This window comes from Aptenodytes patagonicus, chromosome 8, assembly GCF_965638725.1.
Source record: "Aptenodytes patagonicus chromosome 8, bAptPat1.pri.cur, whole genome shotgun sequence".
NCBI lineage: Eukaryota > Metazoa > Chordata > Aves > Sphenisciformes > Spheniscidae > Aptenodytes > Aptenodytes patagonicus.
Genome location: NC_134956.1, coordinates 12,967,991 through 13,080,445, shown reverse-complemented (window position 1 = coordinate 13,080,445; position 112,455 = coordinate 12,967,991). Strand labels below are relative to the sequence as shown.

The following is a 112,455-nucleotide window of genomic DNA, read 5'->3' as shown; positions in this document are numbered from 1 at the left end:
CGTAAGGACCATGTTGGGCTGCGTGAGGATTTGGCACGAGGATTTGGCAAATGACTCCTTACGTCCTCGCTCCAGGGTGGCTGTCTTGCCTTACCAGGAAGGCATCAGGGAGGCTTGTGAGGCTGAAAGCAGATGATTCTTGCTGAAATCAAAGAAGCGGTAGGGTCCTCCAGATAACAAGATGCCCAAGAGTCAGGAGTTGAGGGCATAGATCAAACCTTTGAAAAATGCCACCGGGCCTCAACTTTAATAATAATTTGCCTTTGTATGTGTTGGAGCAGGGAGAAGGGGAGGTCAAGTCCACCTGCCTGCTGGCAGACAGACACTTTGTTCAAGGACCTGCCACTTACTAAACACTTAAATTTGAGCTGTGTTGGGTGCCTACTGGCCTTGGGTGTTTGTTTGCTCCTGGTGCTGCTCTGATCTCCCCAAGCTGCTGCAGAGCTGAGGCCTCTGCACAGGATCAAGACATGGCTGAAGGTCCCTAATAGCAAAAGCTGTTCAGCTCTGGGATGCCAAGCATGAGGAAAAGCACTCCCTGAAAAAACCTAAGCTGTGCTTCCCCTCTCTCCAAGCTTCCTCTTCCTTTTGTTGTTACAAAGGATAAATTACCCCATGCCGGCTGAGCTGGGGAGCATGCACACACCAGCTTCATGGCGGGGGAGGTTTCAGCATTCGAGGCACACGCTCCCCCCATCTTGGGCCTCACTGCTTTATCTCTCGCTGCAGCCTGTGTGCTGTCAGCTCTGCTTGGCTGCGCCGCCGTTGGCCCCGAGCACCCACGTGTGATAATTGCAGCAGCAGCAGTGGCTGAGGGGGCTTGCGGGGAAAGCAAAGCAAGCATCTGATTGCCAGTCCCAGTTTGAGGGGGCTGCATTAGGAGATACGTACATATATATTTTAATAACTCGAGCTTAGCATTTTATTTTGTAAACCTTTATTAGCTCTGATTTGGCACTGGCTTGAGCAGTCCTGGCAAATAACGCCTCCTGCCTCAACACCATCTTTTCTCTTCCTTGCTGCATGTCTCCACTGCCTTGGAGAGGTCCTCTCTGGACCTTGATGCTTTTGCTGCTGGCATGAATCGGGTAAGGATGGTCCTAAGGCCAGGCTGGTCCTAAGGCCAAGCTGCTGAGGACACCCCAGCCCTCTGCAGGGTCCCAGACATGTGAAACTCTTTCTTTTAATAGCACAGCTTTGCCCCTGCTCCCTCCAATCCCCCAAAAGCCCCAGACTGGAGCCTGTGGCTGGTGCAGACTGCAAGGGACCCCAGTCACTCTCCTCCAGCATCAATTCCCAGTGCCCAACATGTGGCTGCTCCTCTGCCACATGATTGCAACAAAGCCCAGGCACTGGTGCATCATCAGGGGATTTCTAGGCAGAGCTCGGCTTGTTCTGGTTGTCACTGTTGACAGAAGACAGGGATGGGAACACGTAATGGATGCCATCTGTGTCCTACTTGTGGGACCCAGCTGGGCTGGGGTGACCTGTGCTGCACCTTGCCCGTGCTGGGCTTGGGGGTTCCCCCCTTGCAGGAGGTGTTGGGGCTATGAGCCAATGTGGCGAGATTACACAGGGCACAGCGAGACACGCTGTTCTCTGGGGTACCCCTTGGTAGGCAGCCAAGCACCAGCCTCGTGCCCGTGCACTTAGTGCAGGGAACACACTTAAGTCTGAAAATTGCTTTCAGCCTCAAGAGAAATGATATAACCAAAGGAAATGGTTTCAATAAAAGGGGATTTTTTTTTTTCTTTTTTTTTTTAGGGGCAGCGAAAGGCTAGTTATTTGGCTGTTCAGCCTGTTTACTCTTCTTCCTTCCTCTTTTCTTTCTTTCCCTGTGCAAATGAGAAAGGGCCTTTGCTAACAAAGGTTATATGTAACCCTGGAGCACGGCTTGGATCAGCATTCCTGTAACTCCATCTGAACCTGCTCCTCCAAGAAAGCACCCCCAGCCCTTCAGTGAGGGGGCAGCACTGCACGGGCAGCACTGCTCCCTCCCCCTGGCACCGGCTGCCTCGGTGGCACTGAGTGCAGCCCCTGTCCCAGCAGGGCGAGAAGCCACCGAGTTGTCCAGGCATCATCCCCCTTCCCTCCCCTTAAAAGCAGAGATTTGGTGTTTAAATGCCTGCAGGATCCTCAGCTTTTAAGAGCTTTCAGTACATCACAGCAGGCCCTACCTGGTTTTAGGCTCCCTGTGGTGTTGTATTGGAGTTACTTTGTTGGGAGGAGATTTGGGAGTGTGTTGCTTTCCTCCCTTTTCCTTCACAAAATTCACATGGTTTCAGAGCAAACCTGTGTGGATAGCAGAGCCCAGACAGGGTGTGGACATTTCATAGTGATTTCTGTCTTTAATCTAACCCAGCAGGAAAGTCACTGCCAGCGGTGGGCCTGGCTTCTCTGCTGCTATGTCTGTATCGTTACTGTGCCCAGCTTTTCACCGGGTTGTAGCCACCCCGCCACAGTCACCAGCACCTCCGTTTGAGCTGACAGTGACTTTTATTTGTATTTAGTCCTCACAGCTCCCAAATAAGCAACGTCCTTAAAAAGAAAGGGGTGGGAGAAGAGAGCTCCATTCTTGCTGCTCTTTAGTCCTTGGCTGCTGACTTGTCCATTTGGACTCAGTGCTTGCCCTGGACTGAGAAACCCATCACATGCTACGAGATCCCAGTCGAAGGCTTACCTTGTTTTAATCTCTAGTGGGAGGGGGAATAAAGGCAAATGTGGAGTGTCGGCAGAAGAATGAGACTGGCTGTTTTTGAATAAAGCAGAAATTTAAAAAAAAAGTGCTTTGTTCTGGATCCTCCAAGCCCTGTGCAGCCATCAGCCAGCTGATCCAGGCTGTAGTAGGAGGCAGTGAGAAAACGTGAAGTTTATTTTTTTTAATATCTCCCTTGTTTTTGCTTCACACTGTATTAACAGTGCAGTTTAGGCTTACTGCTGAGATCAGCCACTAGTTGTCCCCCAATAAACTAAATCTCGGGTTCATGTCAGTGTTGTGGGATGGGGGCTGAGGAAGGGCATTGGAGTTTGGGAGGGGGTGGGTGCCTGCCCTGCACCACCACAAGGCTGGTGTGTTGGGTTGCTGGGTGCTGGGGTCACTGCTGGGACCTAAGGGACATCCCAGCCGCACTGGGGACGAAGGTCAGTCAGGGGCTCCCTCATTCCTGGGTGCAGAAGGGTTTCTCTTTGCAAGCAAAGAAGGGGCTGTCACGAGCCATAGAGAGAGATGGGAGCAGGGGTTTGTTTTTAGGGATAGTCAAAGCTTTTATTTTTCTCCCCCCCAGCTTCCACTCACTGCCTCCATCCTAATACAGTATTTTTCCAGAAACTCTACTTTGTGTGAGATGCAGCATCCTTACCAGGGACAAGTGAAGTGCCAGCCAGCAAACACAAGCAAGTCTGAAAAGCCTCCTTCAAGCGAGACACCGCTTCCAAGACATACTTGAAAACACTTACATATTTTTTTCCCCTTCAATGGAAGTCTATTTAATCCTCCAGCTGGTAAACAACCCAATCTGTGGTGCACAGCGAGCTCTGGAAGGAAACCTCCCCATCACTGAAACTCAGTTTTGTTCCACTGGAAGGAGAAACTCAACAGCTTCACATGAGCCACCAGGGATGGGGACAGCGGCTCCATAGCATGAAATACCCACAGCACAGGCAAAGTGCCCGCCACGCTCTGAAGGCTGGAGCAAGCAGAGCTGTTAGCGGCACTCGGAGGAAGAGGCCGGCTCGCCGGTAGCTGCTAAGCCGCGTTGGACTGTGGCAAAGCTCAACATTGCGGGAAGGGAAGGTGCTCCCTCTTTTATGTTGGGGGGTATGTGTGTGTCTATATAATAAATATGATGTTGTACACACACGCATATGTAGACATACATAAACCAAATGGCTATTAAGTATTACAATCATATACAAATATAATCACTCAACATATAATATGTAAGTATAATCATAAATGCTTAATGTTTAATTATTCTTGTAATACATACTTTATACACATATACATATTACATATAATGCATGTATTTTCACCTATAAATATTTCAATTATTTGCAATAATTCTATTTTACATTATAATAATTATTTACATTGTATATGTGTGCACACATGGACATATCAAAGTGAGGCTGTTCTTGTTTTTTGCAGCCCTGGCGCTCTGACAGCTCCCCAGCCTCCCACCGAGCCCCAGGGCCAACCTGGCAGGGTGGGTGCTTGCCCCCCGAGCCCCTTGCTGAGCGTGCCCATGGTGGACTCGCCCCATGTCGGCTGCGTGACACAGACACTCTGCGACTCAGAAGTCTGAAAGCTACTTCATATGGCAACAGCCATGTTTTGTTTCTTTAATTATTTATTTTTAATAGGCGCTTGATGGGGGGGATGAGGAAGGGAGAGTTTAAACAGAGTTTGCAAGGTTATTCCTTGCCTGAGGCTGAGCCATGTGCAATCGTCACGTCTAACTTGGATTTTTCCGTTTGTCTTTGGGCTCCCGTTGCCAAGCCGGGGTGACCTTGGCAGCGCTGGCTGCGGCGGCTCTCCGTAGGCCACCCTGGTCCTCCGGCCCCAACCCATTGCTGCCAAAGTGGCACTGAGGACTCCAGCCTGGGCAGAAAATGGCGCTGCCTGGCCAGCAAGGCACAGTGCCCAGCCCCACGCACCCCAGCGGATGAGCTGCTTGGTTATGGGGTAGGCATCTAATCGCAGCCACAATTGCTTGGGTGCCTCTGCTCCTTTTGGCAGGGTTGGTGCACTTATTGCAGCGGGGACACCCCAGTGCTGTCACCCGGCTGCCTTGGCAGCCACCATCACCTCCAGCTTTGCCATGGGATGTCCCCTCCTTGTCCACCAGCCCAGCTGCAACCAGCACTCCCTGGGTGTGGGAGTTCAGTGTGGGGCCGTGGCGGGTAATGGCCACGCTTATCTCTGGGCACCAGCCCTGCAGGGAAGGTTTGTTTCCCTGCAGAAATACCAAGTTGGGGTTTTTTTTGGCAGTGTAAGGTTTGTATTTAAGGACACCAAAAGAAATCCATGCGCAGGTAGAAATGCCCCTGCTGCCCTTGGGGTTATCCCTTTGCTCTTTCTCCAGGTGACAGCAGCTGTGCTCATTCCTGGTGGGATGGTTGGTCCTGTCTTCACCTTGTTGGTCACAGGACTGCTCGAGAAGAGTCTTCACCTCTGCTCGTCATCAAACGTTGGCCAAAACTCAGCGCAGTACACGGTATGTGGCCCCGCAGGGCAGCTGCACCAAAGCCCCATTGCTGCTGAGGAGCTGTGTTTTCGTCCCGTTCAGGATCCCAGCGGTGCATTCATGCCCTTCATCACCGGACCACCATCTTCCTCCTGGAAACACTCCCCACTCACAGCGGGGTGCTGGGGCAGGGCCGAGGGGATGACACCCTGCTCCATCCTCCTGGGGGGCAGTCCCCAGGTATCTCCTTGCTTTTCAAGCCTTTGTTGCACATCAGACACTACCACATTCCCAGTCCGAAGTAGAGGAGAAAACTAAATCCAATTACACTTTAGAGGTGGCCTAGATTACCTTGATATTTTCTCCTCTGAAAAGAAAAAGGGATGCAGTGAGACAGCTAAAAATATAACCGAACCCCAACTAGGAGCCCTTCAGAGAAATGGTTCCCAGCACCCGAATTCTTACAGGAAATTAAAATGCTTGTAGTTGGGATCACCCGTCACACGGTGTCCTCGTAACTCCGTTTTGCTCCAGTCCTGCAGCGTTTTTCGGTGCGAGCGGGGAGGGGTCGGGCCGTGCCTGCCGGGAGGGCCGGGGCTGCCCAGCGCCGGGGGCGGCCCCGCGGCCCCGCAGCCTCCCGCACCGGCCGCGGCCCCGGCGGCGGCGGCTGCTGCTGCTGCAGCTGCGGCTGGTGCTGCTGGGCTTTGGCACGGGCAAAGCGTCGCCAGGCCCGGAAGGCTCCAGCCCGGGCTGAAGGCGGTCGCTTCAGAAATACAAAGTGGCCATTTGCTGTTTGCATGGGCAGGTTTTGCTTCGGAAAGCGGTATTTAGGCAGGGGGAAAGCCAAGGATATGACCTAAATGGGTTGGATTGTGGCTGTTGGTTGTTTTTTTTAGAAAAAGCCCAAAGGTGGGTATTTCCAAAGGTCCTACAGGACCCAAAAGACGCCCTGTTACAGACCAAATCTCAGTGGAGTATTGCCCTTAGCAGACCATAGCTGAGGCTGGAGGGCTGCATGCGCTCCATACTCGTGTGGCTTTGCTGTTGTTTTGGGCAATGGGTCAGGTCTGATGGGGATGCCAGGGGACAGGCTCCCGATCAAATAGCCATCACAACTGGGACCATCTCCAAATAGCCACCATTGCAGGAAAGGTTAGAAACCAGCTGGCTAAAAGACAAAGTCCAGAGCATGCTGTGCCCTCGCTTTCACACCAAAGAGAGCCCAAAGGGGCTCCCGACCAGCCAGATATTGCCTAAGCACCCCAAGACAGCACAACGGGGAGAGAGTCTGTGTATCTGTCCTTGCCACTCACTGTGCCATCAGCTTTTAAGAGCTACCTGCAGGGAACAGTATTTAGGAAAAGAAATCCATCCAAAAATCCATCCCTTTGTGACTTGGAATCTGACCCCAAATTATGATTCATGACCAAAAGCGATGAAAAGAGCTTGTGGTGACTTGAACAATGACTTTTCCAAGCAGAGGCAGTGCTAAGCGGGGAATGCAAGACTCCTGAGAAAGCAGGAGGAATGCACTCCAAGCCTGAAAGCTGCAGATGAAATTTGTTGCATCATATAATCTGTTTTTGTGCTTTGAGTTTCAGCTAGATGGGGAGATACTAAGATAGCAGGAGAAAGGCCATTTCTGCGAGATCTCCAGTCCAGATTGGGAGAATCAGTCAGACTGCCAGGATCACCAGCGATTTTATTTACTTGTCTTTTTCATTGCCTTGCTAAACCCCATCTCCAAATGGAGCCACCAAGGAGGGAGTGTCAGCATATAGGTGCTGATCAGAGGCAGAGAGGAAAAAGGTTAAGATATAACAGCTGAAAGTTGTTAGATGAAAACATTATTTTTTGAAAGAGCCTGAGAGCACTGCAGTTTTATAAAACCTCCCATTGTATTGCACTAATAAGTCAAGTGTTCGCAGCCGAGCCAGCAGACAGACTCTACAGCATCTATTACCGGAGTGTTTATTTACGAAGGCAGCTACCGAGCCAAAGCTGATCAGAAAAGAGGAAAGACTGAAATACGGTTTTAAAGAAATACAGCTCCTTGGACTGGTTTTAATTTAAAATCCTAGAACTGGGTTCGTTGTTTTCTTTTGTGTTTCGCCCCCTCCTCCCCATTTCTTCAAGGAATGAATTGTCCAAAGCCAGCCAGCCAGAGGGGAATTTTCCTCTAGGTGTCTCTGTCCCCATTTTTATTCTCCATTTTCTCTCATACACACGCGCATACACACACCCACCCCACGCGCACACACACACACACACTCTTCTTTTGTAGCCTTCCCAGTCCAGCATCACCTTTTCATTACCATAGTGATCTCCCACATCCCAGCACAGTGCTCCCTGAAGCACTTTATAACTCAAACGTGCCCCAGCACCTTTCTCTGTCCCCTGGTGCAATGTGGCCATCCCATGCAGGAGGCACCAGCTGCGCACAGGAGCAGCACATGGTGGCAGGGGACAAGAAGCCGGCGCTGCCAGATGGGTCCTGCCATCCCAGTGGGGCCATGGGCAGGACGCTGTGGATGATATGATTTCATCTGAGCAGACACCTGCACCCGTGCTGGACATAGGGCTTTGCAAAACAGTTATCACCTGCTCTTAAAAAAACAGGAGGGATGGGGCCTGGATTTATTGGATTTGACCAGCAATCCAAAGGTATGCGCACACAGAGGCACCAAGTGCTCTGCTATTGTAGTTCAGGAGAAAGCCCATACCTGCGGCAAACATGCTCCTCTCTCTCCTTTTGGAGTATTTTGCATCCCAACCAAGGGCACGTGGAAGGAGAGGAACAAAAAATCCCTCCAGGCTTTGTCAGGGAGAAATGCGTGGTCACAGTAACACACCACTGCCTTCCCTAGCAATGGGGGATGGTGCGGGAAGCTGGGGGAGGATGGAGGAGAACAAGGCGAAAAGAAAAGGTGGGAGCAATTTTAAATGAAAGGAAAAACTTACATTAAATTATTGCTTTATTTCTGGTTCTATGCAAGTCTCTGACACATTCCACCCTGCCGCCCGAGACATCATGTCTGCCCCCAAACAGCCCAGTAAGGAGGAGAAAGACCTGAAGGGATCCTGCCCAAAAAAGGAGCCTTCCCAAGACTTGGATCTACAGAGGAGTCTCTTAGTTAAAATAAAGTCCCCAGCCAAGGCAAGCCCTCCTACCCAGCAGTGTCTGGTCCCACCAGCATCCCCTGTAGATGGTGAAGGGTGGGAGGGAAAGGGAAGGAAAAGCTCCAGCCCCAGTGTTTTGAGAGGTGTCTTCCCTCCAGACCATGCATGAACGAGGCATCAGGATGTGGAGCAGACCATAACGGAGAGGGCACGGGGGAGAAGTCAACCAAAAGATGAGCACAGGGTGGGAGGAGAGGAATTGTGGCGAGAGTTACCCAGCTCTCCCGCACCTCTCCCTCACCTCTCCCCCCAGCCCCTGCCTCATCGGATGCGGAGGTATGAGGGGATGGAGTAATTGAAGAGCAAGTAGTCCATTTTGTATAAATTAAAGAGTCTCCTTTGGTAGAAAGGGCTAATGTCCTGGAAGAACTGGGCTGTCATGTCGTCCGTTGTCCTGGTGGTCTTGGATGAAGATGGGAACTTGACACTTGTGTCAGCCCCAACCAGCTGAAGGATGTAGTTGGCATCTTCCACCAAGGTTTCGTACTTGCCCACCACGTCGTAGTGGATGATGCAGGGGTGGCAGAGCGAGTGCACCCTCTCCCAGTGCTCGTTGAAGGGCTCCTCCCGCTGCGTCCGTGGATCCAGCAGGTAGTAGACGAACTCCTCAAAGCGCACATCATCCCCGCGCTCCAGGGCCTTGTCACTGGGTTCCTGCCGGTGCCGACGGATGATCTTGGTCCCATAGCGCTTGTGGAAGGCCGTGTTGTAGCTGCGGGTGAACTTGTTGCGGTACGCCGAGACCAGGCGCTCAAAGGGCTCCCGCACGAAGATGAACTTGAGGTAGCTGCGCAGGCGGTGGTTGATCTCGGGGATGCTGTACTCAGAGAGGGTGCGCAGGTTGGATGAGACGTGGGCCTCATTGGCGGGGATTTCCAGTGGGTCCTGGTACTTGCCTTGCCCCGTCAGGACCATCATCACCCGCTTCCAGTTAGTGCAGGCCACTTTGGGCACGTAGCAGTAGAGCAGCCCATGCGTGTCATCCACCACCAAGTGCCGCAAGTCATCCGGCCGCAGGAGACGCCGCTTGCGGGTGTAACGGTTGCAAATGTTGCTCAACAGCTCCCGTCTCTGCTGGTGAATGACCTGCAGTGACGATTGCTCAAACTGAGGAGAAAAAAAAAAGTGATGGTCACCAGCATGCCCAAGCTGATCATGGCCTACACACAACACTTGGCCCACAACTGTCCCCATTCCCTCCCCTTTCCTGGGTCCCATGCGGGATTTTTGGGGGCAGCATTTGCTCTGAACACAAGTTGATTTGGTGCATTTAATCCTTGGACCTGCTGGGGCCAAAACACAGAACAAAATGTGGTGAGGAGCCAGATGGGAAGTCAAGTCAAAGGGGGTGAGGGAAGAACAAGTGGTGCAGAGAGGGTCAACAACCGAACATTTGTTACAGCACCCACACACTGGGCTAAAGCTCACTCTTACACCAGTCCATGGGGGGATACATGGCCTGACACACACACACACACACCCCCCACACACACAGCCCCCCAGGGGCAAAGAGCACAGCCCCTTTGCTGGCACAGGGCCCCGCACACCTCCCGGCTGTGATGGGGCATCACCATGTTGTGCTGATGCCCACACCCACAGCTTGCTGCGAACACCACAGCCAAGAGGCAGAAACGTGGCACGCGAGTGTGGGCATGTACTATGAAAATGGCGTGGGTGTGCTGCCAAGGAAGGGCAAAGGGAGACGGGTGGAGGAAAATGGTCTTTAACGCTGACGGTCGAACCCTGGGGAGCAGACGGGGAGCTGGAGGAGAGGTGGGGTGGCAGGGCATGATGGAGAGGAGTGAGGCGCCGCTGGAGGTGTTGGGGTGGCCCTTCCCAAGGGCTTTGGGTTTCTTCTCCTGAGGGACTTTTTCCACACAGGCCAGTCCAATGCCTCAGCTCTGGTCACAGTCTTCTTTGTCCACAGGGAGGTCCTTTTTCTTTATCCCTTTTGATCCTTGTGTCAAGGCCTGGCAGCCGCTGCACTGGCTTCCCAGGAGTCCAGAGCCCCCCGACCCCTGCCCCAGCTGAGCCACCCCTCCAGATTTGCGGATGTGACCTTTCCTGTCATGGTTTTTCATCAGAAGTCCCAAAATGTCATTAAAACCTGGGGAAGGAAACCATTTCCAGGAACTCAGAAGGGGAAGGTCCCTTCCTCCAACTGCCCACTCCTTCTTCATTTTGCTCACAAGGGTTGGAAGGTTTCGCGTTCAACCCCGAGGCCATTGCTGGGAACCTCCAACAGTCTTGTCCAGGCCACGACCGCTAACGGCTTCACCGCCCGTTTGCTAACCTGAGGCAGCTCTGACCCCACAGAGCTGTTGCTATAATGCAATGCAATGACCCCCATGCCGCAAGGCGACCGTGGCTTCCACTTTGGGGTTGTGAAGACAGTCCCGTCGGCGTCACAGGGTGCCATGGCAAATATCTCTGCAGCCTGCAGAGACGTGACAACCTCAAGGTGAAGGGCAAGGGCAAGCCACCTCGTGGGTCCCTTCATCCTTGCTGCTGACAGCTGTCATCACTTATGCTTGCCAAAGGACACCCTTTGCCAAGCTTCAGGTGCACCCTTACCTCTCCCTGGGGGCCCATAAGGGTTTTTGGGAGGCATCAGAGCCTGGGAGAGGCAGCATTGTGGAGATGGGGCTTTGTAAAGCTCCTGCCAGGAGTTAGGATCCTGAGACAAACTGCCCCTCCTGTGGATGATCCAGCAGACCCGTCACCTTCAGAGGGGCACTAACAGCTGGGCAAAAAGCTCCTCCTGCAAGGGATGAACCACACTCATACCCTTTTGGATCTCATTTCCACAAAAGAAATAACCTTGTCCAGGTCACCTTAGTGACCACTTTCTCCAGGAACCTGCATGGACAGTAACCTGAGACAGGGGCAGGAGAAAGCCTCCCCTCCCTGCTCCTTCCAAGAGGGAGATGATAAGGGAAAATACTCAGATGGAGGAAATGCAGGTCAATAGTCTCTAACTGCCACCAAGAGATGACTTTGACATTGTTGGCTACTTGGATGTGAAGAAGATACAGCACCTAGGGAAGTGATAATCATAGCTGAAGAGGCATTCTCATGGTACACCTCCTTGCGACAGTCAAACATTTCAGCAGAAATTTCTTTTGTTTGGAGGCTCCCCATCACCTTTTAAAATTGGAAACCCTTTTTGCAACTGCTCCAAAAAGAAGAGGCATTTTAATAATGTGATTTTTTTTTCAGGTGTTTTTCCCTGCACTTGCATAATTCAAAACTATTGGACCAGGGAGACAGACAGACAGACACTGTCTGCAGGCATGGCAACAAATAAATGTGACTACTTTTCAACAGCTGTCCACTGGAATAAGTGCATGTCTTGCAGTTATTTCAGAGCAAAATTGCTCCCTTCATTTCCTTTTCTTTAAAAGCCAGAGAAATTAAGTATCACTTCTAAGGAAATAACACCACGACATTCCAGCAGCATTAGGGTTTGCCGGCATCGTGGCCAAGGAAGTTCACATCTGCCATTTTTCCCCGAGCAAACGTAATTCATCTGCTTATAGACATAAAAGCATCAACGTAGACAGTGACACAAAGTGTTGCATATGGAAAGGAGATCTGGCTCTGGCTGCAGCGGGCACTGCCGATGGGCAGTGGGGAGGCAGCGGGGATGGCAGCCAGCTGCAGGGACCACCAGCGTTGCCCTCTGCTTCTTGGGGGCTGCAGAAGATGACTGCCCTGTGGATGTGCAGAGATGCAGGGCACACTTGGTGGCTGGGGCACGTGGCCATGGCCCAGTCCGTCGCACCGGTTGGAGGGTGGTTTCCTGCAGGGAAGTTGTGGACGAGGATCCCTCTGCAAAGACAAGTCTGGCCGCATGGGGGGAAAACTGCCCGCCCAGGGGGGAAATGCAGTAGAAGGAAACAAACACACCCTTTGCAGCTTCAACCACAAACCCTCCCATTGAGCTGCTAAAGGGCAAGTGGGACACCTTCCCTGATGCTGGGTCACCAATGCTGGCTGGGCTGCACGCACCGGGGGCCGGCGAGAGTGAGTGCCCCCTGCCTCAAGCAGTGACCATGGCTTGTCCTGCAGCAGACCCTTGCACGGACGGGGACCCACTAAGCCCACCTGGAGGGGAGCGTTTCCCTGCCCAGACTGTGCCTGGCTGCCCCTGTCTCAGCAGGTGTAGCTGGCACAGCTCAGGGTGATGGAGAAGACTGAGATGTCCCAGGATTATAAACCCCTCGTGGCTGGGTCCAGCTTTATATATGTATATAAATGTATATACATTATACATACATATATGCATGTACATATGTGTGTGTGTGTATATATAGCACCCAACACAGAAGCATCTACCAATTATTAGCTCAGAAAGTGCAGCAATGATGCTCTTGCCCTGCTATGATGGCCCAGAGTTGGCTCTGAAGTCCTCAGATAGTGAAATCTCCTGGGTTTGCCCAGCTATGGCTCAGCCCACCACTAATGAAACCATTTGCCCAAGTACCAGCAAGGGCCATAAGCAGTTTTTTTATCAACAATTACTCCCCAAAGTGGTGTGGTCTTTGCTTTTGGACACGGCCAGAGGTTCAGGCGCGGGGACCTTGGGGGTGGTTGGAGACAGCGCAGTGGCCCGCACACCAGAGGCGTGGAAGAAGGGGTCAACCCCCAGCGCCCCACTCCCTCTTCACCCTATCTCCCTCTCCCTGTGCCCTTACCTGGTCACTCTCATATAGGGCCTGGAGTGGGCTGCGACCGGACTTCCCCTGCCAGGTGGATCTCATAACCCCATCTTCTGCAACTGGAAAAGGAGCGAGAAAAATCAGAGAGGTTGGGAGGGGCTGCTTCCCTCCCCCTCTCTGGAGATGCCCAGTCTCCATGATGATGGGATGAGGCAATGTCCCCCGAGAAGAGACAAATCTGTTTGGCTCTGAGAGAAGATGCTCAAGCAATGCTTGTCCCTCCCTCTTATTTTTTAACAAAACCTGCAGTTTGGGTTCAAAAGGTCCAGACCTAACCTTTAAACAAATAAAAGACCATAAATAAAGATAATGGCTTGTTACAATTTCAAGAGCAACTGGGAACAGTTTGATCCATGTGCATTTGGGAAATGCCACTGTGTGCAGGCTGCATTGGCGAGGGAATGACCCAGGAGGTGACAGGACGCCGACCAGCATCGCCGGCCCCTTGAGGGGCGAGATAGCATTTGTGCTTGGCAGTGATAAGGGGCAGATCCAACACCGGCAGCTCAATGCTGAGCCCCCACAGGCTTGGAGTTTGCATTTCCAGGCTCAGAGACACAGTCATTAATAGACAAATTGGTCAGATACTTTGTCTGACTGAGAAGTTGTTTCAAGTTCTTATTTGCTATTTATTTTTCTTCTTCCCTTCTAAACCAGCAACATCTCCTTGAGTGTTTGAAGCTGAAGGCAGCCACCCAAGCAGTCCTCGCCCCTCTCCTGCCATGCAGATCGGCTGGTTTCATTTTGGAGGTCTATTTGCAGCAGCACCAAACCTGAGGCTGGATCTGGCCAGCCACGAATGCAGCGCCAGACACTCAGTCGGTGACAGATGCTCAAGTTCTCATGCTCATAAATCATGTAGGGATGCAACCACGTTCCAGGCTATGAAGCGTCCGCTTCAGCTGCCATCCCTCAGCCCCAGGGACCTGTTTCCAGCACAGCGTGGGCAGAACCACTTGGCCTGGATATCCCAAACCTAATGCATGGAGCCAGCCGTGACAGGGGTGCAGGCTCTTGCTTGCAGTGACACCTCCAAGCAGCTGTCCCACCTCTCACCCACCCTCTGCTTCTTCTATCTGACCCTCTCTGTTGGCAGAGGATGCCACAACAGTTTTCATATGAGAAGGTTTCTAACCATGGGGGTTGTGCAGCCCTGGAGCTGGCTTCCACGGAGGAAATCACACTGTGAGTTTTAAAATGCAAGATGATGTTTTTTCTGAAGGGGATGACAGGACACGTTGTTCGGGAGATTGTGGCCTGGGAGGTTCTTCCAGTCCTCCAAGTTCCTGCTCCTACAGGGACCTTCTAAAATCTCAGAGGGACGTATGTGATGGAGGGAAAAGCATCTCTCTCAAACCATTTCTGGCAACATGAAGGTTTCTAACACAGAGGCTTTTTGCACGACAATTTGGGGCTCTGGATCTTTTCGTTCACTGACCATCACCAAACAAAAACAAATTTGTTATACAAGCCCCAGATGGCATCTTTTTAACCAAAACAACCAGAAGGAAAAATCCAAATCCCATCTTCATTTTCATGTGCTTGTATTTTGCTTAAATGAAAACTGGTCCAAAGCACAAAGTCACCAGGGTCTAAGCTAAACATTATTCATTCCGGGAGCTGTAATTAGGGGGAAATGACTGCCTGACCTCACAAGATTTCATCAGCAGTGCATGTACACTTGTGCGTTTGTGGGAAATGACACTTCCTGCAGCACTGGATTGATTGAGATGTGACTCAACGAGAAGGTACGGTTTCTTCCTCCATCCCCTGTATCAGTTACTCCACAGGAGGGTGAAACGGCATCTGTGCTAACGAGAGATAAGCGGAAGATCCAACGTACACAGCGCTGAGCTGAGATGCTTGTCCCAGAGGAGCCCCATTTCACATTTCCAGGCTCAGCCCTCTGCAAATGACAGGGAATGAAATCGACCTTGAAAGCTCGACTCACTGCAGCTCGAATCTGCAAGCAGAGAGCATTAAACTCCAGTCCTTTCCTGGACGGGGCTGATAAACTCCTGTTTGATTTAAGAGCGTGACCCTGCTGTGGGCTGTCTGCAAGTGTCCTGCACCACAGCAGACACTTGTCCTATATTTAGTAAAAGCAATGCGGAGGCGTTTGTTTTCGAGATTAACACGTGTAGCCACCAGAACCTTTCTTATGAGGGACATAAGCAAACCCCGGGTGGTTCAGGCTGACCTGAAGCTGCTAGAAATGCAAATTGCTTGTGCTGGCACTGCACAGGGGAGCGTGGAAAAGCCGTCCCAGGGAAAGGCTTCAGCGCCCGGTGCAGGGTCAGGTCATGGCCCGGGCTGGCTCGGCAGGAGGCTCTTTAGGGTGAACAAAAAGCGAATCTGCAGTAAAGCGGGGAGCGAGCAGAGGTCGGGCAGGTCAGATCTGTGCTCTGACTGCTCTGGGCTGCGCCTTTCAGTGCTGCTGAGGCAGGGGAACAAGCCTGGCCAGGGACTGCTGCACCTCGCATGAATCTTGCCAACAGCCCCAGCAGAAACGTTGCAAAATGGATTTCCTCCAGCCTTTCCCCAGCGCAAGATCTGGCAGAGAAGAAGGCGTCTTCTCCGGCTAGCAGCAAACCCCCTGGGATCTCCACTATGCTCATGCTGTACAGGGTTCCAGAAAAACAGGGGAAGAGAAAAAAAAAAGGAAAAAAAGCTGCCAGGCTGCTCCCGTGCGGCTGGAGGAGCCCGGGAGCACTGCGCTGGCAGGGGGAAGACGCCAGCGCTCCACGCTCACTGCATCTTGCCAGCTTTTGCTCTCCAAAGTGATGACACCATCTCCTGCCCAGGGCGCTCGCCAAACCCTTCAGAGCAAATGTCTGGCCCAATGGCAGGTTTTTACAAGGCTCCAACTGCAGGAAGTCTCCCCCCTCAGAAACCGTCTGCTCGTGCTACACGCGGCGTCCCAAGGAGAAAAGCAAACGGGCTCCTGGCTGGGCCATGAGGATGACTTTTGAAGACAGTGTTAAACCCTGCGGCAGAGGGGGAGATGCAGCAGCTGCAACCGCGTGCGGCTCCACACAGCACCATGCCGGCACCGGTGCATGCGGAGGGCAGCAGCCGATCTGTGTGCCCCATGGGACCAAAGCATCCATCCTCTTCAGGGCTGGGGTCAGAGCGGCTGCAAATGCCTGCGGCCGGCAGTGTGCGCTCGAACGGAGACAAGTCCGGGCCACCTGTGCCCAAAGCATCCCCAAAACACCTGGGATCGCCCAGTAAAGCAACATTGGCCGTCACAGCGGTAGGCATGCCAGGGCTGCAGCGTCCTGCCTGAGCCAGCGGGAAGCTGTAGACAGTGATTTAACAGAGTCCAGCCCCCCTAAGACCAGGCTTTGCCACCTAACACAGCTCTGCCCCATGACCCCAAGCTGTGGCCATCCCCTGTTCACCATGCCTCAGCCCCAGCACCTGCAATGTCTCTGCTGATGCACTCCTCTCCCAGTCCTCCCCCGTCGCCAGACCCTGGGTCCTCATCATGCAGCTCTAGGAACACAGCTCATCCCTAATTTGAACACAAAACCCCACCTCCCCAGCTGCTCCATCCCAACCACCTCATCATGCAATTCCACAGCGTGCTCCCATCCTGGGGTCTCTCCCCACCCTGTCCCCTAATTGCTGTCCCCATCCTCTCCTTGCCTTCACCACCTACCCCAAGCAGGCAATGGCCCACCTTAGGAAGGCTGAGCTCAAGGGGCTCCACAGCTGGCTGAACTGCACAGCTGGAGAGGAAACCAAACATGGAGGGGGAGCCGGAAAAAGGCTAGATTCTTGATCTGTGCCTGTTTCTTCCATCAATCTGGGATACAGCCTGGACTGTGAGGAGGTGGAGGGAAGAAGAGGGCAGATGGGCAATGGCATTTACACATCCCTCTTCTTCCACTCGTTCATGCTGAGAGCAAATCAATCACCCCATCCCCTGTATGTTGGCTTACCCATCCCTGGGATGCTCCTGGGACTCCAAGAAGTTTGAGAAGGCCAGGGAATACTGAAATATATGACAGTGTTGAGGAGGGAGTATCATCAGAATAAATTAATGGTTCGTGCTGTGTTTTGGCACCATGGCCCTGAGTACAGCAGGATCTTCCATCATGGGGGAGCTGCCAAGATCTTTTCATCCTGGCTTTCCTCCTGACTTTATAGCTCGTTACTGAGGTTCCCAGATTCCACCACATGCAGTGGTAATCCTCGGAAATTTAGCATTGCCACAATTGCATCCGAAAGCAGGGACGTCACTTAGCCAAGGTATATCAAGTTTCTAAAGGGGAGAAAACATCAACCCTTGGCAACTGCTGGATCACCATTTGGATAACAAGTATCAAGGACAGTGTACGTCCATGATCCACGGACAAAATGTTTGTCATTGAGACGGGCAGAAGGAAATACCACATTTGTCCTTTGCATCTTCAAAGGATGAGGCAAGAGAATAGGAGTGATGCAGAGCAAGAGACCGAAAACCCCATGCTAAGGCAGTAACATTGACCAGAAATCACTGAATGAGATGAGCCTGAAAGGGAGCTCAGGCATGTTTTGGAGTCTCCTGTGCTACAAGTGCTTCCAGCCTTTCCTTCAGAGCTTAAAAAGGCAACGCGCTCCCTCCCTCCTTTCCCCCTACAGCCCAGATTTTAGTGCTGTCCCATCAAAACCAAAGCTATTCTCTTGCAGCGGTGTGACATCAATACCACAGCAGGATCTGGGGTTTCAATGACTTGCCAGCTCTCTTTGGAAAAGGGAATAGATTTTAAAGCTGTGAATATTTAGGTGTACTAGCTGATTGCGAAGACAGCCAGACATGTGAGGTGAGGGAAAGACTGGATCATGCCCATCCCAGACTTCTGGAAGCACCAGTGAAAGAATTTGCTGTTTTGGCTGCAGAGACTCTTAATTATGGAGGGAGGTTCTCTGCAACCACAACAGCAAATCCAGTGCCTGAATTGAAGAGTTTGGCTAGAAGACAGGATTCAGGCAGCGACAAGCCTGCTAGGCTGACATCAGCATTTCCAAGGCTTTAGAAAACAGTCTGAAGGAAAGAAAACAATTAAAAGATGTGGGTGCGACTGAATAGGGGAATAAAATCAACATGGCATTTACTAAGCGCAGCTTATATCCGTGCAACCTGATCTGTCAATAAAATAAGCCTTTTCTGTAGATCAATTCTATGTGGTAGATCTTTACCCAGATATATGTAATGCATGAGATATGACATACCACAGGAAATAAGTACTTCAAACAGAGAAGATAAAGTTTAAAAGGTGAACTGTAAGGTACACAAGCAACTGGAAAGCAGGCGGCATTTAAATGGGAAATAATGGGCAGAGGCAGATTTCTAGTAAAATACCTCTAAGATTGGCTTCAGGAATGAATTGACATAAAAATAGAAAGATACTGATGATGGACAAAGCATTGAGAAAGGCTGCCATGGCAGGGAGAGACTGAAACACCAAACAGGGAAACTAAAGCTTTGTCCTGGACCAGGGGAATGGAAATGCAACAGAATTTAATTTCACAATGTTGGAATTCAGCAGTTTCTGCTACTTCGCTGCTGGAAGTGGCAGGAGGTCCCAGGTGCATTAGTTCTGGGCTATCAGCTGCCAGTGTGACAGTCATAAAAAAGGCAAATGAAGTCCTGAAACGTATCAGGTGAGGTATTAGCCATAGCAGCAAAAAAAAAAATACTATTATTCATAGCATTGGCGACCCTCACCTGCAGCACTGACAGCTCTGCTCTCCTGGCACCAAGGCAGATCCAGAGCTGCTGAGAAGGGCTGCGAAGCAACCGGGCGATCCCAGGACTTGCTGCCGCATGGGAGGCTGCAAGGGATGAGCTGAGCCGGGATGTAATTGTCCCCTGGGAACGGGCCAGCAGAGGGGGACTGGGGGTGTTTCACATGCAGGACATCTTCATGCCAACTTGCTCAGGTGCCAAATAGGAAGAGGTTTGGAAACCCCAAATCAGTGGGAGTCTGGTGAAGATGCAGCAGGAGGAATCTCAACTCCTTTTGGGCTGGAGGATGGAGCTTTCAGGCATTTTCCAGGCTGGACTCTGGGGCCACAAAGAGCCAAAAGCTCCACTCATGGTCTCCAATAAGAAACACCGGAGAGGGTTAAAACCTGGAGATTCAGTGGTCTCCAGCCAAGGGAAGTGAAGAGAGAGCACGTGTGCTTGCACGTGAGTGTGCACCCCAGAGGCCCCAAGGAGCTAATCCCGACCCCACCACTGCCTCCCCGCTGCTGTCTCACAGCCCCAGATTCGCTTCCTGTTGTGTCTGCGCAAAGCCTAAAAAAAGAGAAAAAATAATTGTGGTGCCTGGCCACCTGAAATGATCAGTCTGAGTGTTAATTACAGCCTGCGACTCCCAGCGGGTGAGTGGGATAGGTGCTTGTGTGTACTGTAGGAAGACCCAGCTCTCAGGGCAGCTCCTCTTGGGGGCATCTGAGATATGCTCTGTCTCAGGCCAAAAAAAAAGCTCTGAACTTGAGGGAGGGGGGGTGTGAATCCATCACATTTGTGATGGATTTGTGATGGATTCTGGATTTGAACATAGGAAATGGTATTGGTGACACGAATTAACTGCCTGGCATACATGGCACATGCATAGCTGCGCAGCTGAACTGTATTTATAGGATAAAGGTTTTATGGTGGGAAACAAATAAGAACAATATTACCACTTTATATCGAAAGGGGAAACAACACCCGGAGCTCTCTAGTGTAAAGGGATCAGCACTTGTCTAACGTCAGTCACTGGAAGACCCAGAAATTGGGACCTGGATCTCTTTGTGGGCACAGCAATGAGCTTTTCCAGACTTTGCTGGTTTTGACTCTTCTCTGGCACCTGTCATGGGTGATGAATGAGTGCTTCGGTCCTACCAGGGATGGCTCACTCGTCCCTGACTGTAGAAACGCAGCCCCGCTTTGTGAAGACAGGCTCCTCGCTATTAAAATAACTGCACCCAAGAGACACAGAGAAGGATCCTGCCATCTAATTTAAGAAATGATATTGAGACTGCCTTATTCAAAGCCAAATCCTAGCTGCAGCCACTGGCTGCTGAATCTATCCCATTTTCGATTTTAACATCCAAGAGGAAAAAAAAAGAGAGAGGAAAAAAAAAAAAGGAAATAGAGCTTGACAGCAGCAGTGATAGATCCAGACAGTTCCTGCAGTCTGAGCTCAGTTTTCCCTCCCGGTTTGATAGCAAAGCCTGGGACCCACTGCCCAGTTGGCGGCTGGACACTTCAACTGTGTGAGGATGGTCCAGGGCACAGAGGCCAAGAAATCACACGTGGAAGCAGCAGTTGAACCCCTGGGCAGTGGCCTGTGCTCTGTGTGAAGAGCTGCCCTGCCTGGAAGGATCAGAGCTATTGGGTCGAACAGTGCTGGTCTCAAGGAAGCAAAGTTTAAGTCTAGGAAGTTCTGGCTTTTATGCTTGGGCTTGTACTGGTAGAGAACACATTTGCTGTATTTCCACCTAAGCACAAGGGTTGATTGATTGTTGTTTTGTTGTTTGGTTTTTTTTAAAGATACTTTTCAAAACGAGGGTGATAGGGGATCCCAAACACCAAAATCCCCCACCAAACTCCAGACCCAACAACTTAACACTGCTGAAGGTAGTGACCTCCATTTGACAGAGAAGAGGACCAAATTAGCGACCATTTGCTTTCTTTGCATGCTGCATTCAGCTGTGAAAAAGTGTGGCAATTCTGGCATTCACATCCTTACATATCTTCAGAGCTAAGGGAGCACCTCTGGGAACTAAAACCAACACCCATTCCTATTTTTATTCTTACAGGAAGGTTCTGATTTGGGAATGCGAATTTTCGGCTTCAGCAAAGAGGCAAATCCAATCTACTTAGATTCCTGCAACTGCTCATTTCTACTGCATCTAAAAAGCTGGGGATATAGACAAGAGAGGCTGAATTAAAATGCTAGAGAAGAAAGGAAAAGAAGTCTAACAGAGCCACATGCTTGATTTGCTTAAATGCATCCTTCAGCTTTGTGAATTCAGACACAACCACCGCTGGGGAGCTGCAAGTAAAATGAGGAGCAGGAGATGTAACTTCATCCAGGTGTTTGCTCCCAGAACCACCTCAGTGGCTTGATGAATTGTCCTGAAAAACTCAGGTCTGCTCAAGCATCTTCTCTGCCAAGGCCAAAGATCCCCCACATGCAATGGTGATGTGGGGAGGCGAGGGGGGGGGGACACGGCTGCTGTGTGAGGCCACATGATGAGGGGGTGACCACAACACAAGAGTGCAGCAAGACGTGTCCTCTAGCACGGCCCCGCAGCACCTCGCTGTCCGCTCAGCCGGCAGCGCCTGCTTGATTTGCTGTTCTTAAAGACGGTAAACAGACAGCAGCCCTTGTCCCCTGTCACACTGCTGTGTCACACTGGCAGCTACCTCCAACGGGTTAGGTGGGACCCTGCCTCTCACCGTCTTGCAGCACCACTGGGAAAATGTGTATTCCCACGGCTCACAAGGGAAAAGGGAACATCCTAAGTACTTTGGATGCGGGCCACAGGACTTGAGGCCATAGTGTGGGAAATCTGGGGTGGACGGCAAACGCCGGAGACCTGGCTGAGGCTGCACAGGAGAGTGGCAGTGGAAACACGGGAGCAGTACCTCCCGCTGGGGGAGAGCCAAGAGCGTCAGTCACAGCTAAGAACATTGATCCCTGAATCTGCAAGACATGACAGGCGCCGTTCTGCCCCCAAAAGTGAAACAATGACACAACAACCGCGTACAAAGATCGCAAGCAAGTGCTTGTTCTGCAGTGCAGCCCCAACCACTGCCTTTCTGGGCATGCAGGGGGTCGGCGAGAGAACCAGGGTATGCCCGAGGCATTTCAGACTTGCATGGCAGCCTCCGGACCTCTGCCAAGGGCCTGCGGGAGCCACCAGGGATGAGCAGATTTGGAAGGAGCTCTCTTACCAGGTAGCAGGCCAAGTTTTTTCCTACATCTCCAGAGCTGAGGTTTGTCTGCTAGACAGCTGATGGGTATCTCTGCACTTTGTTTACACTCCGGTGGTAGGAGATTGTGCCCCTTGGGCACGCTCAGAGGTAGTGGGCAGCATCCATGCCCCATTCTGGCAGGTACACTTGGCAGCAGAGCACATACAGGACTAAGCATTTTGGGGAGATGGAGCATTTCAAGGTGAACAGCAATGTTCAGACGGGCACAAGCAATAGAAAAAAGTAACCAGCCCTATGGAGAACAACCAGAAGAGATGTTTTCTGATCTTTCCGCAGGCCTCTCCCATGCACAGCACTGCTCCCCAAGCAGTCGCATTACAGAAAAGGGGAGAGCTCAGATATTGACCTGCGACAGCCCCAGCTAAGCCCACCTGACACAGCTTCCACATGGTGGACAACAGATCCCCTTGGAGAAAACGCTGTATTTCACCTCTTTTGTTTATCCTGGGGCTGTGCCAGCAAGTGGTGAGCAGGAGGAGTGATGGAGGGGAGCTGGCATCAACTTGCAAAACTCTGTAGCTCTAATATTTACAATACAAACGTACGTTTCTTGTTCCAGACCCACATCCTCCATAGCTCGGGAAATGCCCCTGTGGCCCCTCCCATCTTTGCCTCTCTTTGCATGGTGTTTTCCTCCCCAGTTATGGCTTGTTCCATCTGTTCTGCCTTGTGACAACGTCCTCTTGCAGAGGCTCAGAACAGACACAGGTGACCATTCGTTCCCATCAGCAGGTGAGCAGTGAGTGACTCCTGTGCAGGAGGTTATGTGGACATGGGCAACAGGTTGCCACCTAACGCAGCCCTGTGCAGTGTGGTCACAGGCAGACCCACCGCCGTCCGCCTCTGATATTACTCCTGCTGACGAACAAGCCAGTAATATATAACCCAACCTATTCCTGACAGCCTGCCCTCTGCTCTGCGGGCCAAGCCTTGCTAAAGGCTGGCTGGCTCTGCATTTCTCTCTGCTGAGGTAGAGGCGGCATAGAGTCTGTCGGAGATGTCTGTCACAGCTCACTTGTTAGGGAAAGGGAATAATCCTCCGTTCTCCATCAGACCTGCCCCTGCCAGCTCCTCTCCCATTGCCTGCAGCAGAGCGACAACCTGGAGCATCCTGGGGAGCAGGAGGACCTGCCCCTCGCTTGCTCCAGAGCATTTTCAGACATTATAGCAAACCAAGGGGCAGGATACCGCTGAGCTGACTAGCTCGGGACGGCTGAAAGAACTGCACAGGGTGCCATGCATCTGCACCAGGACCCAACTAAACGCCTTGATCCTGTACACTTCTCCCTGGAGGGACGGGCAATGGGAGCATTATGAACAGGACCTCCAAGGGGAGCCCAAGGTCTGTAGCTGGTTGTACCCCTGCAAGGGTCCTGGAGCAAGTCTTTCCCAGATAACCCAGCCAGGCTAATGTAGCGTATCAGAAGGGCAGGATTAGAGTCACCGTTGTGCTCCTGCTTCCTTGCGCAGGTCAGCAGGCAGGCTGAAACCAGGACAACATCCCTGTCCCCTGCAAAACCACCACATGATTTAATGGCATCCCTCCACGTCACCAGCTGAGCCACAACTCTCAGGCATTGGCATGGGACCTGGAAGCTCAACTGTCCCTCTGAAACCACTGGATAGTGTCTTCTCTCACCAGCACTGCATCCTAACTCTCAGGCTCAGAAACTGCCTCCAGATAGCTTGGGTTTGGGCCATACAACTCTATTTTCAAGCACAGCCACCACCTGGATGTTGTCAGCCCGGTTATCCCCCACAGCAAAGGTCCATCTCCAGCCAGGCGCCATCTCTCACAAGGAGCAACACAGCAGCTTGGCAGCTGTCACTGGTGTCAGACCCCCCAGGAGCACGGACAACCAAAATATGTCTGTTCTCGCAGGGATGGGAAGTAAAACACACACATGAGTCTGAAGCTCATCTGCTTGTCCATCAGAGGGATTAACGAAGAGTATTTAATTTCTCTCACCATTACAAGACTGCTGCTATGAGTTTGTATAAGGTTCAACAGTACCCACACGACATGGTGGGCTGGAAAACACCTACCTGCTCACTTAGGGGCTGAGCAACAGATCATTGGAAGTTCTGGCTCAGGTGGTGCAACACACCCTTGTTTAGAGGTCCTGCTGAATCAGCCAAGTACAGGATTGTGCCCAGAGACACTGCGGTACCAGCAGCCCAGCCTGCTGGGACTGCTCCCCATGGGAAGGGAGAATGCTCCAGTCGGCGGTTCATGTGGTCCTGACTTAAAGCTGTTTCATTCAGCAGAAATTAAACCAACCGAGTGACTTGAACTTGGCCGGATCAGACAGAACTGAGTCCCAGCAGCACAGGGATGCTTGAAAGCTTAGCTCAGGCTTTTTTTCCACCGCTACACATTTTCTACCATCCCCCCTAGCCCTTTTGAAACAGCCAACCCCCCCCCCTTGCTCCCCTCACCTCCCAGCACTTAGAAACTGCAGAGGGCTAAACAGAGATGCGTTGTGAGGAGGTCACCCACAAAGCTAAGGGAAAAAAACACAAATAAAAGCAGCTCAGAGGCAAACCTGAGTGGGGCAAGACAGGACGTGCACATGAGGAGGTTTACACAGAGAACAGCCCACATACAACAGGCACCACAACCTGCAGCAGTGAAAGACAAATCTCTTCTCCCATCAGCTTGGACAGATGAACCTGCACACATTTGCATATGGGAGAAAGTGGTTTTGCAGCACCACAGGCACCAGGGTCACCTAGAATTGATGTTATAGCTGCCATGGTAAAGCACCATTTCAGGGCAAGATGAGGGAGGGGTGCAGAGCAAGGATGAAGACTGCACAGTGGTCCACCCTCTTCCTCTTCTCCAGTACCTAGCTAAAACATGTCCCATCCCCACGGAGCCAATGGAGGGGTCCTACCAGCCCCTATCACACAGACTCTCCTCCCCTGGAAATCTCCCCCTTTTCCCCAAATGACTCTTTTGGCTTTCTGGGAAGCTACTTAAGGCCGACTCCAAGCAGCCACAGATGGCTCTTGAAGGGTGATGGGGCACCCCATCCCCAGCACCCATTTTCAGCCCACATCTCTGCTGATGAGGCACCCCCAGTACCTCCTTCCCAGCCATGTTCCTCAAAAGAGGTACCACAGGTGGTGACCTCTGAGGTGACACTTCCCGTTCTGAGGAGGTACAAACCTCCTAGACAAGAGGGAAAGGAGCATTTTCCAACCTTCTTCCACCAAATGCACATGCTCCACAGCTAGTATTCCCTGGGACAAACCCTTCTGCAGCATTTCCATCCTCAAACCACGTGGTTCCTACACACACACAGTTCTGAAGGTATTGGGGATCCCCTGACCGCACTGTTACAAGGTGTGCATGGGCTCTCCCCAATGCCCAAGATTACTTCCTCTGGGAAGGAGATGAAAGGAGGTGTCACCTCCTAACAATAATACCCTTGTTTGCAGCAGAACCTTGCAGCTTCTCCAGAGTCCCAGGGCTGTGTGGCACAACTGGATGGTAATGGCAGCCAGGCTCCCTGGCACTAATGACACTCTCCCTCCAGCCAAGAAACACACTCTAAGAGGGGACAATGAGTCATTATTTTACATGGGATAATTTGATGGACCGCACCGCCCTTAACAGGAAAAATCATTCATTCTTCTCGGCATGTGCCCTTTTGGCTGGAAGGCAGCTGTCCATGGGCAAGAGAGGGACAAAGGGGTATGATGCCTCCAGGAAATGTTAGTTCAGGGTGTGGACAAAGGTCCTAAGCTATTCTCTATGGAAAGTGATGAATGAAGAGCCACGCAGAGGGGTGAGTACACATCCTGCTCTCGTTCCAGCCAGACAGGGAATGGACGAGCCTGCCAGAACCAGCAGTGGTTGTGGTGAACGTCTGGGGGTGGAAACGCACGGTCTCAGGGAATTGAAGCGGGACCAAAAATCCAAGCACACCTGCCTCCACCTGTGCGTGAGATCCTTGATGTCTGTACGCAGTTGTCTGCTGTCTGGGACCCTGTGCCTGGGGCTCACGGGACAGGAGTGCCTCTGGCATGTGGCACTGGGGGATGGAGCAGCAGCAGAGCTGCATCACCCATCTGTCTGACATTGGGGCACTCACACCATCCACAAAGTGCAAATTACTCCCAGCATGGGGCCCTCACGCACAGAAATATGAGGGCAGACAGGCATAAGGACAACCCAGGAGCCCTAAGTGTATTAAATGCACTCACGTGGTTTCCAGCCTGCTGGCAAAAGGCAGATGGATGCTCCCTGCTTCCTCTGTGCGGGGTTGCAATGCCCCTTGTTCATGGCTGTCACCTCTCCATAAACAATTCCATGCTTGATGACTTATGCTGGATACAAGAAAACTGCAGACAGAAGATACGGGGCATTCATTCGGCCTCCAGCGCAAAGTGCCTCCAGCACTAAGCGCCACCAGACTTCAGGTTTCTCTGTTTGGATCCAGCTCAACACAGACACGTTGACTTTCATAGGAAAATGCCTCAGCCCAGCCACTCAAATGCTGTGGCAACCTTTGTAGGACAGGCAATGCCACTGTGCCAAGAACAACAGCAGACGCCTCTTGAAGGGCTGGCGAGACAGAGGCAGCAGCCTTGCAGCTGACCTGACCCCCTTCCCAACCGCAGTCTCCTGCTGACTGTCCCCCTTCTCACTGACTTTTCAGTATCTTCTCTTCTAGCTCAAACATGTCCCGACCAAGATCCTAACCAAGAATCACACCTGAACAGGGCTTTCTGACAGGTAACACACAGGGCTGGCACAGAAATGTGACAGTAAGACCTATTTCACATCACCACCCCTGTCCTCCACTGAAAGGATCCAGAAAATACCTCTCCAACGGGCACCTTCTTCATTCTCACTCCTCAGGGTCTGCTGTCCCTTTGGCACAGACCATGGCTGGAGCCAGGATGCTGGGCGAGATCAACCACTGCTGCAACATAGCCTGCATGCCTCATTCAATGCCACATGGGGCGTGGGATGGGAGGGGGGCAGTGGTCCAATATTCAGAGCTATTTGTTTTTTTCTCTAAACCACTATAAAAGAGGGGTGTCTGCTGAAAGTGCTCCAAAGAAACATGGCAAGCACTTCTGACAATGTAATCTCTGCTGTCCATTTCTATTAAACCTCCTACAGATTTAACAGGAACGGGTGCCGACTTTTCACCATCAGAGGCATGCAAGCACTCCCAGCTGCTGCAAAGCTAGCGCAACCCTGCGTGCAGCCCCCCCCGCCAGCGCCCTTTGGAGGGGCACTTCCCAGCAAGCTGCTGGAGCACTTGCGTGTCAAAAGAGACAATGGACTCGTGTGTGCGTTTTGCTTCTCGTGCCTAGACGACAAACCCAGCCCACAGAGCTTCGTATTTGCAGTGCAAACTCAGCACTCCGCAGTTAACACTGGAGCTGAGAGACGATTTAGCATTAATGGGTTTGCAGCCAACTCCGTCTTCCATCTGCTGTACACAACTGCTCAGACAGCAGCCACAAAGGCGGCTGGGAGATTTGAGGGGGTGTCGTCAGATGCATGTATTTTTTTAAGCTGCTACAAAAAGAACATTAAACTCCTGACGTGAGATTGGGTCTGAACATCCAGCACTACTGCAGATTTCTACTGCATGTCACACACACTGGGCAGGAGAACAATTATCTTTCTAACTTTATTTTTTCCCCCTCCTCCCCCCCATAACAGGAGACTGCTCAGCCTTTAACAACTGCCTGGCAGAGACTCCTGAAACCTGAAATCCCTGGTCTGTCCAGGCTTCAGCCAGATAACTCCTGTTTAGGGGAGTGCTGGCCGTACCCAAGCCAGAGCAGGGACTGGCAGTCGGTGGTTCCAGAAGCGACTGTGATTCAGAGATCTGGCTGCTGGGGATGCTTTAAAACCACTGGAGCATTATGTGTGATGCTCAAGATCCTGGGAGGTTTACTTAGGAAGAAGTTATAGCCATTGCCACTAGGAAGATATTAAAATTACATACAGAAGCTCCTTGTTTTTGATAAAGCCTCATGAAAGCTCTTTCCTCTCTTGACTCCTGCTTTCTCACAGAGCTTACTTTGCCTTTATGTTTCGGAAGGTAATTTTTCTTCATTTCTCACCAGTGGCACCTCTTGGACCATCACAGTGTCACCAGCCATACCCAGGCACAGGGGTGGGCACAGCTGGCCCTTGGCTGTGTGGCTCCCTTCTCCCCAGAGACAAGGATGGCTCAGGCTCTGTTTTTCAATGAAGGCTTTCTTATTCCGTTTTAGTCAACTTGAGTCAAGGATCAGCCAGGGAAACTCTAATCAAGTGATGGAAAAGGGTGGCAGCTATAGGATTAGCTCACAATAAATCATGCAGAGAGGGAAAGAAAGAATCCAGCTGCTTCAAGCAACTTGCCAAATGCCACAGCATCGTCGCTGGGGATCAGAGCAGGACCAGAGCCAATGGCAGCTGGTCTGGACACTCTGTCCCGTTCTGCGGTTTCACCTAAACTCACATGCCCCCTCAGTGGCAGGAGGCTCTGGTCACCTGGTACCAGCCTGAGGCAGATGTCAGGAAGGTTTAATAGAATGATCACAGGCTTTTGAGGTGGGGGGGATGTATTTCACGGAGGCAACGTGCCTAGCTCTCTGCTGCCACAAGGATTGCGATTGAGATCTTTATAGGAAACAGAAAATTAACAGTATCCAGCAGGAATATGGCCTATGTGAACAAATAAAATACCTGTGCATAAGTACCATGCAACCTTCTGTTTTCAAATGGTTAATTCCTCCTATAAGCCAAGCTAAAAGCTTTCCAAGAGCAATTTCTCTTCCCCATTATGCCTGTCGCCCTCCTGGCCCTGGCTGGCTGCTTGCATATATAATGCAAGCCTGAACTGCCAGCATTTCCATTCCTTGTCAATAAACCCCTCCTTTCCAGTCTGCTGCTCGACAGGAATTGCAGCAGAAGGGCTTGCGCTGGCATTGCCAAGGCAGAGATCCCTGCCGGGATGCACGGGGGCTGATTTTCAACTCGCAAGGCTGCACCAGAGACCCACCTCTCCCCTGCACATCCACACACTGCGGTGGTGTCCGTACCCCTGCAGGCTCCCATCGCCAGGGCAGGCTCGGGCAAGCCACAGCTGCAGAAAGCTCTTGGGTGCAGACAGCCACGTGGATCTAGCAAGCCAAGAGCCCATCTGCACCAGCCTGCTGCCTTCTGCTCAGCTGCTGAGGCCACGGCAGGCCAGGGTGCCTGGGGACCAGACTGGATTTGCTCAAAACCTGCCTGCAGTGAGGTCTGGTTCAGGCAGATGCTGTTTGTGCCCTCTGCACATAGGTTACCTACACACATACAAGAAAAAAACAAAGTCTCTCTAACGTTGTATGGCTCAACGACTTGTCTGCTGAATATGTTTCAAGTCATCTTGTCATCTCTGTGCATCTGCAACTGATGAAAGCCTTAACAAGCAGATCTTGGAAAAAATGCACACTCAGCAAACCCTTCCCAACACACCACCTTGCACACAGCCACTCCCTCCCCAGCTTTGTTTCACAGCTCTTGCCCCTCTGCTCTTGGCAGAGGCAGCTGAGGGTCTGTGTCCTGCCTGCCTACATGACTTGTGAGACTCACTGCCACAAGATACAGAGCAAGAGGCTTTACAATGTGTTGAAGAGATGCATGAGCTTGCAGAGGAGGACAGGAGCTAATTACAGCCTGCTGGGGGCTAGGGAGAACCATCTCCAGCATGTAACTTCTCATCACATAGCTCCTTGTGTGTATTTCTGCTGCATTTAGTAGTGAGCATTACCTGAGACCACCAAAGAGCCCTGTCTCCCCAGCCAGCATGTTTAACAGAGGATACATACATCTCCAGTGTCATTGCAGCACTAAGACGCAACAGATCCAGCATCACTGGTAGCAACTTGTCTGAGTGGTTGTTGGATTTATCTCCCTGTTGCTGGTCAAGCCCTGAGAATGGCTGTTAGCAGCAGGTGCTCTGAAGACACCTCTTTCCTTTTTACAGGGCATGAGCAAGGTCTAATGGAGACCTCAGGAAGAAGGGAACCAGGAGTCTTGCACCTACACCCACCCAGCAGTGGACGTTCATGGGCAAATGAAGCAAAACTCCACCAGCATCAAGTCAGCCTTGTTTCAGTCTCAGAGTGCCTGTGTCTGCTGATCCTATTAAGTTGAAGGGAAATCAATCTCTCCGATACTGCCAGGAGTAAACTTGGAAAAGACTCAGCTGTGAATATGCTACCCCCGCACCCTTGCCAAAAGGAACGGCCCGGCTCTGCAGATGTGTGCAGGACTGAGCTTGCTGCCTTCTCATGCCATGAAGAAACATGACTCTGCAAAGATGCTCCCCGTGGCCAGGGGAGGGGTGCAGAGCCACACGCTTGCAGGGCATCACAGTAAGAATGGGGATGGGGAATTGCTGAGGAGCTTCTGACCTCCAATTAGTTTGTGCTAATTTTCCAGGTCCCTGCCTTGAAGAAAGACCTCTGGAACAGGGGAGCCAGTCCCAGAGACACCCACACCCAGCGGCTCCAAACAAACATCACCTTTGAACCTCATGTCAACATTACCCATCTTCCTGCAAGGTCAGTGAAGCAACATCTGGCCAGAGAGCAGGCTTGATCAGGTTTCACGTTAGCAGTGAGGCTGCAAATCCACAGGGAGAGCAGCACTCCTGGGGAGACCACTCCGAGGGACGGCTCAAACCTGCTGCTGCTGCTCCCTCCCTGGAAGGGCTGGGAGAGCAGCCAGGAGATGGAGGGCTATTAATCAAGTGGCATTTACAAAGAAAAGAATAAGCTGTGAGCACTGTTGTGACAAGAGGCCAGGACTCATGGCCTCAGCATCCCTCCATACCACAGGTGACAAGGTGACAGGAAGGGACCCACGGGCCACGACATGCCCTGTGCACTGCCGTGAAGGTCCAAAACGTTCAATGTCACATCTCCATGCACACATACCATGGGTAGTTGCCAGCATCTGCCCATCTGCCATGTCCAGGCTAGAGGCTTGCTGCTCTGCCACTTGAGCCACTGCAGAGACAGTGCCACCTTCAGAAGAGAGTTTTTGGGGAGAAAGCAGCTTCAAGTCCAGCTGGATAATGCTCTGAGGGAGTCTATGAAAATTAAGTCCCATTATGAAAAAGCTGGGTCTCACCAGCATCGGGTGTTTCTTCAGCACAGCACGTCTCATCACCTGTGCTCAGCCACGGTTTGTTTATGTGGCCACGTAACAGACTCATCCAAGCACGACACCAGACTCGGATCCGGGGCAGTGTGGTTTGCAGCATCTCCCAGCTGCGGAAACAGCTTTGCAATGTGACACACCACACGAGGGTTCGGTGACGGCTATCAGGCAGAGCAACAGCGCTGGGAACACTGAATGCCTTTGTCTTTCATCGCTCCAATGCATCAGGGAAGGTCATTGATAAGGCAGAGGGAAAGCAGGACATGCTAACAGAGAGGGAGGCAAACAGGCTTGAAGGAGCCAGGCTGGGCTGTCCACGGGGCTGGGAATGGCTGGTGCTTGGAGAGCCCAGCTGTAGGTGCAGGAAGCTCTTGCCACTGCGCAGGGAAGGACTGGAGACTGCACGGGGCACTGTATGCAACTGGGACAGCAAAAGTAGGCAGACACTGAAATCCACATGCACTTGCACCCTCAAAACCAGGTCCTCGACCATTTTTAATACCCAATGGTGATTTTCATCTCAGCATAGAGCTGCCAAAGGATGTGGGTTATGCAGCCAGGCTTTCCTGCATGAGTAGATGGTGATGAGCCACCTCAGCTGTGGATGTAGCTGCCGAACCCAAGGGTGACAGAGCTGCTGCAGTACTAACCAGCAGGGAAAAAAACCTGCTTTTTTCTCCCAGAAAAGACCAACTCCCAGCCAAATTCCCATCGGTCTGCCTGCCCATAAATTTACAACTGTTTTATCGAATCAAAGCTCATCCAAATATTAAGAGTTCAGGGGCACTATGGGGAAAACAGGAGCAGCCAGGCCAGCCAGCCTGTTCCTCTGCCAGGCTGCAGGAATTCCCCACTGGCTGGCTCAAGGCTGGACACCTCCGTGCCCTAAAGCTAAACCTGCTCAGTGCCATTCCAGCAAGCTAAAGGGAATGGATTTGTGCAAGTTGAACGCATTTTGAATTCCTTCTCCAAGGCAAGGAAGATCTGGTCTATCTAGAAACAAAATTCAGGCTTCTGCAGATCTTTGCCTCTGAACCTTCAAAAGGTGGGAGCTGGAAAGCATTACTAGGCAGGGATCTTCAGAAAGCATATTCACCCCAGCTACCTCAGTAAGGGCTGCTGCAATGGGCCTGGGAAAAATGAAACCTGCTCAGTAACATTCAAAAGAAATGTTGGGGGAGAGCTTAGCTTCCCTCACACTAACCTGTCCACCAGCAAGCCAGCATAAGATGTCCCTGCATCCACAGGTCCTGCCAGGTTGGGTGGGTCAGCAGGACAGCACCAGCTTCAAGACAGATCTCCGATGGCATGGCTGGGGTCCAGATCCCACGCAGTGCTCTTCCATAGCCATTCACAAACTTTTCATACCGACAGGCTATTTTTCAGGCAGCTGCCCAGGGCAAGTCACAGCAATGCCTGGGGCTGACACTGAGATGTATTTGCCAACTGCAGAGGAGACTGTGTGCACGGGGCAGTGTGGTGTGTTTGCTTTTTGCAATCACTGTCCTGTCTGCAGGGCTCAGACTGTAGGTCCAACAACATCCCTTGAAAGCACACTTCAGGGCAATACTGTACTCTCTCAGATTCAGTGCAGCCTCGCTGCAGAGTAACAGAAATATGGGGGCTATTAAATGGTGAGGTGGCAGTCGAGGATATTAGCTGCTGCAGGTTCATCTGGCTACGAGGTCTCCTTGGCTTGCATGGCTCCATGCAGAGGGGAACAAGCACTGGTGGCTACTGAAACCAACTGTGTTGCCTCCTGCAAAGTCTGCAGATGCCCCAGTGTCTGGCTGGTGCCACTGCAGCCCCCGTTTGCTGACCAGCCAGAGCACCGTGCCTCCTGACAGCACGAGGCTTGCAGTGCACTTGGCACTGGGGAACGTTGGGCATCACTTCTGCACAGGACCCAAGTTGCACAGAGCCACTTCTCACACCGTGTCCTTTGGATCCCCTTCCCTTTCCTGTTCTCATGCACGCTGCGTGCTCCCTCAGAGTATCACACTCTCCTTCCAACACAATAAATGAAGCTTCGGCTTTGCTCCCCAGCTCATTAAAACTATAAGAGAAACAAACTCAAACCACATGTCCTGGTGCTACCTCCTATACTGGGTGATCTCCTGTGAAGGACATGCAGAAAGAGGAGTTTAGCTGAGCAGTGGCCACACGGCTCCTGGGGATACAGAGCAACTCTTTCTTCCCACCCTTGCCCATGTAGGGCTTTGACTTGGACTGAGATTTTGGCTTCCCAGTGGAAGCCACAGGCAATTGGGAAATGGAGAACAGAGAGAGTCCAGGCTGCAGAGGAGACATTTGGGGGTTAAGCCCTATTTATCAGAGCTCTACAACTGATTTTCCTGGATAATTTACTGGAATTACATGGGGTGCAAACCTGCAGCAGAGCAAAAACTGGGCTGGTCAGAATAAACCTCGACAGCCAGCAATGAAGCAAGGATCCTGGCATCTGGAGATGAGCATCAGGGAAGGGGGGACATCCGCATAGGGCAGCAGTGTGTGTAGGGTGCATTCAGCAATACCTCCCACCATCCAGCCCTGCTGGAAGGGTTTTACGGCCAAGGAGGCAGTTGCGTTTGAAGAAGGGAAAATTAAAAGCTCCATGTGCAACTGGAGAAATCACAGAGGGCTTGTAGTGAATATAGGCCTGTCCCAAAGCTGCAGATCCAGACAGGAGACAGAGACAGGGTGTCCCGGTTTACAGCAGTGCAAGCTCCGCAGATGCAGGTAAATGTATGGGAGAGAGCAGACTGGTCTGAACTGGACAGCAGAGGCTGGGAGTATGGGGTTCAACTCTCCACTGACAGCAGGCCTTCCCTCCACTCATGGATGATTTTACTGGGGGAAAAATATACCTCCAGCTCTTATGGTAGCTCCATTTGTCTCTGTTCCCAGCATCAGTGCAAGCCACATAGCGAAGGCAGGACGTAGGCATGGCAATGTTCACCCCAGCCCTTCCAGGCCACTGGAGCTACTCGGTGAGATGTTCTCTCCCTCTCAGACCACTAATAGTCCTTAATTGCCTTTTATCAAGGAAAGTTTTGGGCATTTGCCCAGCTGTGTCTCAAAGCCTCAATGTGAAACATCCGCCCCTTGGCCCCACAGTGGTATTGGGGAGTTAAGCTCTTCTTTGGGTACTCAGCTCCGAGGGGGAGTAATGGGAGTTAAGCACCTGATGCCTTTGTAGTTTCTTGGCTTCAGATAGAGAGTCCTGGGAAAGACAGCTGTGTTTGCACTGGGATTAAGATGGAGGGTTTGTCATGCTCTCCATTCAGATGCTTGCAGGAAGCAAGGACCAAAAGCAAATCCAGCATGTAATAAATCCCAGCACCCCCAGGAGTGCCCTGGCCACTGTGTGAGCGCTCGTCTTCCAGCCTCAGACCTGACTGATGATCGCCAGAAAGTCCTTCCTGCACCAACACAAGCAAAGGTCCCACTGCTCCCAGAAGAAGTTTTTGTGGAGTCCTTTTTGCAGGATAAATAGGAGTGTTGGGGTTTTGGGAGTGGGGACAAAGCAGAAAGCGCAGGTGCAACGTTCTGCCAGAGAGAAACAGCCGGGCTGGGATGCCAGAGGGATGCAGGGCCAGCGAAGGCTGGATCCACCTGGCAGAGCCACCGAGACGTGAATCTCTCCTGCAGGCACAGAGTTAACTCCTGGTGTGCTAAGCCCCCTCCTTCCCCCTCCCAAACCTCTTGCAAGTATCAGAGATTCTCAGGAAACCATAGAAAGCCAAGAAGGACTAGAGAAAGCATTCCTCATGAAAAGCCTGGCCCTCGGGAGCAGATGGGCTTCATTACTGCCCTGCTCTCAGCATTGGACTGCGCAGATTTTTCTACCACGGCAGGTCACGGCTACAGCATTTCATGTCTTCTTCAAACATGGCAGATCTGAGGGCTTTCCAGCCTGTGTTGCCCAACGCCTTGGCTGACAAACATCACTGTACTTTGAGCACTAGCTCCCCGAAGGGCAGCGGCTGCATCCTGGGCATCACAGCACCGTGACCAGGAATCTGAGCCAGGCAAAACTGCCCCATGACAAAAGCAAACAAAACAAAACAGAAAAACCAACACCATCTCAGAGGGTGTCTTAGATTTCACATCCCTGTCCACGCTTGCAGCATTAGCCACGGTGAAGGCAGCATTAGCCAGGGTGAAGGCAGCATTGTCCTCGTTATCTGGGAGGCTGAGGACATGTGTCGGCCAGCTGCAAACATGACCCATTCTCAGAAAGCCTTTGCTGGCTGAACCGTACTCATGTCCCAAGGCAGCGCCTGAATTTCAGCCTGAAAATACCTTTAAACAATGGGGAGGAACTGAGGTCTAAAACAGGCCCTTTCCTGTTCTGAAAAAAAAATCCCTGGTTTGTAAAGGTCTGCTAATATCTAAGTGTGTAAGTCGCTCCATTCAGGCAAGGTCTAGGTGCATTTGTAGGTTTAGGGACTAGTGCTCTGTGGGACCTCAGTCAAATCACTTATAATCTCTATAATCTCTATCACTATAATCTCTATAATAATTTGTCCCCCCCCCCGAAGGGACAAATCTTCAGGTGCAAGGTCGGAGCTGACTGACAGTTCACAAGAGCAACCACTGACTTTGGATGCATAGCTCAGAAAACTTGAAAGGCCAGATTTGCAAAGATCAGTAGCAAGAGCTTCTCCAGGACCTGCTGGTGCTGAGAGATGCTGGGCTGGGCAACAGAAACCATCCCAAAGCTGGCAGAGCGTGGTGGCAATGGGTATCTTCCATATCCAGCTTGGCACATCAGAGGACTGCTAACCACGCCAGAATGATGAGGCACAGTTTCCTGCCTGTGATATGTGCTACATGCTGGTGGTGTGGCTTCTGACATGGCTGCTCATCCTCCTGTAACACCCCAGTCCTCCTCTCTTGGGCTGGTGAAGTGGTATCTCCACTCCGGGAGTAGCTGGAGGAGGCTTTGCTCTATCAGTGCCCAGAGGAGATCCAACTGGTTGGTGCAGGAGCAGATAAGGATGGAGCGAGGGACCTTGCTGCTTCCCTGCTCGCAAACCTTTCTGGAGTGGTATCACAACCTGGGCGCTACTACGATCCTGGTTCTGGTATCTCTCATTGTGACAGTCAGATCAAAGGCTGAGTACGTCTAACCCGCAAAGCCCCGTGGAAATCCAACAACCCATGCTGATAGCAGGTCGTGAAAGAACATGGGGAGGGCAGAAGCCAGTATTAAGCAAGTGCTGCTAAAAAGATGTAAGAAGCAACAGCTGGATGCTGCAGTCGGACAGAACCGGAGCAGAAATAAAGCAGCATTTTGAGACTGAATTTTTTTCCTTCTTTCTTATGGGAGAAGGTGATTCAGTGCTGGAACTAACTAGAAACAACAGGAGGTGGCGCAGTCCCCGTCCCACTGGCTGCCTCTGTGCAAGGTCTGCCTTTGTCCCCCCCACTCACCTCCAGCATGCACAAGTCACTGGACTGGACACAGGAAGGATGGGGCAAGACCAGAATAGCCCAGCTCTTACGCAAGGGTCTCTTGGGATCAGATGAATGATCTCACCCTCCCTCCTTGCCTCAGGCTCCCAAAGGTGCCTCTTCCTCCAAACACTCTGAGACTGCAAGGGGATTTGTTCTCAAATAACACTGGTCAGAGATAGAAGCCTCGAGAGGGGGAAGATTATGTAAAATGCTTCATGTAGCACCCAGTCACCTCTCGTTAGGAAATACGTGCTTTTGGGATGGAGGAGCTGCTTATTAACTGCTTAGGAGACTGCAAGTTCATGCACACAACCCTCTGGCCCCTCACTAGCAGCCTGAAAACTGCCCGCTCTCTGGATGTCAGTACGTTTTGCCTACTCACGGTTTCCCCAAAACACCTACCACTGGGGTGGCCCCACAGCACTTTCAATTAAGGTCTGCAGAAACCACAGACGCTGATGAAGACAGGGCCTTACCACCTGCCACTCACCTCCCTCTGCCTCCTTCAGATGTTCTCCCTTCTCTCTGCCCCACATCTGTACTAGCATAGTCATCCCCAGCTCCCCCACTGTTGCTAAAATCAGTGCGGTTCCCCTGAGAACGGCAGTGACCAAAGCTTTGATGTAGACAAGGATCAGCAGCCTCCAGCATTTACTGCTGTGCCAGTCTAGACATGCTACGACTGGAGTTAGATGAAACAACGGTCTTAGAGCCCCACTGCTTATTCCCTCCTTCTCTATGCAGAAAATGTACAGTGTGCAGAAGTCAACATTAGCCACCACTAACAATGCACCATCCCTGGAGGAGACAGCAGAGGAAGATCAACACAGAAGATGGATGACAATCATGCCGAGGCCAGGCGGGATCTCTCCTGGATGGCTGTGGGTTGACACCAGTACAACCAAGTCCCCCTGATGGACCACGTCACACCCGGCACCAAACTGAGATCACGTGAGGTTTGCCCAGGAGCTGAGCATACCTGCCCACATCACCAGTCCAGATGCAGAAGGACTTGGAGATGCTGAAAGATGACTGCTCCAGCCAAACCCCATAACTACCCACTATGGCAGTCTTTGTAAACTTCACCTGACAGTGTGCTCGGCACCACCTTAGTACCTCCCTGCAATGCAGATATTCTGCCCCTGGCCATGTGGCCTGGAGTGAGACAACTGAAGGCCAACAGGACAGACAGGTCATCACTGACTTGAAGTGAGCAGGGGACAGTCCATGGGTGCAGCTGCACCCCACAGCCGGGGAGAACAAGGACTACAGCCCCCCGTGACCGCTCACTGGTACAGCCAGAGGCAAGGAAAGCCAACATAAAACAACGGGGAATATGAAGTCAGCACATGCTGAAGCACACAAACCCACACGCGGATGCTCTCCCAGAGGAGCACTGAGACTTGTCTCACCTCTCCTGAGTGCCAGTGAGATTGGCAAACACACCCAAGCCCCTTTCTGCCTCCAGGAGGTACAACGGGGGATTCTGCCGCTGACTTCAGTACAAACAAATTCAGCCCAGCACCAAAATAACCAACTCAGTGGCATTTAGGAGCAGAGTTATTTCAGCACACGCTGGTGTGTGGGTGTTCCTAGGGCAGAACAAGAAAGCCTTATTTCAGCACAGCCGTGGAGTTCAGTGCAAACCGCTCCAGCGCACAACTGCACGGACGGAGTTAAAAGTGGGAAATGCAAATGGAGGAGTTAATTCCTGCTCTCTGAGATGAGTGAGCCCTTAGCACTCTCAAACTTAAAGGTTTCTGGTTATATCATCGTTCTTCCCATGTTGTATTCCTTGTCCTGCTCACAGGATGGTTCGATCTCTATGTGCTGTTAGCAAGGATTAATTCAGCACGTTACACGTAATGGACTGTGGGTGGCCCAGGAAAGGCGACCTGCCGAATCCTGCTAAAGACAGAGAAAAGGATCTGCCTGCTCCCAGGGGACACTCATAGCACTGCTGCCTTTTCTAGCATTTTTCTTCATTATTATATAGAAACCAAATGACACCAGACAACGAGAACTCCAAATAACCTCAAGGCAACCATCACTTTAAAGATGACATTTTCGTCTGCAAATTGTTTACCTATCATTGTAACTAGTAACTTCTAAAATTCAAGTAATTGGCCTCTGTTTGCTTTCCTTTGGGATAAAAAAAAAAAGAAGCAATTTTTAGCTTGCTTCTTTTCTGTATATGGTAATGACCTTTCCTCTGCTAGTGTGAGTTTTTCACAGAACTGAAGAGGAAACGAAAACCTGTAAACTGAAAAATAATAAGGGAAAGAAATGGCACAAAAATGAAGGCTGGACCCAGGGAGACAACTATGTGGCTAGAAAATAACCAGATTTTAGAGAACATGAATATCACTTTAATTCACCTCTTTTGTGAACCTTAAGGGGCAAACCTGCCAAGGGTGTTCACCATCCTCGCAAACGGGCTTCCTCTGAGTGACAAACACCACTGGTTTGCACCAGGTCAGGATCCCTACCCCAGACCTATCACAGGACCCTTCAAAAATCACACTTGCCCCATATCAAGGCAACAGATCTGCAGCCTATTAGGGGTGTTGCATTTCCCAAAGCCTCAGCTGGCCAGCGTCTCTCAAGGGAGTGTTCCAGATCCTGAAATCCCCCAAACTCTTCATGAGATGCCATCACCATTATCGTCACCTGGTTCGCTCTGACCTGACGGGAACTCTGCGTGGAACTGTGTTGAGATCATGCAAGGGATTAAAGTCAAGTAAGCACAGAAAGTTCTGCTGACTCAGACACGCAGAAGTCTCCTTTTGAAAACCAGAGTCCTGAAAAGAGCCGCATTTTCCAGTCAAATACTAGAAAGCGAATCCAATGTAAAATGCAATCACGTCTCTGTTAGGAGCCCTGGAGATTAGAGCCGATTCAGTGCTGCACTTTTTACTGAACAGTCCCAATACTAAAATAAGATGTATATATCGTTTCTTTAAAAAAAAGTTACTAAGGAATACAATACTGATTGCGGTCTTCTGGGATTACTGAATTCATTTGACAAACTTCACATGCTCTTCTAGAAATAACAAATGCTTGCCGAAACCTAACTCCTCTTCAATCTTATTCATCCAACAAGTTAAGCCTTTTTTTATTTTTAGAAAAAAACACATTAAAGTGATGGAGCAGCCCCTGTAAAAGGAAAATCGCATTTCATTTAGTCCACACTGATAAAATTCCACTAACATTTCAGTCAAATCAGTCTTCGGAATTTTAAGATGTAACTTTAAAGGCCCCATTGATGGATTGCTGCTGTAATCAGAAAACATTAGTACATTGTTAAAACTACAGGAATTACCCAATAACGGCTCTTAGGAAAGAGGAGCTAATTTCCCCAAAAGAGCAGAAAGCAGGCAGGGAAATAAATAACCCCTCCAGTACAAAACTGTTGATATTTTAGTTCTGTTATTACTGAATTGTTTTCCAATGTGGAAGATATTTCTAACAGCACACACTAAAGAGGTCCCTTGAGTAATTCAACCAGATTCCCCAGGACTTTTAGCGACCGTGGGTGTGAAACAGGCACTTGTGGAACAGAGCAGCTCCTCTATCTGTCCGAACCCCAGCACAGCCTCAGAGGGAGCGCACGAAGTCGTACACGATTTCATGCCCCGCTTTCACTGAACGCAGGGACGCTGAACGGGACAGTCACCCAAAAGAAGCCTGCTTTAAAAGTGAAATACGAATTTCATTGCAGAACAGCAGCGCTGTGATGGTAAGTCGGTCGCACGTTGCAAGCAAACACAACAGCGAAGTTCAATGGTCCCAGCCGAGAAATGTGCCATCTCCGGGCGAGTTCACCGGCTGAGCCGAACTTAAACTCCCCCGTGGATCGGCCCCTCTGGACCAGACCGGCTCTCGCCGACGCCGACGTGATTTTAGGAGCCAGCAAGGGGCTGACGGCGGTGCCCGGCACCCCGACCCGCTCCGTGGCGCCGCACGCCCGCGCCCTGCCCCCGCGATCCGTCCCACGGACCGGCCGGGCCCGCCGGCGGTCCCGCCGAGAGCGCGGGCACCCCTCGCCGAGGCGCGGAGCCGGGGCCGCGGCGGACCCACCTGGGTTGAGGCTGCTCTGGAAGTAGAAGACGACCAGCAGGAACGAGCCGAGGCAGGCGGCCAGCGCCAGCCGCGGCGCCCGGCTCCGCCGCATCCTCCGCCGCGGCTCGGCGGCGCAGCGCAGCGCCCCGCGGCCAGGGCCCGCCGAGCGCCCGCCGGCCCCGCACCGCCCCGGGCGCCGCTCCGCGCTCCGCCCCGCTCCGCGGCCGCGGCCGGGGCCGCCTCGCCTCGCCCCGCCGCCGGCAGGAAGTGACACCGGAGCGGCTCAGCCGCGGGAAGGGGAACTTGGCCCCCCGAGTGCCCCGCAGCGCCGGGGCTGGCGCTCGGCGCCCGGCGGCCGCGGCGCGGCTCGCCCCATCCAGCCCCGCCGAGCGGCGGTGGCGGCGGGAGGGGGGGGGGAGCCGCGGCGGGGCCGGGGGGCCGCGGTGCCGGTGGGGGTTTCCTCGCCCGGTGCTGTGTCCGCTCCCTGCCGGCGCTCGGGAGCGCGCACTTCCCTGCCGAACTCCCGTGATGGCTTTAAAACTCCTCGCAGGGGAAGAGAGAGTTACTGATGTGCTGGCAGGGCTCGGGAGTTTCCTGATGACTCTCCTCAGCACGTTCAGCACTTCATAAGCATCACAAAGTTTTGTGGCCTTAAAATATACCTCCTCTTTTTTTTTTTTTTTTTTTTTTTTTGCTGACCCGCTGGCCCCGCAGACTTTAACTGAAAGCAATAATGCTTCTGACTAATTTTAACTCAAGCAATAAAGCTATATAAAAGGAGGACATAATTTTCTACTAATCTCTGCATGTTTTTGGAAAGCAAGAGCGCAAAGCTCTCTTACCATGTCCTCTAACCTCCAGGCTCTGTAATTGCAGGCAAAACAAGCTCTGAGCTTCTGTTGCCCCAGTTTTGAAATTGCAGTAATGCTGTTGACCCACCTCTGTAAAACACTCAAGATCTACTCAAAGGCCACTTGCCAAATTAGAAAGTCAGGCTGAGAGCTGGATTCCCACTGACAACAGTCAATCACTGCTTCTCTCTTCATCCCCAAAATACTTAGCTTTAAGAAAAAGAGGACAGCTCAAGGAGGAGCCACTGAGAATGACAAAGAAGGCCTGTGTGTGTGCACGTTGGGCTTCATTCTGCCCTCATTTAGGGCACAGTAAACCAGGAGAAGGAATTCATTGCAGTGAAGGAAGCTGGAATGAAATAAGCACCTGAGCAGTGCCTTGCAGGCCAAGCTGAGCTATCACCATGGAATTAGACAGCTCTTTAAAGTCCCTGTTGGATGGTCTAGAGAGGGCCAATAGAAATGAGACCACAGCTGAGACCCTAATATACTTACACCTCCTTGCAAGGACACACCAGTATCTGCAGTAACCAGTTGGAAAGATAACCTCAGCTCCTGAGCCCTGTGCCTGTCAGATGTGTGCAGGGAGGGACTGTAAGCCCTGCCACCGGGGAGTGAGACAGACAGTGCTAGGGGAGAGTTGATGGCTGCTGGCTGGGAATGGCTCTGCAGATGCAGGTTGTGCTTCGTTGCAAGTGGTGCAGGAATTTTGCTCCCCTTGGCCAGCGTGCAAAGAGCTGGGATCTGCCTTACATGCAAAGATGGGCTGAGAGACTCCAGGGACAAAGGGACTGCTGAGTCCAGGTGGGGAGGAGGGACTGGTGTCTGTGAATACATTTTGATACCTGCTTACAGGCACTACCCTTGTAATGGGGATGCACTACAAAGTGAGACCTCCCTTTATTTTTGTTTCTGAAGAGGCTTCCAACAACCTCAGAGGGGAATAAAGACATGGGGGTTTTGTCAGCATTAGAGGAGACCAGAGCAGTTCTCTGGGCGTCCACTACAGCAAAAGGGACGTCTGGAGCTGCTGTCCTTCAACCTCTCAAGGGAACAGAGTGAGGTTCAGAGACTGAAGGCATATCCAGCCTGTGCAGTGGGAGCCCCCCTCCAGTAGCTTTTCAGGAGCCGGAGGGTGCACTCACGACAGTAGGTGAGTTTTTCACTATTTGCATCTCCCAGTACTGAAACACCGGAAAACCTGGACCAAGGCTCTCAGAGGAGCTAAGGAAAATAGTAATCCCTTTAACCCAACTTCCCTGGGTTCAGCAGAAGAAATAAAAACAGTGCCAAGTGACCAAACTTCACCCATAGTTGGGCATTCCTTTAAAAGAAAATACAATAAAACATCCCAGTTGAAACTCAGACACTGACCTGTTAAGTCCTGCTGACTGCTGTCTGTATTTCATACCCAGAGGGCAGGGCTGGGGCCATCTGTGATCACATCAGATATGCAAGGCTGGTCTTCCAACAGTCCGAGGTGAACGTGTTGTTCAGATCTGCAGGGCTAGATGAGGTAAGGGGAAGCACGCCATGAAGATTTTATAGGAATCCTACTTGGACTCAGCTGCAAATATGGTCGGCTCCAATGCTAAAACACCCTTTTTAAAAGAACAAACACATTTTCAAGGGGGAAGAGGTACATTGTGGCAAGAGCTGTTGGGTGGCAATGACACTAGCTGCTGGGAGGTCAGGGCTTTGCTGTTGCCTATTTCTGTGTGTCTGAGAAACCTCCCCAGTCCCACATGCTGATGACTCATACCGTCCCGTCCCCCTTCCCCTGCAGCCCCACGATACAGAAAATAAAGAGCAACCCCAGCCCCTAAGGCAGACAATGGTGGCTGGTGCTTACCTGAGAAGAGAGGTCACCACAGAAGCATAGAAGGGCAGAGGATTAAGCTCAAGCTCTCAGACTCCCAAATTATTATCCCAAGCTTATTTCTAAGGGAATCATCAGATTCAGCCTACATGGGAGAAGCCCTCTCTCTCCCTTCCCAAGCCCCACTAGTGATTGGAGAATAACTGAGGCGTGAAGCGCACATGAAAATACAACTACTTAGCAGCACATGTGAAATGAGCGTGGCAGTTTTCTGCGGGTGAGCACTGAGCCTGGCTTTCTTAATCTGCCGCTTTGCCAGGTTAATCTGAAGACTTGAGAAATGAGTATTTGCTAGAGACTGGCAATGGCTCCTTCCCTGCCAGGCTGTGTACTCCCCGTGGAAGGGCCACCCTGCTTCCTGCCTGCATGGTGCCTCCCACCATGGGGTTCAGACCATGGCTGGAGCTATTTATGACTGTAAAGGCAATATTGATCACTGAGAATAATGGTCAAAAGGTACTAATGACACGGCATGGGGGAAAATTATTTGTTATTGCCAAGGCCTGGAACTACATCTGACCTGTAGGTGAAGAGGGAGTGCTTTTTGCCTGCAGGAAGATGCTGTGCCTCTGGTGCAGTGCATGCTTGATTCCCTCCCTGCTCATTAGCAGTGCTCGTTACTGTCTTCTCAGCAGGTTTCTCACAAATGCCTTGCTGTTTCCCAGGACCTTGGTGCCACTGAGTGAGATTAAGCCCAAGCTTTGGTCTGATGACCATGTTGAATAGAAATTAAACATCAGCTGGTTTCAGATGGAAGCTGAGGAATCTGTTGAACTCCTCCCCAAGTCCTGGTTTTCCAGCTACTGTGAAAAGGAGCCTTTCTAGGGGATCTTCTGCTTTTGCACCCAGTCATTTAATTCTGGAGCCTGAATACCACGGGAAGAGTTTACCCTGGCTTCATGCTGGTGAGACCTCCATCTGCTGGTGGCCAGGCACCAGTGCATGCTGTGTTTGCTGCCAGAGCCCCCAGATTTCACCAAGGTAGCAAAGGCTTGGGCAGATATGTAGGGAATTACACTGATGCCGTACAGGCTTTCTTCAGAAACCAACATCTGGGGAGCTACTCACAGAAATGACTGTGGGTAATCTCCTCTCTGTTTTCTAAGCACTGCATTAGACATCACCCTGCCTCCAGGATGCCTACGAGCCCCAATGTGTCCTGATACTCAATGCTTTGTTTTAAATTTTATGGCATCACTGTAATGTGTCAGCTGAGAGGGACCCTGCAAAGCCCCAGCTCATCCCCTACTTGAGCAGATGTAGGTGCAGTTTGTTCTGAAAGTTTCCCAGAGATGGACACCCCGTGATCTTGCCAAGCAATTCCTTCCAGCTCTACAAACCCTCGAAAGGTTTTCCTACCACCTTATCTGAACCGTCCTTGTCATAGCTGGGACCCAATACGTTTTGTCCTGAAAGACAAGCAGGGCACCTGTTTCTGCCACATTTTTGTATTAACCAGGGAAGGTCAATTCTGCTAATATCACCAAGCTGGAATACTTGCTTTCTCCAGTAGTGCATGGATTTTCCACCATCTCCTGTAGTCCTTTTCACCTGCAGAATGTGGATTTTCAAGTATTATTTAATCAAAACACTAGTGTTTATGCCCATTTTGCACAGATTTACAACAGCTGTAGTTCAAAGCAGCAGAGAATCACGCTGGGGTGAACTTTTTACCATTAAGTGCTGGAGTAAATGTTTGCAGGCTCAGTATATAAGAGAAACAGGTTGGATAAAGGGTAGAATTTACATTAAATACCTCTGGAGAGGTAACTGGAGAATTAAAAGTATATCTAATAAAACAAGACGTTTGGTGCATCTTTTAAATCTATGGCCAGATTTTGCCACTTGTTCATACAAGGTAGCACTGATGCCTTGAGAAATCTCCTTGGTCTCAGGGGGACAGGGCAGGGAGTAAGCAGCCAATCCCAAAGACACTCCACACCCTGGGGAATCCCACTGATTTGGTGGGTATGACAGCGTACGTTGCCTAAAATTAAGCAGGTTCATACACCTTGTCAGAAAAAAAGTACTAAGGGTTAGAACAGTGCAAAGAGCATCCGGTCCTGAGTAGTTAATATTGTAACCTGGCTAATTCCATAGCTTGCCGACCTTTCTGTTCCCAAACAAAATGCTAGTCACTTCCCACAGATCCTTTTGCAATTATCTCCTGGGAAATCTCCCTAGAGACCAAGAAACTAAAAACTGCGCTCTCGCTTCTCATCATGAAATGCTAGCCTCTGTCAAAATAGATTTCAAGAAATCATTCATTTAACTTTCTTGCTGCCACAATTAAAAAAGAAAAAGGAAAAAAAAGCAAAAAAAGGAAAAAAAAAGCAGCAGCTGTTTTCTATTAAAAGCACCAGTGGTGATGGGAGCAAACCAAATTACAGGCTCTGAGGACTACTCCCTGCCTGCAACGCTTGCATCTACTGGAAATGCTGTTGGTATGATGGAAACTTCCATCAACCATTTTATTCAGTGGTGGCAACTAGGGACCATGTTTGCCTTTTGTACCAGGCATTTATATTTCATTAGTTTATATACTGTTACCAGCTGGGAGCTTGTTCTCTGCTGATGTCTGATTTAGAGGCTTGCATGAGGAAGAGATGTGATTTACAGACACACACTGGAAAGCCAATTGCCCTTGATCTTACCGCAGCATTGGGAACGCCAGTTACTTCCACCAGCAAGAGCAGCAAACCTGCCAAGCCTCCCACTAGGAGTGCAAGACTCCTGCGGTTGGCGTTTGCTTCATGCTCTGCTGTTTCTTGCACATTCACAGCAGAAAGCCGCAGCCTCTCTCCCTGCTGCCCAAAGCACTGGCCGCAACTGGTCAGCTCTATCTGCCGTCCCTGTAACAGCTACATGCAGGGTTATATAAGAGAAGGGCATGCTGTAATGTTGCTGCACAGCTGAGGCGGGAGCCAGCTAATGACCTTTCTGCTCAAAGGAACCCTGTAAAGCCCCGGACCAAGCTACCGCTACGGTCCTGCCCATCATATGTCAGTGCACAGTGGACGACTCAATACATAGCTTCTCCTGCATCGCAAGGAAACACAATTCAGAGGGAGGAGATGGAGAGAAGTAGTTTTTCTGTTGTGCCACAGAGATCTCCTGCAAGCAAGGCTTTGCACAGAACAGGGCCTCATATAGAATCATAGAATCATTGAGGTTGGAAAAGACCTCTAAGATCATCGAGTCCAACCGTCGACCCAACACCACCATGCCCACTAAACCATGTCCCTAAGTGCCTCATCTACTCGTCTTTTAAATACCTCCAGGGATGGGGACTCAACCACGTCCCTGGGCAGCCTGTTCCAATGTTTCACCACTCTTTCAGTAAAGAAATTTTTCCTTACATCCAATCTAAACCTCCCCTGCCGCAACTTGAGGCCATTTCCTCTTGTCCTATTGCTAGTTACTGGGAGAAGAGACCGACCCCCACCTCGCTACAACCTCCTCTCAGGTAGTTGTAGAGCGCAATAAGGTCTCCCCTCAGCCTCCTTTTCTCCAGGCTAAACAACCCCAGTTCCCTCAGCCGCTCCTCAGAAGACTTGTTCTCCAGACCCCTCACCAGCCTTGTTGCCCTTCTCTGGACTCTATACTCAGTACTCTTTTTTACAGTCTGGTTATGGTGGCTGGGAAAGAGGAGTCTGAGCATTTCAAGGACAAATAGGTCTTGCAAGAAAACCATGTGTTTCAAGTTTCCCTCTGGAGGTGGGAATTTCTCCCTCCCATTCCTTAACGTTGCCTCCTCCAAGGAAGAACTGTATCTGCAACATCATGAGGGCTCTGAAGGGAAGGGTAAAAACTACTGAGGCAGGGCCCACAGGGTTTTACCTGGCTCACAAATACCTAACTCAGAGCAGGTACATTGCCAGACTTCTCGTAGGACCCAAACTACCTTCTCTTGCAGGTTTCTTAGGATTAGTGGCCACTGAATATTCACTATTTAGTAAAAACATGCTGTCTTATTCTTATCTTGTGATGCAAATCCCAACAAATAACACCAAGTGCTGTTGTGGGGAAAAAGAAATACAAATATTCCTGTAGTTATATACCCAAATCCCTCAGGGCAGGATGGGCTCTCAAGGACCCAAGCCTGTAATTTTTTGAACAGACAGAAAAGCCTGACTGCAGCCTGCGCCTTGCTGCATCACCTCACAGTGCGGCACAGCAATATTTAAGTCCCTGGGGGATTACAAGCACTGCCCTACTGCCTGAGTTTGGGATTAAAAACAAGTCATGGCCAGTCTTCCCCAAAGAAAGCAGGCCCTTCTCATGATGGCCAGATCCACACCAGGACCGGGACATCCTCTCTGGGGATGTGGTGCTTCCCCTGGTGGAAATGGCTGGGCTCAGACTGGTGAACAGAAATGCCACATGCATGCCAGCGTGTTTTGACTGGGTAGTCTGGTGGCACTAGTGCCGGAGAGCATCCACATAAACAATAGCCAGGCAGCCTGCCTCTGGGAGCTGCTGTTAGCTTCTAGGAAAGCAGAGCATGCACACAGATCTCTTTGTTTCGAGTATTGTAGCATCGCAAACAAGATACCCACGGTACTGAAGCCAAGTAACAGGCAGTGGAGGGGCTGCCAGCTTTTGTTACACCAATGAATGTCTAAAACCAGTAAAAGCCACATGAGCACACCACCGAGCTCCCTTTCACTGCGCTCAGTGTAACATCGCGATGCCTCCCAGCTGTGCACCAGGAGAAGTGGCTGACATCTGTCCAAAGTTTGTTTCGAAACCCCTTCATGAAATAAACACTCACTGTACACACTCTTTACTCTGTGGGGTGGTGAGAAGAGCTGTTTTCATGCACATGGACACAGAGACACCTATTTTGCAGGCATGCTATCAGGAGCACAGTTTGCATTTGGAGTAGACGATGGGAGAGGCTTGTGACAGCCCTCCTCTCCTGTGGGGGTTCCTGCCTTGGTCCCCAGGAAAGCCTTTTACCATTCAGAAATCCCTTGGGTGAGGCAGGCAAAGGCTAAGGAAGGGAAGACGTTTATTTGGCATAGTGGCTAACTCTCAAATACTTTGCAAAGCATCAAGACCCAATGAGTTGAGTTTTATTACCTCTTCCCCTGAAGCTCTTCTAGAACAGGAGAAACTAGCCTGCGTCTTGGTTTCCTACCATCTACAACTGGGGGGAACACAGTGGGGAGTCTGCATTACCGGGTAACACCAAACCTCACAGTAATTTGTCATGACCTTGCTAGGGTATTTGGGAGGCCAGTGCTTGCAGTCCTTGATCTGTTAAGCCTCTGTCTGCATTCAGGTCCTATTGGATCTCTCCAGCAGTGGCAGGTGAGATGGGCACAAGACCTGCACTGCGTGCTGACCTTGCTACCATGGTTCCAGCATGTCAGAACAAGAAATTCTCTCCTTGGAGCCTGGGCACAGTTTGCATGCAAAAGATTCCCAAAATGGGGAAACAGGGGCTTGGAGGTGCCATCAGGAGATCTCTCCATATTTCAGGGCAATTTGAGCACTGTACTCTTTAAACCATTTGGCTGAAACTGGTGATAACTAAGAGGGAGGGAGGGAGTGTTTGCCCTCACAGGCACAGCGCCTTTGCTGATGCATTTGCAAGCCCAGAATTGTTAGTTTGAAGCCTGTAATGAAAAAGCCAGGTCTTTGGCTGCTGTAAGCATTTGCTCAGAGACTGTATTCATTTTTATCCCAGCTGAGGGACCATGTCCAGGAAGTCTATACATACATTTGATAGAAAGAAATTTGTTAACAGCATGCTTTCATACCTTCACAAAAGGTATAAAACAGATTATTCTAGGCTGGGCTTTATTTGCTTGGAAGCATGTGACTCAATAGCACAGACGAGCCTGGTATCTTAGGAGCAGAGCAGGTAGCAAAGACTGCTCAGAAATTTCTGTGAAAAGTCCTATTTCCTGGACTTCGACCTATTTACATTGGCTTGTTCATGACCAGAACCCCAGGACCAAATGATCTGGTCATGTGATCTTCTATATCCAACCAGCCCACAGCCAAGATATAGCACTAGAGAGAGACCCTAGTTTAAGTATCTCGTCTGGAAAGTCCCCTTTCTTAGCATAGCAGCAACGAGCACAAGATTGTCATCTGGAGTGTTTCATTCTCCAACTCCCTAGGTCTCATCAAAGGCAAATTTATCCCTGAGAGTGGGGTGAGGGGGTGTACCATGGTGAGAAGTGCCCATGGCCAAACGAAGCAGCTCCTCAGCCTGGCGGGGCATTGCGTGCTGGAGAGTGCTCTCTTCCCTGCAGCATTCACTTTGCTGCTATTACACACACATCCATCTGAAGTGGCTCCAAATACAAAGGGAAGGAAAAAACCCCCAGCCTGTAAATAACAACATAAATTGCCATCAGTGGTCAGAGCAGTGCTGTAAAAGTCTCCTCAACCACAGAATGAGCATGCTGAGAAAGTTCCCTTTCTCCTTAAAACCTTCTTATAGGCAGGGACAGAGGTCCCGTATGTTCTTGTCCCTCTTGCATCAGGGAAGCTTGGGCAGGTCTGTCCCTTCTCCCTTCAGCACCCCATATCCTGACAGCATAACCAGACCATCCAGAAATACTGACATTGTTGAGACTCCATACAACGAAGCAGCCTGGCCCTGGAGGAAGAGGAGAATTAAAGAAGACAACGAATGGAGCAGTGTTTTCAAAGAAACCGGCATGACTTAGGTACTGACTTCACTGACGATGTTTAGATGAGTCTTTTGGTTCCTTTAGTGCTGCTGAAACATTCCCTCATAACTAAAACAGAGTTTCTTGTTTACTGAAGGGGTACGCTTAAAATAATCATCATCATCTAAATACCATTTGTGAGGCTGTACCCTGCATGTACTGCCACAAAGTCAAACCCAGGTTTGTTACTGCAATTTTAAGCATAGAGAACTAATTGCATATGCCCAGACATGACAGGGATGGTTAAATCCAATCTAAACAGCTTCTATGTCATGGAAACCCTGGCTGAAAAAGCATATAAATATTCTTTGTCCAGCAATTGTCCATGACTCTCCGTGTTTTCAATATTCTAGGAAGCCTGAGATACTATTTTTATTTAGACTAAAAATAATAAAGGCTTTTCTCCAATCCTCTGGGTGCCCTAATTGAATTATGTCTGCATTAATAAACCCCAGCACTGCTAAAATCAGACAGCCACCTACCCAGGACATCTAGGAGGCATATCTAGGAGGCATGGTGTCTGCCTCCTCCAGAAACTCTATCCAGAGGTGTCTTTTGCAAGAAGTTTAGTCCTGGAAAGTTACCAAATCAGCTTAGTATGGAGTGGAGAAAGACATTCCAAGTCTCTGAGCCACTGCAGAGAAAGCCCAGCCGGCTGGCTCCTCTCTTTTATAAAGAAATCTTTCAAACAAGGACTTTGGTCCAGTGTTTGCACAGTCCATTGTAGACAGAAGGGGACAGGGCATTGGATTTGCAGCTGGAGCTCTTATTATTACCACCATTAATTCAGGAGAAACAGCCCGAGTAGCCCTGCAGAATGCAGCCCAAACAACTTAGATCAAAGGTTTGCAGGTAATGCCTTAGCCTCTTCTTGCAGATATTAACCATGGAGTGATGGTTCATGAGTTTCTGCATCACATACTCCCGGAAACATAAGCCTGTGAGTCCCAGCCTTCGTTTCCAAATGCTTTTAGAATCATAGAATCATTTAGGTTGGAAGAGACCTTTAAGATCATCAAGGCAGTTGCAGCCCAGTGAGAATATGCCTCTCCACCCTACCACAGGTGACCCTGGAGGAGGTACTAGTATGACCTGCAAGGTGACCTCCCGTTTAAGCGCAGATAGTCTGTCTGGCTGAGTTACTGATGCTCTGCACTGCTCAGGGCATGGCCAGACTTCTCGCAGAGCTCTTGGCTTGTAATGTTAGCACTGCTGAAAATGTTAAAGAACAGTCTGACTGCTACCAAATCTAAATATCGATGGCAGCTAGCTCCTGTACTTTTTAAGCAGTTGCTGTATTTCCAGCTGGTTGCAATGAGACGGGCTCTACCCTTTTCAGTGTTGCTAAAATAATCCACAGAAAGACCCACGAGCCTGACCTTCTCTGAAGTTTGCTTTCAGTGAGGCGGGGAGAGAAAAAGCTAATTCTTTTCTACAGATGTTCTCAGCAATACTGTGATTTCAGCAAAGCCAGAGAGAATTCAAATGCCTTTCTCAGCTGAGGAAGAAAGCACAGTCATATGCCTTCCCCAAACCTTCTTTCCAACAGTGCAGCCAGTGTCATTGAAAAAAAAATTAGAAAAAAATGAAGCAAATAGTAGGGTTTTTTTTTTGGCTGTTATTCCTGCGGTTAAAGCTACAGCTACAGTAGCAGGTTACAGCAGAAACTGAATATGCTACTATGCAGAGGTTCCATTCAGTGAACTGGGCAGTCTTAAAAAGAAATTGGTTTTCAAACTTCAGAAATGAATTTAAACAAAACATGATTATCTCTTTCAATGGGGGCATGTTCAGAAAACACCAGCCGGACACAGTACAGGATAGCTCAGGCATATGTTGCAATGTTTAAAACCTGAAGCTATGAGAACTGCACTGAAGCTTGCTCTGGTTTACTTCCATTTGGCATCCTGGGGCTAACAGAGTGGAGGAGCTTGAACAAAGTGCTTCAGTCAGCCTCTCTGTGGCTTATGCCCTGAAATGCCCCTGCCCAACAATTCAGTACTGCAGTCCTCCAGTCCTTCAGAGGGTTCGCCCAAACATGAGATGGGGGAGTAAAGCCACCCCCAGCCTCCTGGTTTTATCGAAGCAAGACTAGGAATACCTAATAACTAATGAGGAAATAAAAAAGTGCTGCTCAGATTGCAGGGATGGCAGAGAAGGACATGCTCTGAATGAAATATAAATCAGTACAGTACTGCAACATGGCCGTCATTCAAGCTTGCATGGTGTGTGGAGGCTGAGGCCCCCAGTTCAGAGCTCCCTTTTGCACCACGAAGCTGGTGAGATCCAGTGGCTGCTGCTGTGCATCAGCCCTGTGCCTACGGGGGATAAAATCCCTCTGGGCTGAAAGCACCAAGCTCATGTCACTTTTTAATGATGCCCACAGACCATGTGGAAAAGCTTCGTGCTGCCCAGCAAAGGAGCTGTAACTGAGCAGTAAGATAATCAATGAGCGGGAACCATGATTATCCATTATCTAGAAATATGGCTGGCCCAGAATATAAACTCTGGCTCCATGCAAGGAAAAGATTAGGAATTGGGGAAAAAATGTAATAAAGCTGTGTTATTCTGACAGTTAATTCTCATCCACACTGCAGTGCAGTATATATGGCTTTACTGTCCTCTCCTATTCTGCTCTCTTAGCTATATTTCCTCTGGTAGTTGGTTTGTAGCCAGGCAAACTATTCCTGCAGAGCCCAACAGAGATTCATGGTGCTAAACCAGCCAAGCATGCAGTCAAGGGTAATGCTAGCTTTCCAGGACCTCCTCTCAAGATTTCCAAAGCTTGACAAAGTGGGCATGACTCCATGGATCTCGTGAGCCACTGTTTGACTACACAGGAATTTATAGCTATGTGGTCGCTACAGCTTTAGCTGAAGAAGGGATATACTTTACTAGTTAACATTTTCCAATGAAATCTTAATTGGACTGTGCAGAAGCCAAGAAAAGAAAACTATTCTCAGCTGAAGTCTCTAAAATGTATTCTGCAATCAGGCAGGACAAGTGCATGGTAGAGAGAAACCTAATCCTAAATCCCGACCTTTGTGACCAAGGCTAAGAATGGCAATGAATGACACAAAGCAAAATCTCCTCGTTTTGAACACAGTGTCTCAAACACCTGTCCTGAGTTCAAAGAAGTCTCATCTGCAACTGCATGTTGACATTTGTGAATGTGACAGTGAAACTTAAAAAATTACTATGAGAAGACTAAAAAGGAAAAGATATCAATCAATAGCAACATGAAACCACTTCATGTGCTTCCTTAATGTGTTAAATAATGGCTGAATAAAGTAAGAATATGTAACAGCTGAGTGAAATATTAGACTGTACAGGAACACATGGCAGTGCTAAAAGTATCAGCTTTTCCTGCACAGAGAAATGGTGGTATTTCTGTATGGACATAGCCAACAAATCTTTCCATCCACTCCAGCTTTTGAAACAATTAATCTCATGGAAACCAGAGCGGGAAATCCTGCTGGGGAACCAAATGCTTTAAAAACAGTACTTTGTGAAAGATCCAACGGCAGTGAAAGCAAATGCACCTGACTTTCTGAGCTGCACTCAGAGAAAGCCCCCTTTAGGTGCAGTGACAGATGTGAATACCTCTGTTCTCCTGTATCAAGTCTTTCTTGCCAACTTTAAATCATATTAAGTGCAAAATAGGGGGTAAATCTTTCCTTACCTAGCTTCAGAGATCTGTTTTTCTCCTTGTCCAAAAAGCCCTTCCACCTGCCTGCCCTCCAGAATTTTGGCTGCAAAATCAATCATCAATCTGAAGAAACCTGAAGGAACCCACTTAGCATGTCCCCGGAGATCAGTGTCCAAACCCTCTCCAGATGCGGAAGGTGCCATTTCTGACAGTACAGGAGTTGGTACCAAATCTGCACCTGAATTACCCCGGTTCCCAGGACCCCTACACACACCTGGGTAGAGGCAGGTGCCAGAACGGTACTCTGAGACAAGAATGAACCTGGCAGCCAGGGAAGATATTGAGAAAGAGGGAAAGGCAATGTCATCTCCCAGTTTTGGTGGCTGACTCCAGAGGGGTTGTAACAACTGGGAAATGTTCAAAATGTTATTATCCAGACGCATACAATCAACTAAAATCAGCCCATTTGACGACTTCAGGGAGGGCAAAAAGGTACACCTGACCACGTGAGATGCTCTCCTACCACTATCCCCCAGTTCAGGAGGCAAGAATTGCAAGAATTCAGCCCTGCCACACAGAGGGGAAGGGGAAATGAGACCCCACGTGGATTTGGTGAAGAGAGGGAGAGAGGGGACAGCAGCGAGCTACTCGGCTTGGATGGTGGGAGAGAGGACAGGAGCAGGGAAAGCAAGTTATGCAGGAAACAAACTGTAACAGGAGGCAATGAAATGGGCTGTGATTTTAACATTTGTTTCATACTGGCTCTCAGGACAGACCTGCCTGACACCAGAAAGCACATCCAAGGCATGACAAGTTTCAAGTCCAACACGTGTGGGTGGTTGAATCTCTTTTACAAAAAGGAGAAAAACTTCTACCATAACCCAGTAAGTAGTAAGAACAACATTCAATAATACATCTCCTTAATATTGGTCGTAGAACAGCTGAAACATTTTTGCTGAAAATTAAAGCAAATTAATCAGCATGAAGCAGACACTCTCTCGTTGGGAAGTTTCAACCCAAATAGTTGCAATTTGGCAAAACTTTAAGCAGTTGAAATGAATTATTGTTGCTGGAAGTGCTAGTCTATTTTAACAATAGGTGGTGTACCTGCATCACTTACCATACGCACAAAATCTAGTATTGCGATGACAAAGACAGAAATGAAGGCTGATACTGTTAATCGCTAACACCTAAAGCATTATAAGGAAGTCAGGAAAAGCAGCTTTTTCCTTGGAGTCGAGAGGTGGTAATTTCACCCTCTCTTGCAGAGGAAACACTGGTTGCTGAATTTAAATTTTCACAGATCAAAAAAAAGCCCTCCAGGTGGTTTCTAATCCATGCAGTTAACTGAGTCTATGAATTTTGAGACCCCCTCAGATAGACAGCATCTCATTTTCCAAGCCTTTTTGAGAAGCCTAATAAAGATGAAATGAGCAGCATTTTTATTATCCATTCCAACACAGAGGCCAGGAGTAGAAACATCAGGGACACCGCTGGGTCGGTAGACAGGTACTGTGGCTTTTCTGCATTAGAAACTTGAGGATGAAAGTGTGGGTATAGTCTGTATAAAGATGTAGGCAGAGCTGCATAGGGGACTGAGGTTAGAGGAGGAGATGATGGAAAGCAGTGGTGCGCAGAAGGAGCACACAGTGGGTGCACCAGCCTACAAGTTGGACTGACAGTTGCGTAAAAAGAGGTTAGTATAATGACAGCATCCTGGGTTTTGAATTTAAATTCTTCAACCAGATTCTACGGAAATATTATAGCTATTACCTAAGCAAGACAGGTAAATTGTCCAAGTAACTTCAAACACGAAGAACCCTAAAGACTCACTGGGATGGATCTTTGCATCCCTTTGGGATCAGACTTGTATTCAAGCACATCAAAAAGATGTGCGAAAGAGAGTCCCCCCAAGCATCTCGTCAAAGTAACAGCAGTCCCCCAAAGCCACACTCACTGACAAGCTCTGTTCCCAGTTTACCATATTGCACAAGTCCTGTGTAAAACCAAAAGGGAAGCAGCTGTGAATGCAGAGCTCTGCTCACACATTTAGCAGAACTTCCCAAAGCCAGCACAGGCAGGAGGAAAGCTCACTGGCCCAGGGGTGTCAGCAGTTTCCCCCCACACTTCTGCTTTGGAAAGGGGGTACTCAATGCTTCATGGCAAGCTCCAAAAGGGTTTTAGTGATGCCACTGTAAAAATACTTGATTCAGAAGAGGCCATGTTGCCAGACAAGTTAATGCCATAGGGAACATGACGCATTTATGGCTCTTTATGGCAAAAAGTACACAGCCAAGCATAAAATGAGTCTTGAAAGCTTTGTAGGAGCCCCATAAACACTCCTGTGTGCTGATGAGGTGAGAACATGGAGCTCCGTGCCCTACCAGTAGCCACGGGTTCCTTTCCATTTAATTCCACAACAACAGAACATGGACAAAGTAGAAAGTAAAGAGAGCCTTTACTAGAAAGGCATGAGACAGACTTTTCTCCTGGAGGCATGTTCTCGCTAATCCTTGCATCAAGGTGAAGTGACTTGCCTGTGATGGAAGAATGAGTCAGTAGCAGAGCAAAACAGAGGATCGAGCTAACTTGATTCCTAGCAGTTTACTCCAAAAAGTTAATCTGGGCTCCCTCCTAATCCCCATCTAGAGAATCTTCTCTGTGGGACATCCAGGTTTATTACCAAACCAGTCTCCCTCTCCCACCTTCCTGGAAGGCTAGTGGTGCAGCAGAGCCATGTGCTCAGTGCTGAAGGTCAGTCTCTGAGGATGAGCAGATACCACTTTTTTGAGGGTGTTGGTGCTGGGAGGTGATCCCTGCCTGTCCTGCACCCTATTAGGGCAGCAGCAGTCGCATGTTGCAGGAAGACAAACGGTTTCAAACACACTCCAAAAAGCGCCCCATATTGTGACAGAGGATCCCTCTAAAACGAAACCCATGGGAAACCCCCATGCTGCAAGCTTGCACGCTGCCATCAAAAGCAGCCTGCTCTTGGCTTGTGCTGAACATCCATCCCATGTGAGTATCATGGACCTGGAGGGGTTTTCTGGCTGTTTTACTGACCTGCAAAATTGCCTGAAAAGGCTGAGGAGGAGTCCTGCAGCACAGTGCACGGATGGGAAGGGATGCGGGACTGCCTGGAGCAGCCACGCAAGCTGCAGCCGCTGTCTCCAGGATGTTTTCAGAAGACAGCAGGTTTTGCTCTGAAGGAAAAGGAGAGAAAGAGAGTTGCAGAGAAGTCAGGCATCTGGCTGAACCTACACAGATACCTACACAGGCATGTGAGGGTAACACTGATCTCCATGTCTCTGAGGTGAATGGAAAACATTCAGCCTTCTACTAAATTCTCTTTATTTGCAGATTTATTTTATTTATTGAGGGTCCCTCACAGTTCAGGAGTATACAGAAGAGTTAATTTAATTTACTATGAAGTGCCACACTATGGTATGAAGTGTTTCACACACAGGCAGGAATAAAAGGTTTCACTGAATTGAAAAGCCGAGTTACATTTGATTACATTCAAAGGGGCCAGAAAGCAGAAGAATGGGAGGAAAATAATTTTCCATAGGTGAAAAGAGATGAAAGTTAATGATCTCTCATGGTTAACTTACAGCCTTTTATGCTTCCTGGGTGTTAATGTTAAATCAGCTAGACTCCTGCCAACTTATCTCCGGTTAGATACCTTTACTAATCCAATTTCTTTTGTTCCGTTCAAGTTCTTTTACTTACACATCTCAGAGTGTAAGTTCACTTTAAGGTCACTTCCAGAGTAAAGGGTAAACCTGTCACTTTGCTTCAACTTGCCCCAGGAAATATGTTATCAGTGCAGCAAAACATGAGCATGGGTACATAGCCTGGGTTTTTATCATTTTAGCAGGTTCTCCCTTGTGTGCACGGACAATTCAATCCAAACAAGCTCTCACAGTGGTTTTGTTCTCTATTGTAGCACACAGGCCAGCCTGCTTGGATATGCATTTGGTCATTAGAAATGAAATGTTGCAGAGCAACTGGCTGAATTTCAGGAAAATTAGGCATTCTTCCTGGGGAACACACCTTCATCATGAGAGCAGGAGCATTTTGCAGAGATGCACCGAGCTTTCTCCCCATGCCGGGAATGCTCTAACCCCCAAAACTGCACTTTCCCAAGGATGCCCACTGCAGCAGGAGACCAGGTCCAGTGCAGATCAAGCTCAGGCTATTATATCAGGGTATGCACGTCCAAACCTGCTCAGGATGTTGCTGACTGACATAGGGAATAATGCCATTTCTAGTACAAAGACAACCTCTATCTGTGGAGAGGTTATGCTGCTCTTTAAAGAGCAGCCAAGAGCAGAGTGTGCTCTCCGATCCCCCCAGCTGCCCACGAACAGCGGGAGCCTCTCCCGCTGAGCGTCTGTGTGCATCTGGAGGGACCGAGCCCCCGGCAGCTGTACCGATGCCACACTAAGCTGCCAAGTCTGCTCAGATCCACAAAGGCGCCACATACTCCCAAAAACATCCCCTGCGTGTGCCTGTAATTTTGTCTAAATTCACCCTTGAACCTCATGGGCATTGTAGGCTCCCCCCCCGCTGCCCTTCCAAAACACAATGCAGACAAACCCCCTCTTCATTTAACTTGAGGGAAGGAATATAAAAGCCCTAATACAGAAGAGCACACTTCCCTCTTTGTGCATGGGGAGCATCAACTGGAAAGAAGCCAAGCAATTACTGAGTCCTGGAAGAAAAAACCAGCAAACTTGTTACCCTGAAGAATTACAAACCAACGCTGAAAGAGATGTAAAAAAAAAAAACAAAAACAAAGAACCAAGCACATCCAAAGAGGCATAAGACAGCTACGGCAAAGCACCCAGGCCTTGGGAGAAGGAGCATTTATCGCCCCAGCAGTGCGACTCTGCCAGGAGCCTCTCCCAGCCGCCAGCTCTTCAGCGCCGTGGCTATAACGAGTTCCCCTAAACGTCCTGTATAACGCACGCCAGCCGGTCGATCACACCAAGCTGAGAGGAACTGCATCAGAAGATGTATGGCTGAAATCAGACAGAGGTAAATTCTCAGCAGGGGGATGTTTCTCTGGAGGTCATTAATCTGCTGATTACAAAGCCTGCTGACTGCCAGCCACGTCAGGCGGACTGGCCTGGCTCTTGCAGAGTGCTTTCCGTTGGCTTTTGACCCAACTGAACATTTACACAACCTAAATATTTCTAGCATTTATTTCACAATGCTCTTCTGAATCTTAGGAAGCGTGCGCTGTCCTTGTTTTGGTCGTCTCCTCCCTGCTGCCGTCGCAGAGAAAGGGATGGCTCCCTGGCAGAGACCAACTGGGTGTGCAGATCCTCCATTTCAGCTTGAGCAATCCTTACGAGCAGGCCGTGGTTTTCTCAAGTATATCAAGTAATATATCAAGTATATATTACTCAAGCTGACCTTACACTTTCTGCTGGCATTTTGCTTTTTGGCTGTTTCCCCCCCTCTCTGGACTTGTTACAAGGAGTTCAGTGACAGAGCAGGCTATTGCACAGCCTCCGGGCTGTGATTGACCATGTAAGATCACAAGACCTTTTTGTTATAACTTCTATAAGTGGGGGAAAGGCATGGCTTTGAAGTAAAGAAGGTTTTGTGTTTTTTTTCTTGAGAACATCAAATCTTCTGGATCAGACAGTCCTTGCCCAGGGCATTGTTCCTAGAAAAAGGATTGTTTTAGCTTTAACCTCAAACTGCACCCTGAGCAGTAACGGGCCATGGGTGCAGATGGATATAAATTCCTCCGGCTGAGTTTTTAGCTGGCCAGATGCAAGCCGGCTCCAGGCCAGAAGCCGTTGGGCTGCGTGAGCGTGGCGCTGAGCCCGGCACTGCGGGTTGGAGCCCTCCGCACACAAACACAGGGGTGGGAGTCGACTCCCTCCTCTCCATCCAAGGCTCTCTCGGTATGGAAGGGTGCCAACATCTGGACAGGGCATGTCTGCTCAGCCCAACCTGCATGCTAACGCAGTTTGGCCCCTGTCTGGCCCGACCTGACACTGGCAAAAGGGTCACACCTGCCTGTGGACTCAGCGTTATGCATTTTTATACTTTTTTTTCTTTTAATTTAAATGCAGATCTCTTGCAATTTTACTCGCAAACACTTGGCTGCCAAATGAGTTGTGATGTCCAGTGAATGACTTGCAACACCATCCATTCAGGGGAAACACCAAAAAATAAATCAGCAAAACTTGCAGGGTCGCTTGCAGCATCTGCCACGTGATCCCAGCTGCGGAGGAGGTGGCTCACTCCTTTGTCACCGTGCCTTGATGCCAGGGATCTAACAAGGCAGCTGAGAAACTCCAAATGCTGTGTGAAGCAGGGTTTCATTAAAATAAAATATACCAAGCACATTGCATGTATTGATTTGTAATTCTCACCAGTGCTTGTTTTCATAAAGTAATTGCAGATGCTTGCTCTTGTTGCTTGCCAAGAGAGCAGTCAAATCTTAGTCTGCTTTGCTTAACAGCCTCTGCATCAAAGACCTCATGAGAGGTCTGGACACTTTAAAAGGATCAGCAATTATCTGTGGTGCTGGCTTTGCATTTACTTTCCTTGCATATTCATGCCAGCAATATTTTAGCATGCATATAACAGGAGGAAGCAAAGACTGACAGTGGGGGATACAGCTGAAGTGAAGCAGATGTCTTTTAAATTCAGAACACATACAGCACAGAAACACTGAGTGATCGAACACAAACTAGAAGTGAAACCAGAAAAAATGGATTTTGTACTTAAAACTGAGCACTGCAGAAAGAACAAAGAGCCTAAGTGGTGCAAAACAAACTTATTTTAAAAAACTCTTCACTCTGAACACCCTAGTGCATTGCCAAGTAGCACAGGTAAGGAATTTCAATAAATTTAGTTTTATGTCAACCATGTCCCTTTAATTATTACTTTTTGGCACAGCATGTAGGACACCTCCAGGCCAAAACACAAGTGATGTTGAAAGTACAACTGTTCCTTCTCTTTGGAAATGAAAGTTTTCTGATTGTTATATAAACATATTTGGATCTATTTTTTAGAGACTCATCCCATTAGCAATTATACTATTAACAGTGAGTCAGAGAACATTTTGCTGATGTTTTAAAACATGTAACTTAAGGTCAGAACCTACTAAACTTCACCAAGAAAGCAGACCTGATATGAAACAGCCTTATTTGCTCTGGTGGGATTGCTCTAATGAGCAAGGGTTTGCAGCATGTGATCTTAGATTGTGAACTATATAGAGCCGCTTCGGTTTAATTGCAAGGCACTGGGCACATCCAGGCAAGAGCAAAACATAAGGATAAAAGAGCAACTCTAGAGAAACAGCAGATAATTATAAAATAAAAAAGAACCAAGGGTGGAGGGTTTCTCTTTTTCCTGGTTAATCTGGGAAACTTATTCAACTGAGGCAGCAACCAGTGGTCATTAGAAAAGTGCTGTGACACGCAGGCAGTAAAAAAAAGCTCAAATCCAGGCTTTTACAATAATCACAGACCTGAAGACAGATATTCAGCTTCTCTTGGAACAGCTCTCTTCTAAAAGCAGACCTGAAACGTAACCCACACGCCAGAGGCTATCTTTGGTACAGAAGCCCTTCTGGATAAACCAATGCGATGAGTTTCTTGGCAGTGGAGTGGAGTTACTTATAACTCTGATTTGGCTTTTGCACAATGCAGATGAGGCCATGGAAAGAGGCAGGCAGGCAGGCTGGTGAAACTCAGCTGCTTCGTTTTGCTGCAACTCAGCATTTTATGAAATTTTGATCCATACGGATTAGACAACTGCCTCCTCTCCCACACTTTAATTTCACTTGAGTTTCAGAGAAAGCTAAAAAAATGGAACTAAAACTCAGATTAAACACAGCTTCTGTTTTGCGCATGTGCCCGTTGGCTCAAGTCACACAAAATGGTCGGGTTTACTTGGTTTTAATAGCATGCCATACAGCTTGCATTTTCCTCCAAAAGCTTGTGAATTCCCTGGCCACTTGCACAGCTGTGGCCTGGCTGCTGGTTGTGTGGCAGAACCGCACAGGTTTTACACAGTTTTGCTTTTTGCCTGGGTACGTTTCTATTAAAGCTGTTGCCCTGCCAAAACCACAAAGGATGAGACAAAGAGGAAAAAACTCCAAGGCTGTCAGTGAAACTGTTCTTGAATAAGGTGACATGAGCCTCGCCTACAGAAGATTAAGCTTAATCTCTGAAAAGGGACAGCAGAAAGGCTGGTAGACTTCAAAATGAGCTACAACAGCTGTGTTTTGGTTGGCCAACAACTGCTTTCCGCTTTGGCTGCGGCTGGCTCGACTCATGTGAACAAGGCAGATTATTAAAATACAGCGTTCAGCAATCCCATCCTTGGAGCACTTGACAGAGCAGCATTCTCCTTTGTATTTCACTGCTTTGACTGAATGTAATAACAAAGCAAAGTGGAGTGGTAACGCGATGTGCCTGTGACAACAGAGTCAACGATAATTGTATGGTCCTGTCCTTAGTTCAAAGCAAAAGATACCGTTTACTGGCTTAAAGCGTGTCTTTTTGTTTCAAAAATACCTTTTGGGTAGGGAAATGCATGCCCTTCTGTCTGTCTGGTTTGACTGCTGGGTTTAATTGGCCTTATTTTAGAGCATAATAGATAAATCAGCAAGACATGGCAGAAGTCAGAATAAATCAAGCTAAAAAGCTTTTCATGACTTACTAGTCACCACAGAAGGAGAGAAACTGCCAATTTTCCACAGTAATAAGCTATGCTACCAACCTGAAGAGTAGCTTAAAATAATTAACAGTACCAAAAAAAGGAAGGGCGTGTATACGAGTGTGTCTGCAGAGCCACTCCACCCAGTACAATGGGAAAAAATTAACTGGGTGGACCTGCATTCCCGTGGCAGCTCAGAACGACTGCGCTTTATATTTCTGTGCCTGGAGATACACATTTCTTGCACATGATCACAAGCGATAAGGCAAAAGAAGAGCTTGAAAAGCAAAACAAGAAAAAAATGGAAATAATTTGTATGACAAGATAAAGAGCAACTCACTGTGTGTTTTCAGGAGTGCTGGTTTTCATCTTTGCAGTAATTATATCGTTTATTAGGTGATGTTTCCTGTGTGATATTTATAGTTATTGCGGGAGGATGTCATAACATCCATGTTTATTAGATAACTTTTGGGATCTTGCTGTGGGAGAATATAAGAGAAAAGAATGAGAGAGATAAATTGTCTAAGAAAGATCAAGTGCTCTGTTTGAATATGAAGGGCACAATGCACTTAACGGAGACAGGGGAAATAACCACGCAGCGCTCTTTTTCCTGCAGATGTAGGATGCCTAGTATTCAGATAAAACCTGGTAACTAGGACATCTCTTATACTGACAAGAATCAGGAAAAAGTGGGTGCAAACCTCCCAGTTCCTGCTGGGAAGGAAGGAACTCAAAGGAGAGATGCAGGTGCAGAAAGGCTGGGAGATCTGGAACAGGAGAAGACTGGAAGGAACCTTGGGGACACAGAAAGGCTTGTGCCACACACAAGAGAAGCACACAGTGCTGTTAAGCTGTACTTCTTAGAGAGGAATTGCTCAAAATGAGTTTCCTCCCCATTGAAGGGTTTCTACTCTGGGGCCTGGACATTTGAGGCTGATCAATAATCCTGCTGTTGATGGCAGCCTGGGACTCATAGAGCTCTGTGCCACTGCTTCTGTACAGGGACTTGAGGTTAAGGTCAGATAAAAAAGTGGGCTGGGCTCTGACATAGCTTAAGGCAACATGTTGTACCTTACTAGAGCTTTGTTAGTCCAGGTCTGGTCACCATCACCTCTGTTGATAAGTTTGTTTCCTCAGGAAAGTCCAAGAAGGAAAGTCAGCACCATTCACTTCACCTTTATGACCAAGATATTGGATTACTATTAAAAAAAAATTAAAAAAAAAAAAAAAATTGAAGTGTAGTTTTTGTCTGGAAAAATAAAAAAAGATTGTATCAGTTGTACAGGGAGAAATATTCAAATTATTCAATTTTGATTTCTGGAGTCAAATCAACTTGATTTCCTCTCCCTCAATAGGATGTCCCTTTGGTATTTGATATCTTTTCTGTATTTTGAAATGCCAATTTTGTTGTTGTTGTTAGTGAAAAAAATGTTAAGAATCCTCCCAGGGTGCACTCATGAATAAATGTTAAATTCATTCATTTCCTAAAATCTGTCATCTTGGCTGTGCAATGTTACTTGAGACAACACTACTGCAAGTTTGTTGTGGGACCCACTCCAGGTCTCCTCTCAACCTGCACCTCTGCGCAGAGCGGAAGGCATCACTGCTGTCAGCTTTGCCAATGGATCTCAGACAAGCAACATCACTGATCACTTGGCAGAAGCAGGATCTCCTCGGCAGCCCTCAAGGAGGAGGAGGGGAAAGTAAATCTAAACGCCCAACAGTGCATAAAGAATGGAGGTACCAATTTGACAGTGGGCTCATCTGATCCCAAGGGCTTGGGTGTTTTCACCTCTTGCTCCGCTGTCCTTTGCATTTCTTGTCAATGTTGTATGCACAAGTATGCTACTGTCTGATTCAAGCGGAGCGAACTTGGTGAGAAGAGTACAGACTTCATGCACTCCTGTCCCCTAGAAGTTGAGTCTGTAGGTCAGAGAGTGGGAGCAGGGGGCATGATACATCAGAGCACTTGGGATGCCTGGGAGGATAAATGCTGCACACAACTATGTCTTTAATGTGCAATTGCTTTTCATAGCCATGCCTGGTTTATGGACCTGGGAAGCTTTTTCCTTAATTAAAAAGTAAGCTTTATGGATCAGCAACAAAATGGTAAGGTGTGTCTTCAGTGTAATACTTTTATTTACAACAATGATGGAGCAGAGAAAGAAACACTTGGGTTTTAGCTCTTCAGAGTTTGGAGTGACTGCCATTAGAAATATCACCTTTTGACTTGTAGAAAGAGCACATTTGATCTGGGAATTGCTCAGAGAAGAAAAATCAATATGGACTGGTATAATTTGTTATTTACACAAAGTCATTCTACTCTTGACTGCTAAAGGCTTTACACCTTTTAGTAATGGACATTTTTCAAATAGATTGTGCTGAAGACTCTAAACCCCACACAGTTCTTCTCTCCCTCTTGGCTGCTGGTTAAATTTTTAGGTTCAAGTAAGAGGTAAAGCAGCCAAGAGAATGAGGCAGAACTCCGCAAGGAAGAGGTCGAATGTGGGCACTGGTGACATTAACTCCTAGTTGGGAAAAGTTTTAAGCTCCACGTGAGAGATCTGTGAATAGCTGTCAAACTCTTCTGTCAAGGTGGGTTTTTCCATGGCAGCATCATGTCTGGTCCCAAAGAGCCACACTGGGCAGAGCAAAAGAGAATAGCGTCAAGCTCTGCTCTGCAACAGCATTTTAAAGCTGAAGGCAACCAGCATAACCATCCAGCTTTGTTCATCTGGAGAGAAGAAATTGCTCTTTGCTTTTTGAATGCTGGGTTTGTGCTGCACTGCTGCTAAGCTGGGGGGTCTTTGTTTGGTTTTTGTTGCCTTCTTTTTTTTAACTTTGTCATCTGAGGAAATCCATATCTAGACTAAAACTAGCAAATTCATTTTACAAGATGGATGCAAATGAAAGCAGTCGTCTAAGCTGTCTCTGTTTTAATGCAGAATTTGATTATTTCCTTCTCTTTCATCTCCATCTGCTGTCTGCTTATAGCTACTCAGGTTTACCATTTTCAATGTCCCTGGTTAATGCTTTCTGCTGGAGTAATGCCTTCTGTCTTATCGCCACATTGTCTTCAACATCTGATCTGCAGAACAACGGTGGCATCCCAGTAGTGCAGCCATATGGTCTCTAGCTCTTTCTTTGCTCAAGGTACAGAATTGTGGCTCTCTGAAACTGGAGGTGTCATTTGGTCTGAGATGTTTTGGTTTTGAGATGGAGAACTGCACGTGCGGATCTGAAGTCTCTTGGAGAAACACTTCCATAATAAAAATGAGACTGGTGGTGACAGTTTCCATTATGGTAACGCAGATGAGTTCTTGTAAGTCCTTTTGTCAAAATTAAACTCTTCTGCTTGGACCAAAAAGATAATTCCTCTGTTTGAAATCTAGATCTGATATTTTGCTATTCAATTAAATTTCTCTGCCATCTTAGGTAGACTGCAACTGTTACTCAGTTTCCTAAATGTGGCACTATGAGGGAGGGAGGGACTTGTTCACTGCTCTTCTCCCTGAGGCTGTATTTAGGATCTGCAAAAATTAACCTATAAGAGTGTCTTAAGGTACAGCTCCCTTGCATTTGCTGTGCCACCTCCCCTGTAAATACAGTCCCTTCATTAAAATAGGCCTATTAACCTCCATTGGTTCATTGTCACTTCCATGACCTTGGGAGGTCAGAATCCTCCTTGATAACAACATTCCTGTTTGTTTTCAGCTGGTTTCTCACATGCTCCTACGAGTGACCCCAAACAGTAGAACATGGGAACATATACATGCCCATCACTCAAAAAAGCGCACAAGGTTTCATTTTAGGTCAATCAGCCTTGACAGCATCCTTTTAAGAAGAGACCTTACCTTGGTGGATGGATAGGAGTCTCTGGACTCTGACCATAAAGCTCTTTCTGATTCACTTCCTTCACTACCTGTTCCAGGGTACCTTTCCCTAGGGAGATTTCCCACAGTCAGGAGGTGATTCTATACGTAGCAGCTTACACAGCACCATCTGACCTTACCATGCACAATATTTAAGCAGTGTTGAGCAATTAAATGTGTCAGGGATGCCAAAGCTTGAAATAGTGCAGGAGTCACAGGGGAGACATCTCAAACTGGAGGTACAGCAGGGACGAGGGATTAGTTACAAGATCAAGATGGAAAGAAGTGATTTGGAAACTTTATCCCTTTCCATAACTACTGATTCAGTGAAGTGTTTTTTTTCTCCACTGCAGTCATAGCCAGCAGCATATACAGAATAAGGATTGAAATATTTTGAAGTGCTGTCACAGTGTGAGTGATTTTCTTTAGAGCATAAAATCAGACTGCAAAGTTATTTTCTGTCTGCAGCGACACAAGAAGAATATGAATGTGATCATATCTGGCCCTGGGCATACAGGAGAGCAGAACTGGCCTTAACCAGATTCTCCTTTTTATTCAGAGTCCTTCTAAGAAATATAAAATCCGAAAGAAATTCTGAATCTGGCTAGATGTCTCATAAGAGGAACAGTATTTCTGCATAGCTGAAACAGCATGACTTTGATTATTTGAAAACGCATGATTTAATCATTTCATTATGCATACCTTTTCTCAGCAGGCGCCACAGCCTAAAACAGACAGAGACGAGCATTAGATAAAACAACGTGCTTTCTAGCTAAAGAGATTGGAATCAAAGAGTTTAATCTTGCAAGACACTGATATCCTTGGTGCCTTTAGACTTGGCTGCAAACAGCAGGTGTGCGGCATACCGCCGAATCGAGCCTTAGCAGTCTTCCGCTCAGAAGTGACATCCTGCGGGATGACTTTGCCTTCTCCCTTCCATAGTGCACATCTGCCCGTGTCCACCTCCCTCCTCCTCTTCTTCCTCACACCCATTGCGTGCAGAGTGCTGTCAGTGTCCTGTCACTCACTGTCAGCTCAGGTTGCTTTGACCACCCCCACCTCCCTGCCACACATCCATCCAACACCTGTCCAGGCTGTGAAATCATCACAGAAGAGACCTGGATCTCAGACCTATCTATGAAGTACCTAGGCAGCTTCTTGTATAGTCAATAAGTACCATCAGCACAGCGTCCTTGTCATGAGTCACAGAGAGCTACTCAGTAACAATGCACAACACAGCACTTTGGTTAGCAGCGGGCAGTCCATCATGTGTGGTTAGCATGCAGATACTCTTTTTCCTGCACAGAATACTTGGTACGTCCCTCTCTACAATGCCAGATCCTTTTCCTCTAGTAGATAGTGGAAACAACCAGGGCCAATTCTCTGCCCTATCCCACAAGCAAGGTCTGCACTGTACTTCTCCCTTGGTACAGCAAAGAGCAGTTTGGCTTTGCTGTCTTTGCAGCAAGACGGACATGCTTGTAATGCTGTATTATTTAGTAGAGGGGCAACAGTGTCTGGAAGAGCCTGCTTTGACTGCGGAACAGAGCCTGCGTTCACATCCCAGCTCTCCAATTCTCCACTTGTTTTGGCAGACAGCTGAACCAAATGGCCTCTATTTCTAATGAAAATAAAAGAACATGAACCGAAATCCCCTGGGGAGAAGGCCCCAAATGTGAGCTCATGGAATAGGCTGGTTTTACAGTGCTGGAAATGAAGGGCATTGCAGTTAGCTGCTGGGGTGGACTGACAGCCATGCACCAGTTGTGCCCGTCGTCCAAGCTGGACGGGAGGTGAGTCCTCTGCATTAGTGAGGCACTGAACACCAAACTCAGGGCTCATCTCTCAGCCTGGGCTCAGCGCTAAGTTCAGGAGGCTATTAGGCTCTGGATTTGAGCCAGTTGGCACCAGTGCCAGCAAGAGGCAGTGTCAGTGACTAGTCCATGCCTCTTTGTCAGTGCAAATGGGGCTTCCATGACAGGACCAGCGCAAAGTTGGTTGGCAAAAGGCTGCTAAATAGTTTCCCCCTCCCACCGTGGGAGGAGATGGGTGAGGAGCAGCTCCCAAGACCACCTTTGTCTGTTCACCCTAAATCCCAGCTTCATACCTAGGTTAGCACCCGTCACTTCTAAGCTATTCTCCGCTCTCCAGTGAATTGGGTTTTTGAAGAGTTTGGCACATGCCTTGGAAGATCAGGAAGGCTGGCCAGACCTGCCTGAAATCTTCTCTGCAGAGGACATCTGGGGTATCCCCACCTAACAGTCCATGCTAATGTACTTCAATCAACCTGCAGAAATGTCCCATAAGAAAGAGCAGGGACCGCAAACTCAGCATCTTCACCACAACTCACTGCAGGTAAGAGAACCGGAGCAATGGGAATAATGACACAGCCCTCTCTCCACTAGAAAGGAGGCTGAGAACACTGACCAGTTTCCTACATACCTAAACTGGATTCATCCAGCGACCTGAGGAGGCACAACTCAGTCCCAGGTCCTAAAATGTGGTGTCATGGCCAATTAAATGCTGTTCAAAGGGCAGCAGAGCATCAGAGAGCACTTTGATCTCAGAGATGCCAGCCAGATGTGTAATATCTACTCAGGTGTTTGCGCAGGTATCAGTAACAGTCCATGAACATCAGACAGACAGGTTTCTTCCTGAGTCTGCTAACAGAAGCAGCGGTTGCTCACAAATCACAGAGAACAGAAATAATCCGTACCTTTTTAAACATCAAAAACTGTAAAGCTTCACAGCTGCATGGTTCTGAAATTGAATTGAATGACTTGACTTGCCAAAACCAGAGATCGTAGTTCTAGGTCTTTCATGCCACAGCTGAAAGCATCAATAACACTCAAAGAAGAGCACAGAGCTGCCTTTCAAATACCAATTTTGACTTCAGAAGCATTATTGGGTCTTACCCTTCAAACGCAGTAGCCGCAATTCAAAATGGATGTGGGAGTAAAGAAAACTGATTTTCAACACGAACATTTTATTATTTAAAGGACTGATTTTTTTTTCTGAAGTCATATCTAAAACTAGCCAAGGAATCTGGATTTTAATTAGGTTTTGAATTTAAAATAAAAAAGCATTTGAGTTCATCTTTAAGTAGGAGGGCAGCAGTGTGAGTGTTTTCTCTTGCAAGCAATGCAACAACAATTCAAAAGCAATATCCGTGCAAGCACAGACTTGATCACACAGGGATCCAGGGAAAAAGGCTTTTGGGATGAAGCATTCAATTCCCAGAAGTTGCTTTCCCCACTGATCCAAAAGAATCCCAGGTCTGTTGATTTCTCCTGGTGCTGTAAGACCTCATTGCTTAACCAGAATATCTCTGCTTAGATACAAGTCTGTCATATATCGTCCCAGTACCTGAAATACCTGAGCAGCTCAATGTAAATCATGCATTTATCCTCCTAATGCCCTTTTGAGTTCTGGTACTGTCACTACCTACCTTTTACAGCAGGGAAAACCAAGGTATAGGGAATCTAAATAACTTGTCAACAACAGCTCTTTTTACTCATTGGTCATTGCATTATTCACTCAGGTTATTATAGATAAACAAAACAGTTATTCAATTTTTAATAACGTTTCCAGCATTAAGATCAGAGGTATTTTTCTTGCAAATACAAGGAAGGGGATTCAGTCAGCTTTTTACTCACCGCAATATCTGCTTTGACAGGCCAAGTTGGAGAGCTCAGCGACACTCAGAGAGGCATGTCCGGTCTCTCATCACCTGGGGAAACAACCTGTGGGGACTCTGACAGCAAAGACTAGATTTATACATATGTGTGGACCTATTTTTTATATATATTAAAAAAAATATATAAAACATACCTATAATTTTATGTTTTTATATATACAAAACCCCATACATATATAAACATATTTAGGTAGATATATAGGCAGAAAGATGTAAAAATGTAAAATTCATAACCGCTGTAAAATTAACTGTCTTCAAAGCATAACATTCTGGTCCTGAAAACCCTGGAAACCTATTCCCAATGACAAGTACATTCTCTTCCTGCCTGTTTATCACATACCTCAGCTGCAAAACCCAGAACCACTTTATGTCGTGGCAGAGAAAAGAAAAGCAGTGGGAAAACAAACCAAAACCAAGACAATGAAAATTTTTAAATCTGCCTCTGCTAATGACACCAACACTTCCTCAATGAACACTGGTGTGTCTGTATCCCATCTAACGCTCACCTAAAAATTAGTGCTGATAATGCAAAAACTCAGGACCCACTTAAATGCTGAGTGGGGAAGCTGTGGAAGGGCATGATCTGGTTATGCTGGCACCGAACCAGAAACATCCCAAACCCCTGAGCTGTGAGCTTCTTGAACCAAAGCCTTGTATCAATTTTGCTGATGTCTGGTCCTTATATTCATAATGCCCCAGGTAAGAAGCTGCATCTGAGCTTCCCTGCATCTTTGCAATGTTTGAAAAGCATGATCCAAATTTTGCATCTTGAGACCACATAGACAGTGTATGATTAAAAAATAAACAAAAAAAACCCCCAAACCTGCTGCCTATTTTACATTCTCAAGCTTCTTTGAATCTGTACAAATGCTAGGAGCCAGCCAGACAACAGATGCATCAGGAAATTAGCTCATCTCTTCCAAGAAAACACATTAAAATAAAGAAAGAGATGAAGATCAGGGGACCTGATGCCCTTCAGGGACTACTGCTGGAAGCTTTGCCTCTAGGTGATAAAGGGGGAGGTGGTTAATCCAGGGCAGACGGAGGTAGATAACATTTCTGTACTTGTACAATTCTGTACAACATTAGTCCAGACAGGAGTCTATTAACAGTGTCTGATGGAAGCAATTGTATTATTTATTAAACTGACAAGATCAATTGGCTGCTTTGTACCCATATAAAAGGAACTATTGTACTTTCATGTCCTTTTAAACACAGAGAATAAAGCGCTCCCTGGGGTGCTTTCATGGGTTGCCTTCGATTAAGAGTTCTGAGAACATTTGATATTGTCAGTGATCAGCTTGCCAGATCCCCAACTGGATTTGCAGCCCTCACAAAGAAAGGAAGATGTTAGCAATTATAATTATAAGTGAGCTGGGAAGGAAGGACCTTACCTGACTTAGAGGAGTGCTTTTACTTACTCTTCCCAAAGACTAGGTTCTCAAACCTGAGGGAGACTGACCTGCTTTTATAGCACCAGCAACAATGTCAGGACTAGCGTCATGGTACTGATAACTGAAAATGGGATGTTAATTCTCTTCACTTGAAAGATGGGGGGGGCGGAGAGGAAGATGACAATTTCTAGGGTATAAGTAATTTTTAATAGGGCCTAATTCTGACAGGCAAAAGTATTGTGTAAATTATCAGCAGGTTTTAAGATGAGTTGTGCAATATAGCTATATATTCTTGGGTGTGGGGGATGAGGGCAGAGGGGAAGGCTTTTCATGATGCCTCTGATTGATAAAGCCCTTGGCTATTGTAGCAGTCTTGTTATTAACTTTCATCCCAGTGGCTGAGAACAGCTCAGATGTGGCATGTAACATGCTGGACACAAATATTTAGGAGCTGGTGCCATCATGTAGTTAGTGAAAGCCTCTACAGCTACTTTCTCTGGGGAAGATCCCAAGTCCATTGTTATTTAGGACATGCTACTAACCACCTGTGTTAGCACAGACCTTTACCTGCAGGGTATTTTGGGGATTACATCCAGAGGATGCAATTTTATAAACTACAGAATAAGCAATTTTGGTTCATTTGGAGTGGATAAATATGCTAACCTAGTGGCATAGTTGATAAATTAATAGCAATGCTGCCTCAGAGCAGATATTTCTGGGCAGTTATGGAATTTTCCAAACATCTGAATGCCCCTTTTACTATGTGCTCCTAAACAGAGAGGTGCACTGACTGCACCAAAGCCAGGCACCAGCTTAGGGAAGGAAAAAATTCTTCATGGGTACCAAAGCACTGTTGTTCTAAGTTTTATTGTGTCACAATTATGTGTTTATCAACCTAGAACTAAAACCTCCCGCAAGCTGCCAAGTACCACTGTGACTCCTGTATGTGATGAAGCTCAGACTGAGTCTCTCACAGCTTGTCCAGAGACTGGAGATAACTCTGCTCACAATTACAGCAGAATAAACTCGTAGTAACTCTGTTAGAGGACTTCCATGGTTTTGATCTTAATTTACCTAAATGTAAATGAGTAAGTTTCGCCTTATATTCAACCAGCTTTTCTATTGGATTTTGCCTGCTCCCTGCTGTGAACATAGAAAATACATATATTTTAAGCTGAAATCTGTACGACCTAGTGCTCCCAGTTAATTACTGCCCCAAAGAGTTTCAGAAACAGTGGCAGATACAGCTACGTGACATTTGCTTCAGTTCAATTCCCTGCTCTTCTATTTTCCCCTATTTTTTATCTCTGCCACCTGGGTGTGCGAGCCTTTGCCAGCAGTGCCAAGAGACCTCCTGGACTACTAGCTTCAGTTTTGATCTTAAAAACTCCTCTAATTTTCTAGTATTTTACTTTTGCAACTTTAATCTGCAGTCTGCTGCTTCTTTACCTCCGCTGAACCTAATAAACCTCAAGATCAGCGTTCAGCATCAGGCCTGTGCAGCCGTTAGCATGCCAACACAAAACAGCAAAGCCTGTGCCCCACCTCCCGGCTGCTGAGCAGCGCTGCAGGAAAATCATCTGCCAAAGGCTTGCCCCTTCAGGAAAATTAGTACCCTTAGCTATGGCGCGTCAATTGCTACGACTTTACAAAATACTGATCTTTCTTGGTTGGTGAAGTAAAAAGTGGTTAAAGACATATTAACAGCAGCATCCTCTGCACCCACCGTGGAGATCTGTATTGCAGGACAACGTTTGTTGTTACTGAATTTAACAAATCTGTGGCCTTATTTAATTTTACATTTTTTATAAGCTGGTGTCCCAGGTACCACAACGTGACGCTGTGGTCAGTCAGTGTCACAAGTGTTAGTGGAGGGGAAGCTCAAAGTCTCCGGCTGTGGCGTACCTGATCCTCTCAGGATCAAGCTGCATTGGGAAAGAGCTCTATCACTGCAATACTGCTGTTGGATTATTCATTATGGGCAAGAGGACAACAGGGAAACTGTCAGATAGCGGAAGGAGATGGCAAGGACTTACCCATAGAAATGAAAGGAAGGAAGAGCAAGGTAAATAATTGTGTCAGGGAAAGAGGACAAGGGACCAATACATAGGCAAACATTCAGGCTTTGCCATCACGCAACACCAGTCAGTGCCCATGTTCCCAGGTCTACAGCCTTCCTAGATTTGAGGACAGTCACTGTAGACAGGCATCATAGTACAGTTAATTACAACAGTTTTCTCATTCACCTTTAAGATATCTATCAAGAGAGGATTCATTAATTTTCTTACAAATTGCACTGAGGAAATGGATCCTTAAGCCTACTATTTTATGTGTAAATTTGATGGAAATAGCTGACCTTGCCTGCAGGAATAGCCAAATGCGCTCACAAGACGGTCTTGATGTGTTTAACAAGTCTGTGATCCTAGCCTGCGTGCACAGAAAAATAAACATATTTCAAGGAAACAATTGTATGAGAGTACAGCATAATTTATCCTGCTACGGGTCATTAGAGTCTCAGCACAGCGACAAATGTGTCATTCCCTATGTTATACCGAGTAGATAACAATTGTGGAAAATACCTATCCAAGGATGGAATAGTCCATCTGGATCACAGGAACCTTCTGCTTATCATGAGCATTTCTCAGGAGTCCACTCTTTTCTGTACTCTGTCGGTATGGACAATTTCAGGAAATCTGTAGGACTTGCTTTTGAGATATCAAAAAAATTCATATACAAACACTATTCTTTTTCAGAGGTATAACATCAAAACTTTCAAAGTTCTTTCCAATGTGGCTTCATTCCAAGAGATACATCCTAGTAAAGCAGCAGTTTAAGGTGAGTTTCTCTATTTAATCATCATTCATGAGCTTTCTTTAGCAATATCATTCTTTCATTGGCCAACTGTAGTCTAAGTGCATCAGGGGCTTTTTCGCCTCTTACACAAGAGGAACAGTGGCAAAATGAGAATATTTCCATGGAAAAACACCTACATTTACAACAGTAAGTACCTGCGTCGCTGAGGAAACTCTTACTTGTTTTGGCATTTGTGTCTTTCTGGGACCAGTACTTCCTGGTTTAGTAAACTTCCTGGATATAATCTTGTAAGCTATAATTAAAAGACAAGTTTAAGCATGTATTGTATAATGAACTAACATTGTGAGCATAGCAACATCCTGCTTAATAGCTAGGAATACAGCTCTAAAGTATATTTTTATAGACTTGTATCTAAATTACTTATTATTACAAATGAGACCAAACAGAATCTAAGAGGTCTTTACATCTTACGTGTCCTGAAAAATCCAAATCTGTATTGAGTTTTTATGTCTGCTTACTGCAAAGCCAAACGTACAAATATAGGAAAAGATACCAAAACCAAACGTTTTCTTGCAATCTTAATTTGTCTTCCAGGACTCTCTGATTCTTGTATGATCCTGTTTTTCCCCCACAGGATCATTTCTTGCTCATGGCACTAAATGTGCCTTACAACATGCGGAGGTCTGTCTCAGCTCCAGTTCTCAGCAGGCCATCAATGTACTTGACTATTTCAAATTTACCTCTGAATACAGAGAGCTTAACTTTCTTATCTCCCCTTCTGCTGTGCTTAGCAGTACTGCTATCTCAGCTACCATCTTTAGGACTCTTGCAGGAACTTATTAAAAGCACAAACCGCTGGGGATGTCCTGCCAACTCAAGGCCTTACAATGATGGAGATTACCTTTTTTTTTCCCCACTGAAGAGCTTTCTACCTTAGAAGCCTTTTCTGTTCTTCCAGAGCTTCAGAAGAGAATCGATGAGAATTTATCACATGACTGGTCTCTTGTGCTTAATTGTGTGCATATTGATGCGTGTGTTCAGAAGAACTGAGCAGGCCTGAGTTCAGCTCTTGAGCAGAGGGGGTATCGCATTTAGAAAGCATTTTGAATACAGGTCGGATTTTCCTTCTCTGTCAATGAGTATCCCCAGTGAGTTCAGGTCTTACAGGAGCAAGGCATAGAGAATTTGAGCAACGTTCATGCTGGGTCTTCAATCAAGTACTTTAATATCAGCAGGAAAATGTTGTCGCTTCCTCAAAAATCTCAAAAACACTAACTGGGACATACAGTACCTTGTGCAAGTTTACACGGGAAAGATGAGAGATGGACAAGCAGAGGACTGAACCTTGGGTAAAGCCAAATCAGCTGCAGGCACATAAAGAGAATTCAAGCCCCCAAAGCTAAACCATTATAGTTACAGTGCATTTTGCTTCTGAATTCATAGACCAAAGTTAACATCACTAATAACAACAGGGATATCATCCTTAAATACCTATTTTAATTTTTTTATAAAGTCTGTGCCTTATCCAAATAGAAGTATCTGGCTGCCAAAAGGGCTAGAAAAACTCCTTTTTGGCTCTTTCTCTACTTAAAACTTCTTGTTCTTTGCTTGGGATATTCTGAAGGTCTCTTTATCAGGGGATTCATTTTCAGTGTCAGGAACCTAAAAAAAAAAGCTCATATAAGACAGGCCATTAGCAGAAAGAAAAGCATGCCTTACCCTTGTTTCCTAAACCAACAGCCTGTGACACGCTGAAGCCAGAAAGCATTGATTATAAACAGAAAGTACCATCTCAGATTCCCGTAGTGAGTCTGGCTTTCCGTAACCTCTGATAGTGTGACACTTCCTACCAAAAGATCCTTTGTGTAAGGAAAGCAGAACAAGCAAACTAAACAAAACCACAAAAAAAAAAAAAAGCCTTCAAGGCAATGATAGCATAATCCCACTTATTCATAGCTCAGCTGAAGTGCTGCCTATAAAACCCACTGCAGTGATTTATTCTGCTCTCATTTCAATATTGTCAAGAACCCTGCCTTCCTGCTACAAATCTACCTCCCTTTGCTCACAGAATAACCCAAACAAATACAGAAAGGTTTACACTAATAAATTCTACATGGCATTTAGGTACATGTATTAAACTTGATGTATATCTAAGCCACCTTCTGCAAATGCACAAGCTGAGATTGTTCTACCAGCAGATGTCAGCAGCAGCAGAGAAAAGCGTGATGAAGCTCTGGTGGATCCCAGCTGTCCCACCTGCGTGTCAAAAGGCACCCAGCTCAGACGAGAGGTTTGAGAAGGAACCTGAGTAGGAGGTTGCCAAAGCAAACATGATTCATCAGCATTTGTGCTTTCTGACCTAGTGGGTGCAGGGCTGGAGGAAGACACGCATGACACTGCTGCACTTTGTACAGCGATGCAAAATGGTTTCATACAAACCTGTTCCTCAGGCCGCGTCTCCAAACATATGTTGACGAAGGAAGAATGCAGGGAGATTCCAAACTTAGGAGTTTCCAAACCCCTGTCACCTGCAGGCTTTGGCCCCGGTGATTATTCAAATTGTCTGTCACAATCATTCCTTCGGATAAAGAAAAGGTAATCCCTGACTTGATTTTACTCTTCGCTGCTGTGAGCCAAGTCTAGGAACATGATGATGAGGGTTTCTGACGGAGCGCTAATCAGGCTGTGTAGTGGCAATACAGGATTTCAGGATGTTTAAAAATCAACATTCCTATAAGAAGAATGTTTATAAAAAAACCCAAATGCCTTTGAAACCCACCCCCACCTGCACTCAGAAGCATGAGATTCCAGCTCACACATATTCACCTGTACGGTGCACGTACTAAAAAATGGTTCACAGTAGTGAAAGTCTCAGTAGAAAAAATATTTTTCCATCAGTGAGTGAAATTCAAATATGATGTTTAGGTGAGACATAAACGGTACACAAAAGAGAACAGCAGCTGTACTAAACAGTCTAAGGAATATGTTGTGTTGTGCCTTTTTATACCAGAATAGGCAAAAAAAAATATTTCACACTAAAAATGCAAAGGTAAAACTCAAGGCTTACAAGCCATCTACTTTCCAGGAGACATGCATATTTCATCTCGCTTACTGCTTTCATCCACAGCATCCGTCTGAAAAAGTATTCTGAATCTTTTATTTTGCCAGATCTTAGTTATTAGTATCTGGTACTATAAAAATGCATGTAAGAATTTTCTCCCATAATCCCTAGAAAAAAGATTAGAGGCTGAATAAAGGATCTGTGATGAGTAAGTGAAACCTCATAACTGTAATCGATCAAAAGGCATTTTCTTCCATGAAAATTTCTCTTCATTGTCTTCATCAAAATTTATGTTTCAATGAAAAACTTCAAATATGGATTCTTTTTAAAAAAACAAGACCTATGGCAAATACAGAAACAAGCAGAGAACTTCCACAATGAAAGCATCATTTACTTTTCCAATTTAGTTTTGTGTGTTTAGCGAGTGGGATGTACCTGGAGCAGAGTACCAGCGGGACTGAAGGAGAACGGGGAAGAAATAAGTCAGTGCTACTGTGTCTAATATTTGTTAGGAAATTCTCTTCAGAAACCCAGCCTGCATCACATAAAGAAAATTCCTATTCAAAAGCCAGCTAAGCGCAGTCTAATCGATAGATGTATTTTGTGTGTGTGTATAATATGAAAGATTCACTTTTCTTCAATGGGCAGCAATCTCTGTTTTGGAAGCAACTCTCTTTAGTAAAGCAGGATGTGAAATCTTCCGGTCTTTGGCCAGAAGAATAACTGCTCTTGCAAAACTTGTGCCCTGGCTCTGGATTTCACACAAGGTTCCTTTCTTCTTTCTTTCCACTGCTTACTACGCAGCTCCAGACATCTACAGCAAAGGATTGTTCTTAAGCGTATTTAGCACATGGTGGCAGGCTTAGCTGCTGGGATCAATTCTTCTTTACTCTGAACTGATTCTTATGTTTCTGAATGCAGCAGCTCATTCAGAATTCAATTCCTCGCATTTCACAGCAGTACAAGTTGAACTAAATTTTTTACAGCTTCAAAAGCAATTAAGCAAACTCAAGACAGAAAAATCCATCTGAGGTCCTAGTTAAAGCTCAAGCAGCAGCAATACTACAGTGCGCTGGATGCTATGAAGATGTACTGGAAGACTGCCATGGCATGCTTTCCCCGTCCTTTTAATTTCCTCTATATTGGACTCTATAAGAGGCTATATGGACCTCTAGTCTGCCTTATTACGGCTGTTCATATGCTACATTCTCTTCCTGAGAAATCTTCCAGGTAGTCAATGTCAGTGACCGCAGCAACATCAGCTTTTTCTCCCTTTTGGTATTTTAAGATGGGTTTTCAAAGATGGACGAATGTGGTAAAGATATAAGAAGAGTAATGTTTTATGAACATAGTAAAAGGGGATACTATTAAGGTTAAAGCCTCCCTCATTATGTATGAACATACTTGCAGAGCTCCAAATCAAGATTCCAGACTAAGAACCCCACCCTATTCCTGCTTTACCCTTTCCTGCTTTATTTTTCCTCCAAATAATGCTGCTATTTTCTTTTTTCAGCAGCTCATTCAGTGCAAAAGTGAAAAGAGTGTGATTTATCCTGGGTTCTCCACACTAAATAGCCCAGTGCTGTTGTGTATGGGCAGCAACCACTTCAGAGAATGGTGGAAAGTAAAAACAAAGATATTTTTGAAATAAAGACAAACCCAAGAAAACATTTAAATAGACATTAGAATTAGAAAGATTTTTTTTCAAATCAGATTTGGATCTAAATGACGAACCTTGCTTCTTTGCCTTTTACATAAAATAAACTCTGCATATGTATTTATTTGGACATTTATGCCAATTCACAGGTGCTCTATAACATTGTGAAAAGGTCAGCAGTAAGTGATTCAAAAAGCTAGATCTGAATCTTGTTGAAATTCAGATTACGCTAATTTTCTACAATGGATACATTTTGCTCGAGTGCTGCTCACTGGCAGCATGGTGCAGTGTATTTTGCAGATGATGGAAACAAAAAACAGCTGAAGAAAAGGGAAGATCCACTTGCTCATAATGGGAGGGGTTTTTTTACACATTCCCATTTTCTGGCTGTTGCCAATATCCAAGAAACATCTGTACATGCTAGTGAGAAACTTAGAGCTTTAACTGCACAGCAAGATATAAAGATCATTTTTAAAAGCTTCTAAGATACCTTCAAAAGCAGTCAGGAAACAAGCGCAGGAGTGGTATCAAGAAGGCTCTCAGCCAGTAAATTCTCCTAAATAGCCCAGAGCTTTATTGAACAGCTTGCACTGGAAGATCAAGGAATCAAGACGATCTATGAAACAATCTTAATGCTGATTTAGTAATTGCCTGTGAATACAACTCATCCCAGACTAGATGAGGCTCAGGAGACCTAAGACCCGTCAGCTCTCCAAAACAGGTCATGAGCGGAGCTTTAAGTGATGCAGACACTGCGTGTGGATTCCTCTCCGGGGAATAATTTTTTGCCACATTGCCACAGGAAGAATCCATCACCTGGTAATTTTATTTCATTTGCGAGGCAGTGAACAACTTCAGCAAGCAACAACTAAATTGACCTCAGAAGAGCAAAGCCAGTCTCAGTTGAAGATGAGGCAGCATTTTACCATGGGGACTTAAACACTGTGGCTGTACATAAACAGACGGCTGAGCCTACTGACAAACACTAATATGTGGCATCTTGATCCAGCACAAAGCCCACAGCCTGCCTAAAACTCAATTATCACAGATTGAGCTCTGACTCTTTGGAAATACTAAACTTAAGCTGAACTCTTACCATTTCCATCATAAGGTGTGGATGTTATAATGCTTTGCGTCCTGCGTAAGAACATCTCCCAGACCTGCTGCGTTCACATGAAATCAGGTCCAAAGCCAGAATTACGTAAATGGACTATTCTACCAGCTCATTCACTGACCTTGTCCCATAAGTGCCCAGACTCCCCGTTTGCTTCCAGGGATTTTGCAGAGCTCTGCTGTTTCTTTTGGTTTGCTCCTCTCTGGCTTTCTATCTATTGCCAAGTATTTTCTCTTCATCTATATGTTCAAAGCACAAAGCTAAAAATGCAGAAATTAATCACTTCTGAAACTTCTCTTTGTGGATGAGCGCAGCCTGTCTCTTGTGAGGACCAGCAGACTGTGGTTCATTTCACTGACATGGGCAGACAAATCTGCTGAGCGTGACCAGAGAAACTGGGAGGCTGCCCTCCACAAACAGCCTGGAGCACTCGCTGGAGGCACAATGTGTTCTCTGATGCCTACATTGTGCTAGTGGTATATCTCCAGCTGCAACACAATCTAAGCAAGGAGCAGGAAGAAAGAATGTGCTCCATGTAAATTTAGCCAGCGTGTTCTCGGATCTAATTGCTTTAAGTGGTTGGTAAAGCTGACAGAATCTAATTGATGTGGAGACTTACTCCCAGCCTCCTGACAGAGACATTTTTAGAACTGTACTTGCTGAATAGGGACAAAAAAATGTTAGGAGTCCAAAATCACCTGCCATTTGCATGGGCTGAACACCTTCTGGTGAGGCCATGAAGCAATAGGCTTGAAGACCAGAGAACAACTTGACACCTACATGGCATACCCATGTAGGCACAGCTGGGCATAAATTGCCTAACACAGTACCCCGAAGTATTAAGTACACAGCAATTTAAAGCAGAAAAGAGAACTTTCCTCAATTCTGTGAATGGACTTCTGGTGTATTCTTACCAAGGATAAAAAGTACTTTTAAAAAAGTAGACTTTAACCCCTCTAAGTCAAGATCCACACCTTCTTATCTACCCAACTGCATGGCTGTGAAGCTGCCAACGTAGTGCTGCCAGGCGAGGGGGCAAGGGACATGCATCCACTACACAAAACAGGCAGGACTGTTTTAAGAGTATTCCCAGATACCCCAAAATCTTTGACATAGCATTATTTCTCTAAAACCCCTCAACATACTCAAGATTGGATCAAGATTAAACAAATCAACATGTTGGAACGTTTTTTGGAGGTAGGAGAGGAGGGGAAATATGCACTGTTTAAGGAGTTGCCTTCCATCCCCCTTCCAGATAAAGTTGGAACGCTGACTGGCCCAGCCCACGTAATTGTGTTTAAACCACGACACACACACTCCCTTCACGCATTTCTTGGGAAAACAAAAAACAAACAGAACCCCAAACCTTCCAAAAGAGTAAGGGAAACTCAGGATTTTACTAAACAGTAAGCACCAGATCATTATTATGATTTTAACTCAAGTTTTCATAAGAGCCGAGTAAGTCAGTTTTAAACGCAAAAGAACCAACCAAAAAGACTTCAGTAAAGATCAAACATTTGCTGATGAACCTTGTACGTAAAATAGCTCTGACCATGGAAAACTGAATCTAATCAGTTATATTGGTTAAACTACATGTGGGTGGCATTTAAGTGGGTTGTAAGCAACTATGGTGCAGAAATCAAATTAAGCCTGGGAGAAACTGCAGTGTATGATTATCATGTGATAATTACTCAACACTTTGACAAAGCCCAAGGCTCGGCTCAGCCCAGCCCTTGACAATGAGAAGGCAGCATAAACATGTGAGTATGAAACTGTATCACTTCTGTTAATCCACCAGCATTTCCTTTGTGGGAAGTCCATGAGCTTCTGACGAAACCCCAGGGCTGCTAATTCATGAGAACCCCTGGGGACCAGAAACAAGGTCCAGACCCCTGGAGAAGGCAATGTTAAATCAGCTGCAGTGCAAATCTGTGTTGATAACCTTTTGGAATTGGGTCACCACCAATCGTTCACATATATGGAGTTCTTAGAGAAACCCGTCTGGTCCTGGCATCCATTTGATCTGCTCTTCATGCTGTTACCACAGCAACTGATACTTAAATGAAAATCTCTTCGCAAGTTGGACCTACAGACGGCCCCACCACATCACAAGGTAGCAAAAGTGGACGCTTGAGGCAGGTCTGGGAGGCATTTATCTGCGTATTTACTAAAAGGGTTTTCAGCCTTGTTTTCCATTTGTTCTTTTCCTTTTGACAGAATAAGCATCAGCACACCAATTTTTCTTTACCAAAAAGTACGCTATAGGTCAGTCACAGCAATGATGTCTTTCTGTTTGGCCTGCTGTGCAGTCTAAATAGCTCTTAAAAAATTTGATTTCTGTGGTAAGTTTCCATAGCACACGCAAATTGAACATTTTTTGCTGTAAACACTATTGCTGAGAGATGTAATAGTAGCCATGTGCCTTTTCAGAAACAAAGGATGCTTTACAAAAGTATAAAAATCTAATTAGATCTTCCCAATGGCATTTAGATTTGTCCTGTTGAATCTGACCCAAATTTGTTTAACACTTTAGGGAATACAGACCTAATATTCCAGTACTTTGCGGGATAATTTCCTGTTTGGCAATACAGATTCTAAGACTCATTTTATTTTGAGTGAGGGAGGGAGGGAGGGAAAGACTGTGTTTGTAGTAGAGGATATTACATGAGCTGATGTAACCTGTGGTATTCTCCCAGTTGACTAGCTGAACTAGCTCTGAAATATGCTTTATTTCTGTCTCTGGCATAACAGAAGCAGAAGAATTAAATTTGAGCTCTCAGTCTTTGTCCTGAGGAGCAGGACAAATGAGGGATGGTTTTGCCCCTGTACATGAGCCAGATGTAGGCTCCTAAAGCAACACCTACACAGATTGGGTATGCTGCATCACACATAATGCAGAGGGAAGGGTGAGCTCGTGACCGAGGACAAGTGAGGTGATGCTGGGGTCAGCACTAGTATACACAGTCCACATCTTTAGTCTTTTAAATCAATACTGAACATTGCCAGTGGAAGGTGAGTGGAGGAGGGTAACACAACTGTGTCTTTGAATTTTTTTTCTTATTACTCAAAATCTAGAAGTGAGACCACCGTATGCTTGAAGTGTTCTGTGTCACAGGTATTATTTCTTTCAAATACCAAGGGGAGGGAGAGAAGGAGACAGAGAAAGAAAGAGACTGAAGGATACTATTGAGAGAAGTGAGAAGTATACAAGATAACTAAGCCTGAAATGGAGAAACACGTTTCAGTAAAGCTTCACTATTACACAATTTGCTCACAAATTTCTTGCAATCAAAAGAACTGAAAAAAATTTTTACACACAAAACCCCTCCCAAATGTTATTTTACTACAGCAACATTTTTTTTTAAAGCCTATTGATTACTCATGAATTAAATTTCTTCCAATTGGCTATTTAAAATTAGACAACAAAAGTCACATTAGGTAGATTTCTGTTTGGGGAAAAGTCAGAGAGACTTTTGTTTTAATGTTTCCAGTTGTAGATGTTGGCCTGGCGACCTTCCTCTCACCCAGTTCTTGGGTGCTCCGTCACTGGTTAACCGAATTTGAAAAGAGGAAGAAAGTTAGAGCAACCACTGTGATTTACTCAACCAGGAGCAGAACAGCAACCCATTAAAATTTTTGGCACAAGTCTTCCTGTGAACACATTTGCATGTTTATTAGCTAAACTTTGCCTTCTGCAAGCACTGTTGTGAAAAAAACAACAAATCATTAATACAAAATACAGTAGAAAACACATTTTTAAAGGCCAAAAAAGCTAAAATGAACTGGAAATCTTTATTGCAAGAAATGTTTGAGAATTGGTTTGTCCTGCAAGCACCGAGGCTGGAGGCCCAAGATACAAATTCTGTTAGAAGACAAGTCTGAGTCTTTGTCTTCAGAATTTGGACTAAAATTTGAAAATCTTAATTTGCAAATTCTAATGTGGATCTTCCCTTTCAAATGGAAATACTCTAAGTAGGAGTAGTAACCCAGTAGGAAGGTATGATGCGCACACTATGCAAAGTAAGCCAAAATTCTGAGAGAAAGTTAGAGACATTTCATGATTTTGGATGAAACAACCCTATAAATACAACTAAAGTTTTTGCTGACCTCAGTCAGGTAAAAGCTATTGAAGTAACTAGGGAAGAAACTAAGTAATTAAGGAAGAAAACTACAAACCTAAATTTGACCCTTTCCTTTTAGCGATTCATTTAATAACATTGATATAATAATATTGAAAATCTGGTTTGGAAAAGCAACATGCCATGTCATACCACGACTGTCTCTCTTCCTCAGCAGTAAATCACTACCCACCACTTTCAATTTGTGAGGGCAGAGGACAATTATTCACTTGTCTGTTAACAAGTACCGTGTTTGTTCTCGTCATTCTCCAGTGACTTCACTGAGTTTTCTTTAACTAGGAGAGCAAAGATACTTATAGCTCCTGTCTCCAGGCCAAGCAACTGTTTTAAAAGCTCCCAAGTCATTTAACTGTTGCTGTGGACAGAAAGCTAGACATTTCTGCTCTGACAAGGGCTTTGTTTTAAGGTGTCTCAGTCCGTCTTGCTTCCTATCTTACAGGCCTAGAAAGACTGCTAATGACTATGCACACAGAACTCATTTCAATCTCATATTTGCATTTCACAGGAAGACTCTTGGGAAGTTTTGAGATTGTCCCAGATTAGAGAGACACCCAATCCATCACATTACAATCAATTTTAATAGAGGCAGGATCACAGTCTCAACTTCTCCCTGCATGCTCCTGCTGCTAAGATTATAGTGCCTTCTGTTCTCTCAAAGTCAGCTATTAAGACAAATCATATGCATAAAAAAACCCGGTCTTGCCAGCAATGTACTGTACATTTGTATTCCAAACGAATTCCTGTTACAGTCCTGGTGGATGCCATGGTCTTACTTCAGATATTGATTTGGTGGAGCAACAATAAGGCATGCAAGCTTCTGGTCTGTATTAATTTGTACTATAGCTCTTGGCACAGTATCAGCTGGCAATGGTCTACGCCATGTTTTAAATCAATTACCTGAAGTAGTAATTGTTTGTTATCAGTAAAGGGAATTTAATAAACAAGACATGCTTGATAAATAAATGCACAGAAAAATCCAGGCATCAACATATAAATTAATTTACATGAATTTACTAAAATGAGACTACTGTAATTAAAATATTTCAATACACCAAATCAACATTACCAGTTCTTGTAACGTGGTATGTTAAATTCATCTCTGTCCATTTTTTGATCTTTAGACCTTTGCTTCTGGTGAGACAATTAGGCATTATAAGGAGGCTAGGTTGTAAAGCTCAGACTGTTTTCTTTTTTTTCAGTATTGTCTTAGAGTCAGTGAAATAAAAAGATGAGTTATGTTGTTATATCGGCTGAATAGCTTATGTAATGTACCTCTGTTCCTACATACTTGAAATTTAGTGTTTTAACAATGGACTTTACTCTTCCACTCACCTGTAAATGAGTGCTACTGGAGCAGCAATGAGCGTAGTTCTGCTTTCTCACCAGCTAAATCTGTTTCCTCTTCTGTGAAATCACTGCTGTTTTACATCATTGTGAATTAGATCAGAAACAAACCCAGCAACTGCTCATTCCAGCTAGTGAAACATATGAAGAGCGGCTGCAATGACAGATCCATGATAATGCTTCTCATCTTCAGTCAATTAAGTTTAGACCACGCAGAACTATAAGAAGTACACAGTGGAAAATTTTGGCAGAGTGACTGGCAAGCCATAGCAGATCTAACAAACCTGAAGTCTTTTAAATTCATCTTTCCTGTGAACTTTAATCAAACACTATAAAAACCCCAGCTGAACACAATAAAAATTTAAACAGTGAAGATCATTAAAACCAACACTTCCCGTTACCTCACGGTGACTTGCAGAAAAATCTTACCAATGTAAGATGCTCATCCCCTATGTTGTAATCATAACTCACCTCGCCAGAAAACAAACAGCACAGTAATGTCTGCCTTTGCTAAACTTGTGTACCAAAGGCAGATACGAGAGGAGACCAAACATGTTTTTATAAATTACAAAAGAGGACAATTACTCCTACCGGAGGGGATAGGAGCTTTTGGAATGTACTTTTGGACATAGGAGTGTCTTTTGAGAACTATTGAATATATCTTCAAATGAAAACCATAAATTAAGTGTAATTATTATTTCTGGCAGCTTGCATGAAAAAAACAAAGCATTTATCCCGTCATTGAGGCTCATGATCTCAGTGCAATCTCAGGACATCTGATTCGTTCTTTTGGCATATCCACACTGCTGTTAATACACACCTTTTGTTTTTTCTCCACCACAATTCTTTTAAAAGTACCTAATTTGCCTTCAAAATTGTGTGGCTAAAATGTTTTTCTGTCCTTTGGCTCTTTTCATTTTTGACAGCTTCCTCAGCAAACCCCATCCCACAGTTGCAATTCTTTACAGAGAGCATAATTAACCCCCCCTCGCTCCCTGACCAACCACCAGCTCAACAGCAATCATACACAATTTTTTCTCCCCTCCTCCCATTTTTGGCAGCAAATCCAGACCTTTATGGACAGACCTCTGCCCTGCCTGTATACTAGGCATCTTTTATTATATTTATCCACATGCTCTGCCTCAGAATTTGTCTGTTCACATCTTTACGCTTGCCAGTCCATCTCATACGCCTCTGGTTTTGCCTTCATTAGGTGCAGCCCCCGCCCCCTTGCCTTTTATTCTATCATCAGCCCTACAAGACAGATTCTTTCCTCTAAAACCCACAAATGACTACTCTGCAAGATCTGGCTCACTGGTTATATACTCAACACACATTTATCTGTTTATACAGCAGGTTCCAGAGGGCAGGGGCTTTTCTTCTGCACCTTGTGCAGAGCTTGCCATTTAAGACGCTGCCACTATCAGCCACATTACAATGACATCGGCAACACTACTTTGCTGCAATTAGGAGGGAAGCTTGCCAGCAGAGGATGGGGTTTAAACTCTTCTTGACAAAGAAAACAACATTGAAACGATCAGTTAAGTCTCTGTTTACAGAACCCAAAGGGGTATCTAGAAACCCCAGTTCAAACACGGATTCTCTATACAAATGACAAGTCATGTAATGGATGGTTTAGCTCGGCAAACAACCAGAGACAAAAAAAACATGCTTGTATTAGCTGCAAAATTTTGCTCCATGTGAAACAAAGTGCATGACCTGAATTTAGAGGCAGGTTATTTTTTGAGAGATGACACTTTTTTCGATTTCTTGAAAATATATTTGAATATTACATCTGAAACACAGTGACATATAGTACCATATTCCACTTAGAAAAATAAATAAAAAAATAAATACTAAGGATGATATTAAAAGCTGACAACACAAAATCTTTACTAACCCACTTTCCTGCAGTGTTTTTACTGTGAGATCAGTCTGTCAGCACAAAATCTAAGGTAACACATTTTTAATCTAGTAAATACATTTTTCAGGAGCAGGTTTTCACGAAACGGCCATCCTCTAATGGCCTCCCTCTAAGGCAGAACGGACCCACTCTTACCCAGCCATGACCATGAACCAGCTCATCCAGCAGACACTCCGCAGGGAAGGAGCAAGGAGGAGAGAGGATGATGGAGTTGTTCAAAGCAGAGGAATTCCTGTGGTGTCCCTGGTCAGTGGAATAACTTTCCGGGTTGTAATATTTGAAATAAATAAAAAGTAGAACACAAAATCTGTGCCCAGAAGAGGCCAGAAACACTTTTTTTTTTTTCAGAGCAATAAATGTTCTTTCTTGGAAGGCAGGCCAGCTACACTGCAGACAGAAATAGGGTAAGACTACTCTGATTAGAGAAAACCAGATTAATTCAACATTTTTAGATTTGGCTCTGTATTAGATGACAAACAGCAAAAAACTTATGCTGATTTATTGCATTGTTTCTGACGGAACTTCAGAGGCTTTAATTAGCATTAGTCCCCCCAGGGTTTCTACAGACAGGTTTCTTGCAGTATTTCTGGTGGAGTAGGATGCACAAGGTGCTCTGGAAACTTCCACCAGGCACATGCCCCTCAGCAGGCATCAGCAAACACATCTTAAATCCGTATTTGAGAAACTAAATATAAGAAGCCTGTTTTTCAGATTGCTGGCAGATTCTGTTGATAACAAAATAATTTACTCTGTGTGTTGCTTTAGGTTAGATAGGGTAATATAGCATATTACGGAAGCTCTGGTTACCATCTCTCCTTTGTATAAGGCTGCTTACGTTTATTGCACTGTTAGTTTCCAAGTATATCCTATAAGCAGGAGGACAGGTTGGCAGGAGAACCCAGCAGGACTAATGGTGCATAAGAAAATTTGAGGCTGTTATCTGACCTCCTTGACAGTGTTTTGAGAGAAGGTAGCTTATTAAGAGACCAAAACCTACATCTTTAAGATAGGGTAATCTGACCCGAATTAAGACAGCCAAATTTAAACATTTTAATCAAGAAATTTACCTACGATACAAAGCTTCAGAGAGGGTTCTGCATAGGGTTTGCGTAAGTTCCTCTCCAACAGACAAGCTGATGAAAGAGTTTGTACACCTTGTTATTACTTCAGGCAAGTATCAAATCAATAATTTTTTATATGGGCATATTTCTGATGAACAAACTTAGAATGTATTCAGTTTCCTTTACCTTCAGGAATACCATTTGAATAGGTCAGCTTTCAGCTAATGTGTTAATTACTTCCTCAATATAAGCTGAAGCCATCTTTTTTTACATGAAGATTGATTATGTGCTTAATAAAAAAATCCTCTACTAATATTTTTAACTGTCATTCTGGTGTTTTAAAGAAAGTCTCACCATCTCATTGATTACTTTCAGATCATGTTTTGTGAGCAAGCACATAAGGACAGACATTTCGAGAGGAAATGGCCTCAAGTTGCACCAGGGGAGGTTTAGATTGGATGTAAGGAAAAATTTCATTACTGAAAGAGTGGTGAAACATTGGAACAGGCTGCCCAGGGAAGTGGTGGAGTCCCCATCCCTGGAGGTATTTAAAAGACGAGTAGATGAGGCACTTAGGGACATGGCTTAGTGGGTGGTGGTGTTGGGTCGACGGTTGGACTCGATGATCTTAGAGGTCTTTTCCAACCTCAATGATTCTATGATTCTATGACAGTTGCCATTATCTCCACATGGATTGAAACTCATCAACACTGCAGAACATTTTGTAAAATAAATTTCAATGATAATACTAGAGATTATTCAAATCATGCATTGACCAGCATTGGACCTAATTCAGTAAAAAGGATTAAATATCTGAACAATTCTTAAAACTGGAAACCATGCTCCAAGGAGACTCCTTTGTAGTTTATTTCACATAAGTTGTATCTAGATGGGTGGAAAAAATGCATTAGTGTACACGGAATTACCACTGCCAATATTGGTGAGGAAATAATGAAAAGGTGATTGGCATAAATCATTCAGAAATCTTATTACACAATTCTGATCCATATATTAGATTGACTGGCATTCCAGAGCTGAGAAGTACTAAGGTCAGACTTACTCTGGAGCACTGTATTTCTTTTCACATTGTATTGCAAACAGAAAGTAGAATTCTCATCCCACAGGAAATTCCAACATTTTGACATTTATTTTCAGTGCAAATAAAAAACATACTGAGTTGGAATCACTGAAACTCTTATATGTGATAGTATAGGAATATCAAAATAATGTAAATATCATACAAGTTGAAATGAAAGGAATAAAATGCCAATATAAAATATTTCAACATTGCCAGAAAGAAATAAGGTAAAATTATTCATTTTGATATTTTCCCCATCAAATTTAATCTAAATCAACGTATTCACTTAAGATGAGTCATTTTTGATGAAATTGCATTGTCTAGATAGAAAATTGTATTTTTTTTTTTCAGCTGGCTCTCATTATTAAAGATTGATCAGATTGTAAAAGTGTTGGGAAAAAACCATCAAGAATTCAGCTTTGGCAAACTTATTATATTGAGAGTAATTTTGATTAAAGTTTCACAGTCCACAAGAAGGAAAAGCAAATAGTCACAGTAATTGTCAACCATATTCAAAGGACTTACAGGTGGCTCTAAAGTGACTTCATAAAAGACAACTAACTGAATTGCTAACGTGAATATGAGCATGTGAACACAAGTTCTGTCGTCTTCCTCTGCAGGTTCTGTGGTTATTCACCCTCAGTAGCAGCCCGTGCTTTGGTCACTTCTCCATTGTAATCCTGCATATGATGATTTAGCGCCTCTCTTGTACCAGCTTGCCAGTGTCCAATTTACTGTCTTGTCAAGGAACAGATATGTTTGTGTGTCCAACTTTCCATTTTCTATCATTTCAAATTTAGCTCCTGCACCTTGTTTCTATGGCCTTACATATCAGCTTGCTTCTCCCCTTCTGTTCTCATTGTGATCCCTTCATTCACTTCTCTCTTTCATCATCACTCACCTCCTTCTCTAGCTTTTCTGCTTTCTTACGAAATACTCTACAGAATTTGTGTTGTCACACACCAAAAAAGCTCTTCCCTCTCCCCAGGAATAACCCCTTAACTCATTGACTTGTGTCTCATCCTATGTTAAGCTTAAACACTTCAAGGTTCTTTGGGGAAAAAAAATCCACAATCATATAAATGGTATGACTTCAGTGGTATTCAGAAAACAAAGAATAAATGAGCAGAAACTTTTTTCTGCAGGGAAGGCAATTTAATTCTATGCCAAGCTAATTAAGGGAACTCATGAAGATAAGGGATGCCTTCTGTTCAGATGTTGCTATATTTTTTCTATGCCCATACTGCTTCTGTACATACACTGTACATCCACTCACCAGGTGCAAATGGAGACCAAGCCACAAGCGTTTCAATGTCCTTAGTTGATTTATTATAATGGTTCTATCACTAATCCAGCAAAATGATGGTAAAATTAGTTTGAAACAGATTCTCCTGAAATTGCTAATAAAGCAATAAGGAGGACAAATGAAAGAAATTAGTGTAATGTACTTGCTTGTTAACAAACTTTTGATGCTATTGTGCATGGAGAAAATCTGGCTTGGAAAAGCAGTTGGACCTATTCATACATATTGAACCTTTCCCCATCTCATGCATCACTAAATTTCTTGCAGATGCTTAAGTGACTTACGTGAAGTACTACAAAGAGCAAAAACATCAATGAAAAGTGGCCTGCATTTCCAATTAGAAGCACTAAATTTAGCCCTTGGATGCAGTGGCTCTATGAATGATTTGGTATACTTTCCATAATAGAATTAGTAAATTTAACCTTTCACAGGCTTATACAAAAGTATTTCTTCCTATATAGTCAGTATTTCTCTGGTCAAACGTGTCAGTTTCAAAAGTTCTCTCTGAAGGAAGTTTTCTCCTCTCCTTAAGTCCATCTAATCACTCCTAGGTGGCCCTGCCTTGTTCCACCCTAAATAATTCCTGTTGGTATTTATATACTATAATTGTGGACATTCATCATTGGCAGTTCTCTAGGCAGTCTTGTGACTTGGATAGCAGAACGTAACTGGTGTTTAGCATTTGCTTTGCTCTGTACATTTCCAAAGCACTAAACAGCCATTTATTACCTGCATTTGGCATCTGCCCAAAAAACTTCAGTTTTTCAAGCCCTTGTGAGGATGGGAACATTGTTGAAGCAGTATTCTCAGAATCCTGGATGTACATTTACTCCTGCTGCAATTAAAGTATTTCTGAATATTTTCAGACAGCTAAGAGGTGTAATTCCTTCTTCTTCATGCCAGGTATGTTGCGGTGTTGCATGTCACCAGCCCTTCTGTGGACAAGTTGAAGGAGCTAGATAACTATGGTCAGCGTGGTATTGAATCCAAATGAAGAAGGTGGGCTTAGAGGGTACAGGTATCAGGTTAGGCTCTGGGCTGCCTTTACATGACTACGTGGTTCCAATTAGAGCGAGCTTGAATCTGCCTAGAAAAGATTAAGCAGGAGCATCCATTGCTTACTTCATCCAACCGTGCAGTCATGAACCTAGAAACCCTTGCAGCACGCTGCTGATCATCTGGTAAACTGGAAATGTTCAGCAAAACCTTCAGAAGAATCCCTTAGGTAGTCAGTCAGTTTTAGAGGACAAGGTTAACTAACAATTTAAGACTTTCCATTTTGCAGAAACCATGTAATCTAAGTGTAGTTTTTGTTGTTGTTTGAGTGAAATAGTTGCATGCCTTCTCAGGGAAAAGCTATTCTTGTGTTTTAGTCATTAGAGAATGCCACAGTCTCTGTACATTTCCAGAAATATGAGATAAATCACAAATGGAGGGAGTTCAGTGCTCTATCATTACATTAGGTATTTTTCCCCATAAAAATCACCACCCACTCTACTGGGTACTGTATCGGGGTAGGAATGGACTCAGCAGACAAACTAAGTCCTGGCACACTCAGTGGTTAAAAAACAAACCAAGTAGGTAAACAAAAACAACACACAGGAAAGCACAGAAGAACAATAGAGGGCTGGGTAGATGCCTGAAACACTTTTTGGCTTGATGTGTTTTTCTGGTTTCACACTGCTGTCTTCTCATGCCTTGAGTGAAGCGTTGTTATATATTATTACCATTAATAACTACATATAACAACATTGCCATGATCAGCACACCAGAGAGGAAAGAAAAATCTAACAGACAATCTTCTCACAGGAACAAATAAATCTAAAATTGGCCATGACTAAATTTAGCCTTAATTACAGATGATTTTTAGCCATCAAAGCATAGTATTTTCCTCCTAGTACAAGCAGCATGGGCAATGCAACTCTTTCATTCATGCGTTTAAAGGGGTGTGAGTTGTTAACAAAAGGGATCTGTAAAAAAGGGAGGATTTTATCCTATTAACCTAACAACTCCAAAGATACTTGTATGTCCCTTTAAAAAGCAAAGCTGATGAGGCCAGTGCCTGGCTCAGTGAACAGGCCAAAATTCCCAACTATTTGGGATGAGGGAAACTCAGATTCAAGCACTCATTCTGAATGAGGAAAAGCAAAAATGTAAACTCGCACTTCACACATCCTACGTGAAATTTTGACCGCTGGGCCAGTTTCTTTCTCAGGACAAAATAATAATAATAAAAAATCCATCTTGGACTTCAGGATTTTTCCTGACAAATTTCACCATAGCTGGTATGCTCCTAGGAAACACTTAAGTTTTGATACGTCCACATCTCTTACTGACTGCTAATTTAGTTGAAAAAAAATGTGCATCTCGCTTCAGCTAAATTCTCCATCGTTCCACCTCGGTGTTTTAATTTTATGCTCTGCCACAAATTTCAGCATAACTTTTGGGCAGGCACTTCATTTCCTGCATACCCATGCTCTTCCTATGATGCTGTGATTTTCTCTCTCCATAAACTTTTCAGGGAAATGGAGTGTCTGTAATTGTGACTATAACTCATATCTTCATCTTCACGTCTCAGATTGCTACTACAATAAAGCTCAGGACTACTCAGTACAAGAAAGCAAACATTTCCTGACGCCTGGAGAGATCAGCCCTGTTCAGTCTGACTTCTTGGTTTGAATATTATAAAAAGTTTTTCCTATCAACGATCCCACAGATTGCACAATGCGACTCCCGGTACCTTTAGGATCCCAATAGAGTCACACCCATTCATCCAGAGCCACATATAAGTCAGCAGAATAATAATCTTCCCAACATTCATCTCATCATGAAGATGTAGTAAACTTACGTGAGTTCCAGCTGTGCACATAGCCAAGCATGTGAGAACAACACGCAATGCATGAATGTCTGTTCACCTACTGAATCATAACAAACTGTTGGTTTTCAATAGCTACACAGTGCTGCAAAATTACTGCATTATTCATTCCAAGCTATGCTGCAACTTCCTTTATCGAGTCTGGATTTAATACTGGCCTCAGCAGGGGGAAGGGTCAGATAACAATTATTTAGGGCTCCACAGAGACCCCACAAAGCTATGTTAGATAATGCAATGAGTCATTCAATGCACTTGCCCCTTAATCTCTGCCTGGGGCCACCACTAGTCTCCCATTAGCCCTGGAAACTAAATAGAGATTATTACACCTCTAAGTGTATGAGTGCATGTGTATAAGAAGGAAGAATGATTCTGTTTTTTTCCTATTGCTACATAGCTAGTTGTCTCACCATTTTCTGGGAGAAAATATTTAAATCAATGGTGTGTCTGAACATGAAATTCACAGGCAGAGGCTTGTGCAGTACATTTTAAAATAAACCACTACTAAAAAGAAATGACAAACGATGAAATAGATCTGCCCTGTACTTGCAATCCACTTCTACACGCTCATTTTAGTGAAAACAGATGATTTAATAACCTTTTCTTATAAACAGCGTTACAGCTCTTACAGAATCCAGGTTGTATTTTGTAATTTCTCACGTCCCATCAATACAATTCTTAAGCAGTTTTCAGATGCAGAGCTAAACTCCATTGCCCTCTAATACACCTTTACATACCTTCTGAGAGTTCTGGTGCTGCAGCCTTATTATTGAGGGCAGAGTATGAATTGCAGTGAGAACTGCCGTGATAAGAGTACAGCATGAAATTTGTCTAGCAGGATTTTCACCTGATGCCTAATGCACTGTGAGCTATACTGGCCAGATTTAACAATCCATAACTAAATCTGCGTGGCTGACTTTATTAATAAATCTAGCAGTTACAGATACATGAGAACTAAACACAGACCTCACTCTTCATGCATCATAACAGAGCCACACTTTAATAATACTTTGTTCTTAATTTACTGAAGAAGTTAGAACAACAAAACAACCTCTAAAATGCTACTACTCAAACTGCTTTCACTTACTTTCTGCCACTTTACTCCTAAGCCAAAGCTACCAGTATTCACCTTACATTTCTTCTATTTGAGCAGCTGCATTATTTCCTTCTTCCTTAACTTTCCCTAGATTCACACTAGATTTTAATTTCTTGACCACAGAAGAATAGTAGCTTACTAAAATTCACTAAGGACATACAGGCCATCAAAACTCTATATGACTTACCCTCTCCTGCCTATCTTTCATTAAAATGTTAGTCAAGAGCTCCATATTCAGCAAGGATTTGGGACAGCCACCTAAGCAGGCCTCAATACTGTATTTGACCTGAGACAAAACACTTGCATTTTTCTGGTTTTTTGTTTTTTGGTTTTTTTTTCAGATTTTTAAATACAAGTGAAAAGACTAACATTACAAAGCTAGCCAAGAGAAGAAGAATGGAGTCAGGCTTCCTGATTCCTAATGTCTAGCTTAAAACCCGTCTTATTCTCCCATTCTGGTCTGATAACTATGTAAGCATCCTACAACAAAGTAGAAAATAGAAATAATTCTACCTAGAAAGACTTGGAGAAATCCACAGCCTGTATTACTGCAAACTGTAGTGATGCGGGTTTTTTCTGCAAGTCCCTGGTTCCAATATCTGCTCTGAACCAGTGGAAAAGGGATTTGACTCTGATTCTACCACCCACAGATCCGTATCAGAACCATGAGGACAGAGCTATCAGAACCAGAGAGAGCAGACCAACCGGCCCTGGTTTGCTTTGGCAACTTAGCCTCTGGGAAGGAGATGGAGGTTTCTTTACCTCCGATAGTTAATTAAAAGAAGTTTGTACACTTGTGGAATGCCTTTGGTTCCTTGGTAATGAAAGATGCAGTTGGACGTGTCAGATAGTCCATAACACATTAGCTGCTTCTCCACCTGCTCCATGGCACTCCTGGATGTACCTTGCCAAAGGGTCAGGCTAACAGCTTTTTGAAATGAAAACTAGACTTTGAAAGGCAGCTCAGTGCTCCAGCTCTTCGTCTATAGGTTTGATACTGCAAAAAAAGGGGGAGGCACAAGCAACAGAGCAGGTCACCTTACCATCCCCAGTCTTCTCCTGTGCTTTAAAATGTTTGCATGCTAGCTGTCCAAGGCACCTAATCACCAGAGACAAACATCAATGGAGTGCTAATCCAAACTAATCCTTGGCATTGTGGATGAATGACATCTGTTAACTGTTGTGCTGATGCTTTAACTGAAATTTTGCAACTCATTGAGCACACCAATAGAAGTAATGCTTCCCTGCCCACAATTAGAGCAGTTACATAGTAAGCTTTTCTGTTGAAAAGGCAGATAAGAACTTATTATGACAGAAAGAGAGAGCAGAAACAGTAGCCCATACTGTGAGTGCTGTAACAATTTGGTCTACCTTTTATATCTTAAACGTGGTCCTTTTTTGTACTTTTCCTCTGAGATACAAATGAGATAATGGAATTGTTGCTCTGTATCATTTGGTAATTCCCTAGAAACACATTAGAATAGCCTTTGGTAATTGACTCCACTGAAAAGCAAATGAAAGTATCTAAGAGTCACTATTATATTATACAGGAACCACAATTTAGCAAGATTGGAATTATTTTATTAGACAGTAAAACATAGTCTATCTGGAAATGCTACCTGTTTTAAAATTCGGTCATTATCTGAAATGGTATTTTCTTTGTTACTTAGGAGAGACAATATTTTAAAGGGTCTGAAGAGAAAAAAGTATTGCTTTTTCTCTTTTTTAGTGAAACTCAAGCTATCCGATTTTCTTCCTTATGACTTGATTGTGGGAGAAATTATAAATTTAGTCTTGAAATAAAATGAAAATAAAACCAATAAGAGTTTGCTTGAGTATTTGCACCAGACAAGACTACTGGATGCCTGTGACTACAGCTTATGCAAATACACTCTCTGATTACTGGTATTCCCACAGGTATTTTTTGTTTTTCTTCATTTAATGCATCTTCACATAACCTTAAACAAACTCTCTTCACAATACAGAGGGACTCTGAACTTTTAGTGACACTTCTAAATCCCACAGCAATCTATGTAAATAAACAATTACACACTCAATCCTCTTTGCATACACAAATCAGCTATCAGGGTGCTACCTGACAGATGGGGTACTTCAGGAGACAAAACACGTATGCTTCCACTGAAAATACAACTCCATTGTAATATGAGCTTTCTAAGTGTTGGATTTAAACTTGAAGCATATTCAGAACACAACTAAAATCCCATTAAAATGGAAATGAATTTTCTGACTCCTTTTATTAAAACTTTCTACTTTTCAGTTTCCCTCATCTTTAGTGAAGTTACAATTTAGTATTTGTAGCTTCTTATTTAGTCCAGCAGAATAAGCAGTATTAGCAAGGTGAAAGCTTATATTAACACATAAAAGCTTGGGTATTTTTAATAGTATTAGGACAGGAAACATAAGGCTACAACAGCACGGCTTCCTTTATAGTCAAGTCACAGCTTTTACAGAATAACTTCTTCTATAACGTGAGGTTCATAAAAAAGAGATGCTAAAGTATTCAGTTAATTTGAGACTCTCAACACTTCATTTACTATAAACAGGTTCAGGTAACAAGGGCTTACAGAGAAAGCAAGCAGCAGCAACATAGAACCAGCGACTCTTACTTTCCTATTCAAGCACTCATTCACCCTCTTTGGCTTTATGTTTATACTTACCTGTCCCAGGTAAGATGAAGTTGTTCTTGCATGTCTAGTCTATTCTTTACAGGTTATCACCAAATAGCCTGGAAATTCCAATCCTTTCTCCTGTTCTGCCACATGCTTCTTATATGTCTTCAAACTTCTCACTTGTCTCTTTAGAAACTTTTTCTAACCTCTTTCTTCTCACAATACATGCGTAAATAAAATCAATAACAGAAGCAGGGCCTTTTCAAGGCTAACTATAGATCAAGCAAGATCATTTTCAGGATAGTTGTGCCTACCTTAAATGAAGAAGATGCACTAAATGAACTTCAGAAGTCTCTTTCTGTTTTGTTTCCTGCGGCTTCTCTATTTTTTTTCTATAGAAGGAAGAAGAGCAATATTGACATTGCAACCAGAAGTCGATGAAATCTGTAAGGCACCAATATAGATATATCTTATTATCTACATTCATATATGCACACACCCACACCATCATCTAATCTGGTTTCAGCTAGAAATCAGTATTCCTGGTTTTTCCTCTGTCAAGAAAGTAAGAAAGAGAGACAGCTGAACAGGACACATCAGCAACTAAGGGCAGAAGTTGGAACAAGCAGCATTTTGAACGAGGTGCAGTGTGAAAGGGCAAAAGTAAAACCAGTACCTTGCTGTGTAGGGTCTGATGTCCCACAGTATCCAAAGTGAATTGTTCCACCGGGGTAATTGTACAGAAGGTTAATGTATATGTGTAGTATATACACATGTAATATATATGATGATATGTGTAGACGAGGCGCTTAGGGACATGGTTTAGTGGGCATGGTGGTGTTGGGTTGACGGTTGGACTCGATGATCTTAGAGGTCTTTTCCAACCTTAATGATTCTATGATTTTATGATTCTAAGGTTGATGGTAGACTGGAACAAGGACACCAACAGAGCTATCGCATCTTGTCTGGGTGCAGAGGGAATGCTTTAGTCTTAGCCATGAAAAAAGGAACAAAGATAGCAAGTGAAAATTATAATGTAAAACTGAAGTTTCATTAAAGGATGAGGATTACCTAAATCTATTCTGGCAAGCTTCCATTCAACTAGTCCTCTACTGAAGAATGGGCCTTGTTATTTTCAAGGGAAGTCATACAGTTCCACTTTTTGCTAAAAGCTTGCCCCAGCTGACACACTTAAATGGGTAGCAGCATATACTTTACACATTTTTAAGTACTAGAAAGTATCGGAAACTTTCAAACATTGATAGAAGTGTTGCAGATGATGGAAGACCAAATCTAGTTGAAGATGGCCAGTTCCAACTTTGTTGGAAGGCATGCTTCTTCCTATAAGTGCTAAGAGCTTCCTTTGTTGGTTGGGACTTTTCCCAGGCACTTCATTTCTTTGACATATCTACTACTCATCCAAAACTTCAGAGCTTTACCCAACTGCACCTGTGTTAGGCTCCTTTCTGGAACAGGATGTTTCAGTGTTTTGCAATTCCCATTAAATCCACAAACCTGTTGTCAGCTCCCAGCAGTACTACTCTGCTGGATTTTCCACCTGCATTGTGTGGACTGGATTACTGACAAACCAGAACTGGATAAAACTGTTCAAATGCCTGGATGCTGCAACGAGAACAACAGCACAGCAGATTCTCCTTTGTCAGGCGTCAGTATTCTTTCACCACACAGGGCTAGAGCATAGACACAGCAAAGAAAATCATGAAATAACTGTCAAAGGTAGCTAACATCAATTACGACAGACTGCAGGTTAAATTGCATATGCCACTTTTCCAAAGCAAATCTTCTATAAAGAAGTTCTTGTGTCATTTTTAAATTCTAATATTTTGCTGAGAACTCAAGATTAGGAAAAAAAACCCAAAATCAATTATTTGCTACAGCTGGCCACTGGAATCAGATGCAGCTGTGGTATGGATGGGGCAACTACAATGACATGGCTTTTTCCCCTCCTGTTAGTAGAGATTATACTGCATTATATGATATTAAGAGGGTGGAGAACGCTCCTAAGACAGTGATGTATTGAAGAGCTGGCTGAGCTAATTTTAGACCATTTAAGCTCAGAAACTGGCAGCAGTTTTTCTGAGAGCTCAGTTAAGACTAATTTACCTTGAGTCGTGTACTGAACTCATCCTGCAGATCACAAAAATGTAAAACTATCATGCACTTAGAGGATAAAAAAAATACTCTGCTAGTCCCTGCAGGCTACATAAAAATGCTTTTAGGAGCGGTAACGCCAAGAGGACATGACTTGCATTTTTAGACTTATGAATGCTCTTCCACAGTAATTAAAAATGACATATCTTATTAAATCACTTAGTACATACCTTAAAGCATATGATGCAGCGGTTTCTTGAAAAAGCCAATTACACAGTATAGCTCTGTACAAGGCCAATGCTTCAAAGCAATTTTCAGATTTTGGGCTACGTATGCTTCAGAAAGGGAGAAGCTTTTTTTTTACTGCCAAGAAGGTACACTGCAAATAAGATACAAGCCCCTCTACTTGATTTTTTTGTTGTTGTTGTGAATTAAAAGTCCATTGCATATCTTAGCTTCAGCACAAATATTCACAAATTATTAGGGAGGTCTTTTAATGGGAGAGGCCCCTCTTTATACTGAACTTGCATGTAAGTAAAACAGCAGTAATGATTAAATGATGGATAGGATGCAGTTTTGGTATTGCTTGCCTATTCCCACCAAAGAACATTACTGCTAGAATTCACGGGTAGGAGAAGCTTCAAGTCTTTGCCATGTAGCTAGATACTGTATTAATCTTACAGGACTGCAGATCCTAACTGTACATATCATATGAAACATTTATGTTTCTTTCCATTATCTGTTTAGCCACTGTTTTGCTGTGCTGACACTTAATGAAAACCAGCCCTAGAATGTCTTTCTTCCACAAAGAAATATTTTTCTTTCCAAAATTTGAAACAGTAACAGTTTTAGAAAACTAGTACACTGAGAACTCCTGTTTTATCTGGACAAGGCAGGTTTTTTTCTTCTGTTTCAGAAATGAAAGATACTAAATGTCAGACCAGAGGATACTGTCAACACAAGCCCAAAAGTTAACCTTCAGTGTTAGGAGAAACAATCAAGTATGGTAAGATTCTTCTTGAAAGGCAGTAGACCTTGCTGGCAGTACGACACCAAACACTTAGTGGGGTCAGAGTCTAGTGAAAACCCATGTGCAAACTAAAAGCAGAAATAGCGCCAAGATGATCTTCATCTTGTGAGCTGAGAAGGATCAAGTAGAGGTATCTCCCAACTTCAGCACCAAATCTGACTGTAGGAGTTGAAAAGCAGACCTTGTGTCAGCATTTTTAAACTCTTACTGAGCAGGGAGTACACGGCACCTCAAAAAAATCCTCCTTTAACACTGAAATTCACAAGTCCATTATATAAATATTTTTCCTTAAAGAATCACCTCCTGTCCCTTGAAATGCAACTAGATATTTCGTCTCCTCACCAATACCTGTAAAACATCTGCATTGTGTCCTTTAATGTAATCTCACTGCCTCGTCCAAGGATTCAAAGATAAACAAAACTGAAGTATTTGGATGGAAAAGGAGATGTGTGACAGCCTAGGTATGTCCATGGCACATGCAAACGGCCCTTTTTATTCCAGGATTTTATTGTTTTTAATAAAAATAATATCAAATCACACAAGTTAAGTTTAAATCCCAAGGAAGATAAAGAATACTTCCATCCAATTATTTTCCTAGGAACACCATTAGAAAACAGACAAATCACAGGATAAAGGAAACATTAATTTTTGTAATGACAAAAAAATTTAGAAGCTGAAGTTGGCTTTTAGCCAGAGGGCTTTTTAAACCTCTAAAGAAGTTTTTAAAATGCCCAAGACCCTTTTTCTTGCTAAAGATCACAACAAAATCATAGAGTCTTGACATTTTTCTGATGTTCAGCATTGGTTTTGACAGTAACAACCAGATGTTCCTGCTTATTAGCAAATGCAAAGTCTGGGCCAGCCTAAGAGTAAGTTTATCAGGAACACTTCCCCTTAGATATCTGAGAGGCATAAGTTTATGGGAGAGATTCTTGGGAGATGACAGGCAATTAAAAACATTGGCACCTTATAATAAGTAGTTGAGAAGATAATTGAAAAAAATACAATCATACCTGAGGTAGGGCACACTAAGTTCAATTTGTTGAACAGCCAAGTGCCTTCACTGCTTAAGCTTAGTAACTTGCTATTGTCCCAGAAAATGAATCCTGGATGTCCTTTTGTAACAGCACTTTTGCAAGGTCAAATGCTAATATACAAAGAAGAATCTGACTTGCTTAGCAGCTGGAGCTAAAGGAGTGGTTCTAGCAACATCCATATTCATAAGAAGTCAACATCATTTTGGTTTCAAGTACTTATAGACTCACAGGAGCTTTATTTCTGAAAATTAGAGGAAAGACAAATGGACTGAGGTTCGTTGATTCCAATACCTGCCCCTCTGCCCAGACCCTCTTGAAAAGCTGACTACAGCTGAAGTGGTCATCTGGCATATGATAGCAGACACTGCTACAGTTACGTTTAGAATTAAAGCAGATCAATCTAAAAGAATGGTAGCTCAGTAAAATAGTGTCACTGTTGCCTCAAAAACGTGAGGTAGATGAAAGCGCAACCCATGGATTCTAGCACATATCCTTTTCATTTCAGGGTCCTTGGAAGAAGGCCAGAGTATGATGAGCAGGCACAGAAAAGGATGGTACTTTGATGAGCAGAAACAAGCTGGAATAGTGTATTCCCTGTGCTTTCATAGCAGATGTGACACTCAGTAAAAACAGTAAGTTTCAATATGCTGACAGTAAGCTATGCTCATACACCAGATGTTCACGTGTTGAAATTGTGTTTTATTTAAAAATAACATTGGTGAGATCAGATCTGTGCAAACTACGGTGGAATATGTAAAAGCACAGTTTAAAAGGCCTTATTGATACCCTTTTGTGATGGCAATAGAACTCACTTCTGTCTCCATGAATAATTTATCCCATCCTCCCAAATTCCAGCAAAGGACTCAGTACACTGTTACACGCTGAATCACCACATGAAAAATAGCTGTAGTGCACAAAAGTGTGAATTATTACTTGGTCTTTGAAACCAAATACCCTAATTATCAAGAGTCCAATCCACAACTCTCCGAAAGCCATAAAGCTATTTTAAACACTCATTCTGTGCTTCAGATAGTAACATCTCAGGAATTTCCAAGGCAAGTCCTCTAATTCCCTGAATATTTTGAAACATTCACTTTCCAAAGCCATAAAACTAACTTGGTTGTGTTTCAATAGATTTTAAACCTGCACATCTCTATGTACTAAAAAAAGATAGCTTTGGTCCAGGATTGAGTATTGTCTGTTTAATGTATTTTTTGAGACTGTATCACTGTACTATGGGATATATAAGGACTACTATCCCACGTCTGGTTGATCTGAAATGAGAACTGGTTTACGGGTTTTAGGAAAGCCAGACAAAACCAGGGAAGATTAATGAAAAGTCTCCCACCCTTTTATTGATTCTCAGCTCTCCCAAATTCTGCATAAACAGCCCAAGATATTTGTCTTAAGATGCAAGATATTGTCTTACCTTTATGCCTCTAATTTGTCATAATGAGGTCATATTTTACTAGATTGAATACAATAAGCATCAACACAAGCGACCATGATTTTGTGTAAACAGATCTCTTCATACTCCATATAATATACCTCATTAAATCAAACCCTATGGCCACAAACTGTGCCAAAAACTAGAAAAAAGGTGGGTGGATAAGGACTTGAATCCAGTGAAGCATTTAATTCACAATGAAAGAACTGCTGAAGTAGGGACATGATTCTGTAAAGATCCGTTTCCAAAAAGATTTGCTACAACTTAGAAGCTTGTCTTTATGAGCGGACAAATTGATTATTTAAGAAATACTGTTAAATCCACCACCTCCCACCAAGAGTTCAGAATAGCCTAACATTTCTAACAGGTTTTTTCCTATTTGCACTGTTACAGTAGCAATTGTATTTAATTGCCACAATGAAACTTCAGAGTTGTTTTCGCCCCAGGATCATACAAAGAAATACTATGTGAATCCCAAACATATACAGTAGATCAGTTTCAGTTAGCCCAGACAAGCACACCATGCATAATGGTACAGAAAATTCCATCATGACTCATACACTTTTTCTGCTTTCTTTGCCTTCAGACCATGGATGAGAAAAGCAGCCCCCTTCTTCATCTCTTGTGTTTCCATTATTTTTTGAACATGATGAATTAAGTTCAATTGAAGTTTAAAGAACTATGTTGTGAGAAACCTTAGATGAAAACATTAACATTACTCTTTACCACAGAAGTAAACCAAGTTTCTCCCTTTTTCTTCAGTTTGTTGGCCTCTGCTTTGGCACAAACACAAACACACAAAGCCTTTAGGATAAAACCAGAAACAGAACAGACAGCAGGAAGACTGGTTAATAGTATTTGTCTCCAAACAGCTATTATTAATTCTAAAAAAAGCCAAGAGAAGGCTTTCATCAGAAAGGCTGCAGCTATTTTGCATCATTTTCCTGGTGCCTAAAGGCTGGATGCTACAGTCCTATATACAGGATTCGTGGGCTTTCCCTCCGTCTATAAATTAATCTTACTTTCAGAGCACACAATACAGAAGAAAAAAACACCTCCCACCTCGCCGCCAATCCTAGGTAACTGTAAGAGATTTTACTTCAAGCAAGTGATCTTGATGCAAAATATACATCCTATTTTTCTGAGGTTATCTATCTCATGATTTTGATTTAGTACTTGTTGAAAACCATTTCCTTTTTACCTAAGAAACCAACAGATCAAAATTTGCAAGTTAACACATTTCAGGCAAGTTTGTGGACTTTCTGAGCACAAAAGATTATATAAGCATTTTACCTACTATTTTCCTAATTATAAGAAGTAGCCTATGTAGCCTTTACTTTAAATAACTTGTATCATTCTATGGCAATTCATTCACAAAGAAGTAAAATATCAAGAATTTGCCCCACTTTTGTTTTAACTAAGGAGGCTGGAGTTTTGCCGTTGTGGTATCTTCAGGGAAATAACACGTGTCTGACAGGTTACAGAAACCTTCACAGAAACACAACTGAGAAATAGATAGAAAAAGTCATTCTTTTTCTAGGAGGAGTCTAATTCTATACTCCATCAGGATTTTTCAGTCCTTTTCCTGTCCTGTTTGGGACTATGGCATGTGTTAATCCAGACATTACTGTTTTAATAGCAGCCACAGAAAAACACCCTTGTAAGAAAAAAGTTTGCTTATGCACTTTGCTCTTGTACAGAAGATTGATTTCAGTACATGCAAACATACAGTTTGACAAGGCATAGTTTGGAAACTGGGAAGACAGTAAGCACCTCTGTTTCGCTCTGAGACTAAGGTCCAAAAAAAATCGGCACCCTATGTTATGATCGAGCAATCAGGTTAGACTAATTTATGCAATCTGTTTTTTTCTGAGATGCTCTATGGCTTCAGAAGTCAGAAGCATTGATTGCTTACTCTACACTAATTCTGCAAAGCTTTCAACATGAGTGCTATGGACTGAATGAGAGCAGAACATTCCTTCAGGACATCTGCAGTTCAGAGATACAAGCTGTAGACTTTACAAACAGATTAATTCTGCCCTCTGCATTGACTGCTGAATCTCTGAAGAGAAACAGCTTGGGAGGAAAGAAGATTTTTAATGGCTACTTGAGCTCACCTAAGAAAAGAAGGAAAACAAAGCAACAACTGAGGCTAAAGGGCTCCATACAGTGTTTTATCTTTGCTTAGGCCACTGGCATCCTGATTTCAGTGTAACTCTTTATCATTGATTTGCGTATTAGACTATCACTTAGTCTCTTTCCCGGTATGTAAGAACTCCTCAAATTAAAGGTTATAATCTTTCATGTTGTAATAATTAATGAAGACATTTAAAGTATCATCACTCTAATAAAGGATGACTTAGGAAACCACAAGAATAAAACACCAATTTAATATAAGAATTACCTTGACATTTTTATATTTCACTGTGAAAATCATTAAGTTTTTAACTGTATGTTACTATTTTTAGGGCTAGCTGGAAAAACGATTTTGATCTTCAGGGTATTAATCATCTACCTACAGCACAGAAGCAATGAAAAAGCAGCAAGGTGAGCACTCCATATAGCTTAGCCCACCAAGTCACCTCCACCAGAGGAGGCAGTGATGGGCAATTCCACAGTGCTGCCTCCGGTACGACTGTGAAAAAGGCCACGATGCTGACCAAAGTCAGAGATTAACATGGCCCCTCTCTACTGCATATTGTATTGCTTGCTTCCTGACACAAATCAAAAGGCTTTGGAGGACAGTTGTATTTAAATAAATTCTTTGCCTTATGGTTTCCCCTCCCTGCTTCCATTTCCTTCAGCTATGAAATTTAAAAAAAAAAATCCCAAGTAAAACAATGTAACAGATATTTATAAGGGTATGCACAAGTGTGAGCAACTAATCCAGTTTGTTAGGTTTAGAGATGACAAAAAAATTGTTTTTTTTAATCTTGTATTTTATTATACATAAAAATCACTAAAAAAATATTAGTGGTAACAAGAAGTGTGCTGAAACCCATCCTTTTTTTTTTTTCCAGAACAGAAGAAAACAAACACATAAGGAAAGTATGCCCAAACTCTACTCAGGAACTCATCTTCAGAACTATTTGAATTTTGAGATGTAGTGATTTCTCGATGTCTGACAAATACAGCTGTCTTTCCTACTGTACTGGAAGGAAGTAACTCAAGGCTCAATAATCTTCTGCAATTTTTAGGAGCAATCTATGCTTGCTATCATATGCCACTGGGGTGAATTGCAAAGATAGTTTAATCCCTGATTACAAGTACAGACTCTTGAAATACTACAGCAATGCATAGATGGTGCGATACTAAGCGTAACAGCTCTGCCCTACTAATGCTATTTCGTGGACAGTAGCAGGACCACAGGAAAAGTGCCAAACCATAAAATCACAGCTCAAAAGCATTAACTACTTATTTGTACCTGATATTAGAAAAGGGATTAGAGGCAAAAGTGTAACCCTAAGTGCCTGTGGGAAGGACCCACGTTGGGGAAGTTTGTGAAGGACTGTATCCCCTGGGAGGGACCCCACGCTGGAGCAGGGGAACAGTGTGAAGAAGGAGCAGTGGAGATGAAGTGTTATGACCTGACCACAACCCCCCATCCCCCTGTGCCACTGAGAAGGAGGTAGGAGAGTTGGGAGTGAAGTTGAGCTGGGGAAGAAGGCGGGTTTAGTTTTCTTTTTATTTCTCACTATCTTACTCTGGTATCAATTGGCAATAAATTAAATTAGTTTTCCCCAAGTCAAGTCTGTTTTGCCTGCGACAGTAATTGGTGAGTGGTCTCCCTGTCCTTATCTCAACCCATGAGCTTTTTCATTGCATTTTCTTAGCCTGTCCTGCTGAGGAGGTAGAGTGGGAGAGCAGCTTGGTGGGCACCCGGTGGCCAGCCAATGTTAACCCACCCCACCTTTGTAAGAATTTGAATAGGGAAGTCTAGGGACTCAGCTTCTCACAGCGGCCCTAACAAGGCCTAACAACAGCTGGCGATCAGCCAGAAACAGATCTGCAAACAGATCCTGTCAGTGACATTGCTCTTAACACATCTCATTTTATAACTTTAAAGTGCTGTGCAAACGTCAGTCATCCTCTCACTCATGCAATATATACTTATCCTCAGAGATGTTAAGTAATCAACACAGTCACACCACAGACGCAAGACAAAGCAAAGTTCTAACCTTTACTGTCACTGCCCAGATAAGCAAACCCATGTACAAGACACAAACATGTTTTAAAAGTGTGCATTTACTGCTGATTGAGGTCAGGATCAGTGAGGTGAACTTAAGCCCCTGCAGAACGTGAACATCTCAACAGCAGAATCTTAGGCTTCCTGATTCAGAAACTCAACTCCTTTACTAAAGGCAGGAGACAAATCGGAGCCTGAAAGGACGGGGCTGTTTAATGGTGCTTCATCCAGCACAGGAGGCAGTTGGCCTGTTTCCCAAGCTTTCTTCCTCCACTTCTCTGGCTCAGCAGAGACCTTGAATGTTATGGAGAAGCCAATCTGGCAATCAAGGAGCACCTTTAATCACCTTCAAGAGGAATAATCCTTCTAAAGCTTGTCCCTCAGCTGGGAGGAGGGAGGGAATTGTCAAAGGTCAATAAAATTAACATTCAAGAGCAATAAAAATGCAATGGGGAGGTGACAGCTGTAATTGAAAGCCTGGAAAGTGACAGAGGAAGGGGAAGAGAATTAGGGCAGTTTTGTAGAGGTATTTGCTCCAGGGAAAGTATGGGGCCTCTTATCTGGGGAGAGAGACTAGGAAGATCTTGTATCCCACAGGGTAGGCAATAATCTTTGTCAAGGGGGATAGACAGGTAGAAGAACAGAGTGAATCAGGCCGAGGGAAATTCTGCCTGCAAAGGGAGGGAACAGCACATAGTAAAATCTTTGCTTCCTAGTCCACTCACTCAATCACCATCTGCAATAGTTCAGACCCGATCAGTGCTCTAAATTGCCCTCCGCCCACACACCATGCAAGCTCCAAATCAGAGCATGTCAAAGGGAAGATTACGTAAAGAAATCAGTGCCAGGTTTCCAAGAGTCACATTTTTACAAGGCAAGGTGGTGAACCATGCCAGCATCTACCCACAACTATCAGCCTCTGTTAAAAGCAAACAGCAACAACAGTGTAAGTACTACTTAAAGGGAGTTTCTTCTCCAGACACTTTTAGGCTCACAAAACCTCGGTTCTCAGTCCACTTAGTTACAACTTACACGTACCTACAGTTAGCAGGCACACTACTCAGAGCAGCAGAAACAGATGAGTCAAATCAGTCACAGCTGGGGACTCGGCAGGGTGTAGTGGGAAAGGGAGACAAAGTGAATTTCTTTGAAGACAGAATTCCTTGTAGGACATTGTACGTACAGAGACCCCCCTACTCTTGTATTTCAGAAAAAATAGGCGACTGCAATAAGTTATTTTTAACCAAGTTAGCTATAGAAAGAGCACTTTTGTCCTTTCAGTGGACAAAACAACAAAGCTGCTAAACTGATTTAAGACAACTTTTTCTAGTTAGAAATCAAAGGTAAACTTCTTAAATTTTCATCACCATCAAGTTTGGACTGTAAGCATCATAGGAGCGGCAAGTTATTTAAAGAAAAAGCTAGTAGAAAATACTATAGCTTAAAAAATCCTCCAAGAACTGCTATGTCTACTTCAACCTCTAGATAAGACAGTCATTCTTTTCTTCCCTACCCAGATATATCTGCTGCAGATACATATACAGCTGGTTTTGGTAATTTGGTAATTTCTCCCCTTGCAGACCAAGCACCACAATGCGCATACAAACTTGACTAAGTCATATTTGCTGTTCCAAAAGGAAGTACAAATAACCAGCAGACCAGTGACATTGGCTCTGCAAAATAAACAAATGGTATTTTCTAACCTGCCTTCTGGTCAACAAGCAATCAGTGCTGCCTCCCAAACGTCTCGTCATTGTAACACTCCTGAGCACAGGACTGCTCCTGCTTTTGCCATGCAAGGAAATTATCGTGGAGGATGGTTGCTATTTTTAGAGGCAGCACTGGAAACTACGCATCTCCGCTCCAAATTGTGAGCTCATATACCTCAATGGAGGTGAAGATGTTCAATCACACACAACACATACTCACTGTGTACTGTCAATTAAAAAAGGTCATTTAAGGAGTTCTTAACCTGTCTCTTCATTTACTTGAATTACAACCTTGAGAATAGATTATATAGTGCTGCAAACCCACAGAAAAGTGGTTTGGTTCATTAGATCCACTGTTTATTTTTAGTTAAAACACTTGACCTTTCCTTCCTCTGCTGTTCCCACCTCTTCTAAGGCACATGCAGGAATTTTTCCTTTGCCAATATTTGGGGGAGGCTTGACAAGCACAAGATTTAAACATATAGGAATTCCAGTTTAGAACTAAAAAAAAATTATTTTTCAGTTTTCTTTTCTTCCAGTATTTGAGCTGTGTTGAAAAAAGGTAAACACCTCAAGTCTTTGTCAAAAGCCACTCTAAGGGGAATAGTGAGAATCCGAAGCTTTAAATAGTACAGTTATACAGGAAAAATCTTTCGTGTCTTATTCTGGCATTTCAAGGCTTATTACAGAATATTCAGCTCCCCCTTTTGTCTCTGACTTGCTCCCACAGTTCTTGCACAGGCCAACTAGCTGCTTGTGTTACTCAAGACAAATTACAGTGTTCAAAATATAATTAAAATTCATGCTATGTGGAAAGCCATCTACTAATTTGATGATTAAGTGTTTTCTATGTTTACAATAATTATAACCACTCCTAGGCCTGGAAAGGATAAATTTCACCAATAAGTTAAAAAAAACCACACAGCTTTGCTGTTTATCCACTGTTTCAAGAGCTACAGTCCAGATAGAGTGCCATAATTATCAGTGATCTAGACAAAACATTGCTTCAGCTAAGAGCAGATTCAGTAAGCAACTGAGTATTTTCAACTGCAGCCTGTAAAAGGTTCCTGATATTACAGTATGAATAAATATCAGAGTATTTTAAGGACACAGAACACCCCTTCAGAATTTGGTGAACAACATTTATGACAACAGAACTGTAAACACACCATTTTACCTTTAATGCCACTGCTTGAGTGTCTGTACTACCCAAACTCACTAATGATTTGGAGCAAATGAGTTTCAGGACAAGGCATCTGTTCCTTGTCAGCTAGAGGGGAGATTATTTGAGAGCATTCTAAAGCCAGTTAGACCTGCACTAGCTGAGTTTCCATCAAAGCGAGCTTGAAAACTGAAGACAACCATAAGCAGATACTTATTTAAATGCTACTTATGTAGCATAACAATCAAAAGACTCTCCCTGTAGTTTTAAATGTCTACTCGTTGCTCAAGCAAACAAATACATACAGAGAAAGTGCTAGTGTTCACTGCCTGCAGTTACTTGGCCTATAGAGGATCATTTAATCAGCTTGCGTAAACTGATGTCTGTTTCTCACAGTTTTTTTATCAAGCTAACCCAGCTGTTACACCTCATTGCACCGAATGTACATCATTCCCCGTAAGTTTCTTGTCAGAGGGCAGACCAGCAGAAACTGTAGAAACTGCAGAAACTGCAACATAATGAAACAGGCAAAAGCTGTCTCAAAGTCTTTTCAGAACTGCATCAGGAAATTCTCCCCACACTTGGCCCCTATACCGGGCCTGCAATTTTTTAAATTTATTTTCAGTTTTACAAATAACACATTACTAAGATACAACAAGCCTGAAAGGTGCTGGGCAAAAGAGGGCTTTGAGAATGAGAAAACATGGCCCCAATATGTGGGAGAACTGACAACTTGAGCATTTAGGGTCACACAACAGCGAGACTCCAGGTGTAGAATACTTAAGATACTTTAGAAAAGACTGGAGCAGGAAGCCATTCTACTTATTTAACTCAGACCAAACAAACAAAAAAAAAGATTGGAGAAACAGTGTCAGACTCTATATTCAGGGGTATTTACTTGGCTGTTACAGGTTTTTACTTCTGAGATTCTACCTTTTTCTCTAACACCTACTGTCAAGCTTAAAATTCTGGCTTTTAACTATGTCTTGTTGTCATGGCACCTTTTACTTTACACATGAGCCTATCGAACACAAGCAACATGTTCACTTAAAATACTGCTCTTGCTATTAGCTACTTATTGTATATTTTAACTGGAGGGTTTAAAGCTTAAAAGACTAACTGTATAGAGTGCTCAATGCTTCTAAAGTATCACTTAGAGCTGACAGCCTGGGCAAGTTTGACATAAGGAATATCTGCAATTAGTACACTGTTACAGATACGCAAGTGGTAATTACTTGAATCAATTAACTTGAACCTGCAAATCAAATCTGAATTTGAAATAAAACTCAATTAGTACTTACTAATAGTAAATTCAGGAAGTTATCATTCATTGACTTGATTTGCTTCCTCCTTCACTTCCTCTATAACATGGCTACTCAAGGTAAACTTTGCCATTACCAGTCAGTTTCTCATGATATAAAGCCTTCTGAATGCTTTATTGTTTACTAAGTTCCATTTCAGCTGTTGAGATTGTGCAAAGTCTGTAACATATTACCTGCTACTAGCTGTCCACCCTCATCACCCCGACTTTTTGAAAGAGCTCAGATGAGTCTCTGGTTCATCCACTTCAACTTAGAGATTAAGGTCACTTCTACACTACTATTATGCCTACTTTACTTCGAACTGTAACATCTGACCTATTAAGAGGCAAACTTTCAGGCACGCAAGGTTTTGGCAGTGCCACTCTTAAAGGTCACTGCTGCAGAAGTGATAGCAAGCAGGTGGCTTTATCAAATATGTCTACGACAGACCAGAACAAGTAACTCCCCAGAGCTCTGCAGCAAAGCAACACAGAAGCTCAGCAAATGTCCCCATTGTCAAGTGAAAATATTTTGCAGTACTACTAGGCACCCACAGCAAAACCTCAAAGTCTTCAAGAGTTATTAAATTTGAACACCAGCAAGATTTGTTGCTTACACTCTAGCTAGATTCTACTGAGCATCTTTCAGCTATGTTGCAGTTAAACACTACAACATACATGCTTACGATCTTCTGGGATACACAGAAGTGGCATAAAGTTGTTCTCTCAGGTTGAATAGAGAGAATTCTGCATACTGAAATAGAAGCACATTAGATTTCTTGAGCAAGCCCCCAGATGTGTCAAGAAAACTTGTTTCTCCATTTGAAAGATTACAGCATGCACAAATCTATAGAGCTTTTATTATTACATGTGATAAACAATATAAT

The 112,455-nt window shown here is 45.3% G+C and overlaps 1 protein-coding gene across 3 annotated transcripts; it reads right to left on the bottom strand.

Moving 5' to 3' along the window:
• Positions 1–8,143: 8,143 nt before the first annotated feature.
• Positions 8,144–76,225, bottom strand: CHST13 (carbohydrate sulfotransferase 13). 3 transcript variants are annotated; one of them, XM_076346398.1, is made up of 9 exons: positions 74,525–76,225; positions 73,849–73,919; positions 70,058–70,155; positions 67,104–67,126; positions 62,870–63,728; positions 56,902–57,041; positions 42,993–43,125; positions 13,064–13,146; positions 8,144–9,473 (listed from the first exon to the last, which is right to left on the bottom strand). In XM_076346398.1, the coding sequence occupies exons 8-9, from the start codon at positions 13,127–13,129 to the stop codon at positions 8,628–8,630; spliced, it is 912 nt and encodes a 303-aa protein (XP_076202513.1). In that variant the 5' UTR covers positions 13,130–13,146; positions 42,993–43,125; positions 56,902–57,041; positions 62,870–63,728; positions 67,104–67,126; positions 70,058–70,155; positions 73,849–73,919; positions 74,525–76,225; the 3' UTR covers positions 8,144–8,627. The 3 variants fall into 3 exon arrangements, with proteins under 3 accessions (XP_076202513.1, XP_076202514.1, XP_076202512.1); XM_076346399.1 differs by lacking the exons at positions 62,870–63,728; positions 67,104–67,126; positions 70,058–70,155; positions 73,849–73,919; positions 74,525–76,225 and having other exon boundaries at positions 56,902–57,168; XM_076346397.1 differs by lacking the exons at positions 42,993–43,125; positions 56,902–57,041; positions 62,870–63,728; ... (2 more) ...; positions 73,849–73,919; positions 74,525–76,225 and adding an exon at positions 40,786–40,879.
• Positions 76,226–112,455: the final 36,230 nt, after the last annotated feature.

Excerpts from the sequence above, each read along its gene's own strand:
- CHST13 (XM_076346397.1), bottom strand. The coding sequence starts at position 40,879 with ATGCGGCGGAGCCGGGCGCCGCGGCTGGCGCTGGCCGCCTGCCTCGGC. Across the intron at positions 13,147-40,785 it reads CCAGAGCAGCCTCAACCCAG|TTGCAGAAGATGGGGTTATG; the intron begins GTGGGTCCGCCG and ends CTCCTTTTCCAG. Across the intron at positions 9,474-13,063 it reads CCCTATATGAGAGTGACCAG|TTTGAGCAATCGTCACTGCA; the intron begins GTAAGGGCACAG and ends TTTTCTCCTCAG.